Here is a 144,179-nt window from a genome sequence, read left to right on the forward strand (position 1 = left end):
ATGGATACCCGGTCGCCGCCGCCATAAGATTGTGGACAGCTTCCGCCTCCACGAGCCTAAAAGGCCACATTTCAAGTGCAAGCAGCTGCCCAGAAATCTGGCAGCTTAGTGTTGCGGCCTGTGGTTGGGTGGCTGGCTGGCTGCATACTTGCGCTTGCATTCCAAGTAACAGAAAACTAAGCAGATGGTGGCCTCTATCATCATCATGGCCTCACCTCAGCACAATGAAATCTCCTGAAGGAGAAGCCAGGGCCCAATGGAGGAGTCTCCGGTTCTCTGGTGGGCCCGTCCAACCCTGCCGAGAAGCAGCCCTGGCTAAGAAAAGTGTGAGGGAAGGTTCCCGGACACTCTATGGCTGCTTTTTTAATGTGGATCGGACATGCTTATGCATGTTATTTCTTAAACCGCATTGCAGATCAGGCCATTGTCCAACTCTGTATTTATGAAATTAAATGCGCATAGAAAGATGTTTGTGTGTCAAAGCCCCACCGACAAGTGCGAGTTGATGTTGGACAGGCTGCCATTGTCTCTGCAACAAGCTGCATTAGAGGACTTCCTGGGAGAAATGACACCCATGGTAGATACGGTTTCCCTCTATGCCAGTCCTTTCACCGAGGTAAATACAACTCTCAGCAAAAAAAGCTGTGGACTGACTCCGTACTGTCCCTGGCAACATTCAGCTGTCCACGTGTTTGTGGTTAGGTGGTCCTTCCCAGTAAGTGCACTGGGGAGGGCACGGGTAATGTTGTTAGGACCCGTGCTTGAGGAAGGCGGAGACGACACCGGGAGAAACAGTGGCGGCTGGGGACCGAGTATGGACAACCGGCCGCCGCCGGCATGAGGTTCTGAAAAGCTTCTGTCTCCACGAGCCTAAAAGGCCACATTTCAAGTGCAAGCAGCTGTCAAAAATTTGGCAGTATAGTATTGCAGTCTGTGGGTGGGTGGCTGGCTGCCTGCATACTTGCGCTTGCATTACAAGGAATGGGGTAGGGACATCTGAATGCTGCACTGGGACAAGGACGTGGACGGTGATTGTTGCAAGTCTGCAACGACAGGTGCATGGCGGGAGGCATCTTCGCATGCGTCAAGGATCACTTATGGTGGGCACACTTTTAGGCAGTGACCTGGGAGTCAGAAATGCTTCCAGAGGTCTTCCGTATGCTGTCCCATGTCTTTTCAGCACTGTATGCATGTGTCTGATGATGTGTCACACACCACATGGCGAGATAAGGTTGTAAAATGTTAAAATGACATTTCCCAGTGAATGCATTTGTCTTTGTTGAAAGCAATGCAAAAGTGCAAAAACGCATCAAAAACGCTATGTGTGAACATAGCCCAAGGTGTGGAGGAGTATTTTTGGTTTTAGTTATTTATTTTGCCTTATATACAAGTCATTTCCCTGGAAAGGATTTTCCTTAATATATTTCCCAGGAAAATCCATTTTGGTTTTGTTTTTGTATGTTTTATTGTGAGTCCGTAAAAGTGGCGTAATACTCTGACAACGTTGTTGACAGCAGTGACCTGGGAGTCAGAAATGCTTCCAGGGGTCTTCCTCATGCTGTTCCCATGTCATTTGAGTACTGTTCCCATCGATTTGGGCAATTTTTAGGACCTCTGCAGACCGCCGGGGGGAGCCGCCTGAAAAATGCTCGAGTTTCCCATAGACTTACATTGGGCTCGTTGCTCGAGTCGAGCACCCGAGTATTCCAATATGCTCGACCCGAGCAACAAGTACCCGAGCATTTTAGTACTCGCTCATCACAAATTGGTGGTAATAAAAGTTATCTTTTAATTATTACCTCTCGCATTTTGCCTGTTGTGAATATCATTCAATGAGTTGGATATGTTGACAGTTTTTGTCAGGGTCGAGATCTACTGTATGTGCATTTGCTTGATTACTTTGCAAAAGAAAATAATAAACTATGTAAGGGTGTGGACTGTCTTGTCCTGTTCCTGTCCCTGAAGACAACAATCGTGTAATGTTTATAGTGTCATGTGTTTCATGCATGTATTTTGTCATGTGAATTGCCATGGTATGGTAATGTGCAGTGTTTAAGTAATATGAAAAGTTAACATACAATGTGAATAGTGTATAGTGCAGAATGTGCATAGGGTAAGCATAGGACTGTATAGATTAAGGTAGACTAGGACATAAGATAAGAATAGGCTTAGTACATACTGCTATAGGAGAGTAACTGTAGTTAGCTCAAGTTACTGGTTTAATATATAGTTAATGTTTGGGACAAGCCCACAGTGGGAGTAGTTGTGCTAATGAAAAGCAGACACTTCCTGGTAATGACTCAGATAGGGAAGTACCGTGACAAGGTCAAGTCCAGGTGTGATGGACTGCTAGGGCCAGCATGTACCTGTTGTTCAAAGCAGTGGGAAGCCCTACTGAAACCCCGAGCGGACGCCCAAGACCTGGCATAGGGGCTGCCGGGCACATCGTGTCCTCTGGTGTACAGTGGAAGATTGACAGGAACCCAATGTCACGCACAGTGTAGGTAAGACAAAGTGCAACATGAAAGAGATGAGGGGAAGGGAGCCTAGACACTAGAGAAAGGGGAAGTGGAGACCCCAAGGCTGATATAATATCACCCTGTCTCCCTTACCGTCCCTATATTGGTTCCTCACCAATCGCCGAACAGGAAACCTAAGCCCTGTATATCCCTGGAGCTAGGCCCTGGATAGGGAAGGGGGGGATGAGCACTGATCAGTCCCCACTATAAACTAAAGACAACAAGGGAGACAAACACAGGGGAGAGAAACTTAGCTTGATCAGACTTCAGAGAGGTTTCACCAAACGTCCTCCAAAGCACCAGAGAGGATGTAAGCCGACTTCAATAGCTCCAAGCCGTCACAAGAGAACATGTCAATATCACCAGCCCCTCCCTGCACAAACTGAAAGTATTTAAACACCCAGGCCAGGGTGTCAATCAGAGAAGGAGGGAGGCAGCCGCTGGGTCCTAAAGTAAGACAGATTTAAGAAGAAGTTTGCAATGCCAAACTAAGTGATCTTCTGCAGCCAGCTGCAGAGCGGCTGTCTGTTACATCTGACACACCTGTGACACCCATGTAGACGGAAGGTGGTGGATGCCGGGTGCACTGCTGAAGTGGACAGGAAATTCCTGAGGCTGACAGAGTCAATGGGCTTAGGGATAGTCCAGGACGAACGATTGATTGAGCTGAAGTTGTGTTGTGCTAAGGAAATAAGAAACATGAAGTGCTGTACCCTATCCCACATGTTACACTCTGATGAACTTGAACTGACCAGTAAATAATGAACTTGTTGCAATGAACTTGGTGCCCCCTCAATTGTGTGCAGCAGCTCCTGATGATGGAGGCCTGGAAACAGCAGAGGCATGTGGCCTACAAGTGAATGCGATGCAGCCCACACCTGACAGCACACTGGGACTGCGACATTGTTTTCCTGTAAATTGCCAGAGCGTAACCACAGAGCAGCTCGGTCATGACTACCGCTCTTGGCACTTTACAAGTACCGTACATAATACACAAAAAAATGTGTGTTTTTAAATCTATGTGTCTATCTGTTAAAACATTCATAAGATAATATAGTTTTCCCTTATGCCACCAAACTGCTCTGACTAAGACATTGATTCCACATGACTTTTGAAGTTATTTGCCATGCAGGTTGGCCATCAATATGTTGACAGCAGATCTTTGAAGTCCTGTGAGTTGCAAAGTAGGACCTGGTCAGATTGAATTTGTTTTTACAACAACCAGATGCTTGATAAGATTGAGATCTGGGGAAATTGATGGATAAATCATCACCTTGAACTTTGTTGTGTTCCTCAAACCATTTCTGACCAATTTTTGCAGTGTGGAAGGGCCATTACCCTGCCCTGCTCATGTGGCCACTGCACACTTTTGTGGTAGACAGGGGCCAGCATGATCACCCTGACACAATGCAAAACCTCCAATGGGGCCCCCAATAATAGCAAGTCTTTAATAGTATTGATCTTTTCATATGGACCAAAAGACCTTTTTGGGCCCCTTATGCTCCAGGTCGTGGGTGCGATTGCAACCAATAAACCTATTCTAGTTATGCCCCTGCCTACCTGCTACCACACTGCCCCTTATTCACCAAGCTGATATCCTCTGTGTGTTCTGACATATTTCTATCACAGGCATCATTCACTTTATCAGTGATTTGTGCTACAGTTGCTTCTCTGTGTGATCAGAACAGACTGGCTACCATTTGCTCCCAATGTGAACCAAAGAACTTTGGGAGTCCATGTCTTTTCTTGGGCCATCCTTGAAATGTATTAACTACTGCATATTGGGAACATACTGCAAAGTTATCTAGCCGTCTCTTTTGTGCCCTTGTCAAAGTCACTCAGGTCCTTACAGTTGCCTAATTTCCAACAAATAAACTTTAAGAACAGACTGTTTACTTGCTGCATAATATATACCACATCCTGTTAGGTGCAATTGCCACAAACATACACTTCTCCGTTTACCCCTTTCTAGATTATTTATCATAAACGAATCCCCTTTTTTAACAGTAACCCCATATTCAGGGCTGGACTGGGACAAAAAAGCAGCCCTGCCACACAAACCCCACCAGCCCACATACTAGAACATTCATCAGCCCCGATAAGTGAATTTTGCTTTTACGTTGTCGTGCCCCTCACCACTGTCTTAAAGCTAACCTGTCAGCAGGATTTAGCCCTATAAATTAAATGCATGGCTGTAATGGCGCTGTGATGCTGATTAATCTGATACCTGATGTGAAGGGATCTGATCAGTGGTTGTTTAATACTCACCTTATGAAGTTTTCCAAAAATGACGTCTTGTGTGCTTCGGGGTGGGGCATGGGGGCAGGGTCTAAATGGCGCAAGAGGAGGCACATGCGCAGATTGAGATCTCGGCTGTGAACTAAGCGGAGATCTCGATCTGTGCATGTGCCGCCTCCGGCCCCGTTTTATTGAAGTCCTGCGATGAATTTTAAAAAGGAGGCAGGTCACTGAATAATCATTGACCTGCAAAAGAAACAAAGGAGGCTGGTGGGGGGGGCGGAGAATGAGAAGGGGACCCTGCACCCACGTCCCGCCCCGAAGCATACTGAAGTACAAAAGACGTCATTTTATGAAAACTTCATAAGGTGAGTAATAGACAACAACTGAGCGGATCCCTTCATATCAGGTATCATATTAATCAGGATCACAGTGCCATTATGACCATGCCTTTAGTTTATAGGGCTAAATCCTGCTAATGTGGCGCCCTGCGGCTGCAAGCTGTCACAGAACTCCTTGGTGTTGCACAGATGGGATTCTCCCCAGTGGCCTCAATACATGCAGACACCTCCACCCAAGTCCACTAGATGGAGCCCTGTCAGGTATATACTGTATATACTGGGGGGTGGAGTTCAGGAAGTCAGTCAGTGAGTGTGACACGATGCTGCAGCACCAGACAAGCTGAAGTCTGTGAGGCTGAAAGCCAGGCTAGGCCCAAGCTGGGGGCTAGTCTGGCCAGTGAGAGCCTAGAGTGGTCTAGAAGGCAAGAAGGAAGAGAAGAGCCATGAGGGACAGAGGAACCACAGAGGGTTCGTCCCCTGTTGCAAGCTGGGCACCGGGCCCGAGCCTATTGGGATCTCTATGCCCAGTAGGGAATCCGGCATACTAAGGAAGATTTCATATCCCTCAGTCCACCCGTGAATAGCGCACACTCAGAGGACTAGGTACCACGAAGGCCCCAGCGTCCAGGGATCATGGTAACCAGTGGGAAAGCCCTCGCCGCCAAGCAAGACAGGTGAGAGAAACATCAAGGGAGCTAGACCCTGTTCCAGGCAGGTCAGAAGCTCCAGGGAGAGAGACAGGAAGATACAGAAAGGAGGCCTTACACCCGCTCACTGGGGAGCAAGACCAGAAGTGCACACCACCTACAAGTGCCCCGGACCGTACCTGACTACCATCTGCAGTAAAGGTACTGAAACTAGCCCCGGTGTGTGTGTCTGTTCTTCCTCTGACCCGGCTGGGTCCCATCTCCCCTGCACCACCATCCATTACACCCCACGCTGCCCTGGAGCTAGCTCTACCTGTGGAGAGCCACACCATCCCTGCTGCCGTAACACCAGCTCCAGAGGACTGCTCCGCAGCGGCGGCACCCCCTTAGCCGCAATCCACAGGTGGCGTCACAAGCACTTTAAATCCCTTATAAATATTCCCCCTTTTTACTGACCGCCCTGGGTCACAGACTGGGCCAGCCACCATGATATCCCCCACCGGCATCCGCAGAGGCCCGGCTGCCGAGTACCCCACGGCTCAGGGGGCGCGTCACTGACAGGTTCACTTTAAAAGAGTTATCTGATGAGCCACATGTGAATGGCGCCACGGTGCATACGATCAACCACAGCTGCATTTACATGGTGCTCTTCAAAGCTCCGGTTCACAGGGCCATTTAACCCATTTAAACAGGCTTTTCAAGATTTATTTTTATTTGCCCATAGGAATATAGAAAATAAACCAATAATAATAATCCAGAAGTCCAATGTTGCCAAGGGCTCGTGCAAACAAGCGTATAAATCAGGCGTGTGCTATCCGATGCTTTATTGGATTGCACACTGACTGATGTTCTGCAATAAGGCCGTAGAGAGAAACATTTATTCTCATACTGATTGGGAGTGAGAAAAAAATAGGTTGCCGCAGTGTGGAGCCGCAGAGTGGAGCCGCAGTGTGGAGAAGCAATATGGAGCCACAGTACGGAGCTGAAGGATGGTGACACAATATTGAGCCACAGTACGGAGCCGAAGGATGGAGCCACAGTATGGAGCCAAAGTACGGAGACACAGTACGGAGCCGAAGGATGGAGCCTCAGTACGGAGCCGCAGTACGGAATCTCAGTACAGAGCCACAGTACGGAGCCGCAGTACGGAGCCGAAGGATGGAGACGCAATATGGAGCCAAAATACCGAGCCGAAGGATGGAACCGCAGTATGGAGCCACAGTACGGAGCCACAGTATGGAGCCGAAGGATGGAGACGCAATATGGAGCCACAGTTGTTCTACCGATAGATGGAAAGGGTGACTATACCGGGGAGGTGGAACTATTCACCAAATTAAAGGTGGTCCAACAATTTAAGTACTTAGGGATTCATATAGCTCTTCCATTGACGACATTTGAGGAGCTTAATATATGCCCTTTATTACAAAGACTGCGCACTAAAATCACAGCGTGGAATAAGTTACATTTTTCGGTGGTGGGCAGAGTGAACCTCCTCAAAATGATTGTGATGCCGCAACTGTTATATGTGCTGCATAATTCCCCCATCTGGATCCCAATGAGCAGGTTCCGCAGGATAAAATAACTATTTGGAGAATAATAATAATAATTTTTATTTTTTATAGCGCCAACATATTCCGCAGCACTTTACAAATTTTAGGGGGGGGACTTATACAGACAATACAGAATAAGCATATTTCATATCGAAAGGAGTGAGGGCCCTGCTGGCAAGCTTACAGTCTATGAGGAAATGGGGGAGACACAAAAGGTAGAATGAACATATCTTGTATAATGCAGCCTTGATATACTAAATAGGATAAATAATAATACATGGACTGGTCGCCTGCCAGTATGTGTACAGTCCTGACCGAGACTATTATGTGCATGGTTGGTATGAACCTGAAAATGAAGAAGATTTTAATATGGGAGAAAACTAGGACAGACAGATAGTGTGTGGAGGCGATACGCCAGTCTAAAGAAATGGGTTTTTAGGGTCCGCTTGAAACTGTGGGTATTGGGAATTAATCGAACTGTCCTGGGTAGTGCATTTCAAAGAATTGGCGCAGCACGCGTGAATTAGTGTGGGGTAAGAAGAGTCCTAGACTTAAACAGGAAACACTGCAGAGACCAAAAGAGGAGGGAGGCCTAGCGCTCCCTAATCCCTGGTTATACTTTCTTTATGCACAAACCCAACACCTCAAGGGCTGGGGAGAGACTATGGGAAAGGGACAGGTGCCTGTCAGTTTGGAGCACTTAATTAAGATTTCGCCATTAAATATGGGACTGGAGGCAGGAAGCTTCAAGAAATGGGGATCGCATTACCATACCATAAATCTAATACATAAAATGTGGCAGAAAATCAAGCAGATTAGGGGGATAACTCACTTCACTAAGTTTTCAACTATCTGGGATAACATCTATTTTCAGGAGTTCAATAATATGAAGGGGTTTGGTGAGTGGAAAGAAATGGGTATTAGCCTGATCTATCAGTTGATTTACAGAGGGAAGCTTAAATCATATGAAATGTTGCAGGAAGAATTTCAATTCCCAAGGCTAAACCTCTTTCAATATAGACAGGTTCAGCACGCATTTCAGACCCAAAGCAGAACAGGGCCTATTGGAATACAAATAGATCTGATGTTAGATTTTATACTTAAAAACAGAGGAACGAAAGGGACAATATCTGAAGTGTATAGAGACCTGCTGCACGCCTTTCTTGGAGAACACCCTATCAAAGCTAGAAGGAAGTGGGAGACAGACTTGGGAGAGATAAACGACGATAGGTGGGAGTCTATTCTAGAATATATACCCAAGCTATCCATGAGCGAGCCTGGGAGAATGTCATAGCTGTATGTGATCCACAGGGCGTATAGAACCCCTGATATGTTATTTAAAGCAGGGTTGAAGTCTAACTCCGACTGCCCAAGGTGCTCGCAATCTCAGGCAGACATACTGCATATGCTTTGGCATTGTCCTAGATTGTCCTCCTTTTGGATCGTAGTGTTGAACCGTATTGGAATGGTGTATAGGTATATTGTCCCTAGGGACCCACTGACATGTATATTAGGGTACGTTGAAGAAGTATTGTCATGTAATATCTGTTCCAAGTTTTGTTATGTTTAATAAAAATGTATCTGATTAAAAAAACAAAACAAATGGAGCCACAGTATGGAGCCGAAGGATGGAGCCGCAGTACGGAGCCACAGTACGGAGCCGAAGGATGGAGACGCAATATGGACCCGCAATATGGAGCTACAATATGGAGCCACAGTACGGAGCCGATGGATGGAGCCGCAGTACGGAGCCAAAGGATGGAGACGCAATATGGAGCCGCAGTACGGAGCTACAGTACGGAGCCGAAGGATGGAGACGCAATATGGACCCGCAGTACAGAGCTACAATATGGAGCCACAGTACAGAGCCGATGGATGGAGCCGCAGTACGGAGCCAAAGGATGGAGACGCAATATGGAGCCGCAGTACGGAGCTACAGTACGGAGCCGAAGGATGGAGCCACAGTACGGAGCCACAGTACAGAGCCACAGTATGGAGCCACAGTACAGAGCCAAAGGTTGGAGACGCAATATGGACCCGCAGTACGGAGTTACACTACGGAGTCGCAGTACCAACATATATGTATATGGCAGGGTTACAGAGATCTCCATGTACAGTGCAATCCCACACTTTTGAATACTTCTGCAGCAAGCAGAAGGGAGGGGGCATAGGAGCAGGGGGGGTGACAAATCCCACAGCAGCTGCAGCTGCACAGGAATTGTCCCTTCCCCCACACCATGTGCTCCTCTGTGTGAACTGCTATAATTCAACAGTGAGTTATGGGAAGACGATACATCTCAGTGATAAATGAACCGGATTTTTGGGAACCTAAGGGAATGGGGAACGTCACCCTAGCTTTAAACACAGTCCAGCGTGCCCAGATGGGGAGATACCAAGCACAGCCTTGCAGGGGCCCCTAAGAACCTGGTGTTTGGTATCCACGCGTAGCAGGGGCCCGGCTTGATCCGATGACACCAGAACCAGCTCCCTAGTATAGTCCAGTAAGGACGTATAGCCCATTTTAGTTTTTCGGAATCTGTAGCTATGAGAGAACCGGGGTGGAGACTTGGGCTCGAGCAGGGGGCGGTAATGGGAGTGACCCAGAAAATTTATCAGTCCCTGCTGGCCGAGCCCAGTATCTTTTCCAGGTGGGGGTGCCGTGACGTCACATCGTGTGGAAGGAGTCGGTTCAACAAGAGAGGGCCCACAAATCTCCCATGTGGCAGCCCTCCCCCACAAGCCAGGCCTTTATATTTAACTGGTAATTGACTCTTAATAACTGCTTTATATCTTTTGTACCCCAGCTATTGTATTTGTAACTCTGACCACTGTGTATGTATAACCCTTATGTATATAGCGCGTCATTTAGTGTGCCCCTAAGGCGATTAAATATATAATTTAACCTTGGGCTGTTCTTTTATCTTGATCTACGAACCTTACGCCATTTGTTCGGTCCAACGAACACACTACCGGGCGGGTTTTTAGCCCAATATAAGTCCGTTCTATCTAATGTAAGCTGGTTGCAGCTTTCCCAGGCCGACTAGACTCTGCTTCACTGGAGCTAGTGAAAGGAGCCTCTCAGCCTGTCAGGGTCGTGGGTGAGTGTGGTGCCACGTCAGTGACTGAGTGGGCCTCCTCTTCTCACTCCCTGGTGCCTCCCTTTAAACGTGTAGACGGGGGGGGTGTCTGTGAAGAACTGTACCACTCTGACCTTACTCGTCATCGAAGAGGTGTGGAATGTCACGTGGATGCAGAGGGAAGTTACGTACCACGTGCTCCGTCTGACATAATTGCGATGTTAGTTGGGAGACAGGGTGTGGATCCATCACAAGTGGTGCCAACAGCGAGATTCTGCAAGGTCTCCCTGCTGCCATTTCATCACAGAAGGATTTTGTTCCGCTCAAGACCTGCAGCAAAACAGCGCATGATCATTATGCTCAGGCAGTTCGCCATCAGACCGACTGAGCACAATTCACATGCTAATCTTTACGACTAGTCAGCCTAAAAAGAACTATGTACAATCTCTCTTGCAGGTCTCGAGCGGCACACGAGCCAGTCTAATAATATTCTAGTACATTTTCTCACAGTGTAATAGGGCAACGGCCCTAGACCACATGAGAATCTGGTACTAAATAAAGGTATTTAGGAATTTATATATTATTGTACTTTTTTCCCCCGGAGAATCCCTTTGATGTAAAGTACTGAAAGGGTCGATTCAGTCACCTGATGTAAACGTGACTAAACAAGCCTTTCAGATACTGAAGAAAAAACTGAACGCACAAAGACCCACAAGAAGCTGTCAGGTCATGTTGAGGTTTGTAGTTTATTGCCAGCTTGTAAGAACCAGAAATTGCCTAACCTGGACCTAAAACAAAACATTTAGCAACTATCTTAACAGTGGGCGTCAGGCAAATATTTTTGTGCTAGCAGGAAATTGCACGTCCACACTTCACTATATTGTGATGCAATCTGGGTCATGAAAATATTTCATGTCCTTGTGACAGCTGAAGCTGGTGACTGTCTGCTGATGAGACCAGATGGAGAAGAAAAAAAAATACAAAATGTTTAGCTGCATAGATATATGTTCGTACCACTGTGATCGGTCTTGTGTTCTTATATTATTGTTTCTAAGACATACAATATACTGTAACAAACTCGGCCTAATGTTACGCTTTTGATGGGACCGGCCCAAATCTCTGTCAATGCCCATCCTTTCGTTTTCAGGGGAGAGCATCCACTGCCAGAGGTGAGCTCTGCCGAACGAACATTTGGCCAACAGCTATCTCATGTGTATTGGCCACTTTAGGCTTTATTTAGACTAGCATCATGGCTTCTGATAATTACTAAGACTGGACAGGTTTCACAACAATGTCAATACATTTTGACTGATCAAACGTAAAATGTGGCACATTTAGTTTCTGTTGAGATTTTGAGCAATTTTAACAAGAATATTTATGCAGACTGTGCTATTTTTGCCATCAAGGATATGTCCAATCGCTACACCGATGCCTCCACCCTGTGCCAATCATTGCACTATTTGCTCATCCACTACAGAATGCAATATAAACTTTTCACTCTCACGCACAAAGCTCTCCAAAATTCTGCGCCACCCAACATTTCCTCCCTCATTTCTATCACCCTACCCAGAGCCCTCAGTTACGTTAATGACCTAAGACTAACATCCTCAATAATCCGAACCTCCCATTCCCGTCTCCAAGACTTCTCGCGTGCTGCACCAGTTCTACCCCAGACAATTTGATTGTCTGGACCCCAATACCCATAGTTTTAAGCGTGCCCTAAAATCTTATTTCTTTAGACTGGCCTATCGCCTCACCTCACTTATCTAACTATTCCTGTTTTGCTCTTCCAAAATGTTCCTCAGAATCTAGTCCCTTGTATTATCTGTTTATACAGCCACCATGCACTTAGTAGCATTCTGTAGCTATACTTTTATACTTTCTGGTTAGTGACCGTTTCATGCAGCGTTACTTTAATACCCTATTTATTATATTGACGGCAGGACCAGCACTTTCTACCACTTAACTTTTGTGCCTCCTCTATATCCTCATAGATTGTAAACTTGTGAGCCGGGCCCTCACTCCTCTTTGAATCTGTTAATTTATGTGTTATTCTGTAGTGTCTTTTTATTAAAAAAGCAAAACTGAAATATCACATAAGTATTCAGAGCCTTTGCTCAGTATTGAGTAGAAGCACCCTTTGAGCTAGTACAGCCATGAGTCTTCTTGGGAATGATGCAACAAGTTTTTTACATCTGGATTTGGAGATCCTCCGCCATTGTTCCTTGCAGATCCTCTCCAGTTCCGTCAGGTTGGATGGTGAACGTTGGTGGACAGCCATTTTCAGGTCTCTCCAGAGATGCTCAATTAGGTTTAGGTGAGGGCTCTGGCTGGGCCAGTCAAGAATGGTCACAGAGTTGTTCTGAAGCCACTCCATTGTTACTTTAGCTGTGTGCTTAGGGTCATTGTCTTCTTGGAAGGTGAACCTTTGGCCAAGTCTGAGGTCCGGAGCACTCTGGAAGAGGTTTTCATCCAGGATATCTCTGTACTTGGCCACATTCATGTTTCCTTCAATTGCAATCAGTCGTCCTGTCCCTGCAGCTGAAATACACCTCCATAGCATGATGCTGCCACCACTATGTCGCACTGTTGGGATTGTATTGGGCAGGTGATGAGCAGTGCCTGGTTTTCTCCACACGTACCGCTTAGGATTATCACTGAAAAGTTCTATCTTCGTCTCATCAGACCAGAGAATCTTATTTCTCATAGTCTGGGAGTCCTTCATGTATTTTTGATCAAGCTATATGCAGGCTTTCATTTGTCTTGCACTGAGGAGAGGCTTCCGTCGGGCCACTCTGCCATAAAGGCCAGACTGGTGGAGGGCTGCAGTGATAGGTGACTTTGTGGAACTTTCTCCCATCTTCCTACTGCATCTCTGGAGCTCAGCCACAGTGATCTTGGGGTTCTTCTTTACCTCTCTCACCAAGGCTCTTCTCCCACAATTGCTCAGTTTAACTGGATGGCCAGGTCTAGGAAGACTTCTGGTGGTCCCAAACTTCTTCCATTTAAGGATTATGGAGGCCACTGTGCTCTTAGGAACCTTGAGTAATGCAGAAATTCCATGGTAACCTTGGCCAGATCTGTGCCTTGCCACAATTCTGTCTCTGAGCTCCTTGGGCAGTTCCTTTGAGCTCATGATTCTCATTTGGTCTGACATGCACTGTGAGCTGTGAGGTCTTATATAGACAGGTGTGTGCCTTTCCAAATCAAGTCTTATCAGTTTAATTAAACACAGCTGGACTCCAATGAAGGAGTAGAACCATCTCAAGGAGGATCACAAGGAAATGGACAGCATGTGACTTAAATATGAGTGTCTGAGCAATAATTATGACCATGTGATATTTCAGTTTTTCTTTTTTAATAAATTTGCAAAAATTTCTACATTTCTGTTTTTTTTCAGTCAAGATGGGGTGCAGAGTGTACTTTAATGAGAAAAAATGAACTTTTTAGAATTTACCAAATGGCTGCAATGAAACAAAGAGTGAATGCTTTCCGTTCCCACTGTATAAGTCCCCTCAGAAATGTAAAGTGCTATGGAATATGTTGGCGCTATAGAAATAAAAATTATTCTGCTATTATATGAGTAGACTCTAGTGGTAGACCAAACAGGCATTTCTCAAACTATATAGTCTGCAAAAAAGGTTGACAGAAAAAGTCTCACCATATACTTTTTTTTCATTATTCCTTAATTATGCTTTCTTTACATTTGCACCAAATCTTCCTTTGCTTAATATTTAAATTCTACATTTTTCCAAACTGATTATGTACTTTATTTTACTGTATTTGTTGCTATTAACAACCTTATATTTGTATGGACTTGGTCTTTAAATGTCCTTCTTTAATCATCTGATATGGAGGGAAAAAATAGAAAAACTCTTGCCCTTCCATCGCCGTCATATCAGAATATGTTGTTTGTAGCACCCTGAGGATTCGGCTGCTACAGGGGTATTGCACCTCAACCCAGAGGTGTGATATTCCACTCCCGGGTAAGGATGGAGTGTGGAACTGAGCTCAGATAGACTGCATGCACTACATACATCCCATTTCAGAGGAGCAGGCCGACGGTACTCCCACTTAGAAATGTGCAGGTACAACCGAGCCTGTTCCTGGCTGGAGTGGGAGGGGGGTGGTACATCCCATGTAGTGTAGGGGCAGATAGGGGGAGCAGCCTGGGTAAAGTTAGGAGCTCATTGGGTGCTGGTCACCTGAGCTCACACATAGAGGGATATATAAGGTGGGCACCAACTAGAATCAGGGTCAGATGCAGAGGATCAGATGCAGAGAGGATCAGCTGCAGAGAACAAGTCAGGAGCAGAGGAAAGAAGAAAGATCAAGACCCAGAGTGAGAGAGGAGAAAAGAGAAAGACCCAGAGCACAGAAGAGAAGGGACCCAAGAACCCAAATCAGAGCACCGGGTGAGGAGTCAGCATCAGGGTACCGGAACCCAAGCTGGTGGGGGTAAAAACAATCCCCAGCCAGAGACCGGAGACCGTGGGCAGTGTCTGTCACGGTCACCCACCACATTCACCCCGAAGGCACACCACATGAAGGGTCAGGGAACCCAGGGCCAAGGGTGTCCCAACAGAAGGCCCGAGGGAGCTGGACCTAGGTGGATCACTGGTGGGGACGGCTGAAGAAAGGACAGAGGGAGAGCTCAGGGCCACGCTCCGGACTTGTTTGGGGGTTGGCTGGATCCAGGACCTGGTGGACGCAGCACGGCTCGGGTGGTCACTAGCAGCTGGAGTGACCAGTACAACATCTGCAGTAAGTAAACACCCTTAACTGCACAACCCGACTCTGTCTTCACTGCCGTCTGCACTACACCACCACAACCCCCATCCTCTGCGCCTGTCCCCCCTGAGGCTATACCCCTCCCGTTGGGGGTTATCCCACCAAGCTGCGCACCCACCATCAGCCTCAGCGGACCCTGCTGCAGCGGCGGCCACAGTGACCGCATCCCAACGGGTGGCGTAGTCGACACAAAAGAACTGTAGTAACATCTGTAGAACTGCCACATCACACTGAGCTTGACGCCCTGGGCACGGGACCGGGTCACAGCCGCTCGGAGACTACAACCCCCCATCTGATCCGGTGCCGGGTATTCCCCTCAGAAAGGAATATGTCCCAGGGGGCGCGTCAACTTTGGCGTAGTCGGCAGGATTACGTGCCCGCAACACCCGGGTACTGCGTGCCTGAAGAAAAGTGCAAGTTTACCTCAGAAAGAAGTCTCCCGCCGGTTCCGGAGGGTCCACGCCATCGGACTCCATCACCAGTCGTTTCCCGCCGATTGTCCGCCATTTCCAACTTGTTCCCGCCATCTGCAGAGTTTCCCGCCACTGGGCGACGCTTCCCGCCAAAACCGCAGATTTCCCGCCTTGGAAGAGCAGCGGACGCCATTATGGGCGTGCCAAAGGAGGGCAGGAGGCCACCTCCCATCGTGGGCCAGGACAGAAAATGGCGCCAAAAGTGGAAACCGCCCCCACCAACAGAGACTGTGATGCTGGAGGTGTCTGTCAGCGTGAAAGAACTACCCCTGGAGCTGACAGTCACCGAGTTGCCCCGGGACCGCCCTCGAAGTGGGAGGAGACGAAAGGGAAGAGAAAAGATGGGTGTCGCTTGGAGCAGTCTGGAGCGAGCGCACCCGGAGGCAAGAGGTCTAACAAGGAGTAGCGGAGGAGCTCACCCGGAGATGGAGAGAAAGCAGAACAGCACCGGCCCGCTGGCCAGGAGTCTGCTAGAGACCGAGGAAGGAGGGCAGAGCAGCACCGGCCCGCTGGCCAGGAGCCTGCCGGAAGCCGAGCAGAGCAGCACCGACCCGATGGTCAGGAGCCTGCTAGAGTCCACAACCCCGCTAGGTCTAGCGGAGATCCTAGCGCAGCTCCCCCGAGACCGGGAGTGTGCACAAACTGCCCTGGAGGGCCTCGCAAGGAGGATGGCCCGGGTACAGCGTGAGATACTGGCGGAGTGGAGCCGGGAGATGGCCCAGCAAGCAGAGACCAGTCAACGGAGCACGCTACCCTGGAAGAGGAAGCAGACCGCCTCTGAGGATGGCGCGGGAGGACCCAAGGCCGGAGACGGCGCCGAGGAGGGAGCCGAACGCATGGAGGCAGGTAAAGGGGACGCCTATACCCCAAGCCGTGACACCGCTTACTTGCCCCAGCTCCCCGTCGCAGAGCCCGAAAGTCCCCCTGCTGTGCCCGTAGCCGCCACGTCACCGCAATGGACTAGGCCCCGACCGGAAGCCGCCGCAGCGACCCCTGTGACGTCACGCGCCTCGACCCGGAGCGTGACAAAGCAGGAAATACCACCAGCCTGGTCGCAAGGCCTAGTACCCCCGGGCGCCGCATCACCAACAGCGCCCCCTACCTCCGCGGAGCCTCCGGCCTGGCCGCAAGGCCAGGTAGCCCAGGGCGCCGCCGTATTAACGGTGCCCTTCACCTTCCAGGTGCCCCAGGCCTGGCCGCAAGGCCTGGGCAACCCGGGCGCCACCACCACCGCGCCCGCGCCCGCAATACCAAGGGTGCCACACCTGGGGAAGGACTTGTTCAGCCAGCTCACATGGCCGGACGGGCGGCCCTTCATCTGGCCCGAAGGATACCATGAGCTGGAACGGCAGCAGAGACTAAGACCCCTGGATGAACCCCTGATTCCGGCTCCGAAGCCCGTGGCACGGATCTCGCCCCCGCTAGCGGAAGCGCAGTTTGAGTGGGACCCCACTGGAGAAGATCTAATGGGGTTCACTCAGGAAACTAGGGCAGCTGCAGCAGACCGCGCCGAGTGTTGCCGACAGCAGCTCGAGGAGTTCGCGAGGGAGCGGAGAGAGAGGCGGGTCCGGGAACAGCAGGCCCAAGTACGGAGTGCCGAGCAGAAGAGCCGGACCAGGAGGGACCCCCGTGCAGCGCACAGTCCCCGTACCACCGGGACTGTAATAAAGTTCAACCAGCAGCACGGGTGGGGCTTCATTCGAGACAACAACACCCACGGCGACGTCTTTGTCACGCGCAGAGACGTGGAGTCCCATCTGCCGGAGGGGCACAGAGGTCGTGACCTCTACATCGGAGATGAGGTCACCTTTACCCGGCACAAGTGTGCCAAAGGACCTTACGCCCTCCACGTACACCGCCTGACGGAGGAGGAGTTGCGGTACGGGGAGGAGGAGCAAGAGGACCCGGACGGGTCTGAAGTTCAAAGAGCAGGAGGAAGACGCCGTTGAGTGCGGCAGAGCAGGTGCTGTAAATAAGTTACCCCATGGGGGTATAAAGAAACTGAAACTGTTGCTGCTAAAATAGTCCCCGTTGGGACCAGTGAACTGTTACCCGTTAACCCCTTCATCCTACAGGCTGAGGACTGTGAGCAGCCATTCCCTTCCCTCTACCTGGCCGAGGACTGAGAGCGGCCAACTTTCCCTGTATATAGTTGCGCGTCCTAAAGCGCCCCCTACCGGTTTTATAGAAAACCAGATTTTCTAAGAGCTGTCGCACTTTTCCCGGACACACGGTGCACAGTGTCCGGAGGAGGAACCAGAGACAAGAGAAGTCTACGAGAATGTTTATATAAAAAAGTTTTATATATATAATGTTTTATATGTTTATATGAAAAATTTTGTATGTTTTGGTGTTATTTATGTCTTACAGCCCGAGGACGTGCTGTGATTTACCAGGGGGGAATGTAGCACCCTGAGGATTCGGCTGCTACAGGGGTATTGCACCTCAACCCAGAGGTGTGATATTCCACTCCCGGGTAAGGATGGAGTGTGGAACTGAGCTCAGATAGACTGCATGCACTACATACATCCCATTTCAGAGGAGCAGGCCGACGGTACTCCCACTTAGAAATGTGCAGGTACAACCGAGCCTGTTCCTGGCTGGAGTGGGAGGGGGGTGGTACATCCCATGTAGTGTAGGGGCAGATAGGGGGAGCAGCCTGGGTAAAGTTAGGAGCTCATTGGGTGCTGGTCACCTGAGCTCACACATAGAGGGATATATAAGGTGGGCACCAACTAGAATCAGGGTCAGATGCAGAGGATCAGATGCAGAGAGGATCAGCTGCAGAGAACAAGTCAGGAGCAGAGGAAAGAAGAAAGATCAAGACCCAGAGTGAGAGAGGAGAAAAGAGAAAGACCCAGAGCACAGAAGAGAAGGGACCCAAGAACCCAAATCAGAGCACCGGGTGAGGAGTCAGCATCAGGGTACCGGAACCCAAGCTGGTGGGGGTAAAAACAATCCCCAGCCAGAGACCGGAGACCGTGGGCAGTGTCTGTCACGGTCACCCACCACATTCACCCCGAAGGCACACCACATGAAGGGTCAGGGAACCCAGGGCCAAGGGTGTCCCAACAGAAGGCCCGAGGGAGCTGGACCTAGGTGGATCACTGGTGGGGACGGCTGAAGAAAGGACAGAGGGAGAGCTCAGGGCCACGCTCCGGACTTGTTTGGGGGTTGGCTGGATCCAGGACCTGGTGGACGCAGCACGGCTCGGGTGGTCACTAGCAGCTGGAGTGACCAGTACAACATCTGCAGTAAGTAAACACCCTTAACTGCACAACCCGACTCTGTCTTCACTGCCGTCTGCACTACACCACCACAACCCCCATCCTCTGCGCCTGTCCCCCCTGAGGCTATACCCCTCCCGTTGGGGGTTATCCCACCAAGCTGCGCACCCACCATCAGCCTCAGCGGACCCTGCTGCAGCGGCGGCCACAGTGACCGCATCCCAACGGGTGGCGTAGTCGACACAAAAGAACTGTAGTAACATCTGTAGAACTGCCACATCACACTGAGCTTGACGCCCTGGGCACGGGACCGGGTCACAGCCGCTCGGAGAGTACAACCCCCCATCTGATCCGGTGCCGGGTATTCCCCTCAGAAAGGAATATGTCCCAGGGGGCGCGTCATTGTTTACAGCCAGATCGCATTAATCTGTATTTCATAATATACAACACAGAACAGTAATTTACAGAAAATATATATAATTTTAAATCTTTATAAGGGGTGCAGATTCTTATAAAGAATGTAAGCGAAAATGGATGGAAATACCCAGTTACCATGACAACTGATTTTAATGTTCTCTATTTGAATGAAAAGTAAAATATATGTTGTCCTATAGGGGAACTAAAGCTCAAATCATTTTGCAACAGAATGTGAAAGGTTTATACTTGGTTTTCTGTCCACTCATTTAATAATGGTATATAGACCACCTTCAGAATATTTAACACAAAAGGGATATACAATACATTCATTCAAATCAACAATGGAATGACGAAAGTCACAAAACTTGTTAAAAAAAAGTGTCGCTTACTATAAATATCAGTCACACACATACAGTACTGTGCAAAAGTTTTAGGCAAGTGTTGAAAAAATTCTGGAAACTAAGAATGCTGTAAAAAATTAAAGTGTTAAGGGGAACCTCTCACATGAAAAACACTATTAACCTGCAGATATTTTGTTAATCTAAACGTTCATAGCATTCTGAATATTGCTGATACTTGCACTTAGAGCCCCACTGCTGGGAGGAAATTAACTTTATCCCCCCCGGCAGCGAGCTGCGGCTGTAACTGCACCCCCAGCACTGACCGACAGCACAGAGCGGTGACTTAAACCGTGCCGGCACCTCTATGATTGGAAGTTGAACGCTACCGGGAGGAATAAAGTTAATTTCCTCCTGGCAGCGGGGCTCAAAGTGCAGGCACTGGGCAGGATAAGAACACTATTAACCTGCAGATTAGCCCCATATCTGAAGATTTATAGTATTTTTGTCATGTGACAGGTTCCCTTTAATAGTTTCTTTTTATAAATTAACAAAATGCAAAGAAAATCAACAAAAGAGTAATCTAAATCAAATAAATATATGGTGTGACCTCACTTTGCCTTCAAAACAAAATTAAAGCATCAGTTCTTCTCGGTACAATTGGACATAGTTTGTGAAGGAACTTGGCAGGGAGGTTGTTCCTACATCTTGTAGAAATGACCACAGATCTGCTGTGGATGTCACTTGTGCAAATCTTTCTGTCTCTTCATGTAATCCCAGGCAGAATCAAAGATGTTGAGCTCAGGGCTATGTGGGGGCTATATCATCACTTCCCAGACTACTAGTTCTTATTTTGGCTAAGTGCCCACGATGCAGTAATGCTGCATATTTTTTCTGCATCTCCCTGGCAGGAAAAACGCATGCGGATTTTACATGCGTTTTTCCTGCCAGGTAGAAGCATTTGTCAAGCGTTTTTGCATGCATTTCTGCATGCGGGTTATCAAGCGCTTTTCCAAGCGATTTTAGCATCACTTGGAAAAGTGCTTGACAACTTGGTCACACTATATAAATCCATGCAACCGGCATGGATTTATATAGTGTGACCAAGTTAATAGTTAAAAAAAAGAATAAAAATGGTAAAAAATAAAAAATAAAGATTATACTTACCATCCGATGGCCCCCGGTCTTTTCTCCCCTGTGTCCGGTCTCTTGTACAGCTCGCGGTAGTGTGAAAGGACCTTTCATGACGTCATGACCGCCGCGTGACCTGTCACATGACTAAATGACGTCATGGAAGGTCCTTTTAGACAATCGCGAGCCGCCCAACACACCGGACACATCGCTGAGGAGACCGGGGGCCATCGGAAGGTAAGTATAATCTTTATTTTTTATTTTAAATTCTTTTTTTTTTAACAGGTTCTATGGTATCCGAGTCTGGAGGAGAGTCTCCTCTTCTCCAGACCCGGGTACCATCCGCACATTGAATCGCTTAATATTCGCATGTGCACATGTACTCATGCGGATATTAAGCGATTCAATGCAAGTCAATGGCGGCGAAAACGCTGCGTGTCTGCAAAATTAATGGACATGCTGCGTATTTTTTCGCAATGATAATCCGCAGCGGAAATTTCCGCAGCATGTGCACAGCATATGCGGATTATCATTGGGGACCATGAGACACGTATTACTAAGCATTTTTGAAGCGTTTTCGCTGCGGAAATTCCACGGCAAAAACGCTTGAAAAACGCATAGTAGGCACTCAGCCTTCCATGAAGATAGTTCTTAATGACATTGGCTGTATGTTTGGGGTCATTGTCCTGCTGCAGAATAAATTTGGAGCCAATCAGATGGTATTGCACGATGGATACGTTTCTGTCTGTATTTCTCAGTATTGAAGACACTAAGGAATCTGCAATGTTGAGGACCGTAGCCATAGTGGTCAGCTAAGGAAACTTAGGGCAGCAGATAAAAGACATATAGGCTTACTTCCCCTTTAAATTAAAAGATGTCTAGCAGTGCCATCAGCTGAGAACTGGCAGCATCCAGTGGGACCCAACTACACCCATCTACTGTTCATGGAAGTCTGGCTAAAAGTGGTCAGCATTGAAGAATTGTGGCCAACAACCTTACTTTTGGAAACAAGGCCAAGTGACTCAACTATGCATGAAAAAATAGCACCTAGAGAACATAAAAAATGGCAGCAGATGCTCTTGACTAATGAGTCAAAATGTGAAATATTTGGCTGTAGCAAAAGGCAGTTTGTTCTCAAAGGACTGGAGAGCGGTACAATAATGAGTGTCTGCAGGCAACAATGAAGCATGATGGAGGATCCTTGCAAGTTTGGGGCTGCATTTCAGCAAATGGAAAAGGGTATTTGGTCAAGAATAACAGTGTCCTCAATGATGAGAAATACAGGCAGATACTTATTCATCATGCAATACCATCAGGGAGGCGTCTGATTGGCTCCAAATTTATTCAGCAGCAGAACAAGGACTTCAAACATACAGCCAATGTCATTAAGAACTATCTTCAGTTTAAATAAGAACAAGGAGTCCTGGAAGTGACAATATACCCCCCTCAGAGCCCTGATCTCAACACCATTGAGTCTGACTAAGATTACATGAACAGACAGAAGGATGTACACCAACTTCCATCTACAGAAGATCTGTGGTTAGTTCTCCAAGATGATTTGAACAAACTCCCTGCAGAGTTCCTTCAAAAATTGTGTGCAAGTGGAAAGAATTGATGATGTTTTAAAAGCAAAGGGTGGTCACACCAAATATTGATTTAACACTTTAGTTCATTCCCTTTGTATTTTGTTAATTGATAAAAAAAATTAACTATTAACGCTTCTATTTTTTAAAGCATTCTTACTTATCTAATTTTTTTCACACCTGCCTTAAACTTTTGCACAGTACTGTATGTGGGGGTTAGAGTGATCCTTAACCCTGGAACTGAAGATTGACTAAATGTTTCTCTTGTATAGTCACCCGGTGCCCTATGTTTGCCTCCTGCTGCCTCCCCTGCTCATCCTGCATCCAAGATGGCTTGGGGAGTCTATTAATGAGATTTAACCACTCCTCCCCTGAGGAGCGGACACAAACCGAATTGGGAACCCTTGTGCAAGGACATATATATATTGGACTTTTACAGTTCAGTACATCATCATAATGCACAATTCCAATTGCTTTGGAGGTACAAATGAACCCCCTTACATATTGGGCCCCTGTATGGCTGGACAGGTTGCACCAATGGTATGTGTGCCCCTACCTCCTTTGCTTTTCTTATTCCATAATACAGGAATGGCAGATGAGGCCTGGTTTAGGCTTACCACTGCACTCTCGTCATGACTTGGGAAGTTTTCTAGTTTCTTCTTGTCCTGTGATGTATAGACACAACGCCATGGGACTGAGGGCTGCCTCTCCCTTCTTTTTGTGTTACCTCTTCAATAATCAGATGAAAGGTGCCTTTTCAAGTTTGTTACACATGGGAAGATGCAAAATGTTTATCTGTGTTTTGTACCCTTTTTAAGCCATCAGATAAAACCCCTTTACAGTAAATGTCACTTGAAGCCTTTGACATGGAAATGGTTCTTGACAACATCTCTTGTGGTCTAAGGCACTAAATATGTCAACATCCCAGGTGACCTAGAGCAATAAAGGATATGTGTTTTACCATCCCTGGTAGACTAGGGTAGTTTAATATCAGAAATTCTGGTTATCTAGCATGTTGATGAGGTTAATCATACCTGAGATTTAGTGGGCTACTCACCTCCCAGGCCCAGAGATGTCTACTCTAAGGAAACTGGATGCCATTTGCTAATCACATTCAGCTACTTGCTACTTCTCTACTTCAGAATAGGGACGTGTAGAGGATGTTCAATCACAACCATTAGGGTCAGGTAGATCAAAGCATTGTGTCCAGTCACAGTAAGTTGAGAAACTCCCTGTGGACCGTATTAAATACTAAGCAGGCCTGGCACCTGCTGGTCGGGTGGCAAGGAGACTGTTGTTTTTATGGTCTTCCAGGCAATAACCCCTCTATATCATAGTCATTGTCTTGTTGTTGGGTAAGGCTTCGGTACAATAGAAGGCAATAAAGTACACAACAAATGCTTATAAAAAGGATGTTATTTCTGGATCCATTTTTTTTTATAATTTTTGAACATAAGGGTTAATGAGACTCTGAATGTTACCCGGAAGACCAAGTCAACATTCATTTTCCATGTTTTCTTGATGCCTGCTATGCAAATGCACTTTCTGAATATCATTGACTTGCAAGCATAATTACACCTTTAGGATAAGGGGTTTGTGATTTCAGGAAGTGAGCAAGTCTCATTGCAACAACCAGCTAAGTAACCCGTCTAGACAGTTATAATCACTGGAATTTTTATTGCATACACTGGCATGCTCATTTTCTGTAATCATGCTTACATTACCAGAGGCTAATATTTCACATTTTATTTTACTATGAACAGTTAACCCTTTGGAGTATGGCTGGAGTAACATTGCATTTCAATATCTGACTTGGCAATAATCGAATGCATGTGCGAATTCATGGTAATATGTGTGTAGTATTTCAAAAACTCCATCATGTCAACATGGTCTAATGCTCCTATTGCAGGTTACAAATTGTCCATTGACGAAAGGTGTTCCATCCCATGGATGCACCGTATATGGCTCCTATGGTGCCACTGGATATAGAGGGTCAGCTCAAGGTTGGTTACATGCCCATTGCTTTTGGGTGTTAAAATTATCTTCCCCATTGGCACAGAAATTTTAGTAAACAGAAGTAGAAAATTCAGCATAAGAGTCATGAACAAGGCACAGGCAAGGCGAAAATACACCAGGTACTTCTGTCCTGGCTGGCATTACCCAGCACAATAATGGAGATGTCCATTTTGACCATTAAGATAAGATAAGATAAGATATACTTTATTTATCCCGGAGGAAATTGCGGTATCACAGCAGCAGAACACAGATCTCGAACATGACACATATGATAACATAACATTTGGAATGCTTTAGACATTGCTTTTCAGACATTTGTTAAACACCCCCATAGCTGTTGGAACAAACGATCTCCTGTATTTTTCCTTTTTACACCTTAGTTGTATTAGGCGATTGCTGAATGTGCTCTTCTGTTTCGCAAACAGTTCATAAAGCGGGTGTGTGTTGTTGCCCATTATAGCTCTGCACTTCTTCTTAATCCTATCCTCTACCACCTCTTCAAAAGTCCCAAGCTGTAGGCCCACCGTCGCGCTAGCCTTCTTTATAAGTTTGTTGAGCTTGTTGGCGTCAGCAACACGCACACTGTTACCCCAGCAAATTATTGCCGCAAAGGTGGCACTAGCCACAATGGATTGGTAGAACACCTCAAGCATTTTGCCACACACATTAAAAGACCTTAACTTCCTTAGGAAGTACAATCTACTCATCCCCTTCTTGTAGACCTTCTCCATGTGGCACTTCCAGTCTAGCTTGCTATCCAGGTAAACCCCCAAATATTTGAAACTGTCCACCATCTCCACATCCTGACCGTCAATGGTAACAGGTAGGCATACCTTCTTGCACCTTCCATAGCTCATCACCAACTCCCTGGTTTTCTTAACATTTAGTTCTAGATGGTTAGCCTGGCACCATACTACAAAGTCCGCAACTACCCTTCTATATTCCTCTTCATCCTGGTCCTTCCCAATACCGCCAACTATCACAGAGTCATCCGAGTACTTCTGGAGGTGACAACGGTCTGATTTATACTGAAAGTCAGCTGTGTACAATGTAAAGAGGAATGGCGACAGCACTGTTCCCTGCGGGGCTCCGACACTGCTCAGTACACTATCTGATGTAGCCGTCCCCCACCTAACAAACTGTGGCCTATCCGACAGGTAGTCAATTATCCAATTCACAAGTCCCTCATCCACCGCCATTTTAATCAACTTTCCACGCAGTAAGAGTGGCTGTAATGTGTTGAACGCACTAGAGAAATCAAAGAACAAAGCACGCACTGTGGTTCCATCATTGTCCAAAAAGGAATGTACTGTTTGTAGCAGAGACGCTACAGCATCGTCCACCCCCAGTCCCTGCCGGTACGCAAACTGAAGAGCATCAGTATACGCCATCACCCTCGGACACAAGTGAGCAAGTACTATTCTCTCCAAGGACTTCATCGCATGCGATGTTAAGGCCACCGGTCTATAGTCCCCCGGGGAAGCCGGGAAGGTAGTCTTGGGAACCGGCACCAGGCAGGAAGTCTTCCATAGCACTGGTACTCTCTTTGATTGTAAGCTCTGGTTAAAGAGATGCTGGAAGACAGTACACAACTCATTTGCACACACTCTGAGGACACGTGGACTGAGACCGTCAGGCCCTGCTGCTTTGCCAATGGCCAGCTTACTAAACTGGTCCCTCACGTCATTTTTGGAGACCGAGAAATGATCTATTTCACCCCCTGTTAATTTAGCTAGTTGTTCCCCGGCCTCCTCCCCCTTCCCTGCTGCTACCGCACCTTTATTGCTGAATCTATTGAAGAACTCATTCATTTCATTAGCCATTCTAAGTCCACCACCCCCCTGCTCCGACCTTGCCTTAAACCCAGTCACTAGCTTCATTCCAGCCCACACCTCTCTGGAGCTTTTTTGTGCAAATTGATTTTCTAATTTAACTCTGAATGCCTCACGGGCAATCTTAATTTTCCCCTTTAGGTCTCGCTGTATAATTTTCAATGCCTCCTTGTCCTTCCTTTTAAAAGCCAGTTTTTTCATGTTTAGTAAATGTTTCAACTCTTTTGTAATCCATGGCTTATTTTGTAATCCATGGCATTATAAGATCCATTTTCTCTAAAGAATGAATTACGGTAGTTTAGAAAAGAGTAAATATAAGTATTATAATTGGTACTTTAGCTACTATACACAAGTAACTATGTGGTCATGGTATGTGCACACCTAAGCATTATGGCCCAGATTCATCAAGTGTTCATGCCAGAAAACTGGCGTAAAACACCTTGAAAAGTCATAACATTTAGCAACTTTTTGGCGTTTTCACTCCTGTTTTGGGAAGCACTGCCAAAATGTGCTGAACTGGGAAGGTGCCATGGAGGCACAGGGTATAATAATGCCAACCTGTCAACTTCATCAATAGAGGCAGTGTTTTTAAGGAGGCACCTCTTAATGAATTGATGACATCCTACTCCGTCCTAAACTCCTGTTCTTTAAGACTAGAGTGTACAATGCCAGTCTTAATTAATTGGGCCCAATAAACTTACAAACCATGGTTATTAATTGGAGTACACCACAGTCTTCATTCATCTGTGAGTGATTCAGTTTTTGACGATTCGCATCCATTCGGCATAAGAGCATTAGTGAGGTCAGACATGAATGTAGATGTCCAATCATATTATTATTTCCAGTGCAGGCCAATATAGCTCTTCCAATCCAAATATTACAAATGATGTAGGCTTTGTCCTCAGAGTTAATATCATCCTAGAACAGTATGTGGTTTGTGGTCTGTTTACGAGAGTAAATCAACTGCCTGTAACAAGTGTTGACCGATGATATAAGAAGTTAATCGATAATTATTAATCACGTTTACCTAACAATGAGTCGGAGTGTGGTCTGTACAAATGAATGGATGGGGATGTGCTGTCAATTAACAATAATTTGACCAGCCAACAAACGAAAGTTGGACATGTTTGCATGGAGCAATTTCCAGAAAAGGGTTCCTATGAACATTTATTTGCTGATCATCAGCTTGTAGACAAGACCATAGAAATGAGATTTTTCTCCATAGAACTACGGGGCCTAACTCAAACCCTGCAAACCACTTCTCACCAATGTTCCTGTCTTACAATGCATTTGGGCAGGGAGTGTTTTCCCAAAGTCTGCTAAACCTCAATTTGTCATCGGGTGGCCGGATGATGAAGCATAATTAATCACTCCAAAAAACTTGTTTTACCCTGTGCCAAAGTCTAATTTACACCACTCCAACTGATTTATGCCTCTAAATAGAGTGTTCCCAGGATTCTAGGACAATGAAAACCAAACCGTTAACTGGGTTATGGAAGATGTTGCTTCTAGAGCATAACATGCCCACCTAATATATACGTGACACTAATCCAATATAATTGTGGATAAATCAGTGAATCTGCTCATGTTCCATAACTTGTACAGCAGACTGATAGATGAGTGTGATTACAATCCATGTACCGGGCTATGGAAAAACAGAAGATAAGACTAAAAATGACATATATATATATCCTATTCTAAAGAATCCATTTGTTAATTAGGGCAGCCTAGGCTCTAACATGGAGTTTTGAGTAGATCTACAAAATAAACAACCAAACCTGTTACGAGAACCTGTCACCAACCCATATTCACATTATTATGTAAAGATGCCCAGGGCACAGACCAGTGAAGCAAACATGGTTTAATACAAGTTGGCACTAAAGCACCGTATGAAATTTATGAAATTTACAGGTGATGACAGACTCCCACATAACACGTGGGTTTTGTCAAGGTATCAAGTATAAAATCATCACTAAGTCTCGCTCCCTAAATAGTGATGACGTAAAGCACACCCACTACATCTGCAGATTAAAACCAAGTGAATGGACACACACGACGCTACTCCAGATACAATGATTGGAGACATAAGCTGCGGCTTTGGATTGTTCTTGTTTAGGAGATTCAATTTCTAAACTGTATTTCTAGAAAAAAACACTTGGTTTTAATAAGAATACAACTGGGGTGATGAACCCACTTCAAAGCGGCCTACACATGGCAGAAGGGGAGAATGAGAACAAAAAGGTGCTTAAACCCTAATCAATTGCACAATAAAAGCCACCAGCTTTCTATAATGAACCAAACGTCTGTCTTTAATAATGGATCAGACATTAAACGCGTCAAGATTACACGCAGCGTTTGCAAAATTCACACAGTTCCTTACTGCGTGTGTCCTACTGGTGGATAGAGAAAAGGCTACAGAAGTGTACATGCCATGCCTGCAGAACATGCCACGGTTTCCAGATTTCGTGAAACTGGATGTGACAAGACCTCAAAAAGCTGCTATGTAAATATTATTTATGGAATAAGGTTGCACTATCTGCAGAGAGTATCTCACGCTACGGCAGAGGGTATATGGCCACCCATTCATTTCAATGGCACTGCATAATACTACATGCAAATATGCACAATGATAATAATAGACCTACGTAGATTAGCTTCATTTGTAGAAAGGATTATTCAGTTGGGTCAACACCTTTAAAGCAAAAGTCTGGAAAAAAAAAGAATCTTTAATCTAAAAAGGTACCCAATCTACCCGTTATCTGATCGGCTGTGATTGGAGATCATTCGGGGAGGGGGCTTCCTGTAGCCTATTTCTCCACTTAGGCAATGATTGTTATATCTTGTCCTGGAAAAAGCAAAGTTACTTGTTGTACAGGTTGTTCTTGGGTATGTATAAGTCCTACAGTAGCGGTCGGATCAATGTGGCTCGGGGAAAGTATATGTTTTGGGCGTAAGTTATGTACTGCCTGTTGGCCGTTGTCCAGTAACAATGCTTGTAGAATATGACAACCTATGTGGTCTACGTGCCTAAAATAAATTAGTGGCCACAGCAAAATTTTAAGGACAGTGCCATCTTTGGTGGCACCATGGGCAGTGTGAAGGACTTTAATTAAACCTTTCAGATCTTTAGAATAAGAATTTGCATGTGATCCATGAAGGAGGGTGCACACAGCCTCACAATTGTGCCTAATAATACAATTTTTCCATAGAAAAGTAAAAGACTGGCAACCTATTGTGCTACTTGAAGTGTTGATTGCAGGCAGATTTCTTATACACCATTGTGAATAATGGAACAAGTGGGCAGGTATAGGCAGCTATATTTTAGTACCAGACTAGAAATCTTAGAAAAAATGTATATTACATTATAAATGGTTGTTCCCTTCAGCATTCAATATTGTTGGATATGTGCGTATATTTTCTTTGTTAAGATTTTGCTCAGTTCCCCTGAATTTTATTTTTTATTGTTTACCGCTTGTTGCCTATGGGGATCAGCCACTGCTGCTGTCTAGCAGTGGTGGCCAAACAAGTACTTAAAAGCTTTTCCCAATAGCGCTTGTATGCACTGCTCTGAATTTGGCCGGCATCACTGGGATGCAATCTTAAGCAGAACCTGTCATGGCAAAATACGCTATTAATCTGCAGATATGGGGTTAATCTGCAGGTTAATAGCGTTCTGAAGCAACCACTGAAAGCCCAGCTACCGGGAGGAGGAAATAAACTTTATTCCTCCCGGCAGCCTCAGTCATGGAGGAGTGACTTCAGTCAATGCTCAGTACATAGTGGGTGGCGGCTGTAACTACACACCGGCACTGACTGACAGTCGGTTCTGCAGTGCATCAGTGCTAAGTCGGCTGTCAGTCAGTGACGGGGTGTGGTTACAGCCGTCGCTCTCTATGTATTGAGCGGTGACTGAAGTTGTGCCTCTATGACTGAAAGACTGATGCTGTGGGGAGGAATAAAGTTAATTTTCTCCCAGTAGTCGGGTTTTCAGTACAGTGGCCGCATGGCTTCAGAATGGTATTAACCTGCAGGTAAACAGCGTTTTTTTACACGACAGGTTCACTTTAACGGCCAGCTTCAGTGCCACTGTGCTTCCACTTCTGTAGAGACAAAGCTGCCTCATATAGCAAGATAGGGAGTGCACAGTTTGAACCAGTGGCACAACTGGTACGAACTGTCAATCAATCAGTAGAGCCCACCCCCACAGCAATAAGGACGTCGGGTGACTGGGAAACGGTGCGCTCCTGATTTGAGCACATGGGAATATCACTTTACAATTTTGTATTCAGTTTTTGTTATAATTATTATTTATTGATATAGTGCCATTTATTCCATGGTGCTGTATAATAAATATGTTCGATAGGAATATGGAGGAGCTCTACTGAACATAGATGATTTCTTCCAAAAACTGTCCCGTCCAATGGTCATTAATGGAGCTGTGCTGCAAAACTAACCCAACTAAACATAGCCATGGACAGCTGCAGCACCATTTATGGCGAAAAGAGGCTATGTCTTACTAATCGTGTACAATTTCGAAGAAGTTGTGATTGTTCAGTATTTTCTATGCATGCAAGTTCAGCAATAGGATCACAGAAAGACAACATATACTTTATAAAAAGATTTTTTTTATTTCATTTTTGTTTTGACCAAGAAAGCGGGACTGCTGCTTTAAGAGGAGCGTGGTATGAGTATACCTCCAGATCCAACACTGACATAGAAAAAGGCAAGAAAACACAGGAGCGTAATACCGCACATCGGTTGGTTGTCATGCAGTACTTGTTATATCTGTTGCTCTGATGTCCAATCGGTGGCCATTTTTCAAGTGCCTTCACAAACAAACGTTTCGCCATTATAGTCCCTTAGCAACATACAGTACAAAGTCTTATTGCTGTAATATTACAATATGGCATTAAATGATTCATTAATTAATGCTGCAGAAAAAAAAGAGAGGAAAAAAAAGTGCTTGGACCTTATACTGTACATACATACATTTTGTATTTTTTTTTGTTCTTTTTATATCACTATCTTTGTGGAACTCCAGAAATTATTTTGTCTGTAAAGCAAAATGTTTTATTTTTATTTATTTTTTTAGTGAAAAATGTTGAATTGCACTTTTTAATGTGTATTTGGAATGTTAAAAAAATTAAGTAATGACTTTTTTTTTTTAAGCTAAAAGACCATTTACCATGTTGGGCTTAACATATGCATGTATGTATTTATATATCATCTACAACTACAACCTTGGTCCATCGAGACTGCATATGGAGGAAAGATTATTTTTTCACTTTTTTTTTTAATGTTTTTGCTGAATTACATAGGATCGAGATTTTGAGAAAAAAAATTTACCCTGTATTTCTTTTTAATCTATATACAACATTTAACATTTCCCCGTCCCTGCATTTTTTTTTTTCCATTTCCAACATAATAAAAATATAGAAATAGTCTTATCTGATAGGTTAGACTTCAAGTAAATGTGCAGAAGAGAGAAATGTCATGTTTCATTAACACATTGGTTGTTCTAGATTAGAATGCGTCCATCATGGCTCCACTCTATTAGAATGTCCATCTCTTACCTTTCTAGAAGCCGGCAGATTCCCTTCCTGCAAACATAACTTTATCGTTCCCTTTTTTTTTTGTGTACTTTGCACTTTTCAGATAATTGTGTATTTACACGTTTCTAAAACATACAATAAAAAACAGTGTCTCTATGATAAGTGGCCTTTTAACTTAAAATTCCTATCACGAAAAATGTTTATTTCTAAATCAACTAAATTGATACAAAACAAAGAAAAACACGCACACAAAGAAAAACCTTAACAATGGTTTGTATCAAATCATGAAACGTTGAAACGTCAGCGGAAGCTTCAAAGCACTGAAAAACAGAAATATATCTAAAAAAAAAAAAAAAAACACCAAAAAAAACAAACAAAACGGAAATAACTAATTGTTTGTTACTCTAGATAGGGGAAAAAAGGCATACACCACTGTCCAGAATTATCAGAATTAAAGCAAAAGTATAAAACAATCCTATATTAACCATATTCAGAAGTGAAACGATTGTCCACCACTAAACAAGGTTAGGGTTGTTCTGATCCGATTGTTGGGGGGTTTCTTTTACTGTATGCATATTTAACAAGACTAGCTTGCTGGAAAAGTTAACTGGTGACGTAGTGCTTTGTGGCCGGTTGCCCATAGACCCTATAGAAATCTTGACGGCCATGTTGCTGGGTAGCATCAATCCATTCTCTGACAGCGAGTCCTGGAAGAGACTGTGTTACTGAAGGTGTAGGTGGAAGAGGATGAGAGTATTCTTGGGAAGAGACTGTCCATGGAAAGTGGCCAGATCTAGGATATGATTGGTGCCCACTGTGGTTAGACACTGAGGAGCAATAACAGTTGTCCACAGAGCACACCAGGATCTTGCGTCCTCCGTACTGGGAGAGGACAGATTGCTGAGATGATGAACTGTTTGGGTAATGAGAGGGATTAAAGACAGAATTGGAGTGGACCGGCTGGGGGCCGCTAGGAAGTCCTACAATATGCTGAGTAGAGCTGCAAGGCACCATGGGTTGTGCCGACTGACCCTCACCAGTGGAAGATCCCTGGCTTATGTACTGGCCGCTAACAGTTCCAGGGGCTGAATCAAGGAAGCTGCCTTCAGGAAATGCAGCTGAATGTTTGCGCTTCTCTCCGGCCGAACTGCTTACATTGCAGGAATACATAGGAATACTCTGCAGGAATGGCACAGGAGTGCTGAACGGGCCTGGAGCAAGAAAGATGAAAAATAAATTAAGTAGGAAAAAGAGATGTAAAAGAAAGCATGATGTAAAAACATATACACTCACAATTGGTAATACCATAACACCATTTAAAGGGAATCTCCAAAAATGCTCCTTACTTGCAGATTTAGAGTTAATCTGCAGGTAAAAAGCGTTAAAAGCCCTGTGTAGTCAGCTGATTTAAGGTGCGGCTACACAGAGAAAATGAAGTTTTAATCACGGTGTAATCACTGCGTAACGGTTCTCTGTGAGTCACCCGGATGGTGATGGGACGGGATTACATCACCGATCAGTATACTGGGAGAGCGGCTGTAGCTACAGACATGTTGTCACTCAATCGGCCTGGGCGTGATTACAGCCACTCTCCCAGTATACTGAGCGGTGACGTAATCACGTCCCATCACTGGCCGGGTGACTCGGAGATTTCACTGTGATTAAAACTCCATTTTCTCTGTGTAGCCGCACTTCAAGTCAGCTGGCTACACAGGGTTTTAAAGCTATTTACCTGAGGATTAACCCTATATCTGCAAATAAAAAGCGTTTTTGGTGATGTCAGGTTCCCTTTAAAGGGGTTCACCTCCAATACCAGACACCGCCTACAGACAAAAGCAACACTGTTTTGCTAAGAAAAATGGGCATAAAATTTGTAAATATCAATTTCATCTTCTAATAATAAAAGTGAAGAATAACAGTGATAACCCATCCATTTGTAATATTAAGAGCTTCTTAAACTGTTCTCACATGTTGTGGCAGCAGTATGATTTTTACCACAATATTTCTGAAAAATGTGGCTGAGGTTTTGCCTCGATTTTGGAAAAATCACTGCAGAAAGTGCAATTGGGAGCTTACAACCTTATCATGGGCATAGAAAAATATCTGCGAAGTTTCGAGTCTGCCTGACTCTTAATATATATACGATTATGAGTCAGCCAGACTCAAAATACAGCAGATATTTTTTTATGTCAATACTATTATTTTAATGATGACAAAATAAAGAATTTCTCTTTTAATTCACTTTGCTGGATTGAGAAACCTTTTTTCATCATTTCGAGCCAAGCTGCTTGATACGTCACAAGCCTCATCCGTGCACAATGGAGTGGATTGCCCAGGAACCAGACTGAACAGCATAGAAATATTGAATGGGTGCGCTGTATCCACAAACTTTCTTATATTACTTACAATCTTTGCACCGGAGTGTCTTATTTTTCTTTCTTACTATGCATCTACATATAACATTCAACCACTAAGTAGTGATGTCTTTAGATTGAAAGCATCCAAACGGAGAAGATTCAGGCCTTGGACAAAGTACACAAGTGTAAAACATATTTATTCCAAATCATTATTTTTCATTAAGTGTCTGGAAACCCCATAAAGATACTCCGCGAAGAAGACCTTAAAGGATTAATTCCCTCTGGACAACTTTTTCATTCAAAAATTGAATTTGTACTATCGCTACGAGAAGCCTTAAGTGGCCATTTGCTTTTCAGTAACTCCCAATTCAGGGTAATATGGGGGAAACCCTGAGAAGGTAGCACTCTCTGTATTGTTTAAATGCTTTAATAAACCATATTGTAACCGGTTGTCCTACTGGCTGGGCCTGGATTTATATTGGATGTTGACCCTTTGTGCTGACATTTGCTCCCCCATATACTGTTTTCTGAAACAGTGTACAAATAATCATACTATGCAGTGCCATTATAAGAATGATACATGTAGTTAAGTAACTATCTATATACTCTTTATTAAAAAATGCTCTAGCATTTTGCTGCTGCAGATTGTCTAGAAATCCTTTATCTAGCTGACGGCTCTGCAAAAATGTTACAAATCCTGCTCCTGGTTCTGACGTCTCTCTGCTCTCTCCTCCTTTTTTCAGTGTTAGAAAGGGAAGGTGCAGGGGTTGTACAGAGAACTCAAGTGGGTAAGGGAAAAAGTATGTATAGTCTCAAGGAAGGCAGAAAAAAACAGTCTATAGAAAAGGAGAAAAGCACATGAAGAGGAAAGAGGTGTGTGACAGAAGCAGCACCCTGGATACACACAGACCTCACATACAGCCTATATTACAAGGAGAGACAACCCCACAAGAGAAAAATCTGAAACTAGTATAAAACTGCAAACTGCATAGCAGAGATCTGAAGATTATTGACTAAGGGTAACCACTAATATATGCAAAAATATATATTTTTTTCTATGTCAAAGATGTTCAGGGCCTTTAAAGGTTTCAATTACATTGAATGGTAGTGATATAGTAGAGTTACACTACTATGGCATTAAACAACAAAAAGCAAAAATTGTGGTAAGTAGTGTGCTTTTAAAGAAATGGTTCCTGATTTAGCTTATATGAAATGTAAGGTGAGCACATTGAACAAAAATGCTTGATTTACCAGCGAATCAATGAGCAAAAGATTCATGGATGATGGAAAAAAAAAACTTAAATTATTAAGAAAGCCCTAAAAAGGATCAATATTTACCTTCCAGCATTTTCCTCAGCTGTTTTTCTTTCTTCGCAATCTCTGTCAGGAAAAGCTTGGAGTTTAGATGTCCAATTTTCGGTGGTGGAAGGCTTCCTCCAGTGCAGGTCTGAGTCCTGTTATTACAGAACACCGTGTGTCCATTATATGAATGTTTTATGGTACGTTCATGATATTTCCACATTTACAGCTACATAAATTAGATTTCCAAGAATGTCTCATCTGCTGACTACCCTCAGTACATCGCACAGAGGGCTACATGCTGACACAATGCGCTGCCCTGTGGTGTTCAGTTATGGAGAACTGTAATAATAGTAATGCTGCTATGGGCAACATCATTGATTTTCTTTGCATTACTGTCCCCCTCTGTCAAAACTGAGACCAGACTAATCTATAGTAAGTGATAAGCATAGTGAAGTAGGTTTCCACAGATCTGAAGAAAATGGAGTTAAAGGGAATCTGTCATCAGGTTTATGTTTCCCAAACTGAGGGAACAATAAAATAAGGAACAGAGACCCTGATTCCATTAATGTGTCACTTACTGGGCTCCTTGCTCTAGTTTTGGTAGAATCACTGTTTTATCTGTTAGTCATTGGTCTCAGACGTAAGACTGATGAGTGCTGGGCTGTTATTTTGGTAGACTGGGACAAAATCATTGTAGCAATGTAAAGAAAGACTGGAGGGTTGAATGGCAGCGACTATCAGATGCATAGAAATGCTTTTGAAATTCTACTGCTTTCCTGCTTTCCTTAATTTTCTACAGATCTTGCAAAGCACCTTTAACTAAGGCTATGTTCACACATCATGTTTTTTTCAGCGTTTTTTTTATACAGTTTTTATGCAAATTTTCAGCTGCCTTTTGCAGTACCAGCAAAGTCTATGACAAACCATAATTCTCTGTTCACACATCATGGTTTTCTTTTGTTCGGGATTTTGTGCCTTGCATGTTTTTTTGGAAAATAGAGCATGTCACTTCTTTCAGCGTTTTTTCGGCGTTTTTTCACCCATAGGAAGTAATGGGTGGGGAAAAAAACTCATCAAAAACACATCAAAATTTGTATCAGCATTTTTTCAGCCAAAATAGAACCGGGTTCTTTTTTGCCACAGAACTTTATGTACATGCATAAAAAGAGACAGAAGGACAATGAAAAAAAATGCACCAAAAATGCGTCAAGAAAGCATCAAAACTGCAAGAAAAATCCTGAACAAAATGCCCTTGAAGATCAGGTTTTGCTGCAGAAAACTGACGCAAAAAAAACATTATGTGTGAACATAGCCTTATGGTAACAACCCAAGCCCCTCCTCCAGTCCACTGGTAAGAATATTACATCGTATGTTTCCTTTGTCGCAGGACCAGGTTAAAAAATTGTTTAAAAGGTATATGCTTCCTCTATGTTCCACTTTGAACGAGATTGGATTCTTTTCTTGCAAGAAACCTATATGTTTCTACGATTAAAGAGCAAGAAAGAAACTGCCCTTTACTTACAATCATCAGGTCCAGCACAGCGTCTCTGCTGCTTTTTGGCCGATGCGGTGACAAGTTCAACATGTCCACATCACTGCAGCCAATCACTGAGTTCAGTGGCTTGCGCCGTCTACATCAGCAGTGCCGCTGAGCTCAGTGACTAGCTGCAGCGATGTAAATGTGTCATCACTGCTGCAGCCAAACAACAGAAACCAATTGGTCATGTGAATGAAACCTAAAAGGCTTTTATGACCTGTGAGATTAGGCCCGGCCCTTCAGAGACACGTGGAGAGGAGTGGTGGGTGGGTAGGGACCACAAATCGGGTAGTGACTACTTGCTCACACTAGTTGAGGTTCACTTATAAAAGCCTGAGAGTTCACAAAGATAAAGCTATAATCCTTGGAAATAGGTTGGAAAAAGAAAAGGGTCCTATGTCTTATAAAGCTGAGATCCAAACTAAATGCCCCTATACACATTAGACCATACGCGTCAAACTCCGGCCCGTGGGCCAGATCTGGCCCACAGGGTGGTTATATTACCGCCACCCATATGTGGGGCCATTATACTGTACTGTATGGAGGACTTTGTGGGGGCCATTATACTGTATGGAGGACTATGTGGGGCCATTATACTGTATGGAGGACTATGTGGGCCCATTATACTGTATGGAGGACTATGTTGGGCCATTATCCTGTATGGAGGACTATGTGGGATCCATTATACTGTATGGAGGACTATGTGGGGCCCATTATACTGTATGGAGGACTATGTGGGGCCCATTATTCTGTATGGAGGACAATGTGGGACCCATAATACTGTATGGAGGACTATGTAGGGCTATTATTCTTTATTGAGGACTATGTGAGGCCCATTATACTGTACGGAGGACTATGTGAGGCCCATTATACTGTATGGAGGACTATGTGAGGCCCATTATACTGTATGGAGGACTATGTGAGGCCCATTATACTGTATGGAGGACTATGTGAGGCCCAATATACTGTATGGAGGACTATGTGAGGCCCATCATACTGTATGGAGGACTATGTGAGGCCCATTATACTGTATGGAGGACTATGTGGGGCCCATTATACTGTATACTGGTTGGCCAGCGACTTTGTATAAGTTTTTCATTTTGGCCCTCTGTGTGTTTTTTCATTTTGGCCCTCTGTGTGTTTAAGTTTGACATCCCTGCATTAGACAAAATAGACCAACACAAGCTCATATGTCTGCAGAAAAAACATCTCAGACGGAATTGGCTGTGCTTGATTATTTCAGCCGATGATGCAACCAGTCCTTATCATTAGACCCCCAAAATTGGTTTGCTTCACTGATCCAGCCAGCGATTGTTGGTTCTGGTTCAACCCGGCCATTTCAGATTACTTTTGTTTAATATGTATTGGGGCCTTAAGTCTCTTGACTCCTCCTTACACATGAACACTCATCCATATGCTATCTAAAGCCCCCGTCTCACATAGCGAGATCGCTAGCTAGATTGCTGCTGTGTCACGGTTTTGGTGACGCAACAGCGACCTCACCAGCGATGTCACTATGTGTGACACTTTGCAGCGATCAGGCCCCTGCTGTGAGGTCGCTGATCGCTGCAGAATGTCCTGGACCTATTTTGGTCGTTGCCCTCCTGCTGGTCAGCACACATCGCTGTGTGTGACCAGTGGGAGCAGCGATCAGGCTGGTAACCATGATAAACAGCGGGTTACTAGGGGCACACGCGCACTTAGTAACCCGCTGTTTATCATGGTTAAGAGCCTGCTAAAGTGAGCAGTAACCTCCCGCTCACCGTAGCAGAGTGGTAACCATGATAAACAACGGGTTACTAGGTGCGCGTGTGCCCCTAGTAACCCGCTGTTTATCATGGTTACCAGCCTGCTCCTGCTTCAGCAGGCTGGTAACCAGGAGCAGGACATCGTGGAAAGATTCTTTCCACGATGTCGCAGCTCCCCTGATCGTTGGTGAGCCTGCCTGTTTGACAGCTCACCAGCGACCACATAGCGACGCAGCAACGATCCCTGACAGGTCGTATCGTTGTCGGGATCGTTGCAGCGTCGCTAAGTGTGACGGGGCCTTTAGGCGCGGACAGTAACAAAACAAGGGAAAATTTTCATTAAAGCTGCCAATCTTTCCCCAACATTGACCATTGAAAGGAGTCCAGAATCTCCCATGGCAGGCTGATGTTGGGGGCCAACTTTAACATAATATATAAGGGGGCTTAAGCTGCTGTATATTCTTTGTGCATTTATATTGCCCATCTAGCCAAGGGCTAGACCTTGCAGAAGACCAAATCTGCAAATATTTTTCAATTATTATATTTTTTAATTATGAGCACCCATAATCTTTGCAATCTTACAAATAAAATACATATATGTCCACTAAACAATGATTGTAGCCGCGGCTAGGCCTAGCACAAGTCTTTAGCCAGGATTACATAAGCACAGACATTGCCAATGAAAGTCACTCTCCAATCTTCCAACCCTCCCCTTTTTGTCCTTAATCTCCCAGACTAAACAAACCACTATACCTAGGAGACGACCAGTAAACAACATATGTAGCATAAACCGGCACTGCCTGAAATTTTAATCTTACCTGTCCATCAGGATTTTCACAGATTTTGTATTCTAGGGAAAAAAGAAAATGAGGTTAGTGAGGTTTATAGTACAGGTATTGTGTGGCCTAATTCCCAGGGCTATTGTCTCTCCGGCTAGATTGGTCATAAAAACACTAATGAAAAATTGTATTATTCCTCCAATCCTAGATCATCCACATCATCAAAAGAATAAAATATTTGAGCAATTTCATTCTATCGTTGACAGGATTTGGGATGTTTGAGGTTGGTTCTGTTGGGAGCCTTGAAGATAAAGTGATGCCTCCTCTTACATAGAGCAGCTGGCAGCATGGGCCGGGCGCAGCATGGGCGGGGCGCAGCATGGGCCGAGCGCAGCATGGGCCGGGGGCAGCATGGGCCGGGGGCAGCATGGGCCGAGCGCAGCATGGGCCGGGCGCAGCATGGGCCGGGGGCAGCATGGGCCCGGCGCAGCATGGGCCGGGGGCAGCATGGGCCGGGCGCAGCATGGGCCGGGGGCAGCATGGGCCGGGGGCAGCATGGGCCGAGCGCAGCATGGGCCGGGGGCAGCATGGGCCGGGGGCAGCATGGGCCGGGCGCAGCATGGGCCGGGCGCAGCATGGGCCGGGCGCAGCATGGGCCGGGTGCAATCTGTGCCGCTATTTGGAGGCATTGCAATGTATTTCTGATCATTATTCTGAATGCTTATACACTACAGGCATTTCCTATATACATAGAGGGGCATAACTGTCCAGGTTTAAAAAATAAATGTCCGCCTTCTTTTAACACCACAACACCTGTCCGCATTCTGTATGTGATATTACAGATTAATCCTATTAATGTAACTAGAAATGAGCTGCAACACCAGGCACAACACATGGACAGGTGTGATGCTGTTTTGGAAGATAGCAGCCATGTTTTTTTTTTAATTCTGGTCCACCCCTATAAGACAACCTTTGGGTGCAAAACCAAATTAAACATGACCAGTGGTATAAAACTCCATTAGGACTAATGTGCTTCCTATTTAGGGCTCCCGTATCTTTACCCTAACATTGCCCCCATTTCTTCTCAGGCTAGTCAGTGGACACTATGCATCAGGCATCTGAGATACTTCCCCTGTGAGCAGCGCTGGCCAACCTAAGAGCAGAGGTAGTGTCTCAGGTTATCGGAGCTCTGTGCATTGGCTAGTCTGAAGAGTGATGGCCATATATGGGGAAGAATACAGGACCCTAAAAGAATGAATTAGTGGCACGGCGGATCAAAAGGAGGGTAATATTACTGCCTTACCCCATCACATCTTAAATTTGGTCTCTGAACCAAAGGATCGTTTTAACCCCTTACAAAATAACAAGGCAATATTAAAGGGATATTCCATCTTAGGCATTTATATTATGTATTTATACAGAATCTATCATAAATGTCTGATAGCTGCAGGTACCACCTCTAAGGGTCCACTGCAAGCTTATGATGAATAAGAGTTCCTATGGATACTATTTTCCTGATAATCTTTCAGTGTAAACAGGCTGCCAATCACTCAATGAATGAGTAAAACGATCGTTTGTCGGGTGAAATAATATTTTATGTTGCACAAAAAATAAAATCAATCTTGGCAGCTCATTGTCCTGTGTAATCAGGACTCACACAGCCAGAAACAATCGCAGCCTGTGTGTATTAAGCGATCTATTACTGATTTTTCAATGTGCATTGTTAGACTTGTCTGCCAGTGTTAACAGGCTGTTATAACGACTTTTTGACTGGAGGTCATTTAGAGCCACCGGTTGGTTCGTGTAAGCAAACCTTTAAACCCGCACCCAACTGGAAAATTGGGCGTCTTACGCCGCTGTAAAACTGATGGAATGCAACCTAACAAGATGTAATATCACAGCCAAGAGCATACTAAAATATTATGTAGCCTAGTCTATAGGTCACCATATACATTAGATAAAAAGTGGTGACCCCACTAATTTTGGATGGGACAGATAACCATTTGATGTGTACGGGGGCCTCCAGTCTCTCCTCCGACTGAGGAGAGAAAAGGATCATGCAGTTGGGGAGCAAAGGATCCGGGAAGATAAGCTGCTGCCAGGTGAATCTGGCAGCGACTTTTTTCTCTCTACTCATTGAAAACACATGAACTGTTGGCTGAGCTGAGCACTCTTGTATGGAGGAGTTGGGAAAGGAAGCTATCTGATGTATGCAGCCAAATTTATTAGGGCTTTCAAAAAGTAATAAGGAGAATGCAATGATAAGCAATGCTCATCTAGATTAAAGGGAACCTGTCACCAGGTTTGTCCCATATGAGATACGGCCATCACCTTTCAGTCCTGATATACAGCACTCTATAATGCTGTACATACGCCCCCAATCCGGCCTGCAACAAAAGAAAAACACCTTTTATTATACTCCTCTGCGGGGCGGTCCGATGGGCATCGCTGGTCTTGGTCCGGCGCCTCCCTTCTTCTTTCGATGCCATCCTCTTTCTTGCTTCGTGTGGATGACGTGGCTTACGTCATCCACACAGTCTCACCGTTTCATGCTTCCGTACAGACGTACTTCTCTGCCCTGACTAGGGCAAAGTAAAGTACTGCAGTGAGCATGCGCTGGGGCTCTTTGACCTTTGCTCTGCCGGATTAAGGGCCTATATACAGCATATTGGAATGCTGTATATGAGGGCTGAAAGGTGGTGGTCTTATCTCATATGGGACAAAGCTGGTGACAGGTTCCCTTTAAGATGTCAGGACAGCTTCTGCCTCCAATATACACATTAATGCTCATACATAGCTATGGCACATCTCAGGCTCTGACCCATGCTGCCCGCAGTTCAGACAGCATGAATCTAATGACAGGTTCCCTTTAAGGTTCCCTTTAAGGTACAAATCTTAAAGGGGTTGTCCACTACTTTTACATTGTTGCTTATCGCACCTCTTTAATACACAATGATAATGACATATAATGACTATTCTTTAGTTCGCTCATTATAAATAAAATAATCTTCTAGATTAAAGAAAAAGAAAAGCTACATCAACTACAAAAAATGCAATTGTGAATTACGGCCAAAATGAATAAAAATTTTAATCATACATTAAGTTACTTTGTTAAATTACTGTTAATAAAAGGTATTATTATTGTTATTAAATTCTCAGGAAAAAAAGTAGCAGTTATGGTTTTACATTAATGAGTGCTTTACTAAGTCATTAGTGGGCATTAAGGAGCTGCTGGCATATACAACGTGTTCCTGTAATATGGCTTCTGAACAACAAATATTGTACTGGGTGCAGCTGCCAGGGTAAAAATTACGTAAATCAAGGGCACTAGAGAGGGAAAGGCGCATGAGTGCCACATAAGGTATAAAGGGGTCTCTAATGGTGTAAAGGGGTTATGTAAATAAAGTGTAATATTTGTATAATGGAAGCTTATATAACTCTCAGGCTGAAAACCCATAAGAACCTAGTTCTACTTTCACACAGCTGCTGTTTGATACAGTGTATCAGCCTACTATGTAAGAGCCATTAGCATGGGGTCCAGAGCAAGAAAAAGGATCTGTCATAGGTTTTCTGTCTGCAAATCTCAGGTGGGGTAATCAATAAAAATCGAAACAAAATATTTCTATTCAACGTCAGCAAGCGGAGTTTAAAAAAAGAACACAAGTTCCAAAGGAGTAGAACTTGCAACCTATAGAGTAATTATACGTTATTTACAAACAACTGAACTAACCATTTAACATCGATAATACTAAGGCGGGTCACTAAAAGGGGTTGCGCCCAGTGTATATTTGCAGATTGGCGGTGGTTGGGTCTCACTCTGAAAACCAAAATGGGCTTGGCTTCAAAAGCTGAGGTGGTGAAAGTCACAGCTCTTAGTGATTCCAGGATCTGTAAAAATGCTCCAATATGGCATAAGGAAAGAAGAAAAAACATGCCGAGGGAAATTTATTAAGTCAGGCATACTATAATACTTGCTGGCATAAAATGAGTCTGATTTATTAAGAGGTGCACACTTTCAGGCATAAACCATAGTAAATTAGACTTTTCTAAAAACTGGCGAGTGGTGGAAAAAGTTAAAAAAGTTGCAAACTATGACATACATATGCTGTGCTCCCTAATTTGCATCTTTTGATACATCTGTTTTTGGCATAAATGCATTAATGTCCCCCACTGTTATAGAGGGGCGCTTTACCAAATAGTGACTGACTCCCACAGTGCCTAAAGGCCAGGGTCCAGAGATTAGGATGTAGACCTTCACATGCACTACATACAAATGACCACCCACTTATGTCCGACTTGTAAGGTGTAAGGAAGGCCTCCTTCAGATGTCTCTTATTTTCTTATAAGTACAAAACAAGGAACGATTTTCATCAGTGTGCTGGATCAGATTTTCATCCATCTTTGGTACATGCGTCAGGTTTTATTATCAGAATTCATCAATTTTTCTTGCATGCAAAAAAATAATTATGGAGGTTTCTCAAGTTTCTCTTACCAAACATGAAAAACGAACAGTGCTAAGATGTAACTAGGAAGTCAAGATTTTAACGGACCTATGAACTTGCTTTTGTAAGTATGATGAGTCACGGATCAAATATTAACATGTCTCAGTTCTCGTTTTTTGGGTGAGGAAGGGGGTCATTCTTGGCCCAGCGCTCATGTGTTCTCCATGAGAAAACCCTCGACTGACAAGTCAGCCGGCGGCTTGTCTCAAGTAGAACAATGTGAAGTGTAGTCCAAAATCGGACATGCGCGATCGACATCTCTCCCGACCCCACAGACATTAGACCTTCAGCCAAACCCATCAATGTCGTCAGGTTCAGCTGACATTAGTCTAATGTGTAAGGGGCCTTTACTGCTTTCCGCATATGGCATTGGTAAGGGTCCAGGTCCAAATTTCTGGACTTTGGAAGCAGCATCCCTAACCGGTAAAGATCCCCACCCTGACATGATCCCCTTTGACAGTCTCTAATTGACGACGTGCCCCTCACCTTCATGAAGTTAATGTCCTCTGTTTTGTCGAACATGACCTGCACGGAGCTCAGGAGCTTTTTGGCCTCTTGCATACGTTCGTTCAGCTGCAGAACCTGGGCTGCATTCTCATTGCAGAACTTGGCCTGAGCCTTATCCAAAATATCCATTGTTTTCCTCATGTCTTCATCCAGAATCTGGTGCAGTCTCTCGTATTGCTGCCGAACCTCATCTTTCAGCTGGTTTACCTTCTCCTGAGGGATGAAAGACCGAATACAGCAGTGAGCGGCGTCATCATGAGAACACTTTTTTTAAAATTAGGCTAAAGCTAGATGTTAACTACAACTGCGCATTATTGATGGCTGTGATAAAATCACTAAAATGCGTAATTTTGGTCATGGTGCACTATTACAGCAGCTTCAGAGCATTTTTATTGCAAGGACAGAATAAAACGACTGATGGGCAGCACGGTGGCTCAGTGGTTAGCACTGTTGCTTTGCAGCGCTGGGGTCCTGGGTTCAAATCCCACCAAGGACAACATCTGCAAGGATGTTTGTATGTTCTCCTCGTGTTTGCGTGGGTTTCCTCCGGTTTCCTCCCACACTCCAAAGACATACTGATAGGGAATGTAGATTGTGAGCTCTGTTGGGGACAGTGACAGTAATGTCTGGAAAGCGCTGTGGAATTAATGGCATTATATAAGAGAGTAAAATAAATAAGTAAAGTTGTCTAGGCCACAATGCAGAATTACTTAGATATTGCAAAAAATAATATCTAGAGTCTAGACCAGTGTTTCCCAAACTCCAGTCCTCACGGCCCCCACAGGTCATGTTTTCAGGATCTCCTTAGTATTGTACAGGTGAGAGAATTCCTGATGCCATGATGATTCTTCCATCACCTGTGTAATACTAAGGAAATCCTGAAAACATGACCTGTGGGGGGCCGTGAGGACTTGAGATTGGGAAACACCGGTCTAGACCAACCATTCAACCAGCACTTAAGTAATGCAAACTGAACGTAATTCCAGGAAGCATGTATAGGATCTATCATCTATATACACTATACTATATAATATGTAGCATAACAGTAATACTTGGTATTTTGTTTCTTATTATGTTTTCTCATTGTTTGCTGATGTTTCGTATTGTTATAACATCACTATATTTGTGCAGGACTCCAGATGGGACAACTTGCTAGAAATAAACTTTATGGTCCTAGACTTAACAAGATGTGATCACCTAGGTAAATGCTCTGACCTGCGGATAAAGTCCGACATGGTGCATGAGGGGTCTGTCACACCATGTGTGAACATGAAGGACACTGTGAAATTACCACAGAGACGCCAGCCAGAAAGACATCAGCTGTATACTAATAACTAGTGAGCAATAAAGTGGACATATGTAATCACGATAGCTGGACAAAAGATGTTTCAGTTGGCAATGATCACTTGGGATGTTCCCAATAACAATGTGCAACGCATTAACATGTGATGATATAAAGCAGCCTATTCACATAGTATAGATATCAGATGACTTAAAGGGAATAAACCACCAGAAAATGACCTATTGTTTAAATCCAGATTTTCTGTTTTTTTCATTTTGCATCTTTTTTTTTTTTAATATCACAATTACCATTTAAGAAATACAAAATTAGTAATCCTGCAATGTTCACACTGGTCACTGGGGCGATTTTAGATTCACACTTCCAGTTATTTCAAGAAAAGTTTACAGCAGTCCCCTTATCATCAGAGACAGGATTTCAATGACAGGTAACGCCCCTATACACAGCTGAGGATCCTCCATTTAGAATAGGAGACGACACAGCTCCCCTCCTTTCACAATGACCTTTGCACACGCACATTAGTTGTTTCAATATAAAAGATGAGTATGTCCATTGTGACTAATGTACATGTGGATTTCCTGAAACAGGAACCTAAAGTCTATAAAAGCCCCAGTAGTCAGTGTCAAAATTGGAAGGTTTCTAACTTTTATTTTTTAAAAAAGATTCTAATATGGGGAAAAAACAAAAAAAACAGCATTTACCACAAATATATAACTTAAACAATATGTCATTTTCTGATGACACACTCCCTTTAAAGGGTCATTCCCATCTTAGTTATCACATAACCAAGGGATCGGTGAGAACTTGCTGATTGCTGTGGGTCCCCAACACTAAAACCCCCACTGATCCCGAGAACAAGGCTTTGAAGTTCCTCCTTCAGGTGACTGAGCATGCGCCGACCCATTCATTGTCTATGAGACTGCCAGAGAGCACAGCACTTGGCTATCTCATACAGTCCCATAGAGCAGTGTTCCCTAACCCCAGTCCTCAAGGCCCACCAACAGGTCATGTTTTCAGGATTTCCTTAGTATTTCTCAGGTGATAATTCCATCACCTGTGCAATACTAAGAACTCTTGAAAAGATGACCTGTTGGTGGGCCTTGAGGACTGGGGTTGGGGAACACTGCCATAGAGAAACTGCGTGGGTTGAGCTCTTGGCTTAGGGATTTCATTTTTTGTTATTTTTGCATGGAAAGTTTTGCAAATAAATATTCATAAAAAACACATTTTATTGAGGAGACATTTTGGCACAGTTGACAATACAAGACTCTTTTCATTTATCAGACCTATAGTATACCACTGGACACAGTGACGCACTATAAAGGTATGTTAATAAGTGGCATTAAAATCCAACATGTATTTCCACAGCAGAAATACAAAACTGATCCGTACCAGGTTTAGCCCCACTGGCATTCAATGTGGTTAATTCTTGGCTTTTCTGTGCTGAAATAGTGGAGATAAGTAGCCTGCTACTGACTCCAACGCCAATTTTTTCCACAATGTGGAGAAAAATCTGCACTGAAACTTTCCATAGGATGTGAACGGAGGTTGTAGAAACCCCACTGACATGCACTCAATGTAGATTATCACTGTGTCAGTTACAGTGGGGCTGACTTACTATTCTACACATGCCAGAATTTTGTCTTAATTTTGACTCGTAAACAGTTTTACATGCCTTCTACCACATTTAATATGTGTTTTAGACAAACCGGAAGGTATGAGCTATTGGAGAGTGAGTGGAGAAAAGGTCGTAGTTAGTGATGAACGAGTATGTTCGGTTAACCCTTTCGGCGAGTATGCTTGGGTGAGTATCTTCAGCATACTCGGTGATATGTTTGAATCACTCCCGTGTGCATGATTTGCGACTGTTTGACAGCTTTAATGCATGTAAGGAATGCTTGTTTCTTTCCCATTCCTCACATGTATTAAAGCTGTCAAACAGTCGCAAATCATGCACATGGGAGCGATTTAAACATATCACCGAGTACGCTGAAGATACTCGGTACTCGCCTGAGCATACTCGCCGAAAGGGTTAACCGAACATACTCGGTCATCACTAGTCTTAGTCTAAACTGCAATCCCGTACACCGTAATTTAGTAACATTTAAAGAACCAAAGAAAGACAACTATTAGATGATAAACCTAGGCTACAGTCTGAAAAAGCGCCAAATTTAGCAACAGCATTGACCACTTTGATAAATTTAGCGCATTTTCAGACCAGTCTAAGTTTACACTGTCTAAAAAATTATTTAAAGCACTACTCTAGCAGGTTTTTTTTTATTTCAGCCCTGGAGTGGTGCCATTAATCCTGACCCTAGTATACTTACCAGCCGCTGTCTTCAGCTGCTTGGTTTGAACAGTCATTCTGTGCTGACAGAGTCCCTTTAAGGCAGCCTATAGCCTAGTAATGGACGTCTGTAGTCACTGATGAATTTGAGGGTAGCCTAGAAGTTGCATTTTGCTGGACTATAACTTCAGCTGCTCATCAGACATTGTAAATACTTTCCGGTATTAACGCCAACGATTCCAATCACCTCAGTGAGCCAGTGACAGCTTAAATTAATTGCCTTTCCCCAATTCGCATTCATTTAAATAGCAAATTTGCTGATGCCCCATTTCTGTTCCTAGAGATAATAGTCTGCTGCTCTAAACTGCTGCCAAATTACAAATGATAATGAAGGATGATGATCTAAACATTGGAAATAATAAGGGTATTGTTCAAATAAAAGCTGAAAATAGAGGATAATTTATAATAACAATCGTAGGGTTTGGCCTTAAGATTTTGACTTTTTTTTGTGAATATCGGTGTGGCTTGAGAAGTCTGGTCACTACAGGTTCAAGGAAAGAGCAATACCTAGACATACTGGATCCATCAGGCAAAGTTAAATTTTTTACTATATTTATAAAATAATAATAAAAAAAAGTCACTGTGGCATAGAAAAAAAAGCCATATAAGAAATTCACTGTCAAGAAGGCCAAGGTTACGACCCTTTCTGCTCCAACTGGACAGACCCCATTAGATAACTATTAGATTATGAGCAGCTATGTGGAAACATTCAGGATCCTACATGAAAAATTTCCAATAAATCAGAATATACCGTAATCCATGTTATTCACTTGGAAGTGAAAAGTTTTATGATTACCACACCCAAGCAGGATTAATGAGTCTGGATTCAATAACAAGGATTATATGGGATTATAAAGGCAACTGAGAAAATCACAATTTTGAAAAATTTTATTTCCCTGAATGTATAAAAATAATGGATTAGTGTCTGCTAGGGATGAGCAAATCGATTTTCATACAACCGAATTTGTGCCTGCCAAATTTTAGGTGATCTACTGGACCTGTATAACACAGTATTTCAAAGCCAGTATAAAAGCCGAGGCAGGGTATGCAGCGCAACAACAATTTTTGGGTGAATCTGTTTAGTGAGAGGATGTCACAGCTCACAGATTAGCAATTGAAATAGAGAGAGAAAGCCTAAAATCTCTGCGTATACTGTACAATTAGTGCATGAGACAAACCAGTTACCATCCGTTTGACATTACTAATGCTGTGTTTGCATTAAAGAGTTTTGAAATGGGTTGGATACAGCCCTAGGAGACCTCAGAGCAGGGGAAGACATATCATTGGTGCAAGCTGCGCAGCCGCACATTGATCCAAGAGGTAAGGGGGCCCATTTCCACCTCCAAAGCAGGTACAGTTTTGCATGATGATGAGCTTTTGGGCCCACATACTGTTCTTATGAAATCTCCATCTCCATTATCTGCCCTTGTAAAATAGCCTTAAAACATTCATTTGGATAGGAGGAATTTGTAAGATCCTAAGCATCAGAGTAGTGCTGTGAAGCCACATTGACCCAAAACCAAAATGACATTTTGTAAACAGGGAGAATATTTTAAGAATTTATTTTATTAATAATTAAAAATATTTGTTGAAAACATAAGAAAAAAAAAGCCCCCATACAGTCGTTTAACGTTGGCTGAACCCACCGATATTGACGGGTTCGACTCACAATCTAATGTATATGATGTTGTCAAAGGATTTAAGGACCTTGGGATGTCTGATTTCGGACTACCGATCCTTTTGTTCTCTAAGAGATAAGCCGCTGCCAAAGATGTCTGGCAGCTGCTCTCTCATAGAAAATAGTAGCACTCGGCAGAGTGAATGCTCCTGTGTATGGGAAAGTCGGGTGAGATAGTTGGATCCATCTAAAGTGTATGATAAGACTAAGAGGCTTTGTAGGGTGTAGTCAGTTATGCACCTCCTCTGCAGTATGTCTGCGTTATGACCAAGGCTCAATTAGAATTGTACTCACCTCCACTAATCTCTTGTCTGATTCCAGTTTGTACAGCTGATCCTCTATATCCTGTTCCCGCTCCTCCAGGCGATCTTGCTGTTTCATGAGCATTTTCTGCAAATCAAATATTATAAACTTTAATAAAATAAGGGAAGACACTTTGGTCAAATATTTGAGTGCAAAGCAAAGAATTAACATACAAAACCGTACAACAGTTTTACCTTATAACGCTATTACTAGATTAGCTCATGTTTTCTATAGTTGAGGCTTACAAGAAATTGATGCCCAACCATGTGAGTCACAACGTGGCACGTTAAATATGGGGGCCGACTTGAGAAGTCATTAAGCCACAAGCTGATGGAAAGGTTCAATGCATGAGAAAAGGGGTGTGAAATTACGAGGTGGTTACTTCATTCACTATTACCAGAAAAGGATCTTATGACTGGTTACCCAACTGATGGAAAAACTGGTAAACTGAGCTAAACAATTATCCCTTTCTTTACTCTGAAGCAAGTTTTAGAAAGAAGCTAAAAAGGCAATTACGGACCCATTGTTTTTATTACACAGTGTCCGAGGCTTTATAGAAAGGCTCCCTCTATTGCATTCAGTACAGTGCCTGATCTATGACATCCTTAGAGTAAAAAAAAACTATTTCACCAGTGGGGACCCATAAACCCCCGCACAAACATTCATATAAATCCTTAAAAGGAACATTTCATCAGAAAATGACTTACTGTTTAAATCAAGCTTTTGTGTTACATTAAGTTTTAAAAAAAAACTTTGACAAGTATTTTTTTTATATCACGATCTGTATTTTTTTAAAAAAAATAAAAATTAGCAATTTTGTACTACAACAGGGCTATTTTATACTCATACTTTCTGTCCTTTCAGGAACAGTTTTCAAGGTGCTCATTATCATCAGAGACATGATTACTATGACAGGTAACACCTCTATACACAGTAAATAACACAGGATTCACCAATTATAAAAGGCGATGTCATAGCTCCCCCTGTTCCCACTCTCTTAGCACACGCTCATTAGATGCTTCAAAATCAAAGATAGTTGTTGCTAACGTACAAGTGAATTTCCTGAAATAACAGGAATTATAGATTTAGAATGGGAATTATAAATCTAGAATAGCCCCACTCACCAGTGTGAAAACTGCAAGATTTAAAATTTTTATATTTAATACAGATTGAGATATGGGAAAGAAAACATTGTCAATATAAAAAAAACACATTTAACACAAAAACCTGATTTAACAAAGGTTATTTTCTGATGACATATTCCCTTTTTTAAGATAGAACTGTAGAAAAAGACACGGACCACATATCCAAAAATCATACAATGATCTAATGACGCTAGACAAAAATTTACAAAACTGAACAGGAGGTTCTTAGGTTAACATTCTGATAAAAGTGTATGAAGCCCACTGCCACGTCATGGCAAACCTCTCATTGGGTCTCTAATTCCTGACCTAAAAGGTGCGGTGCCATGCGACAACCACTGCTGAAGTGACAGCGCACCAGCAGGAGGAGCGCCCCGGCGCCCTACAGCACACATGCTGAAAGGCAAAGCCTCCATGGCTGCACGATATTCCACCCCATAGGCACAAAACCACAACAGCAATGGCCACCACACAGCAACAACACAAGCGTAAGTGACTGAAAAACTCACCGTCCACATGCTCTCATGCAGTCTCCTGCTAATGTTTTAAGACCCTACTATTTAGAACAGAAAGTAGCTATAGCTCATTCAGAGTTAGTGACACTTCTTTCAGGGTAAGAAAAGCTGTACCTGCCGAGATCAGCTGACTGCTGGGTGGTAAAAAAAGGGGAGTCAAGTTGCCTTTTATAAAGGTCATTGCTTAAAAAATACCAAAATTAAAATTAGCACACAAATAGTAAAGTAACTCCAGCCTACCCTCCTTACTTTACATGAAGGAGTCCCTACTGAATATTTTCATTTTGTGTGCTGTTATTTAGCACTGCAATTAGACTACATTGTACAAAGTAATTACACTCTTGTGGAAATCAGATTAGTTACCCACCATATGGTAAAAGGCCCCCATATGCATTAGGCCAAAGTCGGCCGAATCCACCAATATCGGCAGGATCAGCCAACAGTCTAATGGGCACGGGGGCATCCCGACTTTCCCCCGACATCATCCAATGGCCATTGCATTTGTTCTCTCTGTAGGAGTCTGGCAGCATCTCTATCATTGACAACTCAGGAGGGCTAGGCCGATTAGAGTATTTTTGTATATTAGAATGTGGGGAGAAGATAGCTGTCGGCCAACCGATTGCTCAGTCGAAAGCTATCTAATGTGTATGGGGGCCTTCAAATGAAAATGTGTATTGGTGCATTCATACTAGACTTCCATCACCTGCATTGTTGGTAAATAGATGGATGCTTCTGTATGGTATTTCTCTATTATTTAGCGTTAAATTGACAGAAAATGTTATCGCCAAAATTCAACTTTAATACATCCATATTAAACAAGATATGAATGTGAATCCAAGAACCCACTGTGACCGAGTAATCTTTAGTAGAAAGAAAATAAGCATCCTTATACCAGTGTATAGATTGTAATAATACAACTAGACAAAACAATAAAAATCTCAGAAAAAAAAGAGCAGTGTCAAGACTGATCACTGGGGCACTGGTCTCTTAAGTATCTGAAAAAAGTGATTTTTCTTTCTAAATATATGTGTTTATATAGACATTAATATCAGTATTATGGATGGAAAAGTTTTTATGTAAACACAAAATCTTTATTTCTTTTAGCTCCTATTAAGTTGGGTCTAAGTCATGACCAGTCACAAAAAAGCAGTCATGATCATGGTTCAGTATCAGCTTCAGCCGGAGCCAAAGTCTGTCACATCACAATGCCCACGACTGATTCCGAGGAGGATCTGCAATATTCTTCTCAGGGTCAACATTTCAGGTCACTCCAACCTACATACCGGATGTTACTCCCTTGAAGACACAGCAAAACTTAACTAACTTCAATAGAGAGAATTGGGGGGGTAGGCAGTACAAAGAGGAGGAATTGGAGAAAATATGTAATCAAATAACAGTTTTGAGCCCTTTGTAATGGCAGTAAATGGTCCAGCTTTAGGAAAAGTTTAGCTATTGCAACGGAGCAAAGGAGTAATTAGCTTGAAATCAAACATCACAAATGAAACTAATTTTGGTCAAATTAATCAACATGTTCATTGCCCACCTTAATCCATAAGATTATCGAATGTGTATGGACATTTTTATACATTAGTGGTCTCTATGGATGTGACATGTCCATTACATTTTACTAAAATAGTATATATATTTAGAGAAATCTTATAGCACAGAAGAAAACAGCGCTGGCTGACCCTGTAGTTATGTCCTTCCAGGGCATAACATTTCACCAGGGTCCACATTGGCCTGTTACGTCCATCTCTCGACAATCCAAAATTTCGTCTAGAGTTCGGGGTTAACACTTTTATGTCTAATGAGAGGGAGCTCACAAATACACTAGATAAAACTCAAATAAAATGAGCTATTTTGACCATAGCACATGATTATTGGCTGGTTTGGTGAAACAAATAATCAGATATTTTTCAGACATAACGTTCAGCACTAGCTACATCATCAGCCCCCAAAAATTCAATAGTGGCTGATTCATTGGCTGAATATTGGTAGCTTGTGATGTGTTTGGACAGTCGGCAAATAATTGTTTGACTGATGAACACATCTAACGATTATGGTGGCCTTACGCGTTTTGAGTCATAATGGGCATGTTTTCGTCCCATGACAAGCTTAGATTTGACAAATAAAAAAGGGGGAAAAAAAAGAAAGAACATTTTGTAGATATTATATGAATGAAACCTCAATGATCAGCTGATGCCAATACTTGTTGATTACACAAAGTTCACATCACTGATTAGAACAATGCATATCCAATGTCGTTACTATATTATTCAGGGAAATCACGTGTATTATAATGTAATTACTCGAGATATGGCAAATATTTATCACATCAGTACATACAAAGATCACCTTCTCAGAAACTAAATTAGTACGTGTCGATATAAAAAAAAATTTTAAGATGTTTTTTAGTCTAAACGTGCATTTACTCTTCACGATTATCAGGAACCAGCGTTCATTGGAATACTATCTTCCTAGTAATAAAGCCGTGTAAACTGGCTGCCGAGAATCATTTGGATTTCTTAAAAAATCATTGTTCTCGACAGCATATCATCCTGTGTAAACAGGACCTGTGCTGCCGAGAACAATGCCAGTCTATGAGCACAGAACGAGCTATTAATTATTCTAGGGGCATATTAAATTCGGTCTGCCTGTCTAAATAGGCTATTAAATGACCACCGATCAGAAAACAGGTAGTTGATTAGAGGTTAAGTGCCGCACATCGGGCGGTGTGAATCCAAAATCTAACATTTTCATTTAAAACTTATTAGTTCAAGTGTTCTGGAGACAGCAACTAAGAATCAGACAGAACAATATACAATTAAGAAACCACTCAGACCAGTTTCAAAGCCAGTATGACTTACTGTATAAAGAACCCAAGAAATATGTGATCCCATTACTTATTCAGAATAATTAGGGGCCAGCAGCAAGATTACGGGAGCACAGGCCACCTGGCTTGTGAGATTTCATCAATCCAGCAATAACATAATATTTCCTTAAACTTAATTATTTTTTGGCATATTAGGAAAATGTGCAGAATAAGAAATGAGAAGCTGAGGGATTTTATGTTTCAGAATAAGTAGTTTTACGGTTATTGGAAAATTAAAGTAACCTTGAGGCATTAAAGTATCTACTGTATATTATTCAGCACATAACTGACTAATAATAAAACAGTGAATGCATCCACCTACGAAATGCCCAGCATCATGCAATGCGAGTATTGAGTGTAGGAGGGGGATCACCAGAAATCAAATGATATACCCAGCACTAAATCAGTAATGAGCTGAGTAGGTGTGTGCGTTGTGGCATTTAAAATGTTCCTGAAATAACACTGTCAATATGTTAGCACCTTGAAATGAAACCACCGTCAGAGAAATATTGAGCACTTTATGTGCTGCTTAAAAATCTATAATTATATAGATCTATAACTATTTTTATAGGGTCCTGCTATATAGATCTATATACAGTAAAATTCCTTTAATCCCTATCTGATGAAAGTAATTAATACTCACTTAGAACATTAAAAGAACCCAAAAACTATAATGTTGAAACAAGTCCTACTACCTTCACTTTCAATTTCAATTTCTTTACTTCCTTTGTTTAGACCATACATGTCAAACTCTGCCCCGCAGGGTGATTATATTTGGTCCGCGATACCAGAACTGCCATCCCTATGTGGAGCCATTATTCTGTATGGAGGACTATGTGGGGCCATTATTCTGTATGGAGGACTATGTGGGACCCATTATTCTGTATGGAGGACTATGTGGGACCCATTATTCTGTATGGAGGACTATATTGGACCCATTATTCTGTATGGAGGACTATGTGGGACCCATTATTCTGTATGGAGGACTATGTGGGACCCATTATTCTGTATGGAGGACTATGTTGGACCCATTATTCTGTATGGAGGACTATGTGGGACCCATTATTCTGTATGGAGGACTATGTTGGACCCATTATTCTGTATGGAGGACTACGTGGGACCCATTATTCTGTATGGAGGACTATGTGGGACCCATTATTCTGTATGGAAGACTATGTGGGACCAATTATTCTGTATGGAGGACTATGTGGGACCCATTATTCTGTATGGAGGACTATGTCGGGCCCATTATACTGTATACTGGTTGGCCTGCGACTTGGTCAAAGTATTTCATTTTGGCCCTCTGTGTGTTTGAGATTGACATTCCTAGTTTAGACCTTTGTTCTCTGCTTGTGAAAATCCACAATATTCTCAGTGCCAGCAACAAGTGCAGGATTACCAGACGTTCTGGATTATTGGTTATACACCATGTATAAATTGGCTAAAGATAAGTGTATGGCTAGAGACGGTCCTCACTCACTTCTAAACTTCCCACTCAATATACAGCTAAATGCGACATAGATTTCATTCTCTCTTGATCCTGCTAGTTTGTCTAATTTTTTACAGATTCTTCCTATTTTTTTTTCATCCACATAAATAAAAAACAAAAAAGTGGTGTCTTATCAAGGCCTGATCATACAGCAATACATATTCACTATTTTGATCTCTTTTTTGTAGTTTCGTCCCATTTAAATAGGTTTTTTTTTGTTGCATTTAATATATACGCCATGAAAGCTCCTGACTAGAAGTGAGCGAACCCAAAGTTAAAAATTCGGCGTTCGTATCAGACAGTTAGTTTCCAGTGCTAAACGCTGACCACGGACTTCTCCCGGAAGTCTGTTGCAATGTTCGGAGTTCCGGGGGAAGAGAGAGAGAGAATTTTCCAGCCAAAAGTTCGGGTCCCCATTGTTTTCAATGGGGTTCGGATTCTGGTACAAGTTTAGGTACAGTTCTTGTACACAATCTGAACTTTGGAATAAAGTTCGGGTCGGGTACCAGAACCCGAACTTCCATGGTCTGTTCATCCCTACTCCTGACTTACACACTATATGTGTCCATAGGACTTCATTAGTCAGATGAAGGCCAAAAGAGTACATTTTTGGCCTCCAGCCAGTATTCCACAGTATGTCGCAAAGGAAAAAGAGTATGGAATAGAATAAAAAAGAAAGTATTCCATTTCAAGGAATAATGTTCACCACACTCAATGTGCTATGTTGTTTTCGTAACTCCCCATTAATTTCCATAGCCCTATCTCCTGTAATCAGCACTTGGGAGTTATTCCCATTGTTATTTCCGATGCAGCCAATGCCGAGATAAGAATAACCATTCGACATGGTAGCCAATTGATGATGGATGCCACTATTAGGCATCTCTCACAGTCTCCATTTAAAGAATATGCCAAATGGAGACAAAAACGGAATGTGAACAGGGTCTAACCTGTTCAGTTATAGACAAGGGCTGACAATCCATTTAAAGTACCAAATGGAGACAAAAACAGAATGTGAACAGGGCCTAATCTCTTCAGTTATAGACAAGGGCTGACTATCTTACGAAAGCTCATTCACTGATTTGCATTCGGTCTACATGAATCATAAAGGGGATGTCCGGTGAAAAGAAGTCATCATCTATCTGCAGGATGGGTGATAACTTACTGATGGATGAGGGGCTGACCACTTTTACCGATTGGCAGAATGGGGAATATGCACCGTATTCCCAACTGGGAATTTTTATCGGTATCCAAATAGAGTGGTAGATTAAATGTCTGATTTTCGCTACATTCATTCTGTATGGGGCTGGCGGAAAAAGCTGAGGGCAGCGTTCGGCATCCCCATAGGGATGAAGCAGTGGTTGAAATTGTGCACTCCTGTTGCATTGTAATGGTGATAAAAGTTCCCCATTCTGCTGATTGGTGAGGACCCCAGCGGTCGGACCTCCACTGACCTCCTGGGGTGTTTCAGAGCAAAACATACTTTAAATAAAAGCTGGGGATATGCAAGATATTTTAACTGTTAATCTCATATTATTCTTCAAATCTGTAACATTTAATTCATATTTCCTTGCAATGCCATTCAGAAAATAAGAATTTCACATGAGGAACCCATGTTATTTTATTAAATTAGTAGACTGGAAACTTTGTTATCGCAGCAAATATGTCTTATTAAACATGTACAGTTATATGAAAAAGTTTGGGCACCCCTATTAATCTTAAGCTTAATGTTTTATAAAAATTGGTGTTTTTGCAACAGCTATTTCAGTTTGATATATGTAATAACTGTTGGACACAGTAATGTTTCTGCCTTGAAATGAGGTTTATTGTACTAACAGAAAATGTGCAATCTGCATTCAAACAAAATTTGACAGGTGCATAAGTATGGGCACCCTTATCATTTTCTTGTTTTAAATACTCCTACCTACTTTTTACTGACTTACTAAAGCACTTTTTTGGTTTTGTAACCTCATTGAGCTTTGAACTTCATAGCCTGGTGTATGCAATCATGAGAAAAGCTACTTAAAGTGGCCACTTGCAAGTTGTTCTCCTGTTTGAATCTCCTCTGAAGAGTGGCATCATGGGCTCCTCAAAACAACTGTCAAATGATCTGAAAACAAAGATTATTCAACATAGTTGCTCAGGGGAAGGATACAAAAAGCTGTCTCAGAGATTTAACCTATCAGTTTCCACTATGAGGAACATAGTAAGGAAATGGAAGAACACAGGGACAGATCTTGTTAAGGCCAGAAGTGGCAGGCCAAGAAAAACATCAGAAAGGCAGAGAAGAAGAATGGTGAGATCAGTCAAGGACAATCCTCAGACCACCTCCAGAGAGCTGCGCATCAACTTGCTGCAGATGGTGTCACTGTGCATCGGTCAACTATACAACGCACTTTGCACAAGGAGAAGCTGTATGGGAGAGTGATGCGAAAGAAGCCGTTTCTGCAAGCACGCCACAAACAGAGTCGGCTGAGGTATGCAAAAGCACATTTGGAGAAGCCAATTTCTTTTTGGAAGAACGTCCTGTGGACTGATGAAACCAAGATTGAGTTGTTTGGTCATACAAAAAGGCGTTATGCATGGCGGCAAAAAAACACAGCATTCCAAGAAAAACACTTGCTACCCACAGTAAAATTTGGTGGAGGTTCCATCATGCTATGGGGCTGTGTGGCCAATGCCGGAACCGGGAATCTTGTTAAAGTTGAGGGACGCATGGATTCCACTCAGTATCAGCATATTCTTGACAATAATGTTCAAGAATCAGTGACAAAGTTGAAGTTACGCAGGGGATGGATCTTTCAGCAAGACAATGATCCAAAACACCGCTCCAAATCTACTCAGGCATTCATGCAGAGGAACAATTACAATGTTCTGGAATGGCCATCCCAGTCCCCAGACCTGAATATCATTGAACATCTGTGGGATCATTTGAAGAGGGCTGTCCATGCTCGGCGACCATCAAACTTAACTGAACTGGAATTGTTTTGTAAAGAGGAATGGTCAAAAATACCTTCATCCAGGATCCAGGAAATCATTAAAAGCTACAGGAAGCGACTAGAGGCTGTTATTTTTGCAAAAGGAGGATCTACTAAATATTAAAGTCACTTTTCTGGTGAGGTGCCCATACTTATGCACCTGTCAAATTTTGTTTGAATGCAGATTGCACATTTTCTGTTAGTACAATAAACCTCATTTCAAGGCAGAAACATTACTGTCTCCAACAGTTATTACATATATCAAACTGAAATAGCTGTTGCAAAAACACCAATTTTTATAAAACATTAAGCTTAAGATTAATAGGGGTGCCCAAACTTTTTCATATAACTGTATCTGTTTGTAGCTGATACAAGTACTGGGATCATTAAAAACAAAGTGCACATAAAAGGATTTTATTATCAGGACACATTAACTTATAGAGTCTAAAAACTAGAAATAAAGTAATTTATTTTAATTAATTAGTATTTTTTTTCACAGATTTTTTATGATTTTGGCAGTGTCCCTAGAATGTCCTAGCATTTACACAGTATTTGTGGTTAGCAGAGCAAAACAATTTCATTAGGATTGCAAGGAAGGAGTAGGCCGCATTTATCAAACCTGGCACATAAAAAGGTGGCTTGTTGTTGCCCATAGCAACCAATCAGGGCTCAGCTTTCATCTCTTCATCGGCTCTGAAATAATGAATGCTGCACTGTGATTGGTTGCTATAGGCATCATGTCCAGTCGCCTGTTAGATCCAAAAAATGAGGCCTTAATGTACCTCTGTATGAATGTGGCAGAATAAATCTAGATAATAAAGAACACACATTGACACGGTGCTAGAATAGATGAAAATTCGCCAGAGCCATCGTCCCTAACCTTTAGATAAAATATTTAAAACTCTTCAATAAAAAACTAAAGGCCTCCAGAAATCAGACTAAAGTCTGCCAAACCCGCCAATATCAGCAGGATCGGCTGGCCATCTAATGTGTATGGGGGCCTATTGACTTTCCCCGATAGATGATGTGGGGGGAGTTTGAAGTTTAATGTCCGACCCTTTTGTTATTGAGGGTCGGGTAGTCTGGCAGCGGACTTTTCTGTTCCACACTTTGAATACACATGAGTCCGTGGCTGAGCCAAACATTCATGTGTGTGGGCGAATCGAGAGGAACAGCTTACAGCTGAATAAGTGCACGTCCATCAGCTATCTAATGTGTATGGGGGCCTGAAAGGGGTTGTTCGGGACTAAGAATTGACAGGCAGATGGCTGCTAACTACCTGCCTGTTCTGCCTGGTGCTGGCTCAGAGCGATCAGAGATTGCTCCTGCCGAAGATTCTGCGGATTCACGTCAAAAGAGCAGCTCTTCCTCTTCCAGGCTGCTCTGTTGATGGGGCGTGACTGCCGATGTCATGTTGATTGGCAGTCGGCTCCCTGCAGCTGGGAGCCGGTTGTCAATCAGCATGATGTTGGCAGTCACGCCCCGTCAACAGAGCAGAAGAGAAGCAGCTACTCTGTTGACCTGTCTGTAAATTCTTAGTCACATAAGAAAAAAATAAAATAGTCCCAGATAACTCCTTTAAGGGCAGAGACAGACTGACGTATTTCTCGTGCGAGGATCACATTGTAAACCTCGTACTGGCTGTTTGCTCTCCTGACCTAAGATGGACAGCTGCATAGAAATATGTCATGCTCAGGTCAGGAGAGGTGGCGGCCAGTCCATTCAGTGCTATGCTATCATCGCACGAGTTATACGGCAGTCTGTCTCTGCCCTAAGTGTTAAAATCATTATCACCATATGCTTGCACTGAACCTGAAATAATAATTTACAGATCTGCTCACACCATGGGTGATGTAATCCTCCTTCTAAATAATAGTCTACAACAAAAAAAAACAACAATAGCATTAAGATGACAAATACAGTATATATTTTTTTTTTTTAAAAAAAAGGGAGGATGGGACTGGGTGGCGTGCTAAATCCACAGCCGGTAACCGTAGGGATTATTTGATATGTATTCAAAGAGGTAGGTTAAATAGGCTTTTACGGATTTCCCCTATAGGTTACTGGACAAACACGAAAGCCTTCCTAAGCAACCAACGTCATATAGGTGAAACCTAATCTCAATCACTGATGCCGCCATCCTGATCCCTAACCTGCTCAAAAATTTGTAAGAAATCCCATCACCACATTTCACAATTACAAACTGCACCCATATTTTATTAAATAGGCCTTTCAGACCTGGTGAAAGTGGTGTACTTATTCTGAAAATCAATGTCAGAATGGCTGTATAATCCAGATACTAGGATGAACATTTTAAAATAGGCAGGGGAAATTGCAAAGAGAATTAGACAACTATTTTGACAAATACTTTGAAAGTGAGTACACCGGTCTCATCAGGTCTAAAAGATTAATGAATACAGTTAGTGGCTCGCATGGATGCCTCCTTATTGTCCAGGAATGATCAAGTAGATGCTGAATTATGAAGGTAAACTCCCTAATTTTCTTTTAAGGGAAATTATTTTTGTGATCCACCACCATACAGAGGTACCATACATCAGCACACAGCTATGAAGTACGTGGCAGCAGAGACTGCGTTCCTTTGTACAAGCTCTATGCGCACAGTTCTGCCATCTGCATGAGGCCTTCAGCTAAAAAGGTCAGCGGGGCAGGCAAAGGGAATTTTACATTTCCCTGGCAAGTTATTACTGGAATGCTCCTGCGGCAGTTCCCCAGTCCATTCTTTAGCATGGCTCCGAGGTGGAGTCTCTATGTTTGCCTAAAAGCCAATTTATGATTTCATGCTTCACAGTAGGAGTACAATTACTTCAAGGCACAAAACATTGGCTGATATCTAGAAACAAATTCTCTTTTATAGAATGTGACATTTTCGTACAGAAAGTCTAAACCCCTCACAGAAATGGGCAATATCTACTCATCAATTCATCAAATACTTTGTAACAGCTCACTATTTCAATAAATAATTCAGCTGAATATCTTAGCATTAATATTCAATTGCATATTTAAGATACTATAGAATATTTAATAGAATCAATCACATGCACGGAATGTGCAATATTCTCATAATAGAAAGTGACGCTTTATTACTTTTTGTCTAATAAAATATGAATTTATGTATTGGAAGGATGAGTAATGGGATGTTAGAAGCCTCAGATAACAAGCAATGTAATGTGAATGAACCCCGGCTAGATGTATATAACGGTGTCGTAAAATATTCAGTTTAATGGCTATCACCACTGTATTAATGGGATACACACATTGTAATTAGTGTGCCAAATCTAGGCTTATTTCTTCCAGTGTCCCATTTATTTTTTCGGCTGAATATCTAAGTTTAGGTTTTCAAGCAACTACTCACTTTCCTTCTGCGTGAATAACATTTTTATACACATAGCCACAAATACTAAAATGGAAACATGTTAAACAATAGTCTGCATTCATGCGAATGGGTGACAGCTGCGGTACTTTCCGGGCCCCAACTAACTGTACGGATCTAGGTCATTTTTGTCGAGGTGTGTCCTCTCCAGGGGTGGACAAAGACAGAACAGGGCCCTTTTGCAACAACAATTTATGGACTCTTTGCAGTCTAATAGTTTATCACAATGCAAATTTTCACCTACTTTGGAGATGAAAATGGACCCCCTTACATCTTGGGCCCCTGTGCGGCTGCACAGGATGCACCAGTGGTATGTCTGCCCCTGGTCCTCTTCAACCCCTATGATTAAAGGAGGTGCCAGGAGTCGGTCCTCCATCGATCTGGATAAGCCATCAATATTAATAATACCATTGTATCTTAAACTGTTCCTCACTGTATTTATGATCATCCCTATTTTAAAAGTAATAGTAAGGCCGGAACACCAAATATTCCTTTCCCCACAATAGAAAGTAAATGAGTGCTCATTTTTTCATTGTTGTATAAAGGGAAGTAGTCAAAAAATATATATGTTTCTGTGTCAATGTAGCTAAATATCACATATATAACAAATAAACCAACATTATTGCATTTCAAATACTACTGGACTTAATAAAAAAAAATTAGAGCTGGGGGCGCTATTGCATTGCACTCAATAGAAAATATTTGCTGTGTACTGTGGTGAATAGTGGTATTGCAACTGATAAAAATTACTTTGAAGTACTAATCTGAGCACAACCTTTGAAGTAATTTCAATTAAGAAAGATCAAAGTGCAATATATTATCCAAAATGAAAATTGTAGATTTCATAAGAGTTGATACATCCCCTTTAAAAGGGATGTATGCAAACTAAAAGAAAAAAAAATGCCCTAATATTTTCTGCATATGAAAATTCTATGTATAGGATATGATAATAACAAATGTCAAATAATAAAGTTAAAAGTCAATAATAAAATAACCCACCTAACTTATGTACAGCTAAACACCTGTTATTTTTCTATACCTCGCTATACTGCGCTGCAGAACAGCAGGAACGTACAGCTCCACGTCTGCCACAAGCATTCTGACCAAGAAGAGGAAGAGAACAGATCAGGAAATGGGCCAAATAAATTCTCCACCCTGTTGTTATGAGATTCTCAACTCCCCTCACACAAGGAATGAGATGCCAAATAAAAACAAGCTTTAAATCATGTCTGAAAAGTAATGAAGGCCTGCCACTGCCAGCAATAAATGGTTAAGATAAGAGCCTGTTGTTCAAGGCAGCAAGATATGGGAGTTCAGGCATTGCCAAGACAGGGCGCAGTCCTATTATCCCTCTGCTGCTCTTATTTCATGTTCTTAAATATGAAAAACGGTTCTAAAAAAGGTATAAAACTGATATAGGCTAAAATGCAAAGAATTGCTAGCAGCCTCAAATTCTTGCAGTTCTAGAGTATAAAGATTTAAGACGTGTGTACTCCTACTGACTTTTTTTTTACAGTTTTGGTCTACTTATGTAAGCGGCACACGTCTTCCAGGTGAAATCCGCATGAAAAAGAGCTAAAAAAAAGTCCATTAGCGCAAAACGACTGATCAAACCAAGCACAGGCACTCAGTGCACACTTGTCTAAACAGTTCAGTGCACCTTCCCAACTACTTGTTTTCAACCTATTCTGACAATAAAGACAGAGCAGCCAATCAAGGAAAAGAAGGGCGGAGAAAGATGCAAAACAAGCAGAAGGGAAGGTGCACTGAACTGTTTGGCCATGCCAAGGGTACACCAAGTGCACGTGCTTGGATCGAACGGTGCTGACGGACTTTCTTTTAAAGGGGTTCTCCAGGACTTAAATATTGATGACCTATCCTTAGTTTAAAGGCTATCCTTTTTAGGTCATCAATATCAGTTCGGTGGAGGGTCAACACTCAGCATTCTCACCGTACAGCTGTTTTCAGTTCTGTTGATGCCAAATGTACACTGTGTACATCCAGCCACAGAGGGACCTGAAAACAGCTGATTGATAGGGGTGATGAGAGTCAGACCCCCCAACGATTTCACATTGATGATCTATCCAGTGGATAGGTCATCAATATATAAGTCCTGAACAATCACATTAGGTCTTAATAAAAAAGACCTTACTGGACCCCTCTTTTGCAATATACTGGCATGATTTTATGTAGAAAACATTTAGGTTACATTCCTGGATGGGAAAATCTTCAGTATCAAAATGCTACAGATTTTCGGCACGCTTCACCCCATGCACTGCAGTGATATCCACAGCATAATCTGACCTGCGGATTTAATATTCAGGCTGCAGATTTTCTCCCCAGTGTGTGAATGACATTTTGTGATTTTTAATTCACAATGCTACAATTGTAATATACAGAGGAATGATAATATTTATACAGCATCGACATATTTTACTATAATTTACAATTTAGAGGTATATGTACAGAAAAAAAAATCTGAAATTAGAGAATAGCAAAGTAATCATAAATTCAAATATATTTATCTGGCGCCACTATATTAAGCTTCTGTCCACCTTCTGGATTCACCCCAGTGATCATAAAGATCAAGATTTGCAAATCGGAACAAACAAATTCTATGTAGTTTTAGTGGTAGCTTGTGACTAAAGGTCGGTTTACTGATTGGCGGTTGTTTACTGCCGCCAATCGGTCCGTGTAAACATTTACCGATCGGCCTGAGTGATCACTCTTCTCTTTACAGAGTATTCATCGCCATTTAAAAGTTTGTGATCTCATTTTTTTAAAGCAACAAAAAAGTGCATATACCCCTTTAGGGATGAAAAAATCATAACACCAGATTAACCAAGGGGTAAATAGATTCCAGAATAAGGGATGTTAAAATGTGACTTTTATTAATCTACAATTAAAAAGTGGTCAAAAAATTATAGATTTAAAATTATTACTCAGATGGTCCTGTATCATATTATTTCTAATCTTTTTGGTCTTCAGGCCCAAGTCCCCTGAGAAAGCCTGTAAAGGCGAAACTTGCTGGAGAGGCTTTGTATGTTTTTTAGCTGCTGAATGATCCTGATATGTAGCAACAACATAGACATCTAACTACCAATATATAATCACGGACAGCAGCCATGATATATAGGCTCGGATGAATAGAAAGATTTGTTTGTTTGACTCTATTTACAGATTGGAAATAATATAATACAGGACCATCTCAGCAATAATTTTAAATGTATAATTTTTGACCACTTTTTAATTGTAGATTAATAAAAGTCATGTTTTAACATCCCTTATTTTGGGATCTATTTACCCCTTGGGTAATCTGGTGTTACTTATTTTTGTAAAAAAAAACCTGCTCCCCTCAGTATTTAATTTCTTCTTTATTTTATGTTTTTAAATCTGTTATATGGTTCCAGAGATGCTTTTTTAATTTAATGAACCCAACATGCTAGGCTATATGGATTTTAACAAAAGGACATTGCTTACATGATTCCTTGGGGGCGAGTCTTTAGGCTGTTCTGCATAATTACCCTACGAGCAACACCCCCTTAGTAAAGACCATAAAAAGTAACATTGTGCGCACTATATAAAAAAGCCCCCATCTCCTGAACTTTATGGCTGATTTAAAAAAAAAAAAAAGATTATTCAGGGGAACATCAGCAATAAAAATAAGATCAAAAACTGGTCACTACTGACCTGGTTACAGGATCTCTGAGTGCCCATGATGCAGAAATGCTGCAGATTTTTTCTGCATCTCCCTGGCAGGAAAAACGCATGTGGATTTTACATGCGTTTTTCCTGCCAGGTAGAAGCGTTTGTCAAGCGATTTTAGCATCACTTGGAAAGTGCTTGACAACTTGGTCACACTATATAAATCCATGCAAACGGCATGGATTTATATATTGTGACCAAGTTAATAGTTAAAAAAAAGAATAAAATGGTAAAAAAACAAACAAAAAAACATTATACTCACCTTCCGATGGCCGCGGTCTTCTCTCCGGTGCGTCCGGTTTCTTGTATGGTTCGCGGTGGTGTAAAAGGACCTTCCATGACGTCATTTAACGGTCAGCGGTCAAGTGACCTGTCACATGACTAAATGATGTCATGGAAGGTCCTTTCACACCATCGCGAGCCACCGGGGAGCCAGGACGCACTGTACAGGAGACCAGGGGCCATCAGAAGGGGAGTATAATGTATATTTTTTATTTTAATTATTTTTTTTAACAGGTACTATGGTACTCGGGTCTAGATGAGAGTCTCCTCTTCTCCAGACCCGGATACCATCCGCACATTGAATCGTTTAATATCCGAATGTGCACATGTAGTCATGCTGATATTAAGCGATTCAATGCAAGTCAATGGCGGCAATTACGCTGCGTGTCCGCAAAAATAATGGACATGCTGCGGATTTTTCCGCAATGATAATCCGCAGCAGAAATTTCCGCAGCATGTGCACAGCACATGCGGATTATCATTGGGGAGCATGGGGCGCGTATTACCAAGCGTTTTTAAGCGTTTTCGCTGCGGAAAATCCACGGCAAAAATGCTTGAAAAACGCATAGAGGGCATGTATATTTATGCCATTACACTGTGTTTTCAGATGAGTTCTTTAGACCTTTCTTTGTTTCCTCAGCCAAGCAGCAGAATATCAATAATTAAATGCATTTCCAGTTCACAAATCTTTTTTACATTTTTTTCCGTCGTTTGCTCACAGGCTAAACACTGTACAAGGTGCATTTCTGTGCTGGCCTGGGAAATTAATATTACAATAATGCAAGTAGCGTGCACAAAATACAAATCTACTGTACATGGCTGCGTAGGCTGCTGGAAAAGAAAGCACAGCATGTATGATGTGAACAGTTTAAGCACACTCATCAGTGGGTTCTCAAACCATCATCCTTCCCCCTGCACAAAGAGGCAAGGCCCGGGAGCGCCAGAGCTGCAGCTAATGTCCTTGCCTTTGACGTGTTCCCTTTCAACTTGCCAAAAGAGCACATCTGACTTTCTAATCAGCCCCAGAATTGTCTTGCAGACACCTCAGCTGGCCTCTCATCTAAAGCCTGTCTCTTCTGCTATTCCACAAGAGAAACATTCCTCAGTGGGGAGGGTGAACGCGCCAGACCCAATGAGCCAAGCTGCTCCCATGCACTGAATTCTTATATCCAAAGTCATTTCTGCTCAGATCAAAGCTACCGCCTCACAAAGCAGGTGAAAACCATTCCATATAATGCTAGTCATGATCTCTGACATCTTACACTGGCTACACATGCAACATTTTATTATATAAATTGATACATTTTCAAAATAACTGATTGCACTATTAATAATATGTTTACTAGCATTGGCCAATTCATACTGCAGTGTATGTTATACCACCAATAGATATCCAACATATATCACCAATGGATGCCTCCGGCGTACCCACCGCATAGCCAACCATATGTTGCCTGTAGGCGCTTGTGCCAAAAAAAGCACGCAATGTGGCATGCAATATTTTACATGCCTCCTTTGGGTGAATAGGGGCCCATGGATACGTTGGACGTATGTATGTTGGACGTACTGCAAATACAGAGCCAATTCCATCTTACAATCAAATCTACAACCACAACATTTAAAATGCTGAAAATAGGATAAGAGAATCTGTAACCAGGTCTTATTTTATCTCTGCTGATCACCTGAGTATTCAGAGTTTTTTTTTATAATCCACCTTACGGTTCCAGAGATATGGGCCTTTTTATTTAGCTCTATCTTTTATGACCAAGGAGGTGTTGCTCATATGGAAATAATGCAAAGCAGCCTAAAGACACGCCCCAGAAGAGCCATTCTCCTTAGTAAAAAGTATAAAATTACTACTAAACAAAAATCCCTCATCTCTGGAAACATGACGGAATTAAAAAAAATAACCGAAAAAATAAATGAACAAAACAAAAAAAAAATGAGTCAAAAAACTCCAGAAAACTCAGTGGAGCAGCAGGAATGAGAGAAGAAAGACGTGGCCGCTTTGACCTGGTGACAGGTCCTCTTTAAGATCAAGATTCACCTGGTTTTACTAACCTGCACTTGGGCAATCATGACAAACTAGCACACTATAAATGTAGTGTCAAGTTTGGTTTCCGTAATAATGACAAAAAAGGTTTTCTGTGTTACAGCTCCGCCATAATAAATGTTTATGTCTTTGGTCATTTTGATATACAGTATTTTGAAAGTAAAGAATTTGGTTATAATAAACTCATTTATGAGGTCTACAACACTTTTTGGAGTAATCAATACAAAGCAACTAGAAATATCCTGGTAGAAATTATAGTGGGAGACTTAACTTTTCAGTATAAAATGGTTATCAATTTGATTGCTAGAATTATGATCTCAGACTGTAAATAGTGAATGCACGAAGATGCCAATACAGAGAATGGCAGGGATTTATGATTTTAAAATGGTTGTCCGGGCTTGGGACAAAAGTCTGCAGTCGCTCTATATGAGTACAGACTCCGCCAATTGGGAGCTGTCAAAATTCTCCGGCATTCTCCGTGCTAACGGCGGACACATGACAGCATGTATGCGATGTGCATACTCGTGGCCATATGCCGACCCTTCTGGCTTCTCTCAATTCTCTTCTAGTGTGAGAAGCCAAATGAGTTTAGTTTGCAGGTATGCAAAGTGCAAATGTGCAGGGCTGTGGAGTCGGAGTCGTGGAGTCGGTAAAAAATGGACTGACTCCAACTCCTAAAATATATAATAAACTTTGTACAGTCGTACAATGTAGTATGTCCTGTAAATGTTTTCATAAGAATTTGGGAAAGTTGTGAAATATCCTATAAATGTCTGTTCTGTTCCTGATCTAAGGATCTCGGCTTTTAGGTGAGATGAATCTGTACTGCACTTTATATACACGCTTAGTAGTGAGGTAGGGCTGTGGAGTTGGAGTCAGAGTCGGTGGTTTGGCTTATCGACTCCACGGCCCTGGTCACATAACCGTTGACCACAATGGAGAATACCGGGGAATCGTAACAGTGTGCGCACCGTACACTGTCATGATTCAGCAGTCCGCAGTCACATAGAGTGTCTGCAGACTTTTGTCGCAAGCCTGGACAGCCTCTTTAATGATGGGGACAATTTTCCTGTTCCTAGCAAAGTAGAATAAAGAACTGAGACTAACATCCATACAAAAAAATTACCTTAATTGGAGGATTTCGGACAAACATTTGCACGTTGAGGATATAGTTAATGGGGTACCTTTTCACCCCAATCATTAGTTATGGAAGCTGCCAATAAATCAAATTCCTGGAATCCTACAATAGCTGTTGTCAAGCTCCTGCGTGATTCAATGGCAACATATCAGTACTAATTATACTAATGGAATCTAACGTCAAGGTTCTCTTAAATTTAAGTTACCAGATTTGGTAAGTTTTTGACCCAGTTTAATACCTGCCATTTCTTTAACATCCAAACAAAACCATAAGTGAATCATATTAGTTTTAGCAGTCCTATAGATAGCTTACCTCCAGGCCCTCCTGAGTCAGAGCACCAGTACTAATCCCATATGACAGTGATAGATTACCATAATTTCAAAATGTTCAGTGGAAGATTTCTTGCAGATCTTGCCATCCAAAAAGAATGCAGGGTTCAATAAGGTTACGTTCCCAAGAGGAGTGAGTTTTTAACGCTGCGTATTTTCGCTCCATAAAAAGAATGCAGCGTCTTACAGTTAAAAAAAAGTGGATGGGATTTATAGAAATCTCTTGACCACTGTGCTTTTTTTTTTAATTCTGAGTAAACGGACCTGCGGTATATTTTTTGAATTCGCAGCATGTCAATTTCTCTTGTGCGTGAGTTTTAAGGGCAAATGTTCACCAAAGAAGTGCATTAGACATAGAAAATTTGCAGGAAAAAAACAAAAATGCTGCAGAAACGGACTGAAAATGCATCTTAACCACATGATTATATCAATAATGTTTTGTAAAGCCAAATACCAGCTAGCATTAAAAAAACAAAGGAACAAAGTACGGTAGCTTTATTTAAAACATGACATACCAAATAGAGACAAAAAACGCAGCATCAAAAACTATATAAAAAAGCATGTATAAACCCGCAATAAAAAAAAACTCAAGTAACCTAATTTAGCTAATAGGTGCAGAAATGTTGCAGAAAATCTGCAATATCAAAAACTCACCAAATGTTCATCGTGGGAATGTAGTCTACTGCATGCTGTACTGAGGTCTTATGCCCACTGCAGAGCTCCATGAGTGGTGCCGGTGGTCCAAAGCCATTGGGACGCTGTGTACCGAAGTACTAGCTCAACACACAAGGCACCGCCATGTGCAAGAGCCCTAACATTAAATCATGGAAAGGATAGGCACTAATATCTGATACTGGGGCTTGTAGCACACAATTACATAGGATGGTTAAAAAAGCATAAATAAAGAAAAAAATATATAATAACAAAATGTATCTATATGTAAATATATATATATATATGTGTGCAAACCTATATATATATATATATATATATATATATATATATATAAAATCTTTTCATCCCGAAAGTAATTTGGTAATTTTAGTTAAAATTAAAATATGAATAAAACAACTGAAATGTGCCTAAAATTTTGGTAAATGTTTAGAATTTTGGTAAATGTCTGTGTATTGAAGAAGGCCTTATAGATCTCTACAGCCGCTGTAGTGATTCTGTGCTCTGTCTACAGAGCTAGAAGGCAGATTACGCCACACAGGCAGCTCAGAAGTCCCCAGGATGTAGGCCAGTCTATTCTAACCAATGCTTCAAATAACAATTCGACTGCCACGTGATCTTGGAGCAGCTGCGAAACAGACAATATCATGAACTGTGATCAACTATCCACAAACAGATGCAGAAACCGCTCTTTAAAAACAGGCGATACAATATTATTTCTATTACATGAAAATACATTTTAGTAAAAAGGTATGCAGATAATGATCTAACCATATATTCATAAAAAGCCCATAGTAAAATACATAACCTTATTATCGCCAAAGTAAATTGGTTTATTGAGAAGGTTTCCACTCACTGAAAAGAAAAATAAATCTGAAACTGTCCTCTTTTGACAAGATGATAAAAATTATTTTACACTATTAAGCTGTCAATTAACGAAAAAACTTGGTCCAAATATGACAAGAATATTTTCCATCGGGACACTCATCAATTGGGAAGAAGGTATAAAAATGATTATTTCAATCATACTATTTTCAACATGAAAACAAATTTTATGGAATGCAAATAATGTACCAATGCATACCACTATATTTTATGTAGGTATATATGATAAGTGATGGAGTGTATATATATGTCAGAGCCTAGTCCCATAAAGTTTAATGATCAATTCCAGATACGTGACAGATTAGGCGGGGATGTAGTCCTTCTGACTGAACATCCACAACAAGTAAAGCAGGGGTGTGGCTATTCTTCCCGGAAAGCCATGACATATAAAGCAGGGGTGTGGCTATTCTGCCTGGAAAGCTGTGACAGATAAAGCAGGGGTGTGGCTATTCAACCTGGAAAGCCATGACGGCTAAAGCAGAGGTGTGGCTATTCTACCTGGAGAGCCATGACATATAAAGCAGGGGTGTGGTTACTCTACCTGGAGAGCCATGACAGATAAAGCAGGGGTGTGGATACTCTGCCTGGAAAGCCATGATAGATAAAGCAGGGGTGTGGCTACTCTACCTGGAGAGCCATGATAGATAAAGCAGGGGTGTGGCTACTCTACCTGGAGAGCCATGACAGATAAAGCAGGGGTGTGGCTACTCTGCCTGGTGAGCCATGATAGATAAAGCAAGGGTGTGGCTATTCTGCCTGGAGAGCCATGACATATAAAGCAGGGGTGTGGCTACTCTACCTGGAGAGCCATGATAGATAAAGCAGGGGTGTGGCTATTCTGCCTGGAGAGCCATGATAGATAAAGCAAGGGTGTGGCAATTTGCCTGAAGAGCCATGACAGATAAAGCAGGAGTGTGGCAATTTGCCTGGAGAGCCATGACAGATAAAGCAGAGGTGTGGCTATTCGGGCTGGGAAGCCATGACATATAAAGCAGGGGTGTGGCAATTTGCCTGGAGAGCCATGACAGATAAAGCAGGGGTGTGGCTATTCGGGCTGGGAAGCCATGACATATAAAGCAGGGGTGTGGCTATTCGGGCTGGGAAGCCATGACAGATAAAGCAGGGGTGTGGCTATTCTGCCTGGAGAGCCATGACAGATAAAGCAGGGGTGTGGCTATTCTGCCTGGAGAGCCATGACAGATAAAGCAGGGTGTGGCTATTCTGCCTGGAGAGCCATGACAGATAAAGCAGGGGTGTGGCTATTCTGCCTGGAGAGCCATGACAGATAAAGCAGGGGTGTGGCTATTCTGCCTGGAGAGCCATGATAGATAAAGCAGAGGTGTGGCAATTCTGCCTGGAGAGCCATGACAGATAAAGCAGGGGTGTGGCTATTCTGCCTGGAGAGCCATGATAGATAAAGCAGGGGTGTGGCTATTCTGCCTGGAGAGCCATGATAGATAAAGCAGAGGTGTGGCTATTCTGCCTGGAGAGCCATGACAGATAAAGCAGGGGTGTGGCTATTTGGCCTGGAGAGCCATAACATATAAAGCAGGGGTGTGGCTATTCTGCCTGGAGAGCCATGACAGATAAAGCAGGGGTGTGGCTATTCTGCCTGGAGAGCCATGACAGATAAAGCAGGGGTGTGGCTATTCTGCCTGGAGGGCCATGACAGATAAAGCAGGGGTGTGGCTATTCTGCCTGGAGGGCCATGACAGATAAAGCAGGGGTGTGGCTATTCTGCCTGGAGAGCCATGACAGATAAAGCAGGGGTGTGGCTATTCTGCCTGGAGAGCCATGACAGATAAAGCAGGGGTGTGGCTATTCGGCCTGGAGAGCCATAACATATAAAGCAGGGGTGTGACTATTCTGCCTGGAGAGCCATGACAGATAAAGCAGGGGTGTGGCTATTCGGCCTGGAGAGCCATAACATATAAAGCAGGGGTGTGGCTATTCCGACTGGAGAGCCATGACAGATAAAGCAGGGGTGTGGCTATTCTGCCTGGAGAGCCATGATAGATAAAGCAGGGGTGTGGCTATTCTGCCTGGAGGGCCATGACACATAAAGCAGGGGTGTGGCTATTCTGCCTGGAGAGCCATGATAGATAAAGCAGGGGTGTGGCTATTCTGCCTGGAGAGCCATGACAGATAAAGCAGGGGTGTGGCTATTCTGCCTGGAGAGCCATGATAGATAAAGCAGGGGTGTGGCTATTCTGCCTGGAGAGCCATGACAGATAAAGCAGGGGTGTGGCTATTCTGCCTGGAGAGCCATGACAGATAAAGCAGGGGTGTGGCTATTCTGCCTGGAGAGCCATGACAGATAAAGCAGGGGTGTGGCTATTCTGCCTGGAGAGCCATGATAGATAAAGCAGGGGTGTGGCTATTCTGCCTGGAGGGCCATGACAGATAAAGCAGGGGTGTGGCTATTCTGCCTGGAGAGCCATGATAGATAAAGCAGGGGTGTGGATATTCTGCCTGGAGAGCCATGACAGATAAAGCAGGGGTGTGGCTATTTGGCCTGGAGAGCCATAACATATAAAGCAGGGGTGTGGCTATTCTGCCTGGAGAGCCATGACATATAAAGCAGGGGTGTGGCTATTCTGCCTGGAGAGCCATGACAGATAAAGCAGGGGTGTGGCTATTCTGCCTGGAGAGCCATGACAGATAAAGCAGGGGTGTGGCTATTCGGCCTGGAGAGCCATAACATATAAAGCAGGGGTGTGGCTATTCTGCCTGGAGAGCCATGACAGATAAAGCAGGGGTGTGGCTATTCTGCCTGGAGAGCCATGACATATAAAGCAGGGGTGTGGCTATTCTGCCTGGAGAGCCATAACATATAAAGCAGGGGTGTGGCTATTCGGGCTGGAGAGCCATGACAGATAAAGCAGGGGTGTGGCTATTCTGCCTGGAGAGCCATGACAGATAAAGCAGGGGTGTGGCTATTCGGCCTGGAGAGCCATAACATATAAAGCAGGGGTGTGGCTATTCTGCCTGGAGAGCCATGACATATAAAGCAGGGGTGTGGCTATTCGGCCTGGAGAGCCATAACATATAAAGCAGGGGTGTGGCTATTCCGCCTGGAGAGCCATGACAGATAAAGCAGGGGTGTGGCTATTCGGGCTGGGAAGCCATGACATATAAAGCAGGGGTGTGGCTATTCGGCCTGGAGAGCCATAACATATAAAGCAGGGGTGTGGCTATTCGGCCTGGAGAGCCATGACAGATAAAGCAGGGGTGTGGCTATTCTGCCTGGAGAGCCATGACAGATAAAGCAGGGGTGTGGCTATTCGGCCTGGAGAGCCATGATAGATAAAGCAGGGGTGTGGCTATTCTGCCTGGAGAGCCATGACAGATAAAGCAGGGGTGTGGCTATTTGGCCTGGAGAGCCATAACATATAAAGCAGGGGTGTGGCTATTCTGCCTGGAGAGCCATGACATATAAAGCAGGGGTGTGGCTATTCTGCCTGGAGAGCCATGACAGATAAAGCAGGGGTGTGGCTATTCGGCCTGGAGAGCCATGACAGATAAAGAAGGGGTGTGGCTATTCGGCCTGGAGAGCCATGACATATAAAGCAGGGGTGTGGCTATTCTGCCTGGAGAGCCATGACAGATAAAGCAGGGGTGTGGCTATTCTGCCTGGAGAGCCATGACAGATAAAGCAGGGGTGTGGCTATTCGGCCTGGAGAGCCATGACATATAAAGCAGGGGTGTGGCTATTCTGCCTGGAGAGCCATGACAGATAAAGCAGGGGTGTGGCTATTCTGCCTGGAGAGCCATGACATATAAAGCAGGGGTGTGGCTATTCTGCCTGGAGAGCCATGACATATAAAGCAGGGGTGTGGCTATTCGGGCTGGAGAGCCATGACAGATAAAGCAGGGGTGTGGCTATTCTGCCTGGAGAGCCATGACAGATAAAGCAGGGGTGTGGCTATTCGGCCTGGAGAGCCATAACATATAAAGCAGGGGTGTGGCTATTCTGCCTGGAGAGCCATGACATATAAAGCAGGGGTGTGGCTATTCGGCCTGGAGAGCCATAACATATAAAGCAGGGGTGTGGCTATTCTGCCTGGAGAGCCATGACAGATAAAGCAGGGGTGTGGCTATTCTGCCTGGAGAGCCATGACAGATAAAGCAGGGGTGTGGCTATTCTGCCTGGAGAGCCATGACATATAAAGCAGGGGTGTGGCTATTCGGCCTGGAGAGCCATGACAGATAAAGCAGGGGTGTGGCTATTCGGCCTGGAGAGCCATAACATATAAAGCAGGGGTGTGGCTATTCGGGCTGGAGAGCCATGACAGATAAAGCAGGGGTGTGGCTATTCTGCCTGGAGAGCCATAACATATAAAGCAGGGGTGTGGCTATTCTGCCTGGAGAGCCATGACATATAAAGCAGGGGTGTGGCTATTCGGGCTGGAGAGCCATGACAGATAAAGCAGGGGTGTGGCTATTCTGCCTGGAGAGCCATGACATATAAAGCAGGGGTGTGGCTATTCGGCCTGGAGAGCCATGACAGATAAAGCAGGGGTGTGGCTATTCGGCCTGGAGAGCCATAACATATAAAGCAGGGGTGTGGCTATTCGGGCTGGAGAGCCATGACAGATAAAGCAGGGGTGTGGCTATTCGGCCTGGAGAGCCATAACATATAAAGCAGGGGTGTGGCTATTCGGGCTGGAGAGCCATGACAGATAAAGCAGGGGTGTGGCTATTCTGCCTGGAGAGCCATGACAGATAAAGCAGGGGTGTGGCTATTCTGCCTGGAGAGCCATGACATATAAAGCAGGGGTGTGGCTATTCTGCCTGGAGAGCCATGACATATAAAGCAGGGGTGTGGCTATTCGGCCTGGAGAGCCATAACATATAAAGCAGGGGTGTGGCTATTCTGCCTGGAGAGCCATGACATATAAAGCAGGGGTGTGGCTATTCTGCCTGGAGAGCCATGACATATAAAGCAGGGGTGTGGCTATTCGGGCTGGAGAGCCATGACAGATAAAGCAGGGGTGTGGCTATTCCGCCTGGAGAGCCATGACAGATAAAGCAGGGGTGTGGCTATTCCGCCTGGAGAGCCATGACAGATAAAGCAGGGGTGTGGCTATTCGGGCTGGGAAGCCATGACATATAAAGCAGGGGTGTGGCTATTCTGCCTGGAGAGCCATGACATATAAAGCAGGGGTGTGGCTATTCGGGCTGGGAAGCCATGACATATAAAGCAGGGGTGTGGCTATTCTGCCTGGAGAGCCATAACATATAAAGCAGGGGTGTGGCTATTCCGCCTGGAGAGCCATGACATATAAAGCAGGGGTGTGGCTATTCAGCCTGGAGAGCCATAACATATAAAGCAGGGGTGTGGCTATTCTGCCTGGAGAGCCATGACAGATAAAGCAGGGGTGTGGCTATTCGGGCTGGGAAGCCATGACATATAAAGCAGGGGTGTGGCTATTCTGCCTGGAGAGCCATGACATATAAAGCAGGGGTGTGGCTATTCTGCCTGGAGAGCCATGACATATAAAGCAGGGGTGTGGCTATTCTGCCTGGAGAGCCATGACAGATAAAGCAGGGGTGTGGCTATTCGGGCTGGGAAGCCATGACATATAAAGCAGGGGTGTGGCTACTATATTAAGTAAAGTGCAGGGTCTTAGCACCCCATGTGCTTCCTCTTTCAGTCTATGGGAAGGGTGTGTCATCAGATAGAGAGACATACAGGTACTTCCATCTCTTCCCATTAATTTCCCTCGGGTGCTGCAACTGAAATAGGCACCAACAAGAAGGGCACAGCCAGGAAGTCACAGTAGGCAGACATAATGCGGGACACAAGGAATCGAGCAGGCAAATGCTTCTAATAAGCAAAACAAGTTTACCAAATGATTACAGAAAATGTATATAAGGATCCATTACGCAAATTTGCAACAACTGGAGGTTTATGAGCACTAATAAAACATACCAAGTAGGGCTCCTCTCTCTGTGGCTGAATGGTCATACGCCATGTTAAGGCCTGCCATTGTTCAGTTTTCGTCTGTGCCTTCCATTTGCCCTTTCATCCTATTGGTGCCTGCAGGCACACGCTGGTAGCAGAGACAGTCTATCTGCTAATGCAGGTTTCCCCACTGCAGGAGCCTGCCAAGTTTGCTATTAATCTTGCTGCATCTGTTGGCTTGGCAGTTCACAGTTTCTGTCTATCCCAATCCAACCGAAGAGCATTTCACAAATGCCAAGCTCAATCAGACTCTCTGTCCACCAGTGCCGAGGGTTGAAGCGGCAGGCATGGTTTTCATTTTTGGTCCTACTGCAATGAAACATGAGCTTATATACAAGTGTCATGGGAGGCAACGGGATGCTGAGCATCTGAAGGAGACAACTGGTGTGCGTGGCAAGTTTAATATTTGTGCGGTGGACTGATTATATCCAAACTGATCCTGGAAAAAGATTTTCAAATCCTATTTATCAGTGAAGCAAGAGAGAAGAGGCTTATATTGTGTAGGCGGGGCAAATGTCAAAGCTAATCACTTTTTATATGAAAAGAAGTCTGGCAACGTGTAGTGGATAATGAAATACAATGGCTTTGGCTCGAAACGAGACGCAAACTCAACACAGAAGATAAAATCTGAATGTGCGCTACAAAAACAAAGACAGATTTGTCCAATTTTGGATCTACGCATGCAGCACATTGAGTTATGTCTGGTATTGCAGTTCAGCTCAGTAACCTACAAGACCACGAGCGGTGGCATTACTGGTATATCGAAGGTTAAGGGCTCATTCACATGTCAGTTTTTCATGTATGGGTGCTATCCTTGTTTTTCACCTGTTATAGTCTATGGGGCTGTTCATATGACCGGGATTTTTTGTGGACCGGGTGGTCCATGCAACAACGTGTAGACATGTCCGATATTAATCCGAGAGTCAGATCAAACTCGGCAATGCATGCAAGTCTATGGGGGTCCGTGAAAAAAACGGAGAGCACTCAGATGTCATCAATGTGCTGACGGTTTTTCTCATCAGTGAAAAAAAGCTGATGAAACTGATGACACTGATGAAAAGCTGATCAATTCCTGTTCAAAATCACTAATGAAACATGGTCCATTTTTTTCGTTTGTCAAAAAAAACCTGACATCTGAATGAGGCCAATCACTCTCCTATGGTCCAGTGCAAAGAATATTTTTTTATACCATGTTTACAGAACCTCTATGTCCTCTATGTGGTCAATGTACATATCACTTGGAATTTCCAAAATGAAAACATGACCACCAGAGCAGACAACAGGACATTACATCAATTCAAGGAAGCTAAATGAGGGATTATGCCAAATATACCAAAAGAGGCAGATCCAAGGTTCATTTTGGATTTATTACCAAATGTTGAGGAAATAAAACACTAGCATGGACTTCATTAATTACATTAACATAATCATGATCCCTATCCCAATATACAGCACCCTGAATTTGGCTGGTATTACTGACAGCAACATGCAGACACACCATAGTTCTAAAGCAATCTTAACCTGGCTATACACATAAAATTGCTGTCAGTCAAACAATGCTTTGGCAGATTGTTCATCTGACAGCAATCTTGGCAGTCTCTCTCATACACAGGTGAGCGCTCCTCTGCTCTATGAGAAAACCCTAGAACTGGGATGTCACACTCAAACACACAGAGGGCCAAAATGAAAAACTGACAGGCCAACCAGTATACAGAATAATGGGCCCCACATAGTCCTCCATACAGTGTAATGGGCCCGACACAGTTCTCCATACAGAATAATGAGCCCCACATAGTCCTCCATACAGAATAATGGGCCCCACATAGTCCTCCATACAGAATAATGGGCCCCACATAGTCCTCCATACAGAATAACGGGCCCCACATAGTCCTCCATACAGAATAACGGGCCCCACATAGTCCTCCATACAGAATAATGGGTCACACATAATCCTCCATACAGAATAATGGGCCCCACATAGTCCTCCATACAGAATAATGGCCCCACATAGTCCTCCATACAGTATAATGGCCCCACATAATCCTCCACACAGAATAATGGGTCCCACATAGTCCTCCATACAGAATAATGGGTCCCAGATAGTCCTCCATACAGTATAATGGGCCCCACATAGTCCTCCATACAGTATAATGGGCCCCACATAGTCCTCCATACAGAATAATGGCCCCACATAGTCCTCCATACAGTATAATGGCCCCACATAATCCTCCACACAGAATAATGGCCCCACATGGAGGTGGAGGTTCTGGTGTCGTGGGCCAAATAAAACCATCCTGCGGAACAGATTTGGCCCATGGGCCAGGGTTTGACATGTAAGCCCTAGAAAGAAATCTCTGACTTCATCTTATGCCTGGATGATAAAGTGATCTGCACTCCGAAATCAGACATGCCGATTGACATCTCCCCCGACGATCAGTTGGCTTGAGCCACCATACACATTAGGGTGTCTGCTGTACCCTTTGATATCGGCTGACATTAGTCTAATGTGTGTGGGGGCCTTTAGATTACCTGAAGTCCCATTTACATGGGGCGATGAGAGTACAAATGTTCGTGCACGGTGAATGTCTATGTAAACATGTCCTACGTTCGAATAATAAAACCCAAAAAGTTGACGATCGCCATGGACACAGATTTTTTTTGTTGTCAGCACAGCATCTGAAAGCAGGGGTATGCTGCAGACAATAATCGAGTCTGTGAATAAGGAATGATGGTACAAACGATGGTTAGGAAGAACCATGATAATTGTAGAGTGTAAGCGTAATTAAAGGAGCACCAATCGGCCTACTATATCATTGATGGCAGCTGTTTGCGGGATGCTTATCTGCCCATGTAAATGCTTATACAGTTAGTATTTGTGCTGCTTTTACGGTTAGTAAAACTGACCTTAAAGTCCCCATGCACATTAGACAAAATTTGTCTGTAACAGTACGCCGACAATTTAAAGTGTATGGGGGGCCTCCCAACTCTCCCCTTACTAAAGATGTCGGCAATTTGTAATTTTAACACCTGATCCTTTTGTTATTTTGTTATTGTGTCATGTGTATGGGAGAGTTTGTAGAGATTGCTGTCATTTAGCTGACAGCTATCTAATGTTTTGGAAGCTTTCAGTTCCGAAAAATCAAAATTTAGAGCAAAATTAAGAATTCTACTTTTGGAGCCCATACTATGCACAAATCTGCAAACTGCACAATCTCTCCTTCATATTTTACTATGACCTTTCAACTTCTACTGATGTTGCCTTCTACTTGTCTGACATGCAAATTACAGGTATGGTAACCAAAATTTAGGTAAATGCATGGTAGTGTAAAAAGTAGAAAAAGCACTCACACAATATTGTGGCTCTAATGGTGAGCAAAGAGAGAAGGCTTGAGTTTTAATTTTTTCTTTCTTTCTGTAAGTGATTTCAGCTGGCACCTAAAACTGCTTGGATAAAGCGATTTTATTTTCTCATTTCATTTTATTTTGATTGGCTGTTGAGAATTCCAAAGGAATAGATTGTAATCTTCATGAATCCCATCGTTAAAGGAGCCTGAAGAGAGTTTTCAATGTAGCAGCTGTTCGGTAACATTGCCAACTGCATCTGTCTATAGTAAGCAAAATGGAGGAGTGTTTTACGTGGGAGCCAGTGACACACTGGGGAATTTTGTGTTACAGTTAATATGCTAAATGCAAAATGAAACTGCAGAAAAGAATTCAAATTTCATCATGCTAAAGTGGAACTGTCACCAGATTTCACAATATAAATTAAGTACATTAATACATAGATCTCTTAAACCTGATGAGGCTGGTATAATTACTGTGAAAATCCATGTCACAGTGGTTTTATAATTTTGATATTAAGATGAATATTATATGAGTCCAGCTATAGAGTGATAGCTCATGAGTCCAAGTGAACTCAAACTCCACCCACTCAGCTGCAGCTTGTACTGAGCAGAGTGAGATCAGCAGCAGGGAGGGACACTGAGGAGCTAGGTGCTTGATTTTAAAATGCTCATCTTAGTATCTGGATTATACAGTCATTCTGAAATGGATTTTCAGAGTAAGTACACCAGCTTCATGAGGCCTAAGAAATGTATAATAATATGTGCATTTTATATTAAATTATATTACAAAATTTGATAATAGATCAGTTTTAAAGTATTAAAATTTTTCACATGTACATGACTATTTGCTTAATTTTCACAAAGTTTGGTTCGCCAATAGGGTATTTTAGTTAAGGTAACTCATTTTCTTTTGTTCATCTAATGACTCATTTGTCATATGGGGTTCAGCTGCAACGACCTCTAACATATTTTTCATTTACATTGATATTAATGGATGCACTGGAAACTCCAGAATAAAAAAAGCTACTGGTAGGCTTCCCTTGCGGCTTTAGACAAGGATCCAAATTGCTCTTCTCCAACCTGTTCTGTTACCATAAAAATCCAAAATGTACAATTCTACCATTAATGGGATAAATAAATATTCTTTTTTTTCTGATTTTATTTCACCCCTTCCAATACAAGGGAATAGAGCTGGAATGACAGAGGCTTCAAATCTACAACCTCATTGACATATCAATTCAAACGCTGATTTCCCAGTAATGGAGGAACGGACTTGCCATGTAAAGGGATTGCTGGACTTGTCTTTGAAAAAGCTACATGAATATATAAAGAGTCTGCTGACAGACTCCCTTTAAAGTAGTTGTCTAAAATCACTCTCAAACTAATCACCTAACCACAGGATAGACAAGTTTCTGATTACAGGGGGCCCCATTGATCACAAAATTGGGGGTCCGAAATCCCCCATTTGAATCTGTTGAGAATGTGAACTGACCGACCTTTCATTCAAAGTCTATGGGCCCATAGATTGAAATCCTAGAGCCTTTAACGGAGCAGAATTACACAGAATTGTCATGATCGGACTGATCGGTAAAGGTCTCAGAGGTGGGATCTTGTGGTTAGGTTAGAAGTTGTGCTTGGTAGACTACCCTTTTAACATTAAATTCACTTCTAGAGATCACAGATAAACGTTTATTTGATGCTAAACATGACAACCTTAGAACAACAAAGTGAACCTAGTTTCTAGAACAGAGTACTAACATCACAGTTCAAAACGTGAAAACTAGATTTTAATTTGTCCTTTAATTTACTCATATGATGAAGTAGGTGACAGCCTAGTCAGCGATAAAAGAGCAGAGATCAGTCATTCATGCGCAGCACAGAAAAACATCAACATCGCCATGTCCTTGATAAAGGCTTTTATTATTAACCTTGAGAATGTTGTGTAACAAAACAAGGGACGTCTTCCAGAGTCAGCACCCACTGCAATTCAATGTTTCCACGCCTTTGTAAAGAATATGTGGTGTGTACACTGTCGACACCATTTATAAAAGAAACTCGTGCTTCTAGAAGCAACTGCAAATATAACATATGTTCAAGATATCAAAAATCTAACTGGCCATTTCCCAATTGGCCTATTTTGGGGGGGGGAAACTGGTTGATAATCAGGAAGACCATTACAGCTTGCTTAAAGGTTTTGACCAGGACTTTAATATTGATGGCCTATACTGATTGATAGGTCATCAATGTCTGATCGGTGGGGGTGCAACACCCAGCACCCCCACCAATTAGCTATTCCCTGTGTTGGCGGAGGCCGCAACTGCTCAGTTGCTGAGCAGCACACCTCCGTCGACTGAAATGGGCACTGCACGCCTGGCCCCTATTCAAATCAATAGAATTTGGATGTGCAGTGCCAGGCCGCAGCCACTATACAGTTAATAGATCTCTGCTGTGCAGCTCCGTAACTGAGCAGTTTGGGCCGCCGCCGACACCAGGAGCAGCTGATCGGCAGGGGTGCCGGGTGACCTAAGGATAGGTCATCAATATTAAAGTCCCATATAAAAATTGGTGTTTTTGCAACAGCTATTTCAGTTTGATATATGTAATAACTGTTGGACACAGTAATGTTTCTGCCTTGAAATGAGGTTTATTGTACTAACACAAAATGTGCAATCTGCATTCAAACAAAATTTGACAGGTGCATAAGTATGGGCACCTCACCAGAAAAGTGACATTAATATTTAGTAGATCCTCCTTTTGCAAAAATAACAGCCTCTAGTCGCTTCCTGTAGCTTTTAATGATTTCCTGGATCCTGGATGAAGGTATTTTTGACCATTCCTCTTTACAAAACAATTCCAGTTCAGTTAAGTTTGATGGTCGCCGAGCATGGACAGCCCTATTCAAATGATCCCACAGATGTTCAATGATATTCAGGTCTGGGGACTGGGATGGCCATTCCAGAACATTGTAATTGTTCCTCTGCATGAATGCCTGAGTAGATTTGGAGCGGTGTTTTGGATCATTGTCTTGCTGAAAGATCCATCCCCTGCGTAACTTCAACTTTGTCACTGATTCTTGAACATTATTGTCAAGAATCTGCTGATACTGAGTGGAATCCATGTGTCCCTCAACTTTAACAAGATTCCCGGTGCCGGTATTGGCCACACAGCCCCAAAGCATGATGGAACCTCCATCAAATTTTACTGTGGGTAGCAAGTGTTTTTCTTGGAATGCTGTGTTTTTTTGCCGCCATGCATAACGCCTTTTTGTATGACCAAACAACTCAATCTTGGTTTTATCAGTCCACAGGACCTTCTTCCAAAAAGAAATTGACTTCTCCGAATGTGCTTTTGCATACCTCAGCCGACTCTTTTTGTGGCGTGCTTGCAGAAACGGCTTCTTTCGCATCACTCTCCCATACAGCTTCTCCTTGTGCAAAGTGCGTTGTATAGTTGACCGATGCACAGTGACACCATCTGCAGCAAGTTGATGCTGCAGCTCTCTGGAGGTGGTCTGAGGATTGTCCTTGACTGATCTCACCATTCTTCTTCTCTGCCTTTCTAATGTTTTTCTTGGCCTGCCACTTCTGGCCTTAACAAGAACTGTCCCTGTGTTCTTCCATTTTATTACAATGTTCCTCACAGTGGAAACTGACAGGTTAAATCTCTGAGACAGCTTTTTGTATCCTTCCCCTGAACAACTATGTTGAATAATCTTTGTTTTCAGATCATTTGACAGTTCTTTTGAGGAGCCCATGATGCCACTCTTCAGAGGAGATTCAAACAGGAGAACAACTTGCAAGTGGCCACTTTAAGTAGCTTTTCTCATGATTGCATACACTGGGCTATGAAGTTCAAAGCTCAATGAGGTTACAAAACCAAAAAAGTGCTTTAGTAAGTCAGTAAAAAGTAGGTAGGAGCATTTAAAACAAGAAAATGATAAGGGTGCCCATACTTATGCACCTGTCAAATTTTGTTTGAATGCAGATTGCACATTTTCTATTAGTACAATAAACCTCATTTCAAGGCAGAAACATTACTGTGTCCAACAGTTATTACATATATCAAACTGAAAGAGCTGTTGCAAAAACACCAATTTTTATAAAACATTAAGCTTAAGATTAATAGGGGTGCCCAAACTTTTTCATATAACTGTATAATTATAAAGAAGTTTTGGACATTTTTTATACCCAAATGCTCTTTTGTGCACCTAGGAGTGGTGTGAACAGGATTGGAGTGAGACCAATGGAAGTCACAGTTCTCCGAAGAGTGACAGAGGCTGTGACCGATAATTGGCGGTGGTCTCAGTGCCCAGGCTTCTAATGACACCATCTTCTTCAAATATTTCACTATAACTTCTATATTTGATAGCATATCTTCCGATCCTGCTAAAGTTTTACAGACTACTGTCTAAATTGAACTGAAAGTTGAGTAAAAAAATACTGTACAAGAAATGTGCTATAATCTCCCAGAAACATCACTGTGCATCATACACGTTAATATGGGGATCGTCCATGTTGTGCATGCAGCAATAGGTCTGCGCTCCTGAAATGAGCAATGACATCTGGTCCCCGGTGACTGAGCTTTCAGGAAATAGCGGTTCTTATATGATGTCACAAGGAATTACTCTGCAGCGCAGACACTTCCTGATATTCTGCTTCCCATGTCGGCCTGTGGTAACCATGGAGACAGCAGTGTGGCCTATATTTACTGCTAGACATGGCAGTATCCATGACCAGCAACTGCTTTACGGAGGTCGGTTGTGGAGGGGTCTACTGTTAAGAAAGGATATAATGGAGGGGATGAGTGTAAATAAATACAATCACTATATGAGATTATATATATATATATATATATATATATATATATATATATATATATATATATATATATATGTACATATATATATCAGGGCTGTGGAGTCGGTAAGTCAAACCTCGGACTCCGACTCCTCAATTTCCATGACACCGACTCCAACTCCGACTCCCTCATACATGGCTCATGTTTAGGTGATAAATTTACGGTAGCACAGATTCATCTCAGCTAAAAGTCTAGACCCTTAGATCAGGAATAGAACAGACATTTATAGGACATTTTATAACTTTCCCAAATTCTTATGAAAAATGATTCCCCACAAACTGCATTGACCTACTATACCCAATTTATTATATATTTTAGGAGTCCACCAAAATGGGCTCCGACTCCACAGCCCTGATATAATATATATATATATATATATATATAAATATATAACTTCAGCTCTCCTAGTTGTGCCTAGCCGATTGTTTAGCATTTCCAGCATTTTTGGGGGTGCCAGATCATGGGGTGGGTGGTCTCCCAACCCACTTACACTGGACCATGGCAGCAAAGAATATATTACATATATATTCTGTATAGTATCGTAACAATGCAAAAGAGGACACAGAGGATGGGGAGGACACAGAGGATGGGGAGGACACAGAGGATGGGGAGGACACAGAGGACGGGGAGGACACAGAGGACGGGGAGGACACAGAAGACGGGGAGGACACAGAAGACGGGGAGGACACAGAAGACGGGGAGGACACAGAAGACGGGGAGGACAAATAAGACGGGGAGGACACAGAAGACGGGGAGGACACAGAAGACGGGGAGGACACAGAAGACGGGGAGGATACAGAAGATGGGGAGGACATAGAAGATGGGGGGGGATGGGGAGGATTAGGAGAGCCACCAAGTTCTTCACAACACAAGACATAATTAAAGACCTACGTAAAATTTTATGAGTTGGAAAAATGAAGCCTAAAAAAAGTCAAAAACTAAAATCAGTTTGGTCTCAGTACTCAAAAATTGAGGTGTTAAAATAACAACACAACTGAAATCCATGCATATTGATCATTATTTTTAGATCTCAAAGGGACAATTTGCATCATGGTCACTTGTTCACTTAAAGTTCAACTCCAACCCAAAATGTAAGCTCTGTTCGGCTTGAGTCTTGTTAACCAAGCCATTAAAAGAAGAATTTAATAAACTAGTTGGAACACAGAGGGTAGATTATCAATTAAGTACCTTATAGTAAATCAAGGGACCAACCATATTGAGCAGGGCCCCAAACTATGGCCCAGTTTAGGAACAAGTATGAGCATATTGAATGTATCAAGATTTAAAGGGATTGTCGACTACTCTCAATCCGTATATTTGCCACCAGTAAAATAATAACACTTATTCTCACCTCCGATGTCGGCCCTGTTCCAGCAGTGTCGGCACTGTCTCTCCCAGGGCTCACATAACATTGTTACATCACATGACCCTGTGGCCAATCAGTGTTGGATTCACTCTCCCCGCCTTCAGACAAATCACCTACATGCGGAGGAAGAGAGAGCTGCTGCTCTCTCACCTCCTCCTGATGTATGCGAGACATCCAAAGGCGGGGAGACTGTCATGCAAGCCCCGAGAGTGACAGCACAGACACTGCTGGAATGGGGCCGACACCGGAGGGGAGTATGTGTTATTATTTTACTGGGAGCAAACATATGGATTGAGAAGGGCTTGTCCAAGTAGTGGACAACCCCTTTAATCCGACCAAGGCAACACATGTATTGATGTGTCCGTTTTGTGAATTTCCAATAGCGACCCCAGATTCTCTACTCCATAACATACTATAGACTTTCAAAGGGACTGGGCCAAACCTATGTTACAGAGTAACCGTTGTTTTAATTTTTTGTTTCATAGATCAATAGTACACATAAAAATAAGAAACTTTGTGATATATCTTATTAAAAAAAAATCTGCTTGTTTCTCGACACATGCAATTCATGGGTAAAATCAGATTTTGTGAATACAGATTTTCCCTACACTGAGAAATGAGATGACAGTTGATGCTTATAAAGTTCTATGAAGAAATGTAACAGTTATTTCGGGAGAACTTGTTACATGATGACAATGTCGGCCTCTAGCGCCTTCCTCCACCATAGAATTTTAAAAGCACCAACTGTTATCTCTTATCTCAATAATGGGAAAATCTGTCTTCTCTGAATAGAGAATTTTACAGATTTTACACATGAATTGAAAGAGAAAGAACAGTCCAGGAGGTGAAAGAAGCAAATTTATCTTATAAGATGTATTACGAAGTTACTTATTTTAATGTAAAACGACAGTTACTTGTTGGATGAAGTGGCAAGAAGGAGCAAAAGTGGTGATATTTTGTGTACAGTACTGTGGGATACGTTGGCAAGATATGAAATGTAGTGAAGGAAAAAAAGGAGGGGAGAGATCAAGGTCAAACAGGGTCAGCATTAAAACACATACAGTATTATAGCATCAATGTGGTGAACATAGTTTCGAAGTACCTGAAATAACACAGACTGCGCCCTTCCTTATTCAAGGAATCCCTGATAACACCTTGAAGGGATAACAAAATCTGAGTGAACAAGGCTGTTTTATATCTTGCTATTTATTAGTTGTTAGCTAGCTAGCTTAAGAGGGAGAGGATTCTGGCAGAGACAAATATGCCCAGCCCTTGATGTTCTCACTGTTTAGCCCTCAGCAGTTTTCCATTTTCATCTGAACCTGGATTTGGTTGCTCCATGCTTGGAAGGAGGGTGTAAAACACCATCTCTAGTGGGATTAATACGGATCCAATGGACTATATTACAAGCTGCTTACGTACACAAGGCCCGTCGGAATCAGAACTGTATAGCAGCTGCACAAATAGAAATACTTGTAGCTAAAAAGTCACAAAAAATAATAATAATAACAAAAAAAAACATTAACAGAAAAGATGCTAAATCGAATAAGATAAATAGATCTGTGATTCGTTCTAGCTCTCAAAGATGAAATTGTTAGTTACTTAGGGTTACCTTTACTGAAGTTATTAACTTCTGTTGAAACTTTCAATCTGTCGGCGGCACAGCTGGCAGATCAAGATGTACAATTGTAGAAGCAACTATACGGAGCCTTAATTTTTCACGGCATAAGAGTTTTGTTGGAGAGGCTTCGGACATGAAATGACTGCCTGTTCTTCTGATTATGACAAGACAAGAACAACAGAAACATTGGAATAGCCTTTAAAGAGAACGTGTCACTAGGTGAATCGTTGCCCGTTATTTCCTCTTATTTTATTCCGGCTGCCCCCCTAAGTAATCTGCTTTATTCAAATCTGGCATTTGGTTCAGTGGTAATTTTTATGGTCTTTACAAGGTGTTGCTCCCAGGGTAATTATGCAGACACACCTCTAGATTATATTTTTGAGCCACACCCCCTTGGTAAACACCATAAAAAATTAGCGCTAAATAAAAAGGCCATTATTTCTGGAAGCATATGACGGATTTGAAAAAGGAAAAAAGTGGAATCCTCAGGGGAGCAGCGTGAATAAATTAAGAGCAAAAGCTGGCCACTTTTGAACTGGTGACAGGGCCTCTTTAAAATACTTATTCTAGAGGGCTACAACAGGAAGTTGTAGGTTTCATTAACAGGGTCGGAACTCAAAAAGAGAATGATTTCTTCTTGGTTGTCTTGGTCTAAGGACAGCCTGCTCTATCCTTATATTATATATTTCATCATTTTGCCATTTAAAACTCCTTTAAGAAAATAATCTGATTTACATAGTGAAGTCCAAACCTTCTAACCTGCCAGCCATGAATTCATCATAAGTGGATTATAAGGTCCTTTCTTCCACTTTACCTTTCTGTGAACCTGGGAGGACTGTGCTGTTGGCGTAATAATTTTTAGTAACACATCATACAAAACAGAAATGAGACTAAAAAGAGAATGGCATGGGAATAGTAATAAAAATCTAAAATCTGTTGACTCACAAGGCTAGCGTGAGAACCCTGAAAACCTTTTTTTTTAAAGAGATCTTCAAGTCATGTGACTATGAAAATAAAAAGGAGGGGAACAACAAATAAGAAAAAGGAAAGCATGCAGAAAATCCAATATTTTTTTTACATTTAATGAAACCTAATACTTGAGTACCTAGAATGTACTAAATATATTGTTCAAAAAGGTCTTTTGGATAAAAAAAAATTAGTAGAGATGGGGCAAACTGATTATCAGAAACCAGTCAACTCAGTAATCTGTGGCCGCCGGATGTGAGCCCTGCAAATAGTCTTTTATGTCTGCAACTCTTCTTTTAATTAGCTGGCCTGACATGACATCACATGTGCAATGATGATGTCACACCAGAACAGCCAATCAAAAGAGGAGCCAGGGATGTTGTCATGCAAGAGGCAGTGTGCAGGGCTCCCGTCCTCTGGCTGCGGGACAAGGTCCTACCAACCAATCTGCGCCACCTCTAATTATTAGGAATTTCTTTTTCACAGATTTATAAAAGATCTATAGGCATATTCCAGTATTCCACTGGATGTCATATTATCTAGGTACTCTCCACAATAAACGCTGCTGTAATATGAGGCCATATTGTGGCACCAGAGAGCCTAAAGGTGCATTTACATGATCAAATTTTGCGGAGTTAAACGACCGCCAATTAGTAAATATTTACCGATCGGTGGTCGTTAATACGCTGCCGATATCAAAGATTTTTGTGTATGCATAAAAATCCAGTCACCGGTTGAACAAGTATTTTGCTCCTTCATTTGATGATTGCCCGCATGTTTACACCGGCTGATAATCGGGAACGAGCATTTCTATGAACAACTAGTGTAAAAGGGCCTTTACTTTAACTACAGATGTAAAATGGAGATAATGAGCAATCACACTTCACTATGTCGATGAGTCATTTCACCAAACTATCATTAAGATGGGAAAATCTGCATGGATGATGCCCCAAGGGTGTCACAAGTACATAACGTCATTCTTGTTTATTCGCATAGAAAATTAACACTATGCACCATTTGGAATTGAAACTGATTCCCCTTTTCAGAAGCTCGTAAGAAAAACATATACCGTATGGAATGGCCCGGGACAGTAACCAAGATATCTGTGTGTTTAGCTCACTATCACTTCTCATGTGTTAATGGGATCAGGGCACTATATGACAAATGGACTGAAAGGGATTTTTACAATATGGACGGGCATAACTGTGTACATACTTTGGGAGAATACAGTAACCAAAATCTACCAAATGGCACCTCTTTTTTCTACCACTATGCAAAGAAGAATACGACATATTAGGGCATTAATTAACAAATACTTTAATTTCTGATCATACATGTAACCAAATGACTGAACATAGGTCATTTTGAACTTATATTATTATTACGTTCTGTCCATTGCTTCTTTAGCACCAACATGTATATTCCGCAATATAGATTGTAATCACTCACATTAATTCATGTTCCCGGTGAGGATCATTATCGCTTACCACTTTACCAACTTTACCTGTATTTACAAAATGATGACCCATTATGTTAATAATTCCCAAATAGCAAGTTATCCGCCAGCCGTTAAATAGGGGATTATTTGCTTATCACTGGAGGTCAAACCACTCGGACCCCCAGCGATTCCAAGAATGGAATGGAGCAGAGGTGCGAATGCTTGAGCTCTGTTCCATTCATTAACTATGGGACTGTCAAAAACAGAAGAGCGCTGGACTCCGCTTTCTCTGGCAGTCCCATAGACTGGAGTAAAGGCCGAGCATGCACACCTCTGCTCCAATCAAGACGCAGCTGCATAGCCCTGTTGTCTAGGTATCAGACCCCTATGCTTGAGATCAATGGGGTCTCCAGCAATCGGGACCCTTAGAAAAATCCCGTTAGTCGAAATTTAACAATGCTGCCCATGGCCTAATGGTGTAACGTTGGTCAGTATCAGGTCAGGTTGCACAAGTCCAGCTGTAGCAGTACAGGCAGGTTAGTTGCCTCTAGGCCTTGAAACGCATCGCGTCACACAGGCAAAGCTGCGGCCTCAGCAGGTCTCGGAGGCCATACCCGGGGATTGTGAGATAACACAGAGCTCGCTCAAGCTCATCTGCTCCCTCTGACTTTGGACTGGTCAAGTCCCCATCCATAATGACTTCTGGTCACACCCTGCCTCTGTAAGTCACCGAGAATGAAAGCCATTGTTTCACTGGCGGGAGTCGCTGCAGGCCGTAAGAAATTGCTCCTTGCCGCTGCAGTTCATGTGTTTGAGACCCCTGCTTTAGACCTAGCGTGATATGAATATGAATATTGTTAGGTTGGGATGGAAAAATGAATGACCTTCAAACAACTTCTCTATTTTTCCCTACATTTTATGGGCAGAGTTGTACTGCCAAATCTCTGCTGGAAGTCAGAGGACAGCTCGATCAAAGCATATAACAGCAGAGGGTCACGGTACATAATGAGCCATAAATTGGAGAAACAAGGGTGAAATACTGTTATAGGGCTTGGGAAGGGTTAGGCAAGTATGGACACTATGACACAGAGGTCGATTTTCTCCACACCCAAATTATGATGCATCACACAATGCAACTGTCAGATAATAGTGTGATAGAAAAATTTTGCATGATATTCTGTATATAAATTGCAACACATAGATGAAACAGTTGAACCCATCTCCTTTGTTGTGCACCCTTCACCAAATCACAACTATGATGCAAACTAAAGGACACATCCACAGTACATTTCTATCACTACAATGCAGAACAGGACATTAATAATGGAAGGGGTTCAAGGCAAAAAAAAAAAAAAAAAGCACATTTACATTCTTCACACATAAAATGATTAATTCCCAATTCCCGCAGCCTAAATGCCTAAAAACGCTCAATAATTTTTATTCGAGGCAGCTACAAATAATTTTAAAGCCTCTGATTATTAACTAAAAAAAAAGTTTGTTTTTCATACGTCCATCAAATTATCTTTTGTTTGGTATTTAAGCCCCTGAAATGCGGAAAATAAAAGTTCTAATGAAATAGCCTGTATAAAAGCAATGACGGTTTCAAAGCAGAGCTAAATTAACTTTCCCCATCAAAACACTGTGCTGGCATTGGAGAACAAAGGGATACGAACAGAGAAAGAATCCCTTTGTCTGAATTTCACAGCATTTGGCTGTTCCAGCGGCTCACAGAACATTTTTTTAATTGTACACCTAGTCTTCCATGCACTGTGCAAGATCTCAGGAATGCATATAGAGCCGAATAATGAAGTGAAGAGGTCATTTAGAGACCATGGCTGAAAGAGTTTAATATTTTATGCCAGAGGAGGGTCATAGTGAGCCCTCGTCCCTCTCCACCATACAAAGGTCACCGCTTGCTGCTCGGGAACAGGCATCACTCTAGAGGCCAAATTAAGGGTAATTTCAAATTCTACCATCTGCAAAATAATGGACAAGGCAGGGAAATAAAAGGATTAGCTGCTATTCAGCTTACTTACAAACATATTAAAGGCTTTTAACCTCCAACGAGAAAGGAGGGGGAAAAAAAGCATACACAATAGCACAATACAAATGATAACCATTGGAAAAGACCATTATAAGAGGCATAAATCAGCAGATAAGGATTCTGTGTAGGAGATGGAATAGTTTTGTAGTGGTGGTCCGGGCAGGGCTGAAAGCAATTGCTTTATATAGTGAACGTTTCCACCCAAGGGATTGGGGTCATATTAAGTATTCATGGGCTAAATCCTATAGAGCATATCGGTGGAAGTTAAGTGAAGCAGTTAAATATTTCTGAAAATGTTTCCAACAATTCGCAGTAGTTCTGTTCACATGCCCCTGCGTTGGGACTTCATCACTACAGCAAGAAGTAAATACTGGTGGGGGACCTAGCAGCATCGTAACGGGAGTAGAGGGGGATTGCTGAGGTTAATATTGCTTCCTTTATTATTTAGACCTATTCAAAGCCTTTTTTTAATAAAAATACGGAAGTGGACAATTCCATTGAGTTCCCATAAAGAAAGACACATTATATCTTTATACAATGTCCACAATGTACAGATCAGTAATTGGCAGACTTAAAGGGGTTGTCCACTACTAGGACAACCCATTTTTGATCTGATGCTAGGCTGAAGAATATTCTCGGCCAACAACATCTAATGTTTATGGGGAGCTTAAAAGGGGGTGTCCACTACTAGGACAACCCATTCTTCATCTGAATGTTTACCCCGTGAAAATAAAAACATCTATACTCACCTCCTGTGCCCATGCCATTCCAGCGGTGTCGGCACTCGCATTCCCGGGGCTGACTGGGCGCAGGGCTCACATGTCATAACAACCGTAGGTGAGCCCCGGGAACGCGAGTGACGACACCGCTAGAACGGCACCCGGCACCAGAAGATATAAGTGTTTCATTTTCACGGCGGCAAACATTCAGATTGAGAAGTGGTTGCCCTATTAGTGGACAACCCCTGTAAGCTCCCCATAAACATTAGATGCTATTGGCCGAGAATATGCGTCAGCCGATCATTCAGCCAACTGTCCCATACACAGGAGCACTCATTAGGCCGAACGCCTGTGTTCTCTATTCTATATGACACGTCGGCAGTCTGAAATCGGACATCAGTCGGCGCTCTATTCACATTAGACTGTCATCTGAACCCATTCATATTGCCGGGTTCAGTCGACATTAGACTAAAGTGAATGGGGGACTTTCGGCTATGTGCAGTCTACTACTTCTGAGTGTCCTCCTCCAGTAGGCGTATATTACAGAAAATGATGCACGTCAGAGCGCACGTTCGCTCTGTCGGCATCATTACAGTCTGTGGCCCCGTCGGAGCATACATCCGAACCAAGTTTTATCGGTGGGGTTTGGATGTATGCCCAAATGGGATCACAAAAGCAATGTGAACGCACCCTTATGCTTTTCCTCAGATTGTTCAACTCCTGGTTTTGGCTTACAAATACTAAGGTAAAATACTGACTAAGTACTGAGCGCGTGAATGTGGCCTTTTTAGTTGGGGATTCAGAGTTATTTGGTGTCCAGGAGTGCATGTTTCCTTGGTAGTCAACATTTGTATCGTCAATTTTACAGAAATCTTCAATCAGTAGTGAGAAGATTTTAAGAAGAGTCCTATATCTTTCCTGCACTCACAACTATTGGTGGTCCCGCATTACCAATATCCTCAGACGCCTCAATGACGTGTCGAAAGGTAACTACACTTTAGACTAATTCCAAAACTCTGAAGCAAAAATTGGAATCCCCCTTTATATCTCTCAGACAGGAAGATGCTTCTTAAAGCGGTCATATACATTAGATAAAAGTAAGATGACAGTTGCACAAATGTAAAATGGATGATTATCTGGTGAATGGTCATCTCTGCAAAGCAGCCATATCTCGTAGAGTGAAAACACAGAGCAGTAAAAAAAAGAAATATCTTTGTAATGTTGCACCTAATACATATGTTGCAAAAGTAGGTGAAAGACTTCACAAACTTTTGTTTCAAGTGTTCCCAGAACACCCCTCCCCCATGATCTATGTGCAATGGTCCGTTCTATGCAGTCAGCTGGAGAGAGATGCACAATGTGTTGTGGAACAGACCACTGCACACAGATAATGGGGGAGGGGTGCTTTGATTACACAAGCAGCAAAGTCATTTATTTTTCTGCTTCAGCACAGAAACAACTGAACATAGATAATGAAAATATATTACAAAAACCTTTCTTTCACACTATTCAGCAAAACTACCCATTGATGTACAAATTGTGAACCCACACTTTAACACAAGTATAAACGGAGGAGTATGCAACACAAAATAAATCATGTTATTACCTATGTGCGCTGCATCTTCTGTTTAGTGCATGTGCTAAATCTACTCCAGAGACGGCGCACATCGCCTGGTTTCATCTGGCAATTACCGGTCATAGAGCATGCAGGTAATGTCTTTGTATCATAATTATGGACTGTAGACATGTCTAATTTAAAATTGTAATAATTTATTACAGTTTTCCAATGTGTTCATAAAAAACATTGACTGTCGTTGATTTTTTTGATAGGTTTGCCAATTGAAAATCTAACAGGAACGTACCAGCGGATCAGCGCAGAAATTGAAAACTGAAGGCTACATACATTAGACTAATGTCAGCCGAACTGGGTTTGACAGACAATTCAACCAACTGATCGCTGGGGAATATGTTGATTGGGCATGTCCGATTTTGGTCTGCCGGTCGTTTTTTCCTCTCAGAGATAAACCACAGGCAGATATGTTTGTCAGCGGCTTTCTCAGATAGCACAGGAGCACTCGGCTCCTTTGTATGGAAGAGACGATTGGCTGTCAACCAATGTGTATGGCCGGCTTGATACATGGACTTCAGATATAGTTGTTCAACCTTGATGTGTGGAGATCTGTATCAAAATGAGCCTAATTCATAGGGGCATAATCTGACATCTCTTCTGTCCCAAATCTGCAGACTTTTTTAAGATGCATATTAATGGGGTGGCAGAAGCTTCATTCATTTGCATTGAAAGAAGATTTGATGCAGAGTTGTTGTGGATTTCGGCACTGAATCAACTGCGAAATCCTTCTCAAATCTGGAACATGTGAGCTAGGCCTAAAAGTTCTTTATGTGAAATATAAGTGATTTTATTATTACAAAAATTACCCCTTTTAAATGGCCACATTCATCGGAATTGGATACCTAAGATCCTCAATGAAAACATTCAACCACCACTACGATTTCTAAAAGTATATTGGTAATGGATGTAAACTGATGTAAATTGGTTTATTAGATAAATGCTGATTTACATTTCTTCTGTTGCATTCTTAAATAACAAAAGGTACATGTTAAAGGGATTTTCAAGGGAATTAAAAATATTTTTAAAGGGCTCAGACTGCTTAAAAAACAAAAGTAAAACCCTCACTGATCCCCTGTGTTTCATTTCTTGTTCCTGTTTTGACACACCCGCTCAACCAATTGTTAAGATAGGGTTAATCGAGGGTGAGTATTAGTTCTTTTATTTATTTTTCTGAGTCCCTTAAAAATTAAAAACATCTTTAAAGACCTATCACAAGTAATTTAGATCAATATTTCTTATATTCCTAAACCAAGTACCCCCATAATCCAGAGGTGAAGCTATAGAGGTTGGAGAGGAATCAATCATACAAAAGTCCTGGTGCCTGATCCCCTGTATTTCATTTTCTGGTCCCATTTTGACACACCCGCTCAACCAATTGATAAGATTGGTGTGATCGAGGGTGAGTATTAGTTCTCTTATTTATTTTTCTGAGTCCCTTAAAAATTAAAAACATCTTTAAGGCCTTTCATAAGTAATTTACATCAATATTTCTTATACTGCTAAGCCAAGTATCCCCATAATCCAGGGGTGAAGTTATAGAGGTTACAGAGGAATCAGTCATACCCAAGTTCTGCTGCCTGAGTGGTGTTTAAAGTCTGTGTCACATAAAAAGATACTAGTATTATAAATGACGCATGGTAGATTGGAGGTCCCATTATAGATTGGGGCCCTGACGTTTTACATTACACCCTGCGCTATTGAAATAAATGACATCAAACTACCTCCAAGGCCGTATTCATAAGCTGAGCTGTACTTATAAAAAGCAGAGCATGAGGACAGTGCAAGCATGCCCCAGAGACATGGTAGGTACCTTCTGTACCTACTGCATGATCTGCACTTATACATCGTGCAACCTATATGGCAATAAAGTAAAAAACGGAAACATATATTTCAGCAATTAAAAAAGGCACAAACAGCAAATATCCTCGTTCTATAGAGATGATATATAAATGCACAATATGGGGAATTATTTTAAAACAGGTGCAAACATTTTGCAAGTGAAACCTCTGCTCAGATACGAGGCATAGATGAAATTACACCAATAAATTCTATAAGGCAGGGGTCGACAAAGTTGTTCAGAATCTAGGAGCCAGCCAAAAAATTTAGGAGCCAGAATTTTTTATAGTATATAGATATAGCGACTGGGGTATATACATATATACACAGGTGTATATACATATATACAATGATGTATATACATAGAGACACTGCTGTATATACAGCACGATATACATATATACTGGTGGATATACATATGTACACCAATGTACATACATATATACTGCAGTATATACAGTGCTGTATATACACCAGTATATACTGCAGCTGATGATTGCAAGTAAAATGAAGACCTTTTAATAACACACACATTGGAGGGGGTTGCTGGGTAACGTATGTAGTGTGTGGCCATATGATTTTGGGGACACTGCAGCATTACACACCGGGCAGTGCTTCAGCGGCCACAGAGGAGGGGTCAGCGGCGGGCGATCACCATGGACAGAGGCTGATGTTTGTCTTGCTGCCCCTCGCGCTGCTTTGTGCGCAGCACTTGGCGGAGCGCCACCTGGCGGCCGCAGGCGGTTGTGCAGCCGTGCAGCGCTACCCCCTCCCGGCCATCAGGTTCCAATCGCCGCACTCACAGCAGACGAGAATTTCCTCACACAATACCACGGGCAGCGAATGTGCAGCGCGGCGGCTGCACGACTGCGGCCTCATTGTACACGGCCGGGGAGGGGGGATGGTGGGGCACACACTGTATGTACATATAGACCCCCTCACACACGGCGTCTCCCCGGGGAGCACGGCCTTTGTATGTACTTACACAGGTAGCGGGAGATGAGAACGGGCCCCCGGCCACAGCGATCCTTCCCCCGTAACCCAATTCTCCCTGTCCAGTCCCGGAGCATAAGGGGGGCGGAGCAAAGTGGAGAAGGCGGCCTGAGCGATACTGTCCCTGCTTCCTCCGATTGGATGACTCCGTGCAGGAGGTGGGATTGGATTGAGAGTAATTTTTTTTTTCTTCTCAACTCCTCAAGCACCAGGCAACATTTTCTAGGCGCCAGACAACATTTTCTAGGCGCCACTGGCGACCAGGTGCCTGGGTTTGTCGAGCCCTGCTATAAGGTATGAATTATTATTATTTACGTGCGTTATGACATTAAAAAGCAAATTGTAACAGTATATCAAGTTCCATGTTTTCGCAATTGTATTTGTATAAAACACAATATCTAACTATTGAAAGCAAATGGAAGACAGACTTATGGGCGGCCTCATGTGCGACTCTACGTATATCGCCCATCCTTAATATAACCTTTAATTCTTAACGAAATCGCAAAGCTAAAGCTGTTCTGAAATTACATGAAAATTCAATTAAAGTCATAAATTATTCTTATTACAGTTTAGTATTAGACTGGGGACAGCAGAAATATTACTAATTGAAAACATAACTCAAAACTACAGCAAATAACATACACTGGGAAGAAAGCCACCAGGGCTCAGCTTGTGTAATATGGGAGGGTCGTCACCGCTCCCCCTATAGTCCATGCAATATTAGCTGAAATTCATCACACAGGGTCACTGTCCCTGCCCTATTCAACACCCTCTGTCCAAACATATCTGGATATAGATGAATATACAGGATCCGTTCCATTTCATACCAATACTAAGGCTCTTTTTTCATCATGTTTGGCAAATATGCTGGGAAAATCTCCTGGAATTCATGTGAAATGTATCATTTCACCCAATGTAGAACAAATGTGTATCCTTCTCCTTTTGCTTTCTATCGGACAAGTATGCCTTTTTTCCTATAAAGTAGTAAAAAATGTATGCTGTATGTTTTTTATAATGGGAGCCTATGTTCCACTGTTGCAGCCTTTAGTTGAAGATATACATTGGGAGATTTCACCACCTCTAATGGAGGCTCTAAACATGACGTGAGTATCCTAAAAATAATGTGTGCCGCTTATCAGTGTGCCAATACCTGCTGAACCATCCAAGCCTAAAACATATTAGCTGTGTATCATTCAAACATAAATTAGGAAGGGGGAACTCAAGAAAGTTTTAGTCTCAACCCAGGAACCCCTAAACCCAAAACCATAAATTTGCCCAGATTTCTTTATTATTATTTAGCAAAGCAGTAAAGCACAAGATAGACCACTGCTCCAATCACTGTCTACGGGACTGATGGAGTTAGCACTCAATTATCTAAGTCAATCCCGTAGCTGGCGACTGGAGCAGTGGTCATCACCATTGGTCCCCTAGTCAGAGAATGGAATGGCGGTCAGCCATGCTCAATAGCACTCCATTCACACCTGGATCGTGGAGGTTCCAGTGGTCAGGCTGCCATCTACATACACTTATCAACAGGATAACCGATAAATGTATTTAGTAGGAAAACCCCTTTTAGGCTTCATTTCATGGTCATGCTTACATTTTCCAATCACAAATAACATAAGGCTAATTCATAGCTTGTAGCACAAAACATTACTAACCGCCTTGGCTGCAGAAAACATTCAGACAAAGAATGGATTGTATGTGGGCGCTTTTCACCGATAAGACACTGACACAACCCTGACCATATCCTTTGTTTAGACAGGGTTAACTGAAACACAGCTGTACAGTGTAGGTTGTTTTGCTCAGAGAGAAGAATTTCCATTGCTTGATCTGCGAGGCCTCATCTAAGCATGGGTTCAGCTTCCTTCCATCTCACAAATGAAATTTCCTGTGTTAAAATTCCTATATTTAAGTCAGCTTACATGGAGAAAATCTGCACGGCGGCTTGTTCATCAGCAGCAGAAGAAGATCAGGTAAATGCCAGAGTCTGGCACTAACCTGGACTCTATTAACTCGTTAATATCAAGCATAAGTCTAAGTTAAGCCAGTCTAAAATATTCAACATTCACAGTACAAGTATGGACCGTGATGTCCGCATTGGCTGTGGGTCTCCTGACCTGAACAGTCTCATACATGTCTGCGAGGCTGTTGAGTTCAGGTAAGGAGACCATGACCAGTCCAGACATTGCAATCCTTACTTGGACGGCGAATGTTGGTCGGTTTACACTGGTCTTAAAGAGATTTTCTACCTCTTGAACTCAAAAAGAATGCAGCAGTTTTAATAAAATAAAAAATGCATTCTTTCCTTACTGGTCTTTGCCAATCTTCTAACTCTGCCCGAGTCCCTCAACGGTCTCGGTGTCCTCTTCGAGGCAAAGATGGGCATGAAACCAACTTGTCACATGTCCAATCGGCCAAAACAGGATGTACAATGTACAGCCCTATACATCCTGTTCCAGTTATATGACATGGGACCGTGACCGCAGTAACATGCTTGTCCTCACCAAAGGAAAAACCACAAAGACCAGGAGGGAAGCTTTAGAAGAGGGGTGACAGGGATGGGTAAGGTAATTATGCTTTTATTATATATATTTTTGGAGCCTGTCTAAAAAAAACAAAAAAAAAACACATTTGAAGATGGAAAGCCTATAAAAAAAACAAATCTTTAAAAACACATTTTTTTATAGCTGCAATCATATTTTTTTACCTGCAATAATTAATTGCAAGTTTCCACAAAATGTTTAATTTTTTTATGCAGTTATTTATTATACAGGTTTTTTTATGCAGTAGAATCTTTCAAAATATAATTAAACCCTTTTGTTAAAAAAAACACAGGAAATGACTAAAATTTCAATAGCATGCACACGTTTATAAAAAAAAAAATACAGTTGCTTTTTAAAGATGATTTTTTTGCCAGCTTTTTTTTTTTTTAATAAATTCCAAATGAAGGAATGTCACAATTATAAAACTGGCAATTTAAGCATGGTAAGATAGTTGGTGCCAATTTTTAGGCCTCATACACTGCACCAGTTCTACAATTTTTACAAAATGTTGAATTATTAACTAGGAGGAGAAGATGTTCCTGGAATCGTCCGGTCCGCTCCTCCCTGGCAGCTGTTTTTCACTTCCGCGCCAGGCATCATCGGCCCAGCATCCCAAATACCTCTGGAGCTTATTTGTCTCATAAACATTTTTGTTTAAATACTCTAACCGGAAATGTAAAATAAATATTGGAAGTAAAACTCCCCTTATTGATCTTCTTCAATCTGGCTACAAAACCAAGGAGGTCCCCTTCAGCCTTTGTTCTTTCAAGACCAACGTGTGACCTCTGCAGCTAATCACTGAGCCCAACACATCACTGCCAAAGCGAGCGATTGGCTGGAGCAGATGGAGCAGGAAGTACAGAGTCTGGCAGGGGACCCAAGGAGTGCTGGAAAGGGCGTGGTGAAGAATTAATGATGATTCCTTTTTATTATTATTATTTTACACCATTTTTAAAACATTTTAATATACATTGAATATACATTTGGACTACTATTGGTGACAGGTTGACTTTATTTTAATTTTTTGGCACATATTGACTATCAGACCTTAACCAACTTGCTTACAGACTTTTATACGTCATTTTTCTTGAATTCTCTCTTTATCTATTTCCTGCTTCCAATAAACATTAATGATATGATATATAAAAGAGAAAAATGCACTTTGCTACATGACTAATGAGAAAGAAATCAAAACTAAACTATTGATTTAAGAAAAAAAATTCATAACCAACACATAAAATGTAACACATATTGGTTAGTTTTCTTCATGTTACAGGTATGACACTCTTCACGCAACGTCAGCTGTACTGAGAATGCTAATGGCAGTCTCCAATCAAATATCTCCGCAGGGTACAAAGCTCTCCTGGTTTCTAGAACATAAAGGAACAGACCGCATTCTAAAAAGTCTCTCCTTAGAATTACAGGAATCTAGCCTTATACTTCAGCACAAGAAAGACGAAACCTATGGCTTCAAAGTGAGGTTCAATCAGCACAATAAAAGTGGAGGTGGCCCAAAAAGGGTCATCTTAAGATTTCCTTCCACCCTTTATAATTGGACACAGCCAGAATATCAATGGGCAATGTCTGTTCACACAGCTGGATAGAAAACACACAAAGATGTAATCTAGCTAGCACATTCCATTCTTGGAGTGCAAGGCAAAAATAGGGTCTAATGTCATCAAGGACTCATTCTTTCCCACCTAAGCACCATGCTAAGAAATTGTTTAATAGTTAACCGGAAGTTTAAAAAAAAGTACATTGATGGATTTTAAGGGTTTTAGCACATTATGCCTTCTTTTTTGATTGAGTTACCCTTGTAGGTTACTCCATGTAGGTAAACACAACGGGTAAGATTTATAAAAAAAAAAAAAAAAAAAAGGTGGTTTGGGATCTATCGTTCCTTTGACAAATTTGAGCAAAAGTGGCTATATTTTTGGGAAAGGTAAATAGAAAAACTAGGCTATGGGATCTCATCGGCATGGCTATCACGGGGCTGTGCATCATTTTAGTCAAAATGTCACAGTGGCCTATAGCCAGTGATGTCACCTGGTATTACATGACAGGACCAGCAACATAAACCAGTGGTGGGGGGCAGAAGAAGAATTCTAACAGTCAGGGCAGAAAACCCCTTTAAGGGCTCGCAAGGGATCACACGCACCCATACAAGTCTATGGGTGCATGTGAAACATCTAACTGCGGACAGGGACAATGGAGGAGATGGAGAAATTAAGTTCTCCGTCTTCTCCACACCTGTGCTACGATTCGCTTATACTAAAGGATGGGATCACAGTGAGATGATACTACTGACAGAGTTTGATAGTAGTGTCATTAGGATAATCAGCCCGATTCTCTCACATGAGAGAATCGTTGGCCGTGTGACCCCAGCCTAATAATCACACTTTGCATTTTTGATTAAGCACTAAACAAAACTAAGTACCATTCAACTTATTGCACCCCAATACATCCCACTGAGAAAACTGTATCAAATGTGAATAGATAGTGGAAGTATACTACATTATGTCAAATAGGTATGATGAGTGGGTGTTAAAAATTAGGACAGGGCTGGATGGAGACTAAAACTATACATTCAAAGAATCCAAGCCTATGTGCATAGTAGTGCAGGTCACAAAAGTAACGCAGGTAACAATCATTACACAATAGCTGCTGCAAAACCTCTTTTTTTTTAAGAATCACAATGAGAGCAAACTCCTCCCAGCCTGCAGTAGCCAATGGTGGCATTATTTTGTTTTTGCGGTTATACTATCAGTGTCGTATTCGAGCACTCGGATGACCTCTACTGATTCGAATGGGCAAGTTTGATCCGTGACGGATAAAAAACGGGACAGGTCTCAGTTTATTTTTTTTTTTGCTAACACACGGACATCTGATAACCATAATAGATGCGTGTTCTGTTTTTTTCTGCAATAGAACACGAAACATGAATGTCTGAATGAGGCCTAAAGGGGATTCATCCTTACCACTAATTAATTGATTAAAAGCACCCTCATCTTTTTTAATAAGGGCGAGCAGTGTCGTCATGTGCACACAGCGCCTTTCTCAGGCAGACTCCGACTGGAACCCACCTGAAAAAGTACTCAATAAATGTTCAGAATAATGAATATATGCACCGCAACGACATAACAACTTGTGCACACGTTCCGTATTTTTACATTTTTTTAACCACTTCAAGCTTGAAAACCACTATTGTATTAAAAAATACAGCAAAAATGACAAAAAAAGACCTCAAAGAAGAAGCTTAAAGAAAAACACAGCCGCCATTGTCCTGGAGCATCTTCTGCTTCAAAAGCAATGCGGGAACACCACCGGGTGCACATACCCGAAGTCCTAAGTAGATCTGCCATTTTTTTCAGCAGGGACACACATTCATATTCCATGATGCAGCTGCTGCAGAATCACCTTTTTTTAAAAAAAGAGGATGGTAATACTATATGTCAGTCAATCAGTGGATGGCACAGAAGGAGGAAAATCCTGGAATAGTGATCAGAGACTGCTTCTGCAGGAAGAGATAAGCAATGTCTATGTATCGCCACACATCTCTATATAATCATCAGGTTCTGACATCAGAATGATGAAACACTTCTAGGAAAATGCTTTTTCCCACTAAAGTCAATGGAAAAATTATGATTAAAATAGCCTGCTGTGGTTAAAAAAAAAGCAGCATGACCAGAAGATTGTATGATTTTCAGCAGATTTCTTAAAACCCACTCAATGTAGCATCTACCTTGTAAATTATCGCAGTGCCAAAAATGCATCAAAACCGCATCATGTGAAAATCGCCACATTCTGGATATGCCAGCGCAGGCTTGCAGTAAGGATATATAATATATGAGCTCTAGGTTAGTACTTGTGTCCATATATCCAGTATGGTCTATTGGAATATATTTATGCCTCCAGGCTTAGACTGGCCCACAGGAGAACAGGAGAATCCTCCGGTAGGCACCTGTGCAAGACTGGGCCACCACCCTCTTATATGAGCAGTAATTGGCACAATATACTTGAATTACTAGGTACAGACAAAGGCAGTATATTATTAATTTAATAATCTACCCAGTTCAATATAAATTTGTGATTGAGGATAACGTCCCATTTGTATGTAGCTGAAAAGTGGGGCCCTGGAGTTGGTTACTGGTGGCCCCTGGCACCCCAGTCCGACATTGTATGCCTCAACTGAAAGAAACTATCTTTCCATTACTAACTTCCTTCTTAGGTGCCAATGCTGAATGTTAGGTGAGAAAGTCATTTATGCCTCTACTGATACTACTTCTTTAACACCTTGTCAACAGGAAAGAGAGACACAAAGGACTTCATGTATGCTAGATTTCTAAGTGTCCTTGTTGCCACCAGTAACTAAGAGTTCATAGTCACTTTCTAATGCGTGATTGTTAGTATGACCAACAGGGACGCTTTTTTTCTTTAATGACTAGACAACCCTATAAGGTCCAAAGAATAGAGATTAACCTTAAGGACCTTATCCAGTTTTAAAAGCTCATTCTTATATACCTTATTAGTGAATTCCGAGATTTAGGATCCTTATCTCTTGGCCAGAGTGGTTACAACACTTCATATTTCTGACTGAAAGACCTGTGCATCCATTGATTTGGGTAAGCAATTTGTAATACTTGGTTTTTCCTGAGATGGCGCTGCAAGGGAATAGAACGCTTTATAACCAGGTTTCCTTCCAGTAATGGGACACTTTGTGATCATCCTATTGTCCAGGCACCTTTCTAACATGTAATAATTTATTCAAAGTGGTGAACCCCTTAAATAAGGGGCGGTCTCAGAAAAAGTAAACCCTTTCCAAATTCGCTCATAGAAATCAGCTTGGCTTCTGAAAGTATGTAGCAAAACATGGCAGCTATTTAAACGAATGGTCGTCCATATCATCCATGAAGAGATTTGGTCCACCAAAGCCGGTGAAGCTAATATAGAATGTCACTCAGTTCTGGATAATGGAAGGGCCATAGGCTGTAAAGAGTACCTATTACCAATCTGGTGATTGTTCTAAATATTACGTAATAACAAAACCCCTCAGAAAGGTCACTAATATCCCCTGAAAAGGCCTGAATCTATAGCAAAAGTCAGGCCCAAACGTCCGGTTTATGGGATCGCGACATGCAGAGCAGTATACCACAACCCTCCATGACCACTCTTGTATTGAAAGAGCAAGATCTCACTCTTTGGACTAACCAACCTTTTTGCAATATCTCACTCTTTCAATGTGAGAGTGGCCCTGGAGGTTTGTGAGAGTGGCCCTGGAGGTTTGTGGGTTCTCGCATTGCAAAGCACGATCCCACAACCCTCCGCAGAAACTCTGGAAATTCAGTCCCAACTTTTTCTAATAAGTTGGGCCCTTTCGGGTGACATTTGGGACCCTTCAAGAGGATTTTCTAATACCTGATACTTAAAAAAAAGTATGCTAACTCTTTAGTTAAGTAAAAAGGGCAGTCTAGGGTTGAAGATAGGTACTCCCTAACATTTGGGCAGGGAAACCTTCAGAAACAACTCCTTTAATAACCACTATACTTAAGAGGAGCATAGTATATTTTTGATATGTGTGAATGGATATTAACATAACTGGTCAGATACATGTAGTAATAAATCTTAGAAAATTTGAACAAATGGCTCAATTAAATTATATGTATAGAATGCATGACAATACAATGAAAAAATAATCTTCATTTTCTAAAAAATATATATTAACATCACTAATCGAAAGAACAGAGTAGGTTATTGTTCCTCTTACATGGAGAATAACAGCTGTGTGGGAATAGAGAAAAATCCAAAAGTGAAATGTCTTCCAACACTTAAAATCGCAAGCCGTTCATCTAGTGCTGTATGCTGGACACGGCCAAATTCAGATTTGAAATAAAACACTGACAAAAAAAAAAAAGTATAATTTTTCAAAGAACTGAAAAGAACCATATTCCTGGAACTGGAATCTCCCTTCTGGGAAAAGTTAGCTGGGAGATTTCACAGAATGAATGAAGGTATGGGAAAACTCATTTCTTCGGAATTTCTAAGTAAACAGGAATGTATCATTCATTTTACTGAGATGAACCTGGGAAATTGCTAAGATTCTGAGAAGAGTCACCATCCCATCCAAGAGAGTCAACATCACATTTCCATAGTCATACACCGTGAAAGGTTTGTGTGATTGTGTTATTCATTAATAACATGGTAGATAGACATTCCTCAAAGTCTCCATGTTATTGATTAATTTTCCTTTATGTACAGAGTGGGAGAACATGTAGGCACTAAATTTACTGAAATGAAAGGTTGTGTGGACGTTGATGCATTATTTAATGCAGTGAACTTTTACTTACATAGTCCCTTCCAATTTTATGGATCTAGCTATTTCAACAGAGCTGATAAAATAAGCTCTCTAAAGTGCTCCATGTGACAGCGCGATGGTGACGAGAAATAAAATAATCCAGTTGACAAGCTTTTCACTTGGTCGCTTACCCTTCCTAAGGAAATTTAGTCTGCATATACGGTTGGTCAAAGGCTTGAGATTTTTGTAAGTGGTTACCAAGAACTTCATTGGGATCCCCCTAAATTCTTAAAAAAGACTTGTCACTTGCTTAAAAAAATTGAACTGAAATCCCTGTGCTCACCTGATTTTGCCCCTTTTTTCGGTTTTGTGCTGTGTCATTCCATCGCAGAGATAATCATATTTGTCTCTTCTGGTGCGCGGTATGTGAAATCTCTGCTTTGCAGTCCAACTGAGAATTTCTTGACAGTCCTCTTTCGGGGCATATCTCCCAAATGCTGCCGATCACAGCTCAACAGCATCTGAGACTGCTAGATGAGCTGCTGAGCTGTGACTGGCAGTGTCCGAGAGGGAGGAGTGAAAGCATACACACCCAGAGAGGACTATGAAGAAATGCCCAATAGGACTGCAAACAGAGATTTCCCATATTGTGCTCCAAAAGAAATAAATGTGAATATCTCTGCAATGGAGTGACGCAATGCAAAACAGAAAAGACAAGCAAAATCAGGGGAGTTTTACAGGGTATTTGACTCAATTTTTTGAGCAACTGACAGGTCCACTTAAAGCCTGTTGTCCATAGACAGATTGCATTTCTACCCGTCTTAAGACCCTCATATGCATTAGACTAACATCAGCCGAACCCCGATGATTGTCTGGGCCTCCAAACTCTAAGGATAAGAATCCGGCATGTTTTATTTTTTACTGCCAATCCTTTTGTTCTCGGCGAGATAAGCCACTGGCAGAGGAGTCTGGCAGCTACTTTCAACTACAGAACACAGGAGGACTCGGCGGAACTGAGAGTTCCTGTGTATGGTGGAGATCCCAAAACATGACCAATATCAGAGATGTTTGGTGGTCGCTTATCAGGTGGTCCTCAACTTTATGATATGGAGTCAGAGGCGAGGTATCTATTTGGACATTATTATGGGTTTATGGCCAAGACCAATCTGGGCAGAAGGAAAAAAAATCTGAACCCTTTTCAATGTATCTGAAAATAACTGTTTTTTAATACAAATGGTCCCAATTAAACATCTGAATTTGGTCTGAGTGTACTACAAGAGAAGTTCTTGCCTATCCATTTAGCAAGTGCAAGTACTTGTGTTGGCCAAAACAACGGTAATTTTTGTAATCCAATTTAGAAAAACTTGTCAACATTTGCATTTGTGTCTTCCTGAAATAATAAACAAATGTGATAAAGAAACAAACCGGATACTGATCTTCTCCTAGTTCAAAGGGCCTTCCACTTCCAATAGTGCCCGACCGCAGGGTGGCCTCTTGATTTTCCTGAGAAATCCTGGGAACTACTGATACATGGGCAATTTCCCACAGATCACAGGAAAACCTAAGACGAATGGCTACAACCCCATATATATGACACCATACAATGGCATGTTCCATAAATGTAGTTTAAGGGAATCGGTCTTCCTCTACAGCTCTGCCATGAGTATGAGGCCTTAACCTACATCCCTACATCCGCATGCGTCTGGCTTTATATGGAATAGATTCTGAAAAAAAAATGCAACTTGCTCCAAAGCACAATATAATGTATTACCCAGGTATCCGAAATAATGTTTTTAGATGAGAATTCAATAGCTTAGCATCATACGGTGGCCCACTTAGTGCCCAAAGCCCAAAGGTAACCCATTGAACCACTTTATCTAAATTAATTTCTTGTGAACCGCGGCGTATACACAAGCTCGCTAAAGGAATCTAATAAGTACAAATCTCAAAATTAATAAAACAAAAAAAAAATGATGATCACAATTTTCTAATTTGACACTGCTACATAAGAAATAGAGGGCTATAATGCAAGAAAAGGCAACCTGTGATTGACCCTACTACCCAGAATGCTCCGAGCTGTAGATCAACAAAAGACAGCACTTACAAGAAGAAAAACAGTAGTATAAAAGACAGTACAATAAAATGTATTACATACAAATCCTAATCTTATGCCGTTTATGGAGTATTTTGGAAATGTCATAATAAAGGCAAAAATAATTCATACAGCCGTTTGGGGTAGTAAATAAATCAAGTTCCTAATGGCATTCCTAGGTTACCTCTAGATTGTGTTCAAGGCCAATTGGTAGCCATAGGAGCCAGTATTTACTGTTTGTGCTGTCATAGGCCTTGGAAACATGAGTTTCCTAAATGTTCTTCATGATGCACCATGAAATACATCTTAATCCAATGCTATTAATCAAAAGGATGATGAAAAGCTATAAAGTTGACCAAAGGCTTCTATTTTCATAACGTGAACTAATATTCACAAGTGTGTGGCATGTCCTGTTGGATCAAAATGGTGATGTTACTGGTATCAAGCCAAGTGTTGGGCAATGGACATGGTCACTCAAGAACATGGCATCCACTATCCCCGCTGGAAGCCTATTCTAAACAACAGTTTGGTGGTAATGTCCATAAAAAAACTATAAATTATAATCTACACATTATATAAAACATGATATGAGAATGTGGAATGAATTGAGAAGGTACTTACTCTGATCTCATTTCGGCGTATCTCCACATCACACACTGAATGTCCTTGGTGGGCACCACTGTAGTAGCAGCAGAACTGGCACACTGCTACCTGCTCAGCTTCACAGTGGTAGAGTCGGTAAGCATTATGTTGGGGACAACTCCAGGCCCTAACGTCTTCAGCTTCTACCAGGAGGTGCCCTCGGGCGGTAGAGGGTTGCTGTAGGTGAGTCTGCACATGGGACTGGCAGCATGGCGCTTCACATCTCAAGCAGATCTTCTGGGCAGGTAGTGGTGGCCCCCTTCGACAGAATACACAGTGGAGGGTAGATGGTGGCTTGTCCACATTAAGACAATTAAATTTTTCCACAATATTGGTGAGTTTAAGGTTCTTTTCAAGGTTAGGCTTTTGGTTATAGGCCTGGTTGCACTCGGGGCACCTCACCAGGCCTGTCTCTTTTGCCCAGGCCTCACTTATGCAACCTCTGCAAAAATTGTGCTTACATGGAAGCTGAACCGGTTCAATAAAAACATGCAGACATATAGGACATATAAGCTCTTCTTCAAAACAGTTTTTCCAATTTTCCGCCATCTCCAGCTTGGCAGTGTAACGTGTACAACGGATTACGAGATCAAGCGGACTACAGCCAATCAAACTGTCGCCAACTTTCTTTCAAAAATAAGTTGGAAAATAAAAGAAAAATTTCCTTTAAACGTAATTTATGAAAAAAGGGAAGAAAAAAAACCCAACACAAATTAAAATCTATTTATGTGCTAGTATCGCATATTCCGTAAGATGGGAATTGTTCAAAATATATACAATATCCTATAGGGGAAAAAATATTTAAAGGAAAAAACTAGGAAAAAAGAGTTGATTCAATGCAGGCTTTTCACCGACCATAGATTGAGAATCTAGGAAATTAACCCAGCAACCAAATTCTTGAGGTTGTTTCCATAGAGAAGTGATCCTGGATGGGGCTCTGAAAGAAGACAGTTCAGTCTCACAGCTCAAATTCCAGCCTAGAGCGAGAAAAAAAACCCTCCCACCTCTTCCTTGTTTCGCAAATAGGGGAAGAAGAAAAAAAAGGCTTCGTAAAATAGCTTTTAACGTTCTATGCCGAATGTATAAAAAAAATAATAGGTAACCCTGACCGTAAGCCAAGTCTATCTATGGACCTAATATTTCTATTAAAATAACAAAAAAATGCAAAATGAAAAACGGAGAAAAATAAAAGAATTGGATGGTGATCAGTGGATTAGGCTTTGCATGCCTTGATCAAACTGAAAAGGAATTTCTCAACAGCTAATCACAGCCCTCCCCCTTCAGTCTCCCTCCTCCTGACATGAAAGCTATTTCTGATTTTACATTCAATCTGCAAGGGCAGTGACAGTGGGGCCAATGAGGGAGACAGTCACAGAAAATTAACGCGTTTTGTTCTTAAAGAATGTCACCCTTACCATGAATATTCAAGTGCTCTTGTTTCGAAACTTGTAGAGAACCCACCAGAAGAAGAAAAAAAACACAAGAAAAAAAAAAGGGGAAACGCTGTGTATTTAAATGAATACCTATATCCAGATGCCCCCTAACTAAGCCCCCCTTATTGATTAATTCTGCTCGATGAAGGAAACTTCAAGGCGATCCCCCAGCTGCTTTATCTTTTTTGCATTTTCACTAGATCAAAAAAAAAACTGTTACGTTCAGCCATCTTGTTTCTTAATCCCTTTAATAAAATAGATCTCTTTCCCTATCCCAATAATGTAAAAAGTATCTTTTTTTTTCTTCTTGGATTTACAACCTTTCTTCCTTCCCTCTCCCTCCTCCTCCTCCTCCTTTTCTCTTTTAATTAAAAAAAAAAGCCTTTTCAATTGCAAATCAAGTGAACGGAGCTTGTCAAAATGTCAGAGACGTATAAAAAACAGGCGAGATCATAAATAAAAATATATTTAGTATAAAATATTTACGTTCGGTTGAGCATGCCCACATTAAAAAAAAAAAAAAAATGCACAACGCCCTTCCTGATTCCTGTAGAGGATCAATAGTGTAGCATTAGAATTTTGCTAGATTCCTTCTTTTTTTTCAGTGGATAAGAAGATTCCGGGAAATCTGAATTTTTAGAAAATAAAATATTTCTAATTCTCAAGTCTTTAGGGTCTTTGTAATGTCAAGAGAGCAAAGCAGAGCAGCAGCTGAATTATTCCTGCATCCATACAATCATCAGTCCCGGTTATTGTGAGCCCCTTGTTGGATTTTCAAAGGGAATCCACATCTGCTTCCTTGGTTGCTTGCAATTTAAATGCCCCCAGTCCGATAACACAGAGCCCCCCAGCCAGCGCTGTATATGAATGCACCTCTTCTGTGTCCAGTGGAAGATCGCAGCTTCCTTCTAATAATCGGTAACAATTCTGCACACCCCTCTGAGATATCAGGGATTTCTCGATGAGCCCCCCAGGCCAAGGGCAGCTAAGATCCAGAGGAGGGGATCGAACCCGTGTCACCGCCTCAGCCTGTCTGTAGAGAGAGCAGAGCAGCAGACTGCTTCCCACAGGGCTCCGCCCACCTCTGCTCTGCCTGCGTCACTGCTTTCTTTCTCTCCTCTGCACAGACTGGACAGCTCTGGAGCGCCCTCTATCTTTACTTTCAGTTCTGCCAAAGCAGGTTTTTTTTTTACTTTTTTTTTTTTTTTTTTAAAGGAACAGCCACGTTTATTTAGTCTACAGCAATTTCCTGTAGCAAATATCTCGACAAACAAAACAGAACTTTAATTCCTGAAAGAAACCTCCCAAAAATAGATGCTGCCTATTTATAATGGAGAAACAAACTCAAATCGTCAACTTGCAAAGTAGGGTGATGTGTGCAGCCTAGGGCCATTTTAAGCAGCCTTCTTAGAGGGGTTGTCCATCTTTGCGGACAATTCTATTTTTTTAAATTGATAGCTCTCAGGCTAGGGTCACACCAGCGTATATTCTGTCATCCAAGAAAATTGGCCAATTATGCTAACCAGGGGCGTACATAGAAATCATGGGGCCCCATAACAGAAGTTCTAACCCCCCCCCCCCCCAAAAAAAAATAGATAAATAATTGTCGGGGTCACAGAAGAGCAGATCTCACAACTTTGCAGCTTTTACATAGTAATTTTACTCCTGCTGAAGTCCCAGATCCCTCTTTCATTGTCCCCATAAAGTATGATGCCAACAAAAGTGCCCACTCTAAACACAGTATGATACCCCCATTGTGAATTCCTCCACATGCAGAGTATAATGATCCTACTGTACCCCACCTCAACTCCCAGGGCAAATATGGTGACCCCAACACAGGATGATCCCCCAACTATGACCCCCACACAGCCCTCCATGCATTATAATGGGCCCCACACTGTATAATAGCCCGCACTAGCCCTTCAAACAGTATAATTCCCGCCACACAGCCCTCCAAACAGTTTGATAGACCCCACACAAACCTTCACACTGTATAATTGCTTGCATACTGTATAATGGTTCCGCACATAGCCCTTCAAATATTATAATGGCCTCTCATAGACTTCCATATAGTATAATGGGCCCCCCATAATCCCCTATATAGTAAAATGCACTCCACATTGTACGCCATATAGTATAATGCGCCCCCCATAATCCTCCATATAATATAATGCACTCCCCATAGACCTCCATATAGTATAATGAGCCACCCATAATCCTCCATATAGTATAATGCACTCCCCATGGTCCTCCATACAACATAATGCACTCCCCTTGGTCCTCCATTCAATATAATGCACTAACCATAGTCCTCCATACAATATAATGCACTCCCCTTGGACCTCCATACAATATAATGCACTCCCCTTGGTCCTCCATACAGTATAATGCACTCACCATAGTCCTCCATTCAATATAATGCACTCCCCTTGGTCCTCCATACAATATAATGCACTCCCCATAATCCTCCATATAGTATAATGCACTCCCCATAGTACTCCATACAATATAATGCACTCACCATAGCCCTCCATACAATATAATGCACCCCCGCTGGTCCTCCATACAATATAATGCACTCCCCCTGGTCCTCCATACAATATAATGCACTCCCCATGGCCCTCCATACAATATAATGCACTCCCCATGGTCCTCTATAGAAGATAATGCACTCCTCTTGGTCCTCCATACAATATAATGCACTCCCCATGGCCCTCCATACAATATAATGCACTCCCCCTAGTCCTCCATACAATATAATGCACTCTCATGGCCCTCCATGCAATATAATGCACTCCACATGGCCCTCCATACAATATAATGCACTCCCCATGGTCCTCTATAGAATATAATGCACTCCCCTTGGTCCTCCATACAATATAATGCACTCCCCATGGCCCTACATACAATATAATGCGCTCCCCATGGTCCTCCATAGATTATAATGCACTCCCCCTGGTCCCCCATACAATATAATGCCCCCCCCCCCCATGGTCCTCCATACAATATAATGCACTCCCCATGGCCCTCAATACAATATAATGCACTCCCCCTGGTCCTCCATACAATATAATGCAATCCCCATGGCGGTACGCTACTGATTCTAGCCACACTCTGACGCACTGACTGACCTTCATTTCTTAAAATAATGATGGCCACTCCTTTTTCTTTACTTAGCTGCTTTTTTCTTGCTATAATACAAATTCTAACAATCTATTCAGTAGGACTATCAGCTGTGTATCCACCAGACTTCTGCACAACACAACTGATGGTCCCAACCCCATTTATAAGGCACGAAATCCCACTTATTAAACCAGACAGGGCATACTGTGAAGTGAAAACCATTTCCGGTGACTACCTCTTGAAGCTCATCAAGAGAATGCCAAGAGTGTGCAAAGCAGTCATCAAAGCAAAAGGTGGCTACTTTGAAGAACCTAGAATATAAGACATATTTTCAGTTGTTTCACACTTTTTTGTTAAGTATATAAATCCACATGTGTTAATTCATAGTTTTGATGCCTTCAGTGTGAATGTACAATTTTCATAGTCATGAAAATACAGAAAAATCTTTAAATGAGAAGGTGTGTCCAAACTTTTGGTCTGTACTGTATGTCTGTGACGCCTCCCTCCCGCTCGCTAGCCCTACCCTGAGAGATGGGGTTACTCGGAACTGGGCCTCCTGGTGGAGGGTGGATGCAGTCGTGGCCTAGGCCCAGCCCGTGTCCAGGGTCGTCACAGTAAAAATAAGCGCTAGGAGGGACGGTGGTAATCGAGTGGATGTAATGACTACGCCACCTGTGGTTTTCTGGTGATCCTCCACCAGCGCTGCGGCAGTCCTCTGAGGAGGGATGTCGTGGCAGCAGAAGATGGTACTACTCCCCACAGGCGGAGCAGGTCCTCAGGGCAGAGAAGACGGATCAGGGGAGTAGTAGTGGGTGGTGTGGTGTGGTGCCGCGCTGAAATAAGGAACTGGAGGCAATGGATGCAGTCTTCCAAACTTTACTCACATTGTTAGGTGTCAGCTGCAAGGCTTCTCCTTGCTCCTCACGGCACGCTGCAGCCACCAGGAAGGGGTTCAGCACACTCCGGTTAGTTCGGGTGCATCAATCAGGACCCCCCCCCCCCCGCACCAGAGTGTTCCTAGAATTTCCCACTAGGTCCTCTCCTGTCCGTATGTGGTGCGTGTTACAAGGCTGGGTCTCCCTCTGGCTATACACAGAACAAGGGTACGGGTGGCGACTCCGCTCCGTCCGTTACCCGGTGGGATCCTCTAAGCCTCCGGGCTTTTCTGACTGAGACGTGAAGTAGCAAAGCCAGATATCGGGGGCCGGTACCCCTCTTGCAGCAGGAGTCCCTCTGGCCTGGCCAGAATGACGGTAGCGGGTGGCGTACGCCGCTCCGTCCGCGTCCTCCGGGATCCTTTTGCCTGTGGAGCTTTTCTCCTCCGCTCCCCTCCAGGCCTTCTTAAGTAGGGACCTTGACCGGGTAGAGACAGCGGTTAACTCTAACCCGCTCCACGTCTCAAGGCCAGAGAACGAGGACCGTGCATCCTCAACAGGCTGCAGGTTCTTAGCAGAAAGCCACATTCAGCGATGAAGACCACAATCAAAGACCTTGAACTTAAGATGGCCGTTAGTTAAATATGAATTAGTAAGTGTAACCTAAAGGTGCGTCCTCCACCCTCACCCACTACGTGGTTCCCCCTATCTTTGGTTCCCCCCATCTCCTCTATCCCGGCTGGGGCAGCACTATGGTGCCTTAAAGCCCCCCCCAGGACAGGAGTGGTGTAGTGTTGAATGGATGGCTGAGTCCTGAGAGGTGCTCCATCCTTACCTCGGAGAGGAGATAACACACCTCGGTCTGAGGTGGAGTACCCCTGTGGCGACTGAACCCTCAGGGGCGCCACATATGTAGGCATGGGGCATTATATGGGTCTCTTGCATGGGGCATTATATGGGGGCCCAGGAGGCATGGAACACTATATGGGGGCCCAGGAGACATGGGGCACTATATGGGGACCCAGCCTGCATGGAGCATTATATGGGGACACAGCCTGCATGGAGCATTATATGGGGGCACAGCCTGAATGGGGCATTATATGGGGGCACAGCCTGAATGGGGCATTATATGGGGACACAGCCTGTATGGAGCATTATATGGGGGCCAGTATTCTGTATGGAGCATTATATGGAGTCCATTATTCTTTATGGCGCAATCTATGGGGCTCATAGCACTATATGGAGGACTTAGTGGTGCCCATAATACTGTATGGAGGACTTAGTGGTGCCCATAATACTGTATGGAGGACTCTGTGGTGCCCATAATAGTGTATGGAGGACTATACTGTCCGGTCTGCACTGTGCGCTGGGAGGATTCGCCGGTTTCTGAGCTATTGTGGAATTTACAATAGATATCACTCATGTAATGTAAGAAGTGAAATCTTCGGCATTGTACTAGAGATATATTTCTCTGCAGTATTTGTGCATCATGAATAGTTGTATGTGTTAAAGGGGCCCACTGAGACTCTTTCGCCCAGGGCCCACAAAAACCTGTAGTCGGCCCTGCCCACAGACCTAATCAAAGCTGAATGTGCAGGGAAAAATCTAAAGCCGAGATCTAAATCTGCGCAAGACCAGGGCCTTTTTCATGTAGCCCACCGCTGAGAGATCATTGTACGTTGCGGGGATTCAGCTCCTGCCTCGCACCGCCGACATTTTCCTGTAGCTCACTGCCGGGAGATCAATGGCTCGCACCGCCAGGACACCCTCTCCTCCCAGCCCAGGGCCCGCAGCATTGCCACACTCCTGCCGCCGCTGGCTTCTGGCAGCGGCAACTCTGCCTCCAATTACCCTGCTCCCCCGCTGGTAAGATACATTCAGACTATGAGACACACCCCAATTTTCCTCCCAGATTACCGAAAAATACGGTAATTGCAAAAATGATTTTTAGCGCAAAAAAATGTTCTCAAAGGTGATGGACAACCCCTATCAGTTGTAAATAACAAAGCATATCTGTTTCTGGGAAGGCTGGGTAATAATTATATTTGCAGGATCTGCACACTGGAGGTGGGTTTAAATGCTTTCCGGGAGAAAAGGTGAGTTTAGCACTCCATTAAGAATAGTTTCTAACACATACCACTTACATATGGACATATAGTAGAAAGGGTCACTAATAGTCCCTTATGAACACTCGCTCCTGATTATCAGCCAGTGATCACCAGACAATCGGGCAAAATGCTAGATTGGCAGTGGATCAGAGCGTTCCTGCCGGAAAATAAATAATTCTTCTCGGCAGAATACCGCCCAGTGTAAATAAGAGATGTGATGACAATAACCCGATCCAGTATGGGGACACTACAAAACGTATTAGTGATCGCACTGTCCCAATCATTATTTGTCAGCACTTGTAAACAAGCACCGAATGACTTATATCTACGGTACGGATTGGTGCACTCATGGGCAGAAAACAGCACATCAAAATGGTGCATTTAGAGAAGCTGACCAATGAACAAACATTTGTAAGACCTCTCAATCCCAATTATCCCCCCGTGTATACATGCAAGATATAACCTGATAAGCGAGCAAAATAGACTTGGTGCTCGGTAAGGTCCATTGCAGCCTAAGATCGGCAAATGCACTATTCCCTACTATACAGTGAAAAAAATTGCATCAACACAATAGTTTGGCATATGCCTAAGGGCTCGCTCACACTGGCATATAATACGGAGGAATGCAATGCAAGAAAATCTCGCATTGCACTCTGACCAGTGTTATTCAGATAGGCAAATTTAAGATTGCAGAATGCTGCGATTGGCAGCGTATATCTCGCATGGCGCGCACCCATTCAAGTCAATGGGTGCGTACAAAAAATAGGACTGCACTCGTATGTCATCCAAGTGCAGTACGATATACGCCAAGACAGGCAATGGAGAAGATGGAGAAATTAATCTCTCCTTCTTCTCCTCACCTGTGATCTGATTCTCACATGTGAGAGGATCAGAGCACAGCAGCATGACACTCGGCTCACGTTCGCAGCAGAGTTTGAACCGGGTGACATTAGCATATCGCATCCGATGCTAAACGCTAATGTGACCCCGGCCTAATAGTCAATCTTTTGACTTATGAAATGAGGCCCTATGGTTGCAATCGACAAATGTGACGAGAAGTTTGCAGAGTATATACAGAATGTAGTTGAAAAACAGTATATAAAAAAAAAAGTCCAAGCTGTAGGACATCCGGCAATGTGTTCACATGGGACGGAAATACTGTACATTTTCTGTGCATGGAAAATCTGGAAGGATTACCATAGCAGGCAAGTGAATGAGATATAAACTCTCACAGGCTTAGTGCCCACAATGCAGAAATGAAGCAGAAATTTTCCTGAGCATTTCCACATCTCCTTGGCAGAAAAACGCATGCGTATTTGACGCGTTTTTGCATGCGTATTTGCCATGCGTTTTTCTAATGCATTGTATAGGCAAATACGCATGCAGAAACGCACAAGAATTGGTCATGTCCGTATTTTTTCTGCGAGTAAAATCTGTGCAGAAAAAATCTTGACCATCTGCACAGAACTTGCCGAATGTCATAGGAAGTCATGGCATAAGGTATGCAATGCGTTTCTGGAGGGTTTACACGCTGCAAATACGCACCAAAAAACGCACCAAAAACGCATCGTGGGCACACAGCCATACACATACTGCAGATAATTTCTGGTGGTGCAGATCTGATATAAATAAGTACACCTTTCTTTTTGGTGGATTTTTCCTATTTATTCCCAGGTAAGAAGAAATTTGCAATCAAACCCTAGTGTTTGATTTTGCTGCATTTTCAATGGGGATCCACAGCAAAATCAGCAAGTTACTCGCAGCAATGACTTGTCATTTCAGCATATTCCATTGGTGACTATGGGACCAGGAGAGCGCTCACATTGAGGCTATGTGCCCACGATGCAGAAATGAAGCAGAAAATTTCTGCAGCATTTCTGCATCTCCCTGACAGAAAAAACGCATGCAGATAGTGCATGCGTTTTTCCTGCAGAATACATGCGGATTCACATGCGTTTCCGCATGCAGATTGACAAGCGCTTTCCAGGCGATAGCATCACTTGGAAAGTGCTTGACAACTAGGTCACACTGTGTAAATCCATGCAAACAGCATGGATTTATACAGTGTGAACCGTAAAAATTAAAACAAATAAAGCTATACTCACCCCCGAGGCCCCGGCGTGGCTGCAGCGCTCGTTCCTGTCTGGTTCCTGGCTGCCGGCATATCGCGAGACAGAGCGGTGAAGGGCCTGCGGTCACATGACTGTGACGTCACCGCAGGTCCTCAAGCGTTGCCGGCATTCAGAGAGAAGACGCCGGACAGGTGAATATAACTTTATTTGTTATTTTATTCTTTTTTTACAGGTACAATGGTACCCAGGTCTGGATGAGAGTCTTCTCTCCTCCAGAACTGGGTACCATCCGCACATAGAGACGCATAGAAGCCGCTTGTAGAAATGTACAGTCGCGGTTTCTATGCGTCTCAATGCAAGTCAATGGCGGGAGTTCCGCTGCGCTTCCGCAAAATTAAATGACATGCTGCGGATTTTTGTACGCAGCATAAACGCTGCGGAAAAATCCACAGCATGTGCATAGAACATGCGGAATCCCCTTGGGGACCATGGGGTGCGGATTACCTAGCGTTTTACAAGCGTTTATGCTGCGGAAATTCCGCAGCGTAAACGCTTGAAAGACGCTACGTGGGCACCCAGCCTGAGAATATTAGTATAATGGTGTTTTTTTTTACATTTTTGACAATTCACAAAGGCAAATTTGCAAGAAATTCTACCCACAGTTATCACTGTGGTTTTCTGTGGATCTGAGGTGGAAATTTTCTCCAGCATATCTGTTACCTTAGGTTTCCTTCACATATCAGTGATTTTTCACATATGTAAAAAACGGTGCAAATGTCATCAATGTTTTGGATCTTAGTTTCGTCAGTATGTTAATTTTTTACCATCAGTGATTGTTCACGAAAAAAAAATGCAAAGCTTGTCCGATCCATTGCAATGTTAATCATGGGGAGCACAAGGACTCCACATGGACGCCATCCATGTGCTGTCTTCGATTTTCACAGACTCATAGACTTTTCTGGGTAATTTAATGTTTATGTGATTTTTTTGTGGACAAAAAAACACAGATATATCAATAGCACCATGGATTATAATGGGTACATGTTCTATCCGTGAAAACCACGTATGTGAAAAACAGGCATCTGAAGGAGGCCTTAGATCTCTATTAGTGAACCGTGATGAAGAATTATAATGGATTGACGATTAATTGACTAATAAGTATTATTTGAGGAAACGCTGAAGCCAAAATTCATGTTTAGGGACAGATTTGTAAAAAATTTGTCTAAAAAGAAAAACCGCCTTTATTGTCCATAACAACCAATCACGGCTCAGGGTTTATTTTTCAAAAGCAGAATATAAATTGAAAGCTGCGCTGTTATTGGTTGCTATGGACATCGTAAAACTGTGTGCCTGTGTCATGCCTAGTTTCGTAAATGAATTGGTGGGGTATAACATGGGGATTGACACTTGTGTTACATTTATTCCCTTGGTCATGTACCTCAGGCCTTTTGCTGGGCATAAAACAGGGTATCAGTTAGAGGTTTGTCCTGAGGTAAAATTGTTTTGGTCACCTGTGCATTGAATTTTGTGACCATGGCTACTATTAAATAAGCCCCTTAAAGTCGCCTAGCGAATAATATCAGGTGCATGCTGCTTTTTCGAATAGGAGTCCATATTTATTCAGAGTGTTGCTTAGCAACAGACCCAGCTATGAGCGGTGACAAAGCCGAATCTCCCAAGGCCGTATCACGCATGTGCTGGGGAAGGGTTTGTGATTCATATTCATAAATGACAAAGCAACTTTCAGACCCGACATCAGAATGGGGCTCGCATTCAGTAATTTTTCAAGGCCAGGCTAGAAAATTGAAGTAGTCATCAGATTGGTTGCTAGGGGCAACTGTTCTACTTTATCGCGTTTCTCTTGATTCTGTACTGTTAACAGTAGCTGGGACTATTGTCCTCTGTTTCCTGGGTGGTCTCTCTAGCATTAGACAGCACGTGGATTCTCACATGTTTACTATAAATATTCATAATATCCAGAGAATGAAAGAGAGCTGGAGGGGGTGACGATAACACAGGCCAGAAGATGTTAAAAATACACATTACCATCGGCAAAAATGACATTGAAACCCAGTACTGCTTCTTTTAATAACCTTTTATACTCATTCCAGTGCAGTTGCTAAGAATAACTCATTTTCGTCACGCAGACTTACAAGTGACTTTTTTATTCTTTACCCATTGAGTTTAGTGTAGTTAATAGTTAATAAAAATCTGGTGCATTTCTCTAGGTTATTGGGTGTCTGCTTGGATGTGCATAGCTACATGTATGGCCCTCCGCCTGACAATGATGTGATATGGAGTGTTACTGGCCTGTGCATAAATCCTGCTTAAAATAGAAATAATGGCAGCATGGTGGCTCAGTGGGTAGCATCGTTGCTTTGAAGCGCTGAGGACCTGGGCTCAAATCCCACCAAGGACAACATATGCAAGGAGTTTGTATGTTCTCCCTATGTTTGCATGGGTTTCCTCCCACACTCCAAAGACATACTGATAGGGAATCTAGATTGTGAACCCCAATGGGGACAGTGATGATAATGTCTGTAAAGTGCTGTGGAATTAATGATGCTATATAAGTGAATAAAATAAATAAATAATGGAAATGTGGCCACCTGGTTAAAAGAATAGTCACTAAAGAGTTAGTCCCATCATCTAAATTTATGTTACTTCCACAGAATGTGCTGCAAATTTATGATAGAGGTAAGTCCCACCACTCAGAGGAGAGTTAACCTGGTGTTTTGTGAGGAGCTCCTAGAGAATTGGAGAGAGCTGCGCATGTGTGGCCAACAGTCCCATTCTCCAGATCGATGTGGGCCTAAGCAGATGGACCTGCACCTATCATACATTCATCCTTATTCATCCTTCATCCTTCGGATATGAATTTAGTGGCTTATGCCGTCTACATCGGCAGAGCAGTTGAGCCCGTTGATTGACTACAGCAGTCACATGCACTGTAGTCATGAAGTCACCGCTGCAGCCATTGAAGAAAGACTGGAGCAGTTGTAACGTGATGCAGGGCGGTAGCCATGGGTGAGGTACTCCTCTTCCACTCTTCCACGGCCTGGCACGTTACATGAAAATAGGGGTCCTGGCTGGGTGTGTGGATTATGGCTATAGGGGCGCTACGCCCTTGCAAACCGTGAGACTTTGGCTGGCCAGGGCCAGATGTTGTAGAATTCAATGAGGGAGACCACCATTCAAAAATAAACTGTCTTTTACTGAACAGTAAGTTAGGGAGAAGTATGTACAGTGGAAAGCGTGTGCAGAACTTCTTGGATGTTTTTCTTAGAACACATGACATTTTCATACACATTTAGTTCCTTCCTGAGCTTGCTCTTCTCTGTCTGTCCGTTACCCTCTCTCTCTAGCTTCACTACCACTCAGCAAAACACTTTGGGAGCTTCCCTAGTCTTAAACTGCAGCACCACTAACCAGTGAGCAAGAGTCCTATTCTTCAAACCACGTTTCCACGTCCTTTTCCCCTTAGGGGAGCTACATGTTCCACTATGGCCGTTACTTAACATCTCTGCTTGCCGGCATCTTGGTACTACTGCACGGAGCACTCTCTCTTCATCCTGCTTTCTTTCTCAGCACTGCTCCGTCATTTGACTGTTTGATAACTCTGTACCGTCCTGCTAGACTTCCTGCCCCAGACCTCTTCTCCGGGGAATCCAGAAAACTCTGGATCAAGCTATCCATTGCCTTGGTCTCCGTTAACTTAAGGGACACCCAATTCTTGCGGTTCTGCTGACTAATGAGACCAAAAGTCTGCTCTAGTTGCAAGCTAGGCCCTCTCTGCCTTCCCGACAGGAAGCTCCCTCTGTCCCTACACTTTATCGCCTCCCACTCTGAGCTAGTCCCAACCATTAACTTTACTTGTACCTATCAATTACCTGTACGAAGCGAGGCCACGCCCACTAGATGGCTTCTGCCCGGGAGTATGCATAACACATACATCACTGCCATTCCCGGCTCAGAAACTGACGAATACTCGCAGTGCACAGTACATGCGCTGGGGGGATTCATAAGTCTGCAGTCACACAGAGTGACTGCCGACTTTTCATTTTAGACTGGACAAACCCTTTAAGAAAAAGTGAAAGTATTCCTAATCAATTCCTTTAAGCTGCAACCAAACAATAAGAAAGTAAAGTCCAAGCTGGTAGAAATATAACTTCAAGTTCCTGCACACTAACTAATAAAACATTTGCAACAGGACCACCTCCTCTCCAACTTACATGTTAATATGTTGAAGTGGAACTACTTATGGGGAGCTTGCAGAGAAAAACAGTACACTCAATGTAATCATCAGGATATTGTAACCCATATTTAGTACTGCTTACCTGGGACTCAATATGTGATTGGTTCATCATGTTATATAGCAGGGGAAGGAAGGCCGATGGGCAAAAGGAGATGAGCCATACTCAAATTTATAAATATAACAAAATACTTTATTGATGCAATAACATACAAGTGAGGTAGATAGGGTACATATAAAATTATGCACTGGTGGACAACACCGAAGCACACGGCGGAACTAATCATAACATGTATATAGAAGGGCCACAATCATGATCACTATGCAAACAAGGTATTACGGTACATACAGCCCCCTCTATACTCAGTAGGTGCATAGCACCTAGCGATCACCTAAAGGCTTATCCTATATTAATGACAATCCATAAGGTATAAGAAAATGTACCTAAGACAATCAGGGACCGTGGTGCTACAGGAACCACCGGCCATCGGCCTTCCTTCCCCTGAAGTGGAACTACTGTATTAAAGAGTTTGGTCGACTATCAACATTTACCACCTATACGCAGTTTAAAAATATATGATCACGGGGGGTCCCACTTCTCTAACCACCACTAATCCTAAGGCTATGTACCCACGATGCAGAAATGCTCAGGATTTTTTCCTGAGCGTTTCTGCATCTCCCTGGCAGAAAAAAACGTATGCGGATTGTACATGCGGAATGTACATGCGTTTTCCTGCCAGGGACATGCGGAAATGAAGCGATATTCACTGGCATTTCCGCATGCGGATTGACAAGCGCTTTCCAAGCGATTAGCATCACTTGGAAAGTGCTTGTGACAACTAGGTCACACTATATAAATCCATGCAAACGGCATGGATTTATATAGTGTGACCCGAGAGAGTGGTTAAAAATAAAAAAATAAATGTATACTTACCCTCCGATGGCCCCCGGTGTCCTGCTCACTCCGTTCTCCCTTGCCGGCAGCGGTGGATTGAAAGACCTGCCGACGTCAGCGTCGCGTGACCCGTCACATGACTCTGACGTCAGCGCAGGTCCTTCAATCCACCACGAAGTGCAGGGAAGCAAGGAGGAGCGCAGCGCGGGCCACCAGAAGGTAAGTATATATTTATTTTTTATTTTATTCTTTTTTTACAGATTTTTTAATGGTACCTGGGTGTGGATGAGACTCTCCTCTCCTCTACACCCGGGTACCATCCGCACATTAGAACGCGCCCAATTACGCAAGTACAGATGCAGTCTTGAGGAATTGGCGCGTTCTAATGCAAGTGAATGGCGGAGAAAACGCAGCATTTCCGCAAAATAATTGGTAGTGCTGCGTTTTTTTCCGCAATGATAATCCGCAGTGGAAATTTCCGCAGCATGTGCACAGCACATGCGGATTATCATTGGGGAACATTGCTGCCCTTCTACCATGCATTTTTAATGCGTTTCCGCAGCGTTTCCGTAGCTGCAAAAACGCTGCAGAAACACATTAAAAACGCATCGTGGGCACACAGCCATAAGGTTACATGTACCTCGTTCAAAAGCAGTGCTAGTCTGTTCATTGTCGGTGGGACTGATAGGATAACAAACCATTGTACTCAGCTATTTCATAGGTTATAAATGTTGTTAGTAAGCCAACTCCTTTAAGGAACTTCAGGCAACTATTCACAAGTGCAAGTACAACCTTTGAATCCTATATACTTATATCCCTGCCAATGCACATAGTGATGTCAATGCAGGTTTACAACAAAGTCAAAAATTCTGGACAATGCACAGACTGATATTGCACCATGGGGATAATAATAATCACAGTATAGATATAATAAACACAGCGATGTCTCAAATAACAAACAGTGATGAATTTGACGGATCATAAACACAGAGGATAATTAATAAAGTGATTCCACAATACTCATAAAATAAGTGAAGTCATAATAAATTGATAAGAAATAACATGATGTGACTGTGCAAGTGATGTCACAATACAGAGATAACAAACCTATTTCTGAACAGGATCAAAAACATAGTGATGTCATGGCTGTCACAGTGATTTCACAATGCCAAGCTGATGATTCAAACAATGATAACACAGTAAAGAAATCATGGTCACAGTGTATTTCCACCATGCATTGATAATGCACAAATGATGTTACAAAACAAAAATAAGCGTGATGTCACTGTATATGAATAATTATTGAAATGATAGGAAAGAGTTAGCTGTGTGCCCACGATGCGGATTTAATGCGTTTCCGCGCCACCATTTCCGCCGCGAAAACGCATTAAAACGCTTGTTAAGTTGTCTGCCATGTTTCCCAATGATAAACCACATGTGCTGTGCACATTCTACGGAAATTTCCGCTGTGGATTATCATTGCGGAAAAATCCGCAGCACAACCATTTCTTGTGCGTAATCGCAGCGAAATCGCCGCCATTGACTTGCATTGAACCTCATAACATCAGCATTCATACAAGTATGCATGCGGATGTTATGTGGTACAATGCGCGTATGGTACCCGGGTCTGGAGAAGAGGAGACTCTCATCCAACCCGGGTACCATTAGTAAAAAAAAGAATTAAAACGTAAAAACAAAAAAAAAACATTATACTTACCTCTCCGGTAGCCCCCGGTCTCCTCTCCGGTGGCTTCCTCTGTCATCGGCGTCCCGCGGTGTTCTGAAAGGACCTGCGGTGACGTCATTTAGTCATCTCATGGTCACACGACCGCTGACTTCAGCAGTCGCGTGACCTGTCAGCTGACTAAATGACGTCAACGCAGGTCCTTTCAGAACACCGTGGGACGCCCCAAACATCTGGGGCGCTTCAGGGATAAAATCTATATTGATGTCACATCACAGCACAGAGGTAATGAATACAGTGATGTCACAGAATTGGGATAGTAAACATACAGTGTCTTGAAAAAGTATTCATACCCCATGAATGTGCTAGTTGTGTCCCCTACATGGCATGTGGAAGAAAGTGCTCTGATCAGATGAGACCAAAGCAGATCCCTCTGGGCTAAATGCAGAGTGCTATGTGTGGTGGAAAACCAACACTATACATCACCCGGAAAACACCATCCCCACTGTAAAACACGTTGGTCGCATTATCATGCTGTGGGAGGCTTTTCTTCAGTCGGGACAGGGAAGCTGGTCAGAGTTAATGGAAGGATGGAGCTAAATACAGAGCAATCCTGAAGAAAAACGTTGATACTGGGAAGTAGGTTCACCTTACAGTAGGAAATCGACCCTAAACATCCTACCAAAGCTACAATGGAATGATTTAGATCAAAGCATATTCATGTGTGTGTGAATGGCCCAGTCACATTCCAGACCTTAATCCTTTTGAGAATCTGTGGCAAGACTTGAAAATTGCTGTTCACCGATGCTCTCCATCCAATTTCACTGAGCTAGAGCTGGTTTGCAGAGAAGAATGGGGAAAAATTTCAGCCTAGATGTGCAAAGCTGGTAGAGACAGACCCCAAAAGACTTGCAGCAGTAATTGCAGAGAAAGGTGGTCCTACAAAGTACTGACTCATAAGGGCTTAATACAGATGCACGTCACAATTTTCAGATTTATAATTAAAAATATTTAGAAAATCATGTATAATTTCCTTTACACTTAACAAATACTTGCCATTTTGTGTTGGTAAATACTGATGCCCTTTTTTGCTGTGTTAGTTCCTAAATTTTGGGGGGAATTTTAATTCCTCTTTTTGTGGCTTTGATTTAAATATATCACATAAAATCCCAATAAAATACATTTATGTTTGTGGGTGTAATGTGAAAAATGCAGAAAAGTTCATGATGTATAAATACTTTTTTAAGGCACTGTTAAAATTGTAACATGACAAGGGGATAAGTGTTTGATAGTGTGTACATTTTCCCTAGATTCCAGAAACCCTCAGAGCACTAAGCAGAGGGGGACATGATGACTTTGGGAGGGGTGACCCTGCAAGTCCTGTAGCTTTGCTTGTATAGCCGAGTAGGCTTTAAATGGGAGGTCTAAAGGCAAAGCATTTTTCCCTATCTATTTAGTCCAATTATCTAAGCTATCTTCTAATATACTTACTTAACATTTCTGTCTAGTGCAATCCCCATTAGGAAATGAGCTCCATTATTGACAATGCTATCCAGTGTACATCTTGCCACATGTATGCAGTCCTTGAACAGACGGTCGTGGGTGCATACTGCTGTGCAAGATGTGTGCACGTTGTGCGTTTGGAAGCCCAGGTACTGGATCTAAATGAGCAGCTGGCAACACTGAGATCCATTGACAATATGGAAAGGAGTCAGCTGCTCACTGAGCAGCTGCTCACTGGGGTAGATGTGGGGGAGGGTGGTAGTAGGGAGCTGCAGGACAGTGAAGCAGCTAGCTAGTTAGAAGGGGGGGTAGAGGGAAGAGTGCCAGAGAGGTTAGTCCTGATCTGGTACATCCCAATAAGTTTGCAAAGTTGGCAGATGAGGAGGGTGTCGGTACAGGGGTAGCACTGCTGCGGCAAGGCATGTCTTGTGAAAGCTGGAGGAGTGTCAGCTCCAGTAAGGGGGGAAATAGGAGAGCAGGGGAGGCCAGGCAGGTGCTGGTAGTGGGGGACTCTATTATTAGGGGAACAGATAGGGCAATCTGTCACAAAGACAGGAATCGTCGAACAATGTGCTGCCTACCTGGTGCTTGAGTCCGGCACATCGCTGATCGGGTTGACAGATTACTGGGAAGGGCTGGTGAGGACCCAGCAGTCATGGTGCACATTGGCACAAATAACAAAGTTAGAGGTAGGTGGAAGGTCCTTAGAGACGATTTCAGGCTGCAAGCTTAAAGCAAGGATCTCCAAGGTGGTATTTTCTGAAATACTGCCTGTACCACGTGCCACGCCAGAGAGGCAATGGGAGATTAGGGAGATAAATAAGTGTCTCAGGAATTGGTGTAGGAAGGAGGGGTTTGGGTTCCTGGAGAACTAGTCACTCTTCTCAGTTGGCTAAAGGTTCTACGCTAGGGACGGGCTGCACCTCAATGGGCAGGGTGCAGCTGTGCTGGGGGAGAAAATGGCTAGAAGGTTGGAGGAGTGTTTAAACTAGGGATTGGTGGGGAGGTTATCCATTTTATAGGTGGGGAAGATAGTGCAGATAGTGACCTGGGCACAAATAAAGAAATTGAGGGTAGGGTTAGAACAGTCAATATAGTAAGAAGGAATAGAGGTACAGAGAGATACATAAAATACATGTACACTAATGCCAGAAGCCTCACCAACAAAATGGAGGAATTCGAATTAATTTTGTTGGAAAATAATTATAACATGGTGGGGATATCTGAGACATGGCTGGACGAGAGCCATGACTGGGCAGTTAATTTACAGGGCTATAGTCTGTTCAGAAATGACCGTACAAACAAGCGAGGGGGGAGTGTGTGTGTATATGTAAAATCTTCCATAAAACCCATCTTGCGTGAGAATATATGTGAATCTAATGAAAATGTAGAGTCCCTGTGGGTGGAGATAAGGGGAGGGGGAAAAAATTATAAATTACTGATAGGGGTTTGTTATAAGTCTCCAAAAATAATGGAAGCAGCGGAGAATATCCTCATAAAGCAAATAGATGAAGCAGCGACTCAAGGAGAAGTCATTATTATGGGGGACTTTAACTACGCTGAAATACATTGGGGAACAGAAACCTGTAGTTCAAGCACTGCTAGACCTAATTTTAACCAACAGGCCAGACCGCATATCAAATATACGAGTTGGGGGTCACTTGGGTAATAGTGATCAAAAAATAATAAGTTTTCATGTATCCTTTAATAAGATGTGTAGTAGAGGGGTTACAAGGACACTAAACTTCAGGAAGTCAAATTTCCAACGGTTGAGAGATAATATTAGTGCAATAAACTGGGACGATATCCTGAGACATAAAACTACACAAAGCAAATGGGAGACATTTATTAGCATCCTGAATAGGACCTGTGCACAATATATACCCTATGGGAATAAGCATGCTAGAAATAGGAGGAAACCACTATGGCTAAATAGAGCTGTAAGGGGTGCAATAAGTGACAAAAAGAAAGCATTTAGAGAACTAAAGCAAGTAGGTAGTGATGAGGCATTAAATAAATACAGAAAATTAAATAAATTCTGTAAAAACCAAATCAAGGCAGCAAAGACTGAGACAGAGAGACTCATTGCCAGAGAAAGTAAAAATAATCACAAAATATTCTTTAACTACATAAATAGTAAAAAACTAAAAAATGATAGTGTTGGCTGTTACGGCTCCGGGTGGTGGAACCTCTGTGCTGCGGAGCAAGGAGGGACCAGAGGGGCGTGACTAAGTATCTACTCGGCCCGGCCAAGGTCGCACGGCGGCTCTGTCGACTCCGTGAACCAGTGAGGAACCGAGCAGAGGGACCAGGTGCCACTCTGGGACCGACCTTGTATGAGAGCAGGTGACTCCTACGGGGCAGAAGGCAGGAACTGACCGGTACAGCGGATGAGCACGGCAGGCAGGCTGACGGGTGGTCCGGGTAGACAAGCAGGCTGATTCGGCTAATAGCCAGATGGGTGCTCTTGGTAAGCAGGCAGGCGGGCACAACAGGTAACTGGCAGGTGCTTCCAGGTAAGCGGGCTGGCGGGCACAGCAGGTAACAGGCAGGTGCTTCCTGGTAAGCAGGCTGGTGGGCACAGCAGGTAACAGGCAGGTGCTTCCAGGTAAGCAGGTGGGCAGAGCCCATAGACAGACTGGCGAACTGGACTGTAGACAGACTGTCGGACTGGAAAGTAGTCAGGCTGGCGGACTGGACTGAAGATCAGACTGGCGTACAGGACTGACTTGCAGAGGACCTGAGGGCTGAAGCAAAGTAAGTATCACAGAGCAACAACCTTGCACGGGCACCTCCATATTGAAGGAGATGCCTTTTATAGAGAAAGTCCTCCGGCCATTGGCCAGGGACTTTTTAGAACGATGCGCGCAGCCTCTTTAAGAGGGAGGGAGCGCGCGCCCTAAGCACAGAGCCAGGGAAGCTGCGTGCACCAGCAGCAGCAGGGAGGCTGGAAGACGCCAGAGCAGGACCGCGGCGGTAAGGGGGGCGGTGTCTCTGACTGGCAGGAGGCAGAGACGCCGATGCTACAGTACCCCCCCTTTACGCCCCTCTTTTTTAGGCCAGCAAGAAATTCTTTAAGAAGAAGAGGGGCATGGATGTTCTTCCTGGGTTCCCAAGACCTCTCCTCTGACCAAACCCCTTCCAATCCACCAGAAAAAAGGTTTTTCCTCTTACCCTTTTGGTAGCCAAAATGTTCTCTACCTCATAGACGTCCTCAGCGAAGACTGGAGCTGGAGTGGTACCTGGATCGTCAGAAAAAGAATTAAGAACAGCTGGTTTGAGGAGAGATACGTGGAAGGAGTTAGGAATCCGTAAGGTGGCCGGGAGTTTTAGCGTGTAAGCCACGGGATTGATTTGCTTGAGAACCTCAAACAGGCCGATGAACCGTGGACCCAACAAATACGATGGTATTTTGAGCCAAACATGTTTGGAGGAGAGCCAGACCCTGTCTCCCGGACAGAATTGAGGCGGATCCAGATGTCTCTTATCGGCATGTTTCTTCATCCGGTCAGAGGACTGAAGAAGTGCGGATGTAGTGTCTTTCCAAATAGTAGAAAATTCGCTGACCAGTAGGCTCCACGGCAGGAATGTCCACAGAAGCAGAGACGGGAAACGGAATCCGGGGGTGTTGACCGTAGACCACAAAGAACGGGGATTTGGTAGAAGACTCACTCTCATGGTTGTTATAGGAGAACTCGGGCCATGTTAGGAGCTCAACCCAATCGTTATGTGAGCATTGACGAAATGCTGGAGAAAGCTGGTAAGGACCTGGTTGATACGTTCCACTTGACCATTGGACTGAGGATGATAAGCAGAGGAGAAATCCAGGGTGACATCCAGCAGCTTACACGTAGCTCTCCAGAAGCGCGAAGTGAACTGGACCCCGCGATCAGACACAATGTGGAGGGGTAGGCCGTGGAGATGAAAGATGTGATTGATGAAGTCCTTAGCCAGCACAGATGTGGACGGGAGACCAGGCAGAGGGATGAAGTGGGCCAATTTAGAAAAGCGGTCAGCGACCACCCAAATGACAGTACAACCGGTAGAAACAGGGAGATCCGTAATAAAGTCCATAGCAATGTGTTGCCACGGAGCGGAAGGTACGGGGAGAGGCAGGAGACGGCCAGCGGGAAGATGCCTGGGAACTTAGTTACGGGCACAGGAGGAACAAGCCGAGACGAAATCCACAACATCCTTGCGTAGAGAAGGCCACCAGTAATGTCGGGCGATGAGCAGAAAGGTCTTTCTCTGACCAGCATGGCCGGCTAGTTTGGACCAATGACCCCTGAGAAGAACCTTCTTACGATCCGGAACATCTACAAAAGTCTTACCAGGTGGAAGACGAGACAGGTCAAACGGGGCCACAGTCATTACACTGGAGGGGTCGATGATATGCAGAGGCTCCTCCTCTTGGTCGGAGGACAGGAATGAGCGGGATAGAGCGTCGGTTTTAACGTTCTTGTCCGCAGGGCGGTAATGTAGAGTAAAGCAGAATCGGGCAAAGAACAGAGACCACGGGGCCTGACGTGGATTGAGTCTCTGGGCGTTTTGTAAATAGGCCAGGTTTTTGTGATCTGTGTAGATGATCACCGGGTGCAGAGCCCCTTCCAGCAGGTAGCGCCACTTCTCCAATTTGATGGCAAGCAGCTCACGATCTCCTATGGAGTAGTTGCGCTCGGATGAGGAGAAGAGCTTGGAGAAGAAGCCGCAGGTTACCATTCTCCCGGACGGGGATTTCTGGGTGAGCACCGCTCCGGATCCGGAGGAGGAAGCATCAACCTCCAGGAAGAACTGCTTGTTGCAATCTGGATGGTGCAGCATAGGGGGGGAGGAGAAAGCTTGTTTTAGGGAGACGAAGGCCTCCTCCAATTCGGAAGTCCATTCCTTGGGATTTGTTCCCTTGCGGGTGAGCGCGGAGATGGGAGCGGTCCGGGAGGAGAAATGAGGAATGAAGAGGCGGTAATAATCTGCGAAGCCGAGGAATCGCTGAATCGCCTTCAACCCCTCCGGTCGGGGCCATTTTAAGACGGCAGAAACCTTCTCGGGGTCCATCCGAAGACCAGTCCGGAGATAATATATCCCAGGAACGGAAGGGAAGTCTGCTCGAAGAGACATTTTTCAAATTTTGCGTAGAGACGATTCAGCCCGAGCCTTAGCAGAACCTGACAAACATTCCTCCGGTGTGTGGGCAGATCCGGAGAGAAGACCAAGATATCGTCCAGGTACACCACTAAGCAAGAATACAAGAGGTCACGGAAAATGTTGTTAACCAGCTCCTGGAAGACAGCTGGGGCATTACAGAGACCAAAGGGCATCACACGGTATTCATAGTGAGCGTCCCTGGTGTTGAATGCCGTCTTCCACTCGTCTCCCTGGCGGATCCGGACCAAATTGTACGCTCCACGTAGATCGAGCTTGGTGAAGACCCTCGCGCCTTTAAGGCGGTCGAACAGCTCCGAGATGAGAGGCAGGGGGTACTTATTCTTGATGGTAATTTGGTTAAGCCCCCTGTAATCGATACACGGCCGTAGCAAGCCGTCTTTCTTTTTAACTAAGAAGAATCCTGCTCCAGTAGGAGAAGTAGATTTCTGAATGAATCCCCTAGCAAGATTCTCCTCGATGTACTCAGACATGGCCCGGGTCTCAACCAGCGACAAGGGGTAGATACGCCCGCGAGGAGGTGAAGCACCGGGTACCAGATCGATTGGGCAATTATACGGCCTATGAGGTGGTAGTGTCTCGGCTTCCTTCTTGTTGAAGACGTCCGCATAGGACCAGTAGGGTGCTGGCAGACCAGGTAGATTAGCCGGAGTAGACGGAGGTCGAGCCGGGCAAACCGGAACCAGGCAGGTCTCATGGAAATCCTGCCCCCAACAGAGCACCTCACCAGATTGCCAATTCAAGACGAGTTCATGTTTCTGTAGCCAGGGTAGACCTAGCAAAAGGGAGTGAGAGAGTCCGGATAGCACATGGAAGGAGATCCTCACCCGAGTGCAGCATTCCCACCTGAAGGGTTACAGGCTCTGTGATGAGCAAGATGGTCACTGGAAGGAGTCTCCCATTCACAGAAGCGACTGCCAATGGTTCAGCCAGACGTTTGGTGGGAATCTGATACTGCTCCACAAGGGACTGAGAAATGAGATTCCCAGTGGCTCCGGAATCCAGGTAGGCGGTCTCAAAGAAGCGGGTCACATCACTGGAGATAGAAATGGATAGAGTCAAGGACGGAGAGGATTTACTCTTGCCTAGGACGACCTCTCCGAGCGGTCCTAGACACTGGAGTTTCCCGGCTTCACTGGACAGGAACGGATCAGATGCTCCTTACTGCCACAGTAGAAGCAGCTCCCCTCGGCTCGGCGTGACTCTTGGCAAGACTTGACCATCTTGGTCTGGTCGATCTGCATGGGTTCGGGAGAGCGTGCCCAGGGAATTGCTGGTTGGGAGGCAGGTTTCTGGAATGCAGGAGCAAGACGAGGAAATCTTCTCTTCCAGGTAGTCTCCTTAACTCGTTCCAAGAAACGGATGTCAATCCGAGTAGCTAGTGACTCCAGGGTAAAAAGAATGTCCCGACCGGCTAGCTTGTCCTTGATCTGTCCGTAAAGACCCTCCCAGAAGGTGGATACCAGGGCCTCATTGTTCCAGGCAAGCACAGACGCGAGAGTGCGGAAATGTATGGCATACTGGCCCACGGTGAGACTCCCTTGGCGGAGACAAAGAAGAGAGGAGGCAGTAGAAGTCTTTCGTCCGGGCTCATCGAAGACCTTCCAGAAGATCGGACACCAGGGCATCCCCTCTCTCCCATAGAGGGTTTAGCCATGCCAATGCTTCCCCGGTGAGGTGAGACATGATGAACGCCACCTTGGCCCGGACGGAGGGAAACCGATGTGCCAGAAGTTCAAAGTGCAGCGTGCACTGGTTTAGAAAACCCCGACATAAGACGGGGTCACCGCCAAAACGTGGGAGTGCAGAGATCCGGGAACCAGGGCCGGATGCCATGGCACTAGTAGGCTGAGGCGCCGCCAGAGCGAGTGCTGCTCGGCTCGAGACGGACACAGGTGGGATGGACAGCGTGTCCAGGCGGGAGTTGACTGACCACAGGTAGGTCAGGATAGTTTCCTGTTGGGATCTCTGACGAGAAACCTACTGGTACAGGTCAGCAAGTGAAGGAGCCTGGGGGCCACCGGGTTCCATGGCCTGTGCAAACTGTTACGGATCCAGGTGGTGGAACCTCTGTGCTGCAGTGCAAGGAGGGACCAGAGGGGCGTGACTAAGTATCTTATCAGCCCGACCAAGGTCGAACGGAGGCTCAGTCGACTCCATGAACCAGGGAGGAACCGAGCAGAGGGACCAGGTGCCACTCTGGGACCGACCTTGTATGAGAGCAGGTGACTCCCACTGGTCAGAAGGCTGGAATTGACCGGTACAGCGGACGAGCAAGGCAGGCAGGCTGACGGTGGTCCGGCTAGACAAGCAGGCTGATTCGGCTGATAGCCAGACGGGTGCTCCGGGTAAGCAGGTAGGCGGGCACAACAGGTAACTCGCAGGTGCTTCCAGGTAAGCGGGCTGGCGAGCACGGCAGGTAACAGGCAGGTGCTTCCTGGTAATCCGGCTGGCGGGCACGGCAGGTAACAGGCAGGTGCTTCCAGGTAAGCAGGCGGGCGGAGCCCATAGACAGACTGGCGGACTGGACTGTAGACAGACTGTCGGACTGGAAAGTAGTCAGACTGGCGGACTGGACTGAAGATCAGACTGGCAGACAGGACTGACTTGCAGAGGACCTGAGGGCTGAAGCAAAGTAAGTATCACAGAGGAACAACCTTGCACGGGCACCTCCATATTGGAGGAGGTGCCTTTTATAGAGAAAGTCCTCCAGCCATTGGCCGGGGACTTTTTAGGATGGTGCACGCAGCCCCTTTAAGAGGGAGGGAGCGCGCGCGCCCTAAGCACAGAGCCAGGGAAGCTGCGTGCAGCAGGGAGGCCAGAAGACGCTGGAGCAGGACCGCGGCGGTAAGGGGGACGGCGTCTCTGCCTGGCAGGGGGCAGAGACGCCGATGCTACATTGCCCCCCTTAAAAATAGTCTGGGTGAAATGGTGGATGAGGATGAGGAAAAAGGCAATATGCTAAATGATTTTTTTTCAACAGTATTTACACAAGAAAATCGCATAACAGAAAACATGATCAGTGATGACAAAAATTCTCCATTAAATGTCACTTGCTTAACCCAGCAGGAAGTACGGCGGTGTCTAAAAATCACTAAAGTTGACAAATCCCCAGGCCCGGATGGGATACACCCGCGAGTACTGCAGGAATTAAGTAACGTCATAGATAGACCATTAGTTTTAATCTTTAAAGATTCCATAATAACAGGGTCTGTACCACAGGACTGGCGTATAGCAAATGTGGTGCCAATTTTCAAAAAGGGGAAAAAAACAGAACTTGGAAATTATAGGCCAGTAAGCTTAACCTCTACTGTGGGTAACATCCTGGAGGGTTTCCTAAGAGATGCTATACTAGAGTATCTGAAAAAGAATAACCTCATGACCCAATATCAACATGTGTTTGCGAGGGACCGTTCCTGTCAGACTAATCTGATCAGCTTTTATGAGGAGGCAAGTTCCAGACTGGACCAAGGAAATGCAGTGGATGTTGTGTATATGGACTTTTCAAAAGCTTTTGATACGGTTTCACGCAAAAGGTTGATACATAAAATGAGAACAATGAGGATAGGGGAAAATATATGTAAGTGGGTTAAGAACTGGCTCAGTGATAGGAAACAAAGGGTGGTTATTAATGGAAAACACTCAGACTGGGTCTCAGTTAACAGTGGGGTACCACAGGGGTCAGTATTGGGCCCGCTTCTTTTTAACATATTTATTAATGACCTTGTAGGGGGCATACTGAGTAGTATTTCAATATTTGCAGATGACACTAAACTCTGCAGGGTAATCAATACAGATGAGGACAATTTTATATTACAGGAGGATCTATGTAAACTAGAAGCTTGGGCTGATAAATGGCAAATGAGCTTTAATGGGGATAAATGTAAGGTAATGCACTTGGGCAGAGGAAATAAATTGTATAATTATATGCTTAATTGTAAATCACTGGGCAAAACTGTAACTGAAAAAGATCTGGGAGTATTGGTGGATGACAAGCTCACGGGAGCTCCGGGGAGAGAGAGTGCCGACATCGCGTGAACAGCGCCAACACAGGAGGAGAGTATAAGCTTTTTTATTTTATTGGGGCCAAGCACGGGGTATGAGAAGGAATTGTCCAAGTAGTGAACAACTTCTTTAAGGTAGAGTGAGGGTCCATTCAATATCCAAAAGTCATGTCTTAGAGTGCATTCACAGATACGTGTGTAATATCCAAGTGCGGTCCAATTATTTATCGGCCAACACTTGGACCCATAGGGTGTCACTTGTCCATTCACACATCTGTGAACATCAAGGATCTGAGAAAAAACTTAGAGCATGTGACGCGCCCTGGGCCTATGTGATGTAGCGTTGCGCACGCAGGGACTACCCGGAGCCGGATCAGATGGGGGTAGTAGTCTTGTGGCGGTAACCCGGTCCGTGCCCAGGGTGTCAAACTAAGTGTGTGGCAGTCTTGGTAGATGTTGTTTCTGTGTCGACTACGCCACCCGTTGATTTGCGGTCACAAGGCCGCCGCTGCAGAACAGTCCGCTGAGGCCGGTAGTATGGGTGCAGCGATGGTGGTATAACCCCCAATGGGAGGGGTATGGCCTCAGGGCAGCTGGTGCGGATGATGGGGGTAGTGATAGTGCAGAAAGGAGAGTCAGAGACGTGAGATGCAGTTTCAGGGTTTTTACTCACAGGTGTTCCTTCAGTCACTCTGGCCTTGAGTGACCACCCGAGCCGTGCTGCATCCACCAGGTGCTGGACTCGGCCAACCCCCAGGCAGTTCCAGAGCGTGGTCCTGAGCTTCCCTCTCTCTCTCTTTCTCCTGGCCGTCCCCACCAGGGATCCACCTTTGTCCGGTTCCCTTGGGCCTTCTATGGTAAAACCTTCTCTGGCTTTCCTGACCCTACTCTTGGTGTACCTTCCTGGTGGATGTGGTGAGGGTCGTGGCAAAGTTTGCCCACGACCTCCGGTTCCTGGTTAAGGGTTACTTTTGCCTCCGCCAGCTTGGGATCCGGTGCCCTCTTCTGCCAACCCTTCACCCTTTTTAGCTCACTCGTGGGATCTCAGGGTTCCCTCTTGGTCTTATGCCTCTGGGCCTTTCTTCCTCTTCCTCTCTGCTTCAGGCCTGGCCCTGGAGCTGGGCCCAGCCGGAGCCACAGCTCCCTGTCAGCCCTCCTGGCTGAACTCCTCCTCAGCACTCTCCTGACAGACTGACCCTATCTCTAGATGGTGCCCACCATATATACTCCCTCTATGTGTGAGCCCAGGTGACCAGCACCCAATGGGCTCCTATCTCTATGCCCAGAGCCCCTCCCCTATCTGCCCCTACACTACTGGGATGTTCCACCCCCCCTCCCACTCCAGCCAGGGACAGACGCTGTCGTACCTGCACATCTACTTGGTGGGAGTACCGTAGTTCTGTCCCCCGGAAATGGGATGTATGTAGTGCATGCAGCCTACTGAGCTCAGTCCCACACTCCATCCTTACCCGGGAGTGGAATACCACACCTCTGGTTTGAGGTGCAATACCCCTGTAGCAGCCGAGTCCTTAGGGTGCTACACATGTCCTATACTGATCTGATGTTGAGGATTAGATTAGGACATACTCAGTGAGTCTGTGTGCGGTTTGATAAAAAATTGTGCCTCACACATTCACAGGGATGTATGAATTCACCCTTATACTGTGTGTATAAATCAGCCAGGGAGCTTGGTAGCAGGAAACTGTGTATTTTCCCTGCTCCGTTAAGCCACTCCAGGTTTTCAGGATAATTGTGGCTCATCACTTGCAATGCTTAGGTATTGGTATAAAAGGGCAGCGAGTCCACAAGCTGATGGTTCTCTGTGTTCCTGGGAAATTAAGTATGTGAGTAAGGCTAAGTGCCCACGTTGCGGAACTGAAGCATATTTTTTACGCTTCTCCCTGGCGGGAAAATCGCATGCGGATTTTACATGCGGTTTTCCCGCCAGGTAGAAGCGTTTGTGAGGCGTCTTTGCAGCGTCTTTGCATGCATTTCCGCATGCGGGTTATCAAGCACTTCTCCAAGTGATTTAAGCATCACTTGGAAAAGTGCTTGACAACTTGTTCACACGATATAAATCCATGCTACCGGCATGGATTTATATAGTGTGACCAAGTAATAGTTAAAAAAAAAGAATCAGAATGGTAAAAAATAAAAAAATAAAGTTTATACTCACCTTCCGATGCATTCTCTGCCCCGTCTGGAGTCTTGAGCGGCTCACGCTGTTGTGTGCAGGACCTGCGGTGAAGTCATTGAGTCATGTGATGGGTCACATGACTCAATGACGTGGCAGGTCCTTCACACAACAGCGCGACGGAGGGAAAACATCAGAAGATAAGTATAAACTTTATTTTATTCTTTTTTTTACAGGTTCTTTGGTACCCAGGTCTGGATGAGAGTCTCCTCTCATCCAGACTTGGGTACCATCCGCACATTGATTCCGCTGCGCTTCCGCAAAATTAATGAACATGCTGCGGATTTTTGACCGCAGCATATACGCTGCGGAAAAATCCGCACCATGGGCATTGACATTGCGGAATGCCATTGGGGACCATGGGGTGCGGATATACATGCGTTTTACAAGCGTTTACGCTGCGGAAATTCCGCAGCATATACGCTTGTAATACGCAACGTGGGCACGCAGCCTAAAGCAATTGTTTGTTTGGGGCTCTGTGCACTAAGCCCAGTTTTCTTAAATCGGGATTTTCATGTATAGTTAACGGCAATCGGAGCCAATAAAATTAGTTGCGGCCAGTTGTATCACTCTTTTTGGTGTGGACTGTGTTTGAAGTGCCTGAAAGTGCCCATCTGACCCAGGAGAAAACAATCCCGTCAACTAATCCCCTAACCTGTCACAATGTGACAACTAAATTTTAAGAATCACACATGAATAAAAAAAACAAAGACAATGCACAGTGATGCATCAAACAATTTAGAATGCAGATAATCATTGCTATTCCCTTATGTTTCAGGGTTTAGGATCAAAGTATTACTGCACTGTGTAAACCCCTTATAGTATTCCAGACATATTCTAGTTTACCCCAAAGCTATAATAGCTCATTTTGCTTTGTGAGTACTTGGCTAAAACTATTTTGACTATGAGATACTTGTCTTTAAAACACTAAGACGCATTGATTTATAGAAGCTACTATGTCCCATTTTGACCACATATGGTGAGACCCTCAATCATTTACTAAATGTAAATAAAACCTAAAATATCTTGTTTTAGCATTCAAAAACACAACAATATACTAAAGTCTTAGCGACTTATCAGAACTGAAAGAGTTTCCTGTTTTTTTTTAATCTGATTCAAGAACATTTCTACAGGAAGTCTACAGAACTGGTAACAGAACACTTAACTACTAGGCAATACTTTATTTTGTGTGTTATTTTGTGTGCTTTTCTATATATATTTATATATATATATATATATATATATCTATATATATATATATATATATATACACACTACCATTCAAAAGTTTGGGGTCACCTAGACAATTTTGTGTTCTCTATGAAAACTCATACTTTATTTATCAAATGAGTTGCAAAATGAATAGAAAATATAGTCCAGACGTTGACAAGGTTAGAAATAATGATTTTTATTTGAAAGAATAATTTTCTCCTTCAAGCTTTGCTTTTGTCAAAGAATGCTCCCTTTGCAGCAATTGCAGCATTGCAGACCTTTGGCATTCTAGCTGTTAATTTGCTGAGGTAATCTTGAGAAATTTCACCCCATGCTTCCTAAAGCCCCTCCCACAAGTTGGATTGGCTTGATGGGCACTTTTTGAGTACCATACGGTCAAGCTGCTCCCACAACAGCTCAATGGGTTGAGATCTGGTGACTGCGCTGGCAACTCCATTACAGATAGAATACCAGCTGCATGCTTCTTCCCTAAATAGTTCATGCATAATTTGGAGGTGTGCTTTGGGTCATTGTCCTGTTTGTAGGATGAAATTGGCTCCAATCAAGCACTGTCCACAGGGTATGGCATGGCGTTGGAAAATGGAGTGATAGCCTTCCTTATTCAAAATCCCATTTACCTTGTACAAATCTCCCACTTTACCAGCACCAAAGCAACTCCAGACCATCACATTAACTCCACCATGCTTGACAGATGGCGTTAGGCACTCTTCCAGCATCTTTTCAGCTGTTCTGCGTCTCACATATGTGTTCTTTTGTCAATATTAATCTTTTCCTTTTATTAGCCAGTCTCAGATATGGTTTTTCTTTGCCACTTTGCCCTGAAGGCCAGCATCTCGAAGTCGCCTCTTCACTGTAGATATTGACACTGGCGTTTTGCGTATACTATTTAATGAAGCTGCCAGTTGAAGAGCTGTGAGGCGTTTATTTCTCAAACTAGAGACTCTAATGTACTTGTCTTGTTGCTCAGTTGTGCAGCGGGGCCTCCCACTTCTCTTTCTACTCTGGTTAGAGCTTGTTTGTGCTCTCCTCTGAAGGGAGTAGTACACACTGCTGTAGGAAATCTTCAGTTTCTTGGCAATCTCTTACATGGAATAGCCTTCATTTCTAAGAACAAGAACAGACTGTCGAGTTTCACATGAAAGTTCTCTTTTTTTGGCCATTTTGAGAGTTTCATAGAACAAACAAATGTAATGCTCCAGATTCTCAACTAGCTCAAAATTTTATAGCTTCTCAAATCAGCCAAACCGTTTTCAGCTGGTCTAACATACTTGTGCAAGGGTTTTCTAGGGTTTTCTAAACATCCATTAGCCTTCTTACACAGTTAGCAAACACAATGTACCATTAAAACACTGGAGTGGTGGTTGTTGGAAATGGGCCTCTATACACCTATGTAGATATTGCAATAAAAATAAGACGTTTGCAGCTAGAATAGTCATTTACCACATTAACAATGTATAGAGTGTATTTCTGATTAATTTAATGTTAGCTTCATTGAAAAAAATATGCTTTTCTTTCAAAAAGAATGACATTTCTAAATGACCCCAAACTTTTGAACAGTAGTGTATATGGGTGAGAATTTGTTTTAATTACTCATTTTGCATTGAATCATTTTGGATTTGACTAAGACCACTCTTACACAGCAGCATTTTGCATTAGAATTTGTAATCCAAAACCAAAAATGGAACATAAAGAGAACAAACGTTCATGGAGAGATTCGTCACTTTTCTATATTATGAAACTAGTCCTAGTTTTGGGTCAGAAATACTGACCATAATACTGCTGTGTGAAAGTGGCTGTATTGCCACTTTTGTCACCTTTCTTAGACCCAGCAACGCTGGGGCGGACACAGCAATGGTGTAACCTGTTCAGCCACACAGGAGCCCAAGTGGTAAGGGGGCCCATTTCCAAAGTAGGTGGAATTGTGCATTATGATGACTGCAAAGACCCAAAAACTGTTCTTGCACAGGGGCCCTCTTTTGTCTGTATCTGCCCCTGTGTCAACGTATTAATTAGACTGAGCTGAACAAAAAAAATTCCAGGCCTGCATTCGTATAGACACAACAGATAGTAATACTCACTGTACTCATGAAGCTCTTGTTATGTCCTAGGTCAGTAAAAAACTGGTGGCAGTAAAGGCCCCATCACACTTAGCGATGCTGCAACGATCCCGACAACGATACGACCTGTCAGGGATCGTTGCTGCGTCGCTATGTGGTCGCTGGTGAGCTGTCAAACAGGCAGGCTCACCAACGATCAGGGGAGCAGCGACATCGTGGAAAGAATCTTTCCACGATGTCCTGCTCCTGGTTACGAGCCTGCTGAAGCAGGAGCAGGCTGGTAACTATGGTAAACATCAGGTTACTAGGGGCACATGCGCTCCTAGTAACCCGTTGTTTATCATGGTTACCACTCTGCTACAGTGAGCGGGAGGTTACCGCTCACTTTAGCAGGCTCTTAACTATGATAAACAGCGGGTTACTAAGTGCGCGTGTGCCCCTAGTAACCCGATGTTTACCATAGTTACCAGCCTGATCGCTGCTCCCGCTGGTCACACACTGCGATGTGTGCTGACCAGCGGGAGAGCAACGACCAAAAAATGGTCCAGGACACTTTGCAGCGATCAGCGACCTCACAGCAGGGGCATGATCGTTGCAAAGTGTCACACATAGCGACATCGCTGGTGAGGTCGCTGTTGCGTCACCAAAACCGTGACACAGCAGCGATCTCGCTAGCGATCTCGCTATGTGAGACGGGGGCTTAAGAGTGATAGTATTGACATCTGGACGACCTCCTATTCTGATAATCACCAACACAATTGATTCACTTTTGAACTCTAGCTAATATAATAAGGTTTCTATTACCTCAATATACCACAGCCGGGAAGTTTAAAACCTTTATACCCAGATACCCCTGAAGGTGCCCATATTCAATAGATAGCTATCGGATGTACACTTGTTAGGTCAACAAATATCTTTTCAGACATCCTCATACATATGAATGTTAAGTGTTCAATGTGGAGAGGAACAATTCTGTCTACTCTCCTGGTAGAATACAAGAAACAAGCCTGATCCTTCTTCCCTGAAATTATATTTCAAGGGAGAGTTAAAATGCCTCTATGCAGTTTAGATGGTTGAACATTTACGCTGAAAACAGCAGGTTTGGTCAACTTTTCTTCCATCGAAAATTACCATGACTTTTAATGATATTTTGATCTACAAGCTGTATCCTTCTGTATGTTAGAAACAATTTCCGTTCGTAATAGATTCAGTGCACAAGTTATTGTTATATGATACTCTATGCAGTAAAATCAGCAAATATGTGTACTATACCTGCCAACACTTTAGATGACCACAGAGGGAATTTGAAATCAGTTTTCCAAGCTTTTAAAGCGATAATTTAGTGAAAAAAGGGTCTCCTGTGACAGAAGCCAGACTATCAATTCCAATATTCTGCCACTCTCCCTAACAGACTAAAAGGCCAGAAGGTCACATTCCCCAAACAGATATCTACATTCATAGTGCAATGGTGAGATTAGAGTATGTCTATGTGCTCCAATAGTTGCAGTACAAACTTCTGATATGCTGTGTTCCCCCCCCACCACATGCCACTGATCAGGGTGTTACCTGAAGAAACATCATGGTGGTTCAGTATTTGGCAACGTTGCTTTGCAGACTGTGATCCTGGCTGCAAAATAAGGTCAACGTTGGCCTGAATTTCGAATGTCCTACACATGTTTCTATGGGTTTCCT

The 144,179-nt window shown here is 43.2% G+C and overlaps 1 protein-coding gene across 1 annotated transcript; it reads right to left on the reverse strand.

Moving 5' to 3' along the window:
- Window positions 1–31,444: 31,444 nt before the first annotated feature.
- Window positions 31,445–112,420, reverse strand: TRIM8 (tripartite motif containing 8). The gene is made up of 6 exons (XM_073685324.1): window positions 109,874–112,420; window positions 50,084–50,179; window positions 44,444–44,677; window positions 39,495–39,526; window positions 35,428–35,543; window positions 31,445–32,943 (listed from the first exon to the last, which is right to left on the reverse strand). Exons 1-6 carry the CDS (start codon window positions 110,441–110,443, stop codon window positions 32,336–32,338), a joined length of 1,656 nt encoding a protein of 551 aa, XP_073541425.1. The 5' UTR covers window positions 110,444–112,420; the 3' UTR covers window positions 31,445–32,335.
- Between the last annotated feature and the right edge of the window lie 31,759 nt (window positions 112,421–144,179).

This window comes from Phyllobates terribilis, unplaced genomic scaffold (genome assembly GCF_046119375.1).
Source record: "Phyllobates terribilis strain yellow unplaced genomic scaffold, ASM4611937v1 Scaffold_5__5_contigs__length_657084704, whole genome shotgun sequence".
Lineage (NCBI taxonomy): Eukaryota > Metazoa > Chordata > Amphibia > Anura > Dendrobatidae > Phyllobates > Phyllobates terribilis.

Bases quoted from the DNA above. Each gene is read 5' to 3' on its own strand.
- TRIM8 (XM_073685324.1), bottom strand. From the start codon at position 110,443: ATGGCGGAAAATTGGAAAAACTGTTTTGAAGAAGAGCTTATATGTCCT. The intron at 35,544-39,494 runs GTAAGATTAAAA...CTGTAATAACAG, and splicing joins GTGAAAATCCTGATGGACAG to GACTCAGACCTGCACTGGAG. The intron at 32,944-35,427 runs GTAAATATTGAT...TTCTTGCTCCAG, and splicing joins GCTGAGGAAAATGCTGGAAG to GCCCGTTCAGCACTCCTGTG.